The 121988-nt window shown below is 48.1% G+C and overlaps 3 protein-coding genes across 3 annotated transcripts; 2 read left to right on the forward strand and 1 right to left on the reverse strand.

The window, feature by feature from the left end:
* Positions 1-4365: 4365 nt before the first annotated feature.
* Positions 4366-51281, forward strand: LOC144139763 (uncharacterized). Its single transcript, XM_077672026.1, has 7 exons — positions 4366-4507; positions 7140-7319; positions 8087-8180; positions 20930-21022; positions 40974-41131; positions 43617-43759; positions 51165-51281. Exons 1-7 carry the CDS (start codon positions 4438-4440, stop codon positions 51279-51281), a joined length of 855 nt encoding a protein of 284 aa, XP_077528152.1. The 5' UTR covers positions 4366-4437.
* Positions 51282-62110: 10829 nt separating this feature from the next.
* On the reverse strand, positions 62111-62596 carry LOC144139764 (uncharacterized). The gene has a single exon (XM_077672027.1). The coding sequence runs from the start codon at positions 62594-62596 to the stop codon at positions 62111-62113; it is 486 nt and encodes a 161-aa protein (XP_077528153.1).
* Positions 62597-65139: 2543 nt separating this feature from the next.
* Positions 65140-109604, forward strand: LOC144139765 (uncharacterized). The gene is made up of 9 exons (XM_077672028.1): positions 65140-65339; positions 79356-79542; positions 81061-81164; positions 84396-84540; positions 84956-85322; positions 94113-94402; positions 96401-96676; positions 101467-101738; positions 109047-109604. The coding sequence occupies exons 1-9, from the start codon at positions 65140-65142 to the stop codon at positions 109177-109179; spliced, it is 1974 nt and encodes a 657-aa protein (XP_077528154.1). The 3' UTR covers positions 109180-109604.
* Positions 109605-121988: the final 12384 nt, after the last annotated feature.

Here is a 121988-nt window from a genome sequence, read left to right on the forward strand (position 1 = left end):
CACACCTTCAATATCGGAATGTTGAAAAACAATATGGTTGTGTTCATGCAGATTAAGAGCGGAGCAGTGCAGAATACTATTCGGCATGTTACCTTCCAAATACGGAGTGACAAAGCGAGCATATGCGGGAGGGGGGAAGCGCTGTGAATTATGAAAAATTGGGCTTGCTTTCAGTAAAATTTGGAATTCAAGCTTGGTGGGTTTCGAAATATATTGGAATGTATCACTGCTAAGCAATTTCAAGTCACCGCGCTCGAGTGGGCACATTATTGACGGGTTCGTGTTTGCTGCCACGTGCCTGGCAATACATGACATAGAACGAGAAAGAAATAATAATAATATTAATAGCCTTTATAAGAAATAGCTCATTCGGAAATATTTTCTACCTATAACGTTACTTGGTAAACAAATGGAGAAGACGACAAAGAACCTGCCTAGCATGACCCACAAGGTTGGTTGGTTGGAAAACATTTATTGAACATAAAAGTGGGTGGCTTTCTCAGTCCAGATAGCCGCAAGCTAGCGCAGCTGCTTGGGCGCGAGTGATGAGGCATTCTTGGTCCTCGCACCGTGAGCTGGCCAGCTCGCGCTCCCACTGCTCAGGGGATGGGGAAGGGAGGGGGTTTGGCGCGTAGGGGCATTCCCACACCAGGTGGTAGGTAGTGTTTGGGACGGAGCAAGAAGGGAAGTTGTAGGGGTAAGTGAAGGGAGAGATGTAGTGGAGTATCGTGGTGTTGTAAAATGTGTTGGTCTGCAGTCGACGCCAAATGCGAGCCGCCTGTGTGCTGAGGGATCGGCGAGGAGGAGGGTATTGAAGCCGCAGTTGGCGATACTGATATAACATTTCAGTTTAACGGGGAAGGACCGGGGTATAGGTGGAGGGTTCGGAAAGGCCCTCTTCCGTCGACGAAAATGCCCGGAATCTAAGAGCGCGGGCAGCGGCGTGGGCCGCCTTGTTTCCCTCGAGGGAAGAGTGGCCTGGTGTCCACACAATCTGGATGTGGGAGGGATCCTTGATTGCGGCTAGTATCTTCAGCGCTGAGGGATAGATGCGGCCTGAACAGTAGTTGCGGCAAGCCTGTTGCGAATCTGTGAGGATTGCACGTAGTTACAGGAAGCCGTGGTCGCTGCTAGAGCGATGGCTGTCTCTTCAGCCGTCGTGGTGCTTGCGTGGAGAAGGCTGAGGGAGGTAACATTGACAGATTTGGAGTCGACGACAACCAGTGCGGGAGCAGGGCGGGATGTATACGGAGCGACGTCCGTGTATCGGGTGTCCGGTTTGTTGTGGTATTCGGCTCGCAGGCGGGTGACGCGGGCCTGTCTTCTGCCTTGATTGAAGGAAGGGTGCATGCATATGTTTGGGGATGGGATACACGAGAATATGAGCGCGGAGTGACGGAGGGATACGCTGGGGGAAACCGAATAATAAGGGAGGAACACGAGGAGTTTTATTTGTTGATTCTTAAAAGCAGTTAAGCGAAATTAGTGGGAAGTAGGGCTAAAACATTTAGGGGAGCAGCTGAAACCTCAAATTGGCAGGAGCTAGCAGTAAATATTAAGAGCGAAGAGCACATTTCAGCAGCTAGCTGCGTCTAGCAGAGCGTCTACTAAGTGTAAGGTCATAAAGATTCCTGAAATAAGGTCCTCAATTCTTCAAATACTTGGTATGGTTTAGCCACATTTATAAAAGTGGTTTTAATGGTTAAAGGTGTTCGAACTATACATAAAAATATGAAGGAAGCTCACACTAACGCGTCAGGCATGAAGGTACCTAATCTGCACGCAGTCTTGACTACCATCACGATGGTTTAAACCCACGATTGCAGCCGATTCGCCCCTATTTCGCTACCACAACGACCTATACTCCATCATTGTTGTTGTAAAAGTGAGCTTCCTTCAATTTTTTGGAAGTGATAATCATTAGACATCACCTTGGAGGGGCGTACGCTATGACGTGTGTTTCTCCTTCCGAGCAAGTGTTGCCACGATTACGGCGAACGCTGGAGTGTATTTTTGGCCAATCTTGGCTAATATCCCTAAGTGGGTATGCTTGGCTTGACAAACATGCGTTGGGAATGCTGGGGGATCGCTGCGAGGCACGCACGCACGAGGGCTCGGCATTTTCTTTGTTTTTTTAACTGCCAGGCGGTCGGTGCAGGGCATGCGCTCACGTGCGCGTGCTAACGTGAGCTCGGCATTTTCTTGCTATTTTTAACTTCTACACAAAAAATAACGATTTGCTAAAGAGCATAGCTGTTAAAACCGTTCATGGGGCGCAACCTGGTTGGTTATAGGTGCTACAATGCTTACTATATTCTGCTTTCTTTTCCCGTTGCTGATATAAAAATTATAGCAAAGTGTTTCTCCCATATAAAGATCGTATGAAGATGCAGTGTGTCTTTCAATGTAAATAAACTTGTCCAGTCACATAACAAAGCCACTCGTGTCATTTACGGAGCTTCATTCTGCATCTTTAACAGTTAAAAACAATGGTGAACGAAAGTAGAAGAAATGACGGGTGATTACTGCCGAGATACGTTTATTAAAAATTATCTACAAAATTCATGTCATGTTTTACAACATTCAAAGTTTCTTCCAGTAAAGTTATATAGGGAAGCTTCGCCAATTACATACAGAAACAACAAAAACTATGACAAATCCAAAGCAAATAAAGAATCCTAGATAGTATGTGGGGTGTACGGAAGAGATATTAGTAATTAGAAAAAATACCGTCATAAGTACTTGGCAAAATATGTTGCGAGGTTGTGGTAAACAAGTGTGGGCAAGAAGGTTGTCAATTGCATGAGGCCGTGCGAAGCTCTACGCCAGATGTTTCAAGCAGTAATGCAATTAAACGTAAGACACACTACATCTGTGGGGACTTCTTTTAAAAATGTACGTGCTAGAATTTGTGTTTTCTTATACGTGTGAGCTTCTGCCCTCTGTTGCTCCCGCCGAATATTGAGCGCCATTCGGAGGACACTGTCCACTGAGCGGGGTCTCAATTTGTGAACCCCTCCAGTGGTCCCTTTATGACTCGAGGTCCCTTTAGACCTCGGGACCACTCGGGTCCAGTGGTCCCTTTATGACCCGTTATGATCCGCGCATAGTGTGGTTTGGTGTAAGGCGCATTGTACTAGCGTTTTCTTTTATGCTTTTTTTTTTAATCTTACGCATATTATGTACATCAGATTACTCTTGTTCTCCAATCCTGATATTGCTTAACTTTGTTATTTATATCGCAATATTTGTGTGTACATTTGTGTCCACAAGCAGCTGCGTCTGCAAATTCAAATTCACAAGTGTATTTTTAACGTGCTCCGCTTTTTACTGTATGCCCTGTAGGGGGCACAGACCCCCGCCAAGCCTTTTCTGGTCTTATTGTCCGTGCCCCTAAGCTTCCTAGGATGTTTGAATAAAGTGATTTGGTTTGATTTGGTTTGAACTCATTTTTGCGCGAAATATTAGGGAAATATATGTGCAGACCATTACGTTTCTGTTTCTTGCGTGAACCTCACGTATGCACTTTATCGTTTTTCCTGCATGCTCAATGGAACGAACCGCGTCACCAGTCCTGAAGAGGGTAGGGGGCCGTGAAAATACGACATCAGCTGCGTGCTCGGCACATAGAAAGCCATACGTTTCGACATGGGCTGTGGTCATTGTCACGTAAGTTTGGCCTCGGGCTGTGGTTCCCATATCCTAACCTTTCTTCTGAGTACGCCCGTGCGTTTACCATCTTTGCCTGTCTCTAGCGTTACAAAGGTCGAAGCATTGTTGTGGCGTAGAGGGACTACAGGTTTCACGGCGTAAGTGGTTTTTCAGGCTGGAGCTGAAGGAGGCTACTGTTGCTAAGTTGCTAAAAAAGTAACTCCTCAGGCACGCTCAACCTGCTGGTCAGTAGGTGTCACTAGCGAACTTAATTCCAAGTACGAGCATTGGCAGCCGAGTTTGCGGCTCCTATTTCCTCCCGAGTTGACTTAAGTGCTTTAGCTTTAAAAGAATCAGTGAAAGCAATGTTTTGTATGGCGCTATTTCGCAAGAAGCAGAACGATTAAGACAGAGAGAGAGAGAGAGAAAGAGATAGATAGATAGATAGATAGATAGATGGATAGATAGATAGATAGATAGATAGAGAGAGAGAGAGAGAGAGAGAGAGAGAGAGAGAGAGAGAGAGAGAGAGAGAGAGAGAGAGAGAGAATAAACGTTCATTCGAGCTAGCGGTGATGATTGAGCCATCACGAGAAGAAAATCTTAGCAAAATTGAAAATAAATTAAGGCGCTCAGCAGAGGCTAACTCTTCGTGGAAGAAGTTTGAAAATGTAAGTGGTTTTTTTCAGATGCGTACTTTCAGTATATGTCGCAGTGGTAGCCGTTGCGACAGTCTGCGACATCAGAGCACGCTGGCGTTCTGCAAACAAGCTTCAACAGTCACAGATGGATCCTCCAAACAAGAGCGCATCCAGTGCATGCCTTGAGAAGAAACAGTTGGTGGAACATGACAGGGGTAAGCCTAAAGTGGTATTTATTTGTGCAAACAAGTTACTTGCCAGCAAAACTCTTCAAAACCCGTTAAGCCCGGGTGCGGTACCAAGTTTTGTCATGTCTGTAAGTTCATATCTATGTGAAAAGGGTCATGCGTATTTCAACACGGCCTCCTTGCTATCCTAACGCTTGATATATATATATATATATATATATATATATATATATATATTTATATCAGGCTGTCGAAATGGAACCGAACCGAACCGAAAACCGAAACTGCGGTGTTTTTGCCGGAAATGAGCCTGAACCAGAACCGTCATTTTTTTGAGCACGCTGAACCCGATCCGGAACTGAACCGAAAAAAAAATAACGGTTACCGGTTCATGCCGAAACGGTCCGACGCTCCGTTGTGGATATTGCACAATCAATGCAATTCAGACCTTTTTTTCTTTCACGTACCATCAACTTCGTACCCGCTCGCGCACTTTCCCCTGCAGTCAGTTTAACACTATCACGCTCTATGTAACAACGGGGGAAATGAATGAGCACCAATGTAGCAGCGGTCTGTTGCTGCTGGAAGCGCGAGAGTAGTGCAAGCTGACCAAACGAAATGTCATGCTCGGCAGCTTGCAGGGGATATAAAACGACTTTGCCCTTCCCCAGCTGCGACTTCATTGGAGCAGTCAGGCTGCAGGAGTGCTCCACTACGCAACAGCAAAAGCCCACACCCGAGGTCTGCAAACTTTTTGGATTTCATAATTTTTTTAAAAGGACCGACACCTGCAAATTGTTAATACTTGATAAGTGTGACCGCAGGAGCTGCTCAGTGTCTAAGCGGTTTGCTGCTGACCACAAGTGGCCTCGATCTCCCTCCCCCACCACCGTTTTCTGAAGTAGATGGAAATCGAGAACGTCCGTGTATCGAAATTTTGATCCACGTTTAATATCACCAGCTGGTTAAAATAAGCCTACCGGCCTGGAACATAGGCTGCGCCTCGGAGCAGAGATATAGCACGGGGCATCAAATGCGCCACTTCTTTTTAAAAATGTGTTTATACGAAAAACAACAAAAAAGAAAACAAGAATCACGTTGTTTTAAAATATTACACAAAAAGTGAGTAAAACCGAATAAGTAGAAAAAAGCACCAAAACGTGGATATTGCTCTATACTTTTATTTGCCCTGCCTTTCACAGCCAAACGTGTCATCAATGCGAAGGAAGTGAGTTCCGTGGTCAGTTTTTGACGACAGTACAGTGAACAAGTTCCGTTTTTTACAGATACAAATAACAACAGATATGTCAGGAAAACTGTTAAGGTGCGCACTTAATCCCCTGGCAAGAAACTGCAGCCCTCGGCCTTGTCTTGGAAGCAGAAACAGTAATAAAGCAGATGACACGTGCAGAAAGCCAGGCCGGTACCTCACACTGCCCCATTCGCCCAGCGATCATCTTTTCTGCTTTTTCTGCAGTTTTGTCTGTTTCAGATCTGCTTTTTTTGGAGGTGCACTTGTACTGACTGCCAAACTCGCTACATTACTTCTACTGCTACTCGTTCCGGAGGGGAGTACTGCGGTGGACGAATTAAATAGCGTCTACCCAAAAATACAAAAAGGGCCCATCTCCCCGCGAGGGGGACTCGAGTAAATGCGTCGCATAGGGGGTGGTTGTATTGCGTTAACGTTCAGTGTTTGGGGAGTTGGTGGTAGTGAATGCGTTGTATCAGCAGCTTCTTGACGTAGTTTGAATGAGTCAAGGATATAAGGCGCGTTCGTAGCCTTTCATTCTGTGTCGGTTTTGTGGCGCAGTGGGAAGAGCACCATGTACCTCGCGTTCCGCCCACAGGTAGTGAATGCGTTGTATCAGCAGCTTCTTGACGTAGTTTGAATGAGTCAAGGATATAAGGCGCGTTCGTAGCCTTCCATTATGTGTCGGCTTTGTGGCGCAGTGGGTAGAGCACCATGTACCTTGCGTTCCGCCCGCAGGGTCGTGGGATCGAAACCAGGCGCCGGTAAGTATTATTTTTTATATATAGTGTAGGGGGAGGGGTGCGGACCTGTTGTTGAGAGCGAGGGGGGTAGCGTGATGCGGGAGCGGAGGAGTGCGGGAGAGGGCGCACCTGGAACGGCTGTTGCGGACGCCGAGGCACGCCGACAACGCCGGGTGACATCGTGAGTTAAAGAAATGCTCTGCATTTAAAAAGTCCCATCTCATGCTCCGCGCGTCAAATTTCCCTTTCATTTTGTAACAGTATAATCTGTTACAAGATTCCGCAATGTAGCACACGGAACGATGGCCGTGACTGAGCATTAACTAAAACTTACTTTTAACAAAAGTGTGGCTAACACATTCGATAGCTATTCAATTCGGGATATAAATCCAGGATTTTTAATCCAGGATTTTAATCCAGGGCTTTTTAATCCAGAATTCTGATTCAAATAAATACACTGGTACTCACAATCACTGATTGAACTGAATTTGTTGCAGTTATCGATTACGAAAATAGGCGCACACATTTTTTAGATCAGACACGTGTTGAGGTTAAATTGAGCTACTGCGTTTCTTGTTGTGCCTTTCCACAGTGGACTGTCAACGTCACTTTGTAGCGACTATACAATCCCCGATTTTGCTTTATTTTCTATTTGTTTTTGCAGATAAGCAAGCCAATCCTTTTCTACTGTGCCTGTCTTTAGTGAAGAACTTTGAAAAGTTGTTCAACACAAAGACGGCAAGCAGAGATTCTATAGCCATCATCCACGGCATTCGCCTCTTATCGATGAATCTTGTCATTCTTGGACACACTGCATCGAAGGCACTTGAAACCCTTGCTTTTCGTACGTGAATATACCGTTTTGTGACCGCACTGTATACGCTTTCGGGGACACATTGAACTGTGTTTCATGTTCAAATGAAGCTGGACGAGCCGGTCACAAGGTTGGCTCTTCCTACGGGTGTTAACGTAGTGTTAAGCTTCAAGACCTGCGAAGTATTGATTGATTGTGGGGTTTAACGCGCCGACGCAACGCAAGCGATGAGGCGCGCAAGACCTGTGAAGTAGCAACAGTTCTGCTTGCTTATATGGAAGTTTTGCAATCGTAGTTGGATGTTCTGAACAGTTGCATGACACGCAGGTGAAATGCGTTGGGCTGTATTGTAAGGAACGATCTTCCCGCTCACGTGCTTTAGGCCGCTTATTCTCGCCCCTGAAGACGTTATAAAAGGCGCAAATTCTCCTATTTCCCCTGAATCTCTCCTTTGTAGCTCCGGATACGTTTTTCCAAAATACCTTGATGTGAAAATCAATAATTAAACACGCTGTAAAGTGCGCCTGTCCATGAGTCGTGTTCGTCTTTTTCCTGCTAACAATGCATACTTTGTTAGAAAGGTAAGGCCAGAGTTAAAATAATCACCAAAAATACGTAACTGAGCTTCAGAGACTTGAGTTTCCGACTTTTGCAAGCACGAGTAGGATTGAACAGCTGGTTGGCTGTACAACTAAATGGCTAGAGCAAGCAGACGTGGCGATAATTTAGATACGGCCGGAATTGGGGCCACAATTTATTTTCAAATGTGTGTAACCCTTTGCAACCCTCTTTTCCAGGGAATGCGGCTGAGTTGCGGACACTACGGCCTGCCTTGCCAGCTCAGATTGTGGCCAACTTGACGCCAGTTGTGGACACCTTCTTTATGCTCTCGTAAGGAGTTTAAAGTCGTCGTCAGAGCTTTAAAAGCCACACATGTGTCTTGTTCTATGTTTGCTCGATTCTCACATCTCACTATAAGAATGTCATCATCATCATCATCATCATCATCATCATCATCATCATCATCATCATCACCAGCCTATCTACGCCCACTGCAGGGCAAAGGCCTCTCCCATTATTCTCCAATTACCTCGGTCCTGTGCCAACTGTGACCAATTTATCCCCGCAAACTTCTTGATCTCATCTGCCCATCTAACTTTCTGCCGCCCCCTGCAACGCTTGCCTTCTCTAGGGATCCACTCTGTTACCCTTAAAGGGACCCTGCAACACTTGCCATCGACTACTAGTACTGTATTTTGGGATAAAGTCTATTGTCCCAGAAATCTCCTCCCGCAAGAATTATGAAAATCCGTTCACAATTAACGAAACTACGCGCGATTAGAAATCGCGCATAATCGTTCCCTCTCAACTCGAGCGCGGACAAGGCGACGAAAGCTGCGCGCTCTCTCCCGGAGAGGGGGGTGGCTCGCGGCGTTCTCTTCGGCGGCCTTCGATATATCACATGCCGGGTAGTTTTCTCCTTTTCTCCGCAACGCGGAGGGGCCTATTTCCGGTCTGGTGCCACAAAAAAGCAGACATGGGTGCCTGCTCGCAAGTGCGCGCTCGGGCTGGTAGGGCGTTTTTGAAGCAATAAACGTTTGTAGTCGAGTGGTCCCGTTGAAAGGGAAGTATCGAGCTCATCACTCCAACTCCGCGCGCACTCAAAACACAAAATAAACGGCAAAACTGTGCCTACAGGTTCAGGCATAGAGGAGGTTCGTACACAGCGATGACGACGACGGAAATGGGAGAATCTAGCCGCGAAGTTGACCAGTGACAGCCGATCGGGCAGCCATGGCCTATGTGACGTCCCTTAGGCCATGCATAATGAGGACAACTGAAGAGAGAGCGGTTTGTTTTTCCGCGTCTTTCACGTTGATTTCCGCGCTCACCGCTTCACGTGCACGTGTAATATTTGGCTCAGGTATTCCTGGCAGTGCAATCTAAACGTCGCGCAGGTTTACTTGTACTGCTCAAAGAGTGTTGCAGGGTCCCTTTAATGACCAGCGGTTATCTTGCCTTCGCATTACATGCCCTGCCCACGTCCATTTCTTCTTCTTAATTTCTACTAATATGTCTTTAACACCAGTTTGCTCTCTGACCCACTCCGCTCTCTTCTTGTCCCTTAATGTTACACCTATCATTTTCCGCTCCATTGCCCGCTGAGTCGTTCTCAATTTAAGTTGAACCCTCTTAGTGAGCCTCCAAGTTTCTGCCCCGTAGGTGAGTACCGGTAAGATGCAGCTGTCATACACTTTCTTCTTCAGCGACAATGGTAGGCTGCTATTCATTATCTGAGAATGTCTGCCATATGCACCCCACCCCATTCTGATCCTTCTAATTATCTCTGCCTCATGGTTGGGATCTGGGGTCACAACTTGGCCTAAGTAGATATATTCGCTTACCCCTTCCACTGCCTCGCCACCTATCTCAAACTGCTGTGTTGTCCCGAGGTTATTGATCATTACTTTAGTTTTCTGCATATTAATTTTCAGGCCCACGGTTCTACTCTGTTCGCCCAGTGCGGAAAGCATGCTTTGCAATTCGTCCCCCGAGTTACTTAGCAAGGCAACGTCATCAGCAAATCTGAGGTTACCGAGGTATTCTCCATTAACCCTTACTCCCACCTGTTCCCAATCCAACGTTCTGAATACTTCTTGTAAGCATGCTGTGAATAACATTGGAGAGATTGTGTCTCCTTGTCTGACACCCTTCCTTATAGGTATTTTACTGCTCTCCCTATGGAGGATGATGGTAGCTGTAGACCCACTGTAGATATCCTCTAGTATTCTTGCATAATGCTCATCTACCCCCTGGTTCCGTAATGCCTGAATGACTGCTAGGGTTTCGACCGAGTCAAATGCTTTCTCATAATCTATGAAGGCTATATATAGGGGTTCAGTATACTCAGCGCACTTCTCTATCACCTGATTGATCGTGTGAATATGGTCCATTGTTGAATAACCTTTACGGAACCCTGCTTGTTCTTTAGGTTGACTGAAATCTAAGGTTGCAGAGATTCGGTTAGCGATTACCTTGGTAAATACCTTGTAGACGACTGACAGTAAGCTGATCGGCCTGTAATTTTTCAAGTCCTTCATGTCGCCTTTCTTATGGATTAGGATGATGTTCGCGTTCTTCCAAGATTCCGGTACCATTGCGGTCATTAGGCATTGCGTATACAGATTTGCCAGTTTTTCAAGTACAATTTCTCCGCCATCCTTCAAGAGGTCTGCTGTTATCTGATCCTCACCAGGTGCTTTGCCCCCTTTCATTTCTTTCAAAGCCTTCCTTACTTCTTCGGTCGTTACTGGTGGGATGTCTATCTTCTCTGAACTGCTGTCTAGTTCGGCATTATCCTGTATGTCCCGGCTACTGTACAGATCCTTATAGAACTCCTCGGCCACTGTGACTATTTTATCCCTATTTGTGATGACATTGCCTTGATTATCCTTAAGTGCATACATCTGATTTTTCCCCACGCAGAGATGCAGCGATGGCGTAGAAGTAGAACACCCGCCTCGCGTGCGGAAGGACCGTGGTTCGAATCCCGGTGCCGGACAATTCCCACCGGATAAAAAAAAAAAAATCCGCGTATGATGGAATTGCACAAAGGGGCTTGGGGTGCGGCCTGACCCCGGCGACCATTGCCGGTAATGCACTCCCTCACCAGAGCAGGATTGGCCACCCTGGTGTAGTAACGGCCACAACCTCCCATGAATACGCCAACTATAAGAATGTATTTGGATACAAAGAGCCTGCTGTGTAATGTTCGGTCGTATCATCCCCTCCGATTTTCCTGGACGCAGATGCTTTATTATTTTTAATGAACTCGACACTCTAAACTTCCGACTAATCTAGCAAGCGTTTTCATTTGACTCAGGAAACGGCTTGCACAGTGTTACTTGAATTGAAATAAGCGCTCGGGAGGAAGAGCCAAGAGTACGTCTTAGTGTGACGACTGCAATTTGCCTTAAAATCCACAGCATCCAAACGCCTGGGAAACAAAAAAAAAGATCCCGTGATATGATTCCTTCCCTTTGCTTCCTATCCGTTAGTATTCTGTTAGTAACTGCCAGCTTTCCCACATTTGTGTGTCGGTTACACGAAGGCCTGTCACCACGACTGCCGCTGACGCTGTTGTGCAGTGTCGCTAGTAACTGGGCGCGCTGATGGTGGGATAAGAAGTTTGTTCTGCATCGCTGCACCTGTTTAATTTTATACGCAAGGTTGGCCTTTTGGATGCGCTGTGGAGAAAGTTTCGAATGTTTCTCAATTATGTAACACTTGAGAGGGGGGACTTGTGCGGCCGACAGCGTTTGTCAACATCACCTGGAAATTCCCCATCTTCACTAAGTGGCGTCACCCTGCTTCTCTTTATTTTGTACGTAATCGTCGCCATCTTGAGTGGTTTTTGTTCTCATTCGCTAAATGAACGGTTGTTCCAAATCTGTGCCTTTCACTGTATACATGTCCGCAATAGGGCTTGCCTTCATATCAGAGAGCCCTTCAAACATCGACGCCTCTGACACCCCAGGGCGACGACAGCTGCCCCATGGATGCTAGCAGCGACCCTCCTGTGCCGCAAGAGCCCAGTAATGTCACTGGCAAGTCTGCTGAACCCCCCGACAAACGCCTTTGCACCGAGTCTTCAACCTTAGTGCCGCGTCAGTCTGAGGACGCTAATGTCCCGATGGACCTTCCAGCAGGCAACCGTATTCACTCTGACGGTAAGGTGCCCTGCCGTCTGAATCCCACTGGCCTCCCATCAAGCAGTAAAGATGCTCAACCAGCTTCCTTCAAGGTAGCCATCAAACCGAAGCAGAATTTCAACATGCGCCAAATCACGACGAAAGCTCTGCTACAGACGCTATCAGCATGTCTGCATCCTCAAAGTCATAATGGCTACACTTTCCACCGAGATACCAACTCAATTTCTGTGTGGGTAGCGTCATTAGAGGCAGTTCACAAGCTTTACAGCCTCACTTATATACCCATCTCCCCCGGAGTTCACCTGCCGGTACAAGCTTACCTCCTAGGGGGTACTCAAGTCCGCCGTTATGTTGTCTCGGGCGTCGATGCCGGTGAGCCCTCCGACGTGCTCCGGGACACCATCCGATGCGAGACGCACCAAGTGCTCCTAGCCCGGTATCTTGGCAGTCATCGTACATGCCTCGTGACTGTTCTTGGTCCTCCGGAACCACCGGTGCGATTCATATACAATGGATGCATCCTTCGCCCTCGGCCTTACAAGACGAGGCCAGTATTTTGTTACCAATGCTTACAACAGGGTCACATGCGCATCTCTTGCCCAAATCCACCTCCTGCTGAAACCTCGGCGACTCCGAACGCGACTGCTGGAAATGAAAATGCCCCTAAATTTTGTTGTGGGCTGTGCAAGTCTGATGATCACGATATCACAGACAGGAAGTGCCCGACGAAGCTTAACGCCAAGCCACGTGCGCGTGTGAAGAGCTCCCCGAGATCCCAGGTTGATCAACGGCTCCCGCTTTCAAACCGGTACGAACTCCTAGCTTCGAATGACGACGACGATATTGCAGATCACGTACCAGAACCGGTCTCTGCCACACCACCTATGAATTCAGTTTCATACAGCCAGGTGGTGCGACTGCGTCGACCTCGTCAGCGATCCCGTCTCCAAGAGACCGACCAGAATTCCCCGGCCCTAGAAGAGGTAGATCTTCGCCTCCAGGCACTACAAACAGAGCTTGCGAATTTGACCGCTCGTCGTGCCCAGTTGTTGGCACAGAGACGCTTAAAGCGTGCTGCTGCAAAAGAGAGCTCATGTGAAGCTATACCTCCGCTGTCAACTTCTCCCTTGCCTCCACCTCCTCCGGCATCATTACCAGCAGCAGCCTCGATTTCGTCAGCATCCGACGCTCGCTCCATTCTTAACTACGTGGTGCAGCAGCTGCACATATTAACCACGACTCTTGCAGCATGCCTCCGCTAAATTATGCGCCTGCCGTACCTGCAACGACACGCAAGGACACTATCCTACAATGGAACTGTCGGGGCCTGCCCCAAAAAGTTGGTGAACTTAAGGAACGCCTTCGCCTAGGCTCACTTCGTGCATGGGCGCTACTGCTTCAGGAAGCGAATGGCCTACCCCGTATCCCCTTTTTTACCGGCTATGCGTCTCCAACAATCATTGAGCACCGTAACGCCCCACCAACGCCACGGGGTAAAGCGGTGGTATATGTCCTCACGCGCCTTCCCCAGCAAGCCATTGACCTTCAAAGCTGGTGCTCCCCGTGGCAAGAAATTGTTGCGGTGAAAGTTCAACTAAGTCCCTGTGCAGTGATCCTCGTATCCTGCTATGTGCGTCCTCACAGTGGTCATGCCCCGCGGGCTCGGTTTGGGTGGATTTCGCATATACGAGCACAACATCCCGGTTGTCCCATCCTCATCGGCGGTGACTTTAATGCTCCGCACCCAGCCTGGGGCTATAACATGGCGAGTGCGCGAGGTTCAGATCTCCTCAAGATCATGGAGAATGCGCGCTTCACTCTACTTAATGACACGACCCAGTCAACTCGCCGCTCCACGTCTACTCGTATGCCTCCACATTCCCCAGACCTAGCTTGGTGGCTTGGTCCAACGGCCGTTACTTGGCGGCGGGAGCCAGACTGCTGGGGTAGCGACCATCATCCCATTTACCTCGATATTCCATCTTCGCCCTCTCGTCGCCTACGTCGTAAATGCCATATTATCAAGTGGGACGAGTTTCGGACGTCGATTAGGCAGATATCAGCATTCAAAGAGGACCCTTTATCATCCATACAAAAGGCTCTTGAAGATTCTACAACTGTAAACTGGGTTGACGAGAGCCGCCCTAACCCTGATTTGCGCCTTCTTCAGCTGTGGGCGCAGCGCCGCCAGGCAGAAGTGTCTGCTTGTCGCAATCCCAACTCTCCGACTTGCCAAATCCGCCTTAAACCGGCTCACAGCCGCGGCTCGTCGCCATGAACGCCGGCTGTCCCGCCAGCGCTGGCTTGACATGTGCGCTTCGTTAGGGCCTCAGTCTGGACTACGCTCCATATGGCGCATATTTCATTCTTTGGAGCGATCACCACGATCCCCAGATCCTGCTGCGTCAGCGTTCCTCACGTCCAACCAGACTTCTTTGCAATTTGCAGATACGCTGGCCCATACTTTATACCCCGATTTTGACTTGGACCCAGCCATCATGCCCCCTCCGTTCACTCTTCCTTCCGGTGCTGGTACGCCGCCATCGGAAGCAGCAACCGAGGGCATACTCTCACCATTTACAATTGCGGAACTAACCGCGGCCATTGACACGGCGGCACTCCGCAAAGCTCCTGGCCCCGACGGAGTAACATTTGAATCTTTCAAGAACCTGGACCATTCTTCTCTGGAGGGACTCCTAGAGGCGTACAACCGGGTTTGGCTCACGTGTACAATCCCCCCGGCCTGGCTTCAAGCGGATGTTATCACTATCCCGAAACCCGGTAAACCGAGTACAGACATCCGCAACCTCCGACCAATAGCGCTTACGGCAACCATTTGGAAGCTGTTGGAACGGATGATTGCCACACGCCTTCAGTGGTGGCTCGACGAGCACCATCTATACCACCCATGCCAAATTGGATTTCGCCCCCACCTTGGTGCAGCGGATGGTCTGGGCCACCTCTCCGAGATGATCCTTATTGGCGGCCGATCCCACCGTGTTCGCTCTGTGCTGGGCATGGACGTTCACAAAGCGTACGACCACCTTGGCCACGCTGCCGTCATTGCGGTACTTCATCTCCTTCACCTGCCATCCCGCCTATGTGATTTCATTTCCTACTACCTACGAAACCGCACCTTCTCCATACGTCTCAACGGATCTCCCATAGGTTCCTTCCAGCCCCGCCGTGGTGTGCCTCAGGGATCTGTCTTGGCCCCCTTGCTTTTTAACATGGCCATGATACCTATTGCCTGGCGACTTGGTGCTGTTCCACACATCTATAGTATCATCTATGCAGACGACATCACGGTATGGTCTGTTCACCAGGACCTTCACGTCCAAAGTGTCCGCCTGCAACAAGCTCTAGATGAAACCAATTCTTGGTGCAGGTATCTTGGCCTCACGCTTTCGCCTAACAAAGCAGCCCTTCTCACCGTGGCCAACGCATGGGGCCGTCGGCGGTTGGCAACCTCCCCGATCCGTCTTTCGGTTCAAGGCACGCCTATACCGACAGCATCTACCCTGCGGGTGTTGGGCTTGGATATTACGGCCACCGGTTCTGCAAAACCTTGGATTCGTTCTGCAAAGCATCAAGCTTCACAATCGCTGCATCTATTTCGTCGCATGTCTCAAAAAGCCGGCGGTGCGGCCTCCAAGATGGCCCGCATGCTTGTCCAAGCCATTCTTCAGCCTCGCATAGTTTATCAAGCGCATTTCCACTTTCTTACAAAGTCAGACTGGGCACTACTCGAATCAATAAACAATTCGGCTATGCGAGCTATAACTGGTTTTCCAGCCCTCACCCCCGTCCCTATTCTGCAACAGGAAGCGCAGCTCAACACGTTTGATGAGCTAGTGCATCAGCGTCGACAAGCCCGCCTCCAAAAACAAGCCCTTGACCCTGATTCCGCCGCTCTTGCATCGTACATGACCGGTTCACCAGCCCCACCACTATCAAACACCAATATACGGCCCCCATGGAAATTCCACCAATTAACGGATACACGACCTGTTGCCCGTATTCATCCCCGGACAGTTGGTGCTCCGATTCCACCTTCTATGGAGATTGGTAGCTCTCGTCTACGCTGATGTTTGTCGACGCCAGTGCTTCCGATACCTTACTTCATACGGCTCTACTCTGCCCGACTGTGGCTCCCGATCCAGTGACCTGCACTTACATAACAACGGAGAAGTGGCCGTCAACGCAGGCAGAACTCCTTGCAGTGCGGGACGCTCTGCTACACACATCGTTGCTAATCAACCACGCTTCACCACAGTGTACAATTTACACTGATTCGTCGGCAGCTGTTCGAGAGCTTCGTAAAACTCTCACGTCCAACGAACTTCTTCTAGAAATCCAGGACATAATGGACACTTATCCGTGTCGTGTGCGCGTGTCATGGCGCCAACGGAATAGCCACCCCGCAATGCAGGCTGCAGATGCCGGAACACACCCCGTGCGTGTGCAATATCCAGCTCCTCTTGCACCTTCGTCAAACGGTGTTCGCCTTGCCAGTGCAAAAGAACGTCTACGGCGCACCGCGCGCGCTCTCATACCCCCGTGCGGTACAGATCTCCCTGGCGGGTTGTCTCGCCAAGATGAGGTCCTGCTCAGACGTCTTCGCCTGGGAGTCGCCCTCACGCCAGCTGTGACGAGGTCCTGGCCTCCTCAATACCATGCCCCGTTCAACTCCACCTGCCCCTTTTGCCCCGCTCCAGTTGACCAGGCTACAGCAGAGCACCTGGTGTGGAGTTGCCCTGCTCTGCGAAGCCTACGCGCTGTGCACATCGCCACCTGCGGCCCGCGCCCCGGACGTCCGCCAGACTTCATGGCGTGGATACAAGGACCACATCATGGCCCCCTGCTCCGATTCCTTCGGGAATCCGGCGTGTATCTATACATTTAGTTTCCCCTTATGCTGATTAGCAAACTTCCGCAATAAAAAAAATTATATTCCTTACTGCAATGTGATGTAACTGTACTCTACAAGACCTATTGCCGATACTTGAGTAAACTTTGTTGTTGTTTTCGCCGTGTGTGCGACTGTTTACTCATAGCATGCATATTGAGAGACGAGGGTCAGGAACGGTGTTTATTGAGGCGTTCTAGCAGCAAGAAATCCAAACACACGATGATGATGATCATGGCCATAGATGATGAAGAAACACTGCCGCATGGGCTGGTGCTGAGGAGTATGTAAAGACGAAGACGAAGTGCGGGCATTGTCCTCCGGAATTCTCCACTCCCGGGAGTGTGGTGGAGCAATAATTTTCTCGGCCTGCATTTCACGGTGTGCCTCGTAGCACAGGAGTAGCTTTTCAAGGCATCATAGCCACGAATATTTTTGGGAAGTGTGTTTCTAGGGGAAAACAAAAAAATGCAGGCACCAACATATGGTTTTAAATTATTCCACGCTGAGTTCACACACACAAACGGCTGTCTTTTACTGCATGCAGCCAGAGCAAAACACCAGAGGTAGATTTTGGTCCAGACTTTTCACAACGAAACGTGTCATCAGCGAGCGCTGTGTTGCCTAGTAAAATCGTCGGTGCTTCAGGACCCGCAGAGCGGACAAGTTCGCGTATTTTTAACATATCCAAAATGAGAATAATAGGTATAGTTGAACCTAGTTATAACGAACCCTGATGTAGCTAATTATTGGCTATAGTGAACTAAATACAAACTTTGGTCGGTCACGCTTTATTTCAGTGAATCTTATTCTTTTATGACAAAACTAAAACCGTGAGAGCCGCGCGCGATATCGCATATAACGAAGAAATAGTTGACCAGTAGGCTAAGAATCTACTTGGAAAAGCCCCTCGTAGTCCGAAACTGCAGCAGTATAAAGACCATTTTGTTCGTGGACACTGTGGAAAACGTCATCCTGCTCAGTCATGTGCGTAGCCACCAGACGAAGATCACATCCTTCATCAAATAAATAAGGACGGAGGCCTGTTTTGTCTAGTGAACTATATTCTGTTGTAATTTCACGTACTCATGCTCCGGTTCGGTGAGGTGAAATGCAAAAAAAAAAAAAAAATCGGGTATGGGTTACATTGTTTACAGCGAATTCGAAGCCTAAAAAATGCATTTTTGTATCAAGTATTTTTGCGGGAGCCAGATTTTCGATTTGTCAGAGCCGATTTTTACCTCTACAGTTACAACGAATATCGGATATAACGAAATAATTTGCTATCCTGATACTACTTTGTTATAAAGAGGTTCGACTGTATAGCAAAGAAAATTGTTAGCGTGTCGTAGGCACTTTTGCATGAAACTATCCCCAACCTTGCAGGCACTACGTTTTTTGTCTTGGAAGAAAATACAGCGCTAAAGTAGATGTCCGCCCCGTTCGGTCCCATTTGCTTAGCTTTCATCCTCTTTGCTTGCTCTTCTGTTTCGCCTCTTTCAGGCTGTTTTGTTTTTTAAGGTATACTTTCACTTACTGGTCAAACTTGCTACTCTGCTGCTCCTGCTACTTGTTCCAAAGGAGACGGGGAGAAGGGGGGTACTGTTCCCGGCAAATTAGAGAGCGTCTTTTCAAAAAATTCATTTTCGTTATTTGCGCATACCTTCACATTTTCAGTTTGCAGTCGCCTAGTGTAATATAAGATTATGAACCTGAACGGACTGAACGATGGCGCTGGTGTGGCCGAATGCAGACGCATTCAGGGTGACGCACACACCCGTAATACATACCCCAAAATGCATTCCAATGATAAGAGAAATATGAAGGGACTGAGCCTTAACTAAAGCTCACTTTTAAAAAGATTTTAGCTCACACCCTTGGGAAGATGACTGCTAACAAATTGCCCCAGGCAACCAAACAATCGAATTCATAGAAAGTGTTTGCGTGGCCGCTGTAGGATTTCTTTTTTTACGCTACAGAAGATGAGAAAATGTACACCGCTGGTAGTTATAGTTCCCTGCTAATGTACAGAGGGGTCTAACGGGTACGCAGGCCTAACTGTACGGGGTTTATAACGTTCGCGATGATAAGCGATTCCAAAGAGAAGGCTGTGAGTTCATAATCAGCAACAACAACAACAACAACAACAAAAAAAAAAACGAAGCGTGAGAAACTATATTTCACGGACAGCCTTACCCTTGTTGGTCGCATTAACAAGTCCCTATAGGAAAACATAACGGTTTGGTAGGAAAGCAACTGGTAAATATTCACTACTTCAACTGTTGTTTTTAATATCTGGTCTAATTGCAATGTATTCGAGTTTTGTACCTCTTATCGATAAAACGCAACATTTTGAAAGCGCCAAAATTGTATTTAGTTTTATGGTCGCCTTTAACTACAAACTACAAACATTTCTTTCGCCGTTCGGTACCCACTCAACTCGCCGAACCGGTTCACGAACCGGTTCAAGCTTCGGAACCGGCTCGCCAACCGGTTCGGACCGGTATTTTTTTCGGTTCGACACTCTGATATATATATATATATATATATATATATATATATATATATATATATATATATATATATATATATACCTACTAGAAGATGTAGGGTAAACAAGCTACAAAGCTTTGGACGAGGTGGCGGCCTCAGTAATGGCGGCTCAGTGGCAGAGGTACGTTTTGGCAGCGACAGCCGATTGTCGACCAGAATCCGGTCGGAGATCACCCGGGGTGCCCACGGCATCCGCAAGAAGCGATGACCTAGATAAGTGCAAGCTTCCAAATGTAATAGCAGCTCTTGCAAGCGCATGAGAGATAAAGGTCGTGGAAAATGATCGTTAAACATATACTCTGAATGTCAACGCATCAAGTAATAGTAAAGAGACTCAGAGCAAAAGGTTATTTCGTTCTTGCTGGTCGCGCATAACTAAAGGTGGCCCGATGAGGAAGATGATTGTGCCTGCTTCCCCTTACGGGGTTAAGTGCGTTGTTTTTTATTGCCGATTTGTGGAACATAAAATTCTTCGTTATTTGAACTACTCATTTATTGGTAGTTGACCGGAACGAAAAAACCCGCGAGAGACGCTTCTTACAGTTTGCGTTGAAATCACTTCGGGTATAATAGCTTAAAGCACGCAACACACATCGAGGCTACTGCCGAATGTACTTGGTGACAAGACGGCAGTCAAAAGGAGAGCAAGCCTTTAGGCTGCTTAGGCTGCCTATAAAACTCTGCGAGTAGGGAAATGATCGTAGGGTAGGGATAACGCAGTGACAATGCCTACGTTCGACACTTTTTCAGCTTGTGCAGCAAGTACACACGGGTTATTAGATTTTTAAGTACTAAAATCTTCTATTAGTTGCGTTGTGGCTTGAGTGTATTTCGCGCTCGATTTGTCATCCAGATCAGGCATTTAAACGAAGACAAAAAGATGTAAATCTCGAAAAGTTTGTCTGCCAAATTTCAAGTCTGAAAGTTATGCAATGACGCGGGCTTCTAAGGTCTTGCCTTCCTTCAGGATGCAGGAATCAGCTAGTCCTAACATAATCCTTGTTCTCCTCTACAGTTTATTTTCCTTCTTACGTTATTTTCGTGCATCGCTTATGCTGAGATTCGTTGAAATTTCTTAATCGTTGCACTGAGCTCAACATCATTAGTATGGTTATAAATGATGTCAAGCTCAGGAGGACACTGCAAAATTTTGACACTGGAATATCTACAGAGTCAGAACAACGAGCTTTTGAGCTATCTTTTGGTATTGCATACAACGTAGAGTTGCTGTTATGTTTTGTTTTTTCCTGTTATTCGCGAATTTATTTACTGCACGCTGCTTATTTTTACTGCTGTCACTTTAAAGGCTAGGCAGTGGTGACTGAATGTGTAGAACGTTCGACGAGCTGATATTGCGAGGTAGTCGGTACTACATTTTTGTTATGTCCGGCTGTGATTCGCTCGTATAGTGTAGGCTTCATATGGCTTCCCAGTTCAGACACTTCGGTTTCTTTTTTTTTTTTTAGAGGGCTTCTGGTCGTCTACTTGTGTCTGAAACGAATGGATGAAGCGGGAGGCAAGATGAACTGGTGGATCTTCTATTTTCACCGATATTGGAGGTAAGGTAAACAAAGCCAACTAACTGCCCTTCCAAGTCGTGCCAATGTGGATTTTATCAATTTCGAGGAGGGTATAGGGGTGGCGCTTGCAGGTCCGCGTTAAAAAAGTAGGCGCCTTGCTGTCAGTGCATGCGATGATACCTTAAAAAAAGGGTGAGCCGAGACACTGCGGACACATGGAATGTGTCCGCAGTGTATGTATTAACATTGCAGTTGTTAATAACCTCCCTATAGAAGTAGTACTTTAGTTTTTGTGCCAAATGCATCTAAATCTTAACAATGGCAAAACCTTTCACACAATAGAAATGTTGGAATGAAAAATAAGCACCATTCCAGCCTGTGAAGGTGAATGACCAGCGGAAGTGTATGTGTGGTCGGAAACGTGCATGGATTTTAAAGGGACCCTGCAACACTTTCTTCAACTTTTTGAAATCTTAAATGCTTGCAGAACGTTGTCACCCAACACACTCAGTACTTACATTAGAAGGACGGAAAGCCCCTCAGCCAAAAATTACTGCTTTATGCCCATCAGATAACTTGCAAAGTCGCTCAAAAGAGTTTTCTTTCTTTCTCGGTCTTGATGTTCTTCGACGGCTCGAATTACGTCACCAAGGCCATGTAGCGGCTGTTGGCCGGTTTTCCTTCAGTTGCAGCAATGAATGCTTTTCGTTAGTGACTTAAAAAAAAGCTACAAAAACAAAGCAGAAATGGAAGGCGTACCTAGTGCGACGAGCAAATCACGCAGTGCCGCTCCGTGCTGGTGATAACTAGGGCTTTAGCAGTGGTTTCAGACGCGAAGGAAAGAGTAAAAACACTTATCAAAAGTGTTGCAGGGTCCCTTTAATAAACATACACACAACGTAAATTGTTATTTTCTTCATAATGTCTTTATAGTGTGCGACTAATAGAAATATAGCCTCATGGTAGCTACTATAGACTGCCGCGGGTTCAGACACGACACTGAAAAAGTTCTTTGGAAGCGTCAAGTTTACATAGGAGGGATGTCGTATGGTAGACGCACCGTCGTCCAAACAGTTCCAGAGGAAATGGTAAGAACCACTTTCCGTCTCTTCGCACCCATTTCCGTTTCCGCTCACGCCGTGGTCCATCTAAGACACGCTATTGTAGCTGGGGCCGCGCTCGACGTGGTTTACCCTCCCTGCGTGACCGGAACCGAACTGAGATAACGTGCGAGTCGCGTGCGCGAGACGGCGAACACGTGGTGTCTGGCGAGCGTGCGCAGTAAGTGTGAGAATGTTTTCTGGACTAGGCGGTATCTTGTATGCGCACAGTGGTCTCTTGAAATTTAGCTCATAACTGCGCCGTAAAGCTTTCCCTGAATCTTTGACTCACCATAAAATTGGATTGCGACCGGCCTACTTATGCCTTCTTTAACAAAAGCTAGGGCACGAACGTTTAAATAAAACACGTAAGCGAGACTCTCTGGTACAGTAAAAAGTATTTAACTGTCTATGACCCACATAACCATGCATGTTTTCTCGGCTGGGAACATCAGAGTTATATAAACACTTTTGTTTATTCGCAATAACAATTGCTATGTCTTCCGCGAAGTGCTTTATTGAGAAGGAACGATGCGGGGAACGCGGTAAAACATGGTTACAAGGAGGCATTCGTAGGGTTTTTAAGCCCCACAGAACTAATGCACGAATACTTTACGGTGAGAAATACAGGTTCCCCGTGGCGCCTTTCCTGCTAACTGAGGACCAAATTGCTTGAATAATCTCCTCCTTTACCCCACCCCCAAAATTAGCGAAAGAGGTCTGGGACACTCTGCAATTTTCATATAGACACGCACAATTTTTTCTGCCATTTCTCAGCCATAGTCAAGCAGAATCATAGCGTCTTCTAACCACTAATAGGTACGATGCATCAGCAAAGAACCTCACTTGAAGGGCGAAGCTTTACCAAGCACTCCGGAGTTAAGAGATGCCCCACGTCCCATGAGAGGGGCCCCGGAGCAGCAGGCCAAGCCCATATGTACCCGTCTTTTTACCGTCCTCTTTTCCCTCTAGGTTTAAAAAAAGCAGCTGACGATTACAATGCTCCCTAATGCGAAAGTTGTGCGCAGCGCAAGTTCAGTTTTCTCGTTATGGAGCATAGCTGCTGCCTCTCGAAAATGGATTGATTTATTGTAGGGTTTAACGCGCCGACGCAACGCAGGCGATGAGGCGCGTCGTAGTGGAGGGCTCCGGATTAATTTCGACCAGCTGGGGATCTTTAACGTGCACCGAAATCTCGTACTCACGGGCGTTTTTGCTTTTCGCCTCCATCAGAAAAGCCGCCGCCACGGCCGGGAATCGAACCCGCGTCCTCGTGTCTCGTAACGTGATCCCATGATCAACGAACACACGGCGGCGCGCGCTGCTCTGCCGTTATGTCGCAGGGCGTCGCCGCCACCGAGCATGTTGTTGCAAACCGTGTTTGAACCTCCCGCGCAAATGTTATGTTGTTCGGATGAACCACGAACAGAGGAGGAGCGTGGGCGACAGTGTGAGGGGGAGGCCACGGCCGGAAACTTCCATTTGACGGTCGACTACTTTTTTACAAGTAAGCTCGGTATAAAGACAGTGCGCCACACGATAAACAATCCGTCCGAATGAATACCTCCGAAAGTGGTGTAAAGAGGTATTACTGTATGAAAAAATATAGCAAGCCTCGAGGCCCTTTAAATGTTGCCTAATACACGTTAATAATTTGCAGCAATTTAACGCTAATAAAATGTCTCGCTTCTTATAATCAGCCAGATAAATTAAAAAAAAATATCCCAGGGGATTTTAGTGGAATTTTTAAAAATGCTAATAAAGGAAGAAGGGGGAAATGTTATAACAGTGGTAAAACGCGCTGTAAAAAGTGGGCGGTACGTCTCAGAATCCAACATTTTGCTGATTTTTACATCTCGCAAGTATCAGAGAGGCTGTGTTCATCCCTGTTAATATTTTGATGATCACGCAGTGTGCGAAATATCAACAGAAGAATGGTTCAGTCCAGTTCTAATGAAAACAGCCCCATGACGCGCCAAACATCGCATGCATAATCCTTAAAAAATGCTGAAGAAATGAGCCGCCTCGAGCCGGACATTTCCAATACGCCGCATGCTGCTAAGTCGCGCTGTGAGGAAAAGAAATGAAGCGCTCTGATCGATAACACTTAAAAACTGATTCTGGGAACACTTTCGAAATCTCAATCATTTTGTAACGCTCACAAGTCACCGCATAATTAAAAAAATACGATGTGATCAATTACGGCCGTTCGTCTACGCTGCTAGCAGCGCTTCGAAGCAGCTTCCGCCGCCGGCCGCCGCCGCGGTTCTTTCACCGACGACCAGCGCCATGGCCGACGCTGGGGCGGAAAAGGTAACTAGTGCCGTCACTGGCGGAGAGGCGCTGCAGTTTGCATGACAGTTAAAGTTTATTCCAATCACTGGAACGACTTCAGGCGAACAGTGGCCAGAACATTTCAAGTCTCCGGGAAATCCCTATCACCAGCCTTGCGTCACAAAGGGGCTTACAAGATCGGAGGCAACATTGCTGTACCGCATCCGAACGGGCTCAGCGAAGAGCACAGCATGGCTATTCAAGGTGGGCCTCGTGCGATCGCCTCTGTGTTCGTCATGTGCAGTGATAGGGGATGTACACCACTACGTAATGTGTTGCCCATAGCATGATGTCGAGCGGACTGCAATGCTCTCAGCGATTCGAAAGCTGGCAGCCCCACACAGCACTCTGGACCACATCGTCTTTCCAAGGGGACATTGGATGCTGAAAAGAGACGTGTCACGCCTTCTCCTAAGCTTCCTTGAGGAGACGGAGCTGGCAAGCTTGTGGTAAAAGGACACTACCTTTGGCTAATTAGGAGGAGCTTGGGCGGAGCAATTGCCGGCATATCCAGCCAGGCTAACGCCGCCTGATCCCACAACCACCACCACCAGGCATTCAGGTGGCTGGACCTTGTTTCCATCGAGCGGCCGTCGGGAGGCAGTCAGACATGCTGAGCCGTGGCGACGCGCTGGGAGAAGACACCATAGTAGCGCATACCGCCCTCCCCCTCACACCTTCACCAGAAGCTCTTCCTCCATTTTCTTTCTGCCGTGGGTGTTTCGCATGGTTCGCTGGGTTACCAGGACATCGCCATCGCCATCGCCGCCGCCGCCGCCACCGCCGCCGCCAAACCACTGTAGCAGGCGCCAAAGTGCTGCGTACTAAAAGATTACAAACCTGTAACTGCGCGGATCCTTTGAATGTTTCGTGCTACATAGGCCAGAGGTTGCCTTGTCGTATGCCTTATTTTACATACCAAGAACATAGGCTGCGTGGAGATTTGGGCCACTGATGGAACCGGTGAGAAAACTTGTATATATGACATGGTGCCGTCAATGGCAAGTGTGTGGTGGGTACGTACCACCATGTTAAAAGCAATGTTTTGGCAGACAGGATGCAGTTGAAGAAAATTTCTTAGGCAACAGACAGTGCTTATCTTTTTCTAAAGTATCAGCCTTCTCTACTTCTACGTCGTGAATGTGGCTCTGTCTTCTTTTTCTTCGTCGTTGGACGCGAGTTACTCCGAGAGGCAGGCTAGCGGCGACACACGCTTCAGCTTCCCCAAAGTCAATGCTCACCTACGCGTGTACTTGTACGCGCGGGCTGCTACGTTTACTTGTAAAAGCACATGCATCAAGCTCATTCTTGTCCATTCTGGCAGACCTTCCAGCTATGGCAGTGACTCGAGTGCTGGTCTGCTACTCTGGCGACTGGAGTTCAAATACTGCACGAAGATAACTTATTTTGATGTTTACAGCAGCGGCCTTGTTGTACAGTTTTAAGTGCGAATGCACTTCTTAAGCGAGCCTGAAGCGTCCGCCGCCGTCCGCATAGCAACAGCTGCGGGTGCGCGCGCTCCTCGTCTTCCTTGGCAACGGGGGGAGATGGGCGCGCGCTGCCTGGCCGCTGACATGGCACATACCCACGTGGGGGATTGGCCAGGAATCTCCTCGTCTTCCTTGGCAACGGGGGGAGATGGGCGCGCGCTGCCTGGCCGCTGACATGGCACATACCCACGTGGGGGATTGGCCAAGAATCGGGCGTGAGAAGGGCTAATGCATCCGCTTAAAGGAGTACTGACACGAAATTTCAAAGCTGAGATCCGCTCTAGCAATCAAGTACAACGACAACACAAATAGGTGTCTGTGAATAAATGCATCTTTTTTTCTTTGTAGTTGTGTGTGTGTGTGTGATCTCTCTTTCGCGAACATTACCGAACCGCGCAAATTCAACTCGTGCATTCGCACTTTCACATTCTTCCCCTCGGGGAAATGAGGGGAATTTTTTTGTTATCGCCGAAGCCTACGACTAGTATGGTCACTTTTCGCGTTTGATGAGCCACTTAAAGGTTTTGCATTAGTAATCTTAGAAGGTGCCGCAAATTGTTTGCCGAGTCGGATAGGCCACCCGTTAAGTACACGTATTTTAGGTAACCATTCTTTCTTTTTAATAGCACAGCTGCTTCAACTTGAGCTTGGTGTGTTTACGTTCGCAAAAAAAAAAAAAGAAAAAACTCCCCTGGCGGGAGGCGCCCAGTGCGACCTTCGCGCACAGTCCTTGGCAAAAAATACTTAGCGCACGTGAGTGTGCGTCTCGTGAGGAGCGCCCGGTGTCGTTCAGGCTTGCGCTTGGGCTTGTGCAACTTGAGGAACTCCCGCCTTTGTCGTCATCGCCGTGTAATGACCGGCGCGCCCGGGTACGCTGCGGCGAAGACGACAACTACGAATCTGTCAAGCAGTCCCTTCAGAAGTCGTCATAATATCCGGGGCTCGCGTATAGGCGTTTCCCAGTCAGCACAGCCAAGCGACACATGGCGCCATCTAGGGGCATGTTTGAAGCTATGTCCACGTGCATGTGGCCCTCAATTTAACCGCTCAGAACCGCTTGGTCTGGTAGCGTAGTAGTTTCGCTCTTGCGAAGCAAACATCCTACCCCGGGTTCAAATCCCGTTAGCGCTTTTCTTTTCAGTTTCAAAGGTTTGTCATATTTTAATGTTAACATTTTTTATCACACATATAATCTATTTATGAAATCTTTATGCATTATAAATGGGGTCATGTCAGTGTTTTGGACACTTCTTCTTCCGACTCTCCATTGCACCGCACACTACTTTTTTTGTTCCAAGGCTCATGAAGGAGGTACGCTTGCATGGTTCCCTGGCCATACGGGCACCAGTAACAAAGAGGCATCTGACCATCTGTCCAAGCTCGCTGTCACAGCTTCCATTCAATTCGGCATGGGTAATCCGGCTATTTTTGTACCTTCAAGATTAATAAGATATTGGCATCTAGATGCTACTCGTTCAGATGTGCTCTTATCAAGTGAAGAGTACACACATTTAAAGTTCGGGTAGAATATTCTTCTTTGTGGTTTGTTCCAAAGGGAAGTGACTTTCACTGAACTGTCCTGCAGGATACCGCGTCTGAATTTAAATGTTCAGAACAGGGCTTTGCCCTACCGAAAAGTGTGTACGGTGCCAGGTCCCGGAGTCAGTATAATATTTTTTTATCGCCGGTCCCCGCTTCTCGGCAGCTAGAGAGCGACTTTTGAAGGAGCCATTTGAACGTCATGGGGCTGACCCTATCGGTTCCACTTGTCCTCTTTGTTGGGGCAACAAATTTCGGGTACGCAAAAAGGCACACATATAATTGTGTTCTGGCTTACCATCCTGCAACAGGTCACTTGAGTTGGTGAAGAACAGGTAATAACGAGTAATCGTGGTTTCAATTAGCGAACTTTTATTTCACGGCCCCTTCTTTTATATAAATAAATTAGTAGTTTATAGTTCTGTCACAGTATCAAAATGAATTACACCTGTCCAATCCCTTCTTGTGGGTACGTGGTCAAAACACTGAGGGCATCATCGCAAGGAATGCTGAAAGACTTCCAAAAATTCTAAAACAGAACCACACACTTGTCTGGACTCCCGCCCATCAGGGGCTAGAGGGTAACGAGGCGGCCGATTCTCTTGCGAGGACTACCATACACCGCAGAGACCCGGAACATTCGTACGCCCTCCCTGCTTATTGTCAAGGCACAGACAAATTAACATGCTATAGGCTTCACCGAATATCAATGCCTACGCCATACCCCAGCTTAACTGCTGAAGAAGCGAGGAATCTTAGAAAAACACAGGCGAACACCTACTTTAATAAGTCCAGACTATCACTTATGTTCCCAGCAAAGTATAATGAGGACTGCAAGAAATGTCGCCAGAAGGCCGATTTATTCCACACAGTCTGGCATTGCCCAATCACTCGGCACAAAAATAGCCACCAAACCTCATTAGAGTCCCGGGAGGAAGCCCTGTCTAGCTCGGACCCTGCACAACAGCTTGCGCTGCTTTGTAGGACCGGGGATTGCCAAATAGCTTCTGGGGTACTGGAATTTGGATCCCACCCTTGATCTCTCTCCCTTTTGTCTCACCCCTTTTCAAAAAATAAAGTTTACTACTACTACTACTACTACTACTTTCGGATCATGAACATTACCAATCACACGTGGTAATAGTAGGTACTACTACTACGACTACTACTACTACATCATGAACATTACCAATCACACGTGGAAAGGACCACCGGATCGGCAGACGAAGTGGAGGTGTACCGAGCCAAGGACGCGCCTAAAGAGGATTTCCCTCGCTCAGCTGGGACATCTAACGAAGGCAACGAAAGGGAGGATGGCGATTGCTACATAATAAACACTGTAATACTTTATTGGTTCTTGCCACCCAAAATGGCTTCCCACTGCTAGGGCAGGCTTCTCCCTTTCCACTGGGATCCGCGGTCTGTGGGAAAAGATGATAGGTCGACACCCGGCCCTTTGTTTCTCAAGCCTTGCACCACTACTCCAAACTGGGCCATTCTTTCTTACTGCTTTCAGACTTACTCCACTCATCGCCCTCCTTGTGGCATTCTACGTGGCATACCTGCCGTACCTCGGTGAAGGACCTTTACAAGACAGCAATATATTGGCAGCGCAGCGGAACTGTGTAGACTACTGGTGGGCCAACATGCTGTACGTGCAAAATTTTATTGGAATGAAAAACATAGTAAGTCAACAATTCACCAAACTCCTTTGATGCCTACATTGGAAGGGTGTAGTCATGCATACCAAGTACGAAATAATTTTAGGATGAAAAAAAAAACGGGAAAAAAGACCTTGCCGGTTTTGTGCGGTATCATGGAAACGACAATCGCAAAGCTGTATTATAGTGTTTTAGAGAATATTAGAGTGTGCCTATTGTAAATTTGCCACTGAAGGTAAATTATTAGCGCCACAAAACAAGTACGAGAAGGTATTACCTCAGCAATATCTCATGCTGATTATGGATGCATTGAGGGCAATAAAAGTGTGTTTTGCCATTTTTTTGCTTTGAAATAAAGGTTTTACGGATTTCAACTGCTGGTTACCTAGAATAAGCACCGCAGAATTTTTTTATGGCAGATGTGTGAGTGACTGCTGTTATGCGCTGACAGTCAGTCTTCGAGTTTGACCACTGCCAGGTTGTTAGCAAAAGTGGCTTGCTCGGAAATTTAAGGTATTTTTTTATTACAGGCATTCGCCTGCAGTAAATGGGGATTTATGCTTACCTGCAACAAAACGAGCATTGAAAGCTGCCTCTGCGATTCCACTGCTGCTTTAGAACAGTTGCTGGTCGTTTCAACGTTGTAGAAACTACCGGTTATCTTAAAACTTATTATTGTAGCCTCAGGTACGCAGGTAAAGGACCGCATACTAGGTTCTGTTGGGGCCATATGAGTTGTTTGAGCTACCCCTAGAATGTACTGCAAATACTGCATTTTGATGCCTATGTCTGATAATTACAATATTCATGTTTTAGTTCAAAGTAGGTTTGGTTCATGGCCCGGCATCTGAATTACTTATCTCGGCAAGCTGCCTAAAACTAGTCAGTAGAAGCAATACTTTGTAGTCGTTGTTGCGTTCTTGTATTTTGTTGTGGTTAGAAACCACAGAATAAAACAGCAGATGTGTTGTAACTGCAGTACCAAAACACAGAAATCATCCTCATAAAAAGTGGAATGCACATCCATTGATTGTTTTACTACTTAATGAGGGGCCGTCAGGCTGGAATGAAGGAATGTCTGCTTGCTTGTTGACGTTTTCCATGGCCGGCTCATTCCTCTATATTGCGCCAGAAATGCGGCTTCCAGGTACCTGCCTTGTGACGCCCCCGATCTGCCGAGGTTAAGGGGCACTGTCTAAGGCTTCAACGAAGAAAAAAATGGGATGTTCTGCGTTTCAGAAGACGCTTCTTATTAGGTTAGAAATATATATCCACAATGTTGTGTCATTAAACAATGCACATTGTCTTAGACCTGATCAGGTAGAAGAATATACTGTGTTTGTATTCTCCTTTCCGTCTTATAGCTAATGAGGACGCGATCTACGGACACGCATCCAGTTGGGGTTCGCTCCGGTAATTTTCAATCGATCTTTTCTCCTGACTGAAAAATATGACTCTGTTGTATGGGGGTATTAGAAATCACGACCGTAGAATGGGAGACTCACACTTATCCTTTATATTGGCCATGATTCCAACAAAAGCGGCGGTGAGTTCAAATAGTGGCTCCAGGTTGTTGCTGTGAGTTTGAGATGGTAAACGTATTCTTCTGTGACCGTGCCCGACGATTTCAGGGTTACATCACCTTCATATGCACTATGTGAGCAGGGATAACGTTCGAGGCATGCCTCAGCACTGCGGCTTTGGTTGTGAAGAGCTTAAGGCGAAGCGAGAAATATACTGCAATAATTACACTCAGCTGCGCAGACTCTGAACTGACGCTGCCAGTGTGCAAGATGCGGGGCCAATAAACATTACTTTTATTGTGAAAGCAATAGTGACTTAGTTTAGCGAGGTACGCTGTATGTCAAAATTTGACATCGAAGTGATACCACGTGACGCGCTGCAGCCGCGGCGCGGGCGTCTCGCGGCACCTCTCGGCCAGTTTGAGAAGTAGAAGGAGCGACTGGCTCGCGTGTCGCAAAGAGACTGGTCACGTGATGACGAATGTTTGAGGGGTCGGAGGCGTGAAGATGCGCTCGCCAGGGGCTGATGATGCAACCTGTTCCCATCGCTGATAATCCAGTTGTCCGCCGCTGCACCGACAGCCGCCGGCTGCGTCGGACTATCCTGCAGATGTTACTCGGCTTCCTAATGGGTTTGTAGTGGCCAGTTCTTACTAAACCGCAAGTGACGTCAATCATCATCGTTGATCGCTACCTTCATCGTCAGCAGCGCGTGGCCTGGACACGCAGGACGAGTGACGCGCCAGAGAACACCACGGCTTCTCCGCTGCACGGCCGCAACCTACATGTGCTCCTCTGCTTGCTGGTTCTTGGTGACATCGGCAATACTATCACTGCAAGAGCCATAGAAGGGACCCGGCGTTCAGCAATCCGAGCATGCGCAGTGGGGGTGTGGACGGTGCAACAACGACAACGTCAAGGGAGGGACATAGCCCCGAGCATGAGATGCCTCGCACCTAATAACGGGAACTTTGGAGATTTAAACCTCGGAAGGATGCAGAAAATATAGAGTGACGAGAATTAGAGGCGGTAATGGACACGTCGCCTTCGAATTCGATGACGGCTTCGGAAGTTCATAAAAGAACTCCGGTTGATTTATCTGCCATAGGAATCGGTAAAACACGAAGGTGAAATGTGCAGCGAAATCTGCAGCTGAGCATGACTTGCGGGAAGGCGGCTGTCTTGTGGGTGTGCTTGGCGAGCGACGGACTGCGGCCCAGTCGCTTTTGCTAAGGTGTACTGGCGTCATTTCTGTGACGGATATGACGTCAGTGAAATCTTGGTGTATCCCGGCATAAAACACGTTCGTGTTAAAATATACAACCCTAAAACGAACAACCCTAAGTATAACGTACTCTTTAGTACTAAAGGTTGCTTCTCCGCAAGTAGACCCTGTGTGCGGGGGTGCACTCTTTTAGGCCGCTTGCTCCGTTGTACTGGCGTCACTTCAGTGACTGATATGACGTAAGCGGAATCTTTGTGTATCCGGGAATAAAACACTTTCGTGTTAAAAAAGGGTAGTGAGTGCTCGCAGTACGGAACCTTCGACTAGGCATATCGTTCGGATGGCAAACTGTGCCTCGGTTTCCTTTACTTGCATGGTGGGGCCTAGCCGAGCTAAGCGCAGTCATTTTTAATCCGTGATAGCTGAAGAAAGGGAAACTTCCCTTCAAAGCGGCTGTTTTTGATGTCGAAAACATTGTACTTATGAGCACAGTGTATTGAAATGTTCGCTTAGTTATTCATAATCACAGAAGGCACATTATTTTGGTGAAAATGACCATCCGACGCTTCAGTCTTGTCGTTCAAAACTTTTAGATTCTCAGGAGCGGAAATTGCAAACATTGACAAGGTGACCAACAGTGTCCTCTACCGAGGAAAATTCCTATGGTACTATTGTCCCATGGTGAGGAGGTGTTCTGCCCGAAAGGTCGCTTCAAATGTCTGTGAACAAGCTGCTGGGGAAATCGAACAGCACAACACAAACAAACCGAAAAAGGTTGGAAAACCACGGTGCCACTGCCGTTGATATTTTCAAAAAGAAACGGTACGACCAAGTGCACCGACGTTGAAACAGACTGTCATGCATGAGCGAGCTCCCACGTCCTCTTCTAACCCGGCTGTGGCAGTACGGAAAGTCGCCCGCGATCGAAGACTTGCTGCGGTTTGGTTTAAGGCACTCATACTGACGCGTTCTTAATTGTTTGTACATAATCGTTTACCTATTGGTACATCGGTAATGCCTTTTCTGATGCAATTATTGCGGCTAGAGCAAATTTTACTGGAGGGAGATATGTACACGGAGGTACGAATAACCGATTTTTGATAAGAAGCTCAATAATTGTCATAGAATGAACCCTACCTGAGGCACCACAGTGTGAGTGAATGAATAAAACGGCCATCTCGACTTAATTTGAGTAGTCAACGCAGAAATTTGGGCTAGTTGGTGATACGACTTCGCCATGGTAAAAAGCGCACTAGGCGGGGACAGAAGACAAGACAGTGACACGGGACGAGCGCTAACGGGATTAGCGCTCGTCCCGTGTCACTGTCTTTTCTTCTGTCCCCATCTAGTGCGCTTTTTACCATGTCGAAGTAATTTGAGTAGCTTTTGGGGTGCCCTCCGACCTGTTACGCAAGAAAACTTCTTGAGTCGGGGAGCAGGAGATCCCACGCTGTTTATGATATCTGTCAGTCCATGCTTGCAACGGTTGGGCGATCTATTCTTTGTAGTGTTTCCACAGTGAAGCTGCGTAATTCTAGCTCCCCTATGGAGTCTTAGCTTGCTTTCGTGGGTTTGTATCCTGGGCGCTCACGTTCGTTACGGGGACATGCCACAAGGCTTACGCCCGTATCCGGGACCCAGCGCTGCAGCCCCATCGATAGAAAGCATGTGGCGGCGGCGCTGAAACACAGACCTCGAAGGTGAAAGAGAGAATAAAGTATCACCGGCGTCGGTGCACGAGGCCTGAATTTCCGCAGTCATGATGTCAACGTGCATCGGAGGTTCATACACGGCGGCCGGGGCATGAGGGTGCGGTGGCAGCGGCAGCGATTGTGTATGAGTAGTGTTGTTGCTCTGCTGTAGTATGGTATCGTATGCGCTGTATATAAAGCTGGGATGTGGGTATTGAAACACTGCAAGAAACCTCAGGATGCAAGATGCAGGAAATGTTGGTTGAGCAAGAAGGCATTTTGTAGCCCCATCAAAAGTTGCAGTGATTTTTACAGCAGTTTCGTTGGGAATCCACTTTTACCTGACCACAATGTCGAGTGAATTACTTTTTGTGCCGCGTTTCTCTTCTGTAACCAAATTTTGGGCTAGCAAGTGTAGAAGAAATGGAGCCTAATATTTCAATTTGCCCGTTGTTGTATTTTCCAGTGCGCTACACCAACCTTTTACGTAGCGGTGGATTTTCAGTTTTACCTCATATCTCCACCAATTCTATACGCTCTGCACAGGTAAGACTTTTATCATGACATCTATACTACCGTTCATGGCGTCCCTTGGAACATGTTCCCCTGACAATAAAGGAGACAGAATAAACAACACACACAAACACACACACACACACACACACACATGAGCACACACGCACACACACACGCACACACGTACACACACGCGCGCATGCACACACACATGCGCACACACATGCACACACGCACACACACATGCGCACACAAACACACACGCACGCACACAAACACACGCACACACACGCACACACACATGCGCACACTCACACACACATGCGCACACAAACACACACGCACGCACACAAACACACGCACACACACGCACACACACATGCGCACACTCACACACATACACACGCACACAAACACGCACGCGTGCACACACACACGCGCACACGCACACACACACGCGCGCACACACTTGCACACATGCACACACACCCATGCACACACACACGCACACACCCACACACACGCACACACACACGAGCACACACATACACAAAAACACGCTCGCACACACGCACACACGCACATACAAACACACTCGCACACGCACGCGCACGCACGCACGCACGCACGTGCGATCGCGCTCAAGCACGGAATACGTTTGCACAGGCACGGGTTCACGCATAATAAGATCTTGCGTTCGCGTGATGCTTGGCGCAATGGCAGCTAAATTTTGTTGTAAATGAAGTGTCATTAACTTGTAAAGGTCTTTTTTCAGAAAGCCTCGTCTCGGACTCGGCATAATTGCGCTTTTGTTCATTCTGAGCACATCATTCACAGCCGTCTACACAGGCCTTAACGGACTACCTCCAACGGCACATCCACTCTTTTTCAGGTAACATGCCTAGCCAAATGGCTGTAGTATCAGCATATTTAAAAAAAAAACGACCATTAGTGTCATAATAGCCTCCAACTGCCTAAGAGTTTCAAAGCCGCGAAACTCTGGTCTGAACCGACTGGCTTGCAATAAAACTCAACGAACAGAAATGCTTTTTACCCTTCAAGAAATCACGCGCAGATTTGCGTTTACTCAAGTATCTGCGCTCACCCACACTGTGCAGGTAGTTAGACCACGTTAGCGTCAAAGATGTTTTGTAACAATAAAAGTGCGACGTCGGTAGCTATGTGTTAATAGCGAAACTCTCCGGAAATCAAAAAAATTCCCGTGAATGCATTGGAGAGAATGTCCCGTACGGTAGTTGCTGCCGGTGGGAAGTAACAGCGTGGCACTCCAGTGCTAAATAAATGTGACTGCTTGCACTCACCTTATGCGTGCTTGTTTGTCGATCCCTATTGTAAATATAGCAGGGCTAACTAAGTGTGTTGGTGGGCTAAACGGACTGTACAATTCCAGACCCTACTTATTTCCTAACGAATGCGAAGAATTCACAAAAAGTAAAGTTCGGCTGACGATTGCGATACTCCCTAATGTTAAAATTTGTGCACTGGGCGAACTGCAGTCATCTAGATTACGGCACATGCATGCTGCGCTTAACAAAGTGATCGCCGCATCAGTGAACGCATGATGGCGCGCGATATACTCTGGCGTTGTCTCGTAGGGCGTCGCAGCGGGGGACCATCTCTCGCGCCTTTCGCCATACTTTGTTTCTCCGCTTTCGGGATCGCTCCATCTCCCGTGGCCTCTTCGTTCTCTCAGATATCTCGTAGCGCGTCGCCATTGAAAAGAATGTCTCGCGCCGTCTCGGCGTACCACCCTCCTCTTCAAACTTCCACCATACTTTCCTCCACCGCTTTCCTGCTCCTTATATCTGGTTTGTCTTCGGTGTTCCGTTCGTTCGCTCGGTTACATTGAGGGACGACGGCGCCGTGAAACCACAGGAGCTGGCGCTGAAGTGCTACGCGCTAAAAGAAACTTTTGCAGGAATAACAATTGCGTCTGCTGCAAACAAAATACATCAGATGATCGGGCTCCGACCCAAGACGTTCGCGACAAAATCCCGCGACATTTCCTCTATGCCGTTTGACTGACTACGAGGTTTAACGTGGTGACGCTACACAGGCGAAGAGGCGCGCCGTAGTGGAGGGCTCCGGATTAGTTTTGACCACCAGGGGATCTTTAACGTGCGCCGAAATCTCGAACACACGGTAGTTTTCGGCTTTTGCCTCCATCAGAAAAGCGACCGCTGCGGCCGGCAATCGAACCCACGTCCGTGGGCTCAGCTGCGAAACGCATTAGCCACTGGGTCACCGTGGCGTGTTCTACGCCATTTGGGCTGAACAGCGTATCCGTAGTAGCAGTTGAAGAGAATAGAATGAGTGTTCCAAGCAAACCAGTTGATGCCGCTGGGGAGTGTGTACATGCGGACAGGTTGGTAAAGCACACCCTTGGGAATCGTTCGAAAGGCAGGAACCCGAGGAAAAAAATTTAGCCAAAATACCCGTCTGTGGTTATCTGCTGCTCTATTGGGTTGTAACTTCTGAGTTTTCAGACGCACACGAAACGAAACATTACGGGGCCAAGTGTTCCCCAACACATCGCCGCGGGATTTGGCCAAATGCCTCTTCTTTCTTCAGTCTGAAAATCCAAACGTGAAGAATACTTTTGTACTCTTACAATGCGATTATTTCTTGAACACGGGCAAACATCTGCCGCCGCTCCCCTACACCTCCCCTCATGACATAACGAACATTCATCGGTACCGACATTTGTGCGCACCGAGCCGTCTGCACAACGCCTCCTCCTGTTAGCGCGACATTTTGTGGCTTCCTGATAACAGCGTACAACCTACGGGTTTGTTGTTATTAAACAGAACCGTGTAGTGAAATAGGAGGGCGCGTAATACCTCTGTGTCATGTCCAGTACTCACAACGCACTGTATTTCTGTTTTAAAATGATACCCTTGGCAGCACTGGGCATGCAGGCTTCTCTGAGCTCCACGTATTTCTTTCGCTTAATTCTCTCAGTTATGAGTAGCGATGAAGGTGTAAAGCTTCATTATTCTATCAGATGTGCTGGCATGAGGAAACCCGCCTCGTATGCGGTGTATTTAGTCCGGGATGCCTTGGGCCGTGCTGGCCATCCGTGTCCTCTCCCTGAATCTTCGCTGGCCTGAGAGGTCGGAGCAGATAAGGTCCACGCACTGCAGATAAGTAGAGTTAGAATTAGGGGTGAACGTTAAGGATTGCTGGCACTTCCATATCCATGTGGTACAGGGTGCCTGGTTGGGGGAAGTATTTGGGTGTGGCGGGGTATAGGGTGGGATACATGACATCTGAAAGGGTGTTAGGAGGGCAGGGATAAGTTTGCAGTCTCCGGAGGGTAAAATCTTCGCCTCGGGACAGGTGGGGGTCGGAGAGTGGGTATTTGCGGCACTCATTTCTATAGTGGGCGAGTATTTCGGGGTAACTCGCAACGGTAGGGTTAAGGGTTGCTTCAGATGGGGCTTCCTGTCTCTCGTGGGAGACTCCCGGTGTGAATGTTCCAGGAGAAAAATAAAACAAAAACAGAAGACTAGGGAATGTCAGCAGTTTCGTAAAAAGACGTTGTCTTTAACGATTGATAGGACGACGCGAAATTGATTCTGCTGATCACGAAAGGTGTTTGCAGCACTTGTGGCCGGAAGGCTGATGGTTTAGCCCCCCTACAGGAGCGGAAAGTACTACCCTAAAAAATTACCAGGAATTTTCTGTGGGGCAGTTGATACCAAGTTACACAATCCCACTGCTCCCACGCAAGGCAGCACGGGACCTGTTTAAAGCATTGTCCTCTAGAAGAAAGAGTGACCGATGCGTGAGCCACACTTATATTATATTGCCCCACGCAGACAGGCCCTTGTTTAGGGGGCTGATTTGAGAGTTTTCACGTGCCCTGTGGTTATACTTGGAAGTGGGAAAGGAGGTAGAAGATTGATGAAATGGATGGCATCAATATCTCTATTTTTTGCGGCTGGGTGTAATTGAAGTATATCAGTACCCACGTTTTCGGTTTACTAAACAGCTGATACTCAGATCCTTTCCCGTTTGTCCTACTAGTCTGACAGCTTCGGCACAAAAATTAAACAAACATTGAGAGTAGTGAAGTGTTGTTCTATAAGAAAATGTCGGGGACGTTATCGCTCAGGTCGCATGGGTAGGTAAATGAGTATGTAAATAGGTGCGAGCAAAAAAGCAGCAGGCAAAGAAAACCGAATCGACAAATTTAAATAAAAAAATTCCCTCGCACTTCCCCGAGGGGGAGAGTGTGTAAGTGCGAATGCACGGTTGTTGATTGCGTGATTACGGTGGATATCGTGATCTTGGAGTGGAGAGGAGGCGCCCAACACCCGCAGTCACTGAGCGGAGAGAGGAGGAGGAGAGTAGCGCCCGCCGTTACGGCGAGGGCTACACGAGCGCCCTCACGCGTCGGAATGCGGAGCGCCCGCTACGCGAGCGAGAGCTCTCCCGCCCGAAGTGGAGAGGAGGCACCCAACACGCGCAGTCACTGAGCGGAGAGAGGAGGAGAGTAGCGCGCGCCCATCTCCCCCCGTTGCTAGGGGAGACGAGGAGGAAGACGAGGAGCGCGCGCACCCGCAGCTGTTGCTATGCGGACGACGGTGGCGGACGATTCAGGCTCGCTTAAGAAGTGCATTCGCACTTAAAAATAGTTTGACAGTGTCTCGCAGAGACAACACTTAGCAAAATGTTGACAGGTCGAAGCTTTGCCGCAAAAGAAGGGTCACGCCTCATGTACCATCCCCCTTCAACGCAATTCGCAGGGATGGAAGTGGTGCCGCTCGTATGTGTCACTCTGTGTGGTTTCAAAAGTTCTTATTGTTTTCCAGAGAAGATTGTGCTTTCTTTAGGGCAATAGAGTCGCCAGCGTTTGCAACTACAGCGTTGCTTTTTAGCACCCCTTGATGCGATTTGACCACGATGATGCGAATGCTAGCAATAAGGTTCTAACACAGGCGTTCTAAGGCGCTAAACCTGCAGCGATTGTCAAGTTTATACGTTCATTTAAATACTGTCTGGCTCGTCAACAAAACACTGTTCTTATGACCACCACACCTTTACGCATGCTCAAAAACACTTCTACTACAGCAGCTGTTGCCTTTTATTTCAAACCCTGCAAACTGTCACAGGTGCCGAGGCTTGTAGTTAAGCCTATAAAAATCCTTTAAATTAGGACCTTATGTGTATTCTCAGTGCTTCGAGGTGATAGCTCTACATCTGCGCTTGTTGAATAATAAATGTATCATCAAGGTGCTGACTTGTTTCATTTCCAGCCTAGTCCCAGATTTCAAAAGGTACGCCAATGAGGTTTACATTATGCCTCACACTCGTATCGGCCCTTTCCTGGTGGGAATGGCTGCAGGGTTTTACTTACACATCAGCCATGGCGTCATAGTAATACGAAAGGTGAGTGTAAAAGCTTTTTTTTTACCAAAACGGTAGCCTGAGGTAGCCGAAAGCCGGATCATGCACACCACTGTATTCCGATTCCCTGAAAAACATGCTTCGGTAACAGCTGAACCCATACAAATGTAGTGAGTGCGACAAAATGAAATAAAGCAATTGTTTGTGTGTTCAAGTTACCACGAAGAGAAATTTTTAATAAGTAAAAATAACCACCAGCTTCGAGAAAAATTCAAAAATTGAACATACTGCACCGTGCCTGGTTAGGAATGGCATTCGCTATACATTTATGTTAATGTAGTGTTGGAAATCGCCTTTGTAAACATACGAATAAATTAACGCAGCCGCTTAATCTTTAACACAGCGAATCCTGCGTATACGTATATTTGCGCTTCAGCAAGGTCAAACGCAGATCATTCAAAATACATTTGAACTACATATCAGTGACGATATGGTGATATAATTTTTTACCCCACGCTTAGCGACACCGTTATCGACACGATACTTTGCCAGGATTTATGAATGTCGTGCCATTGCGGAGTCCCGGCCGAATTCGATCCAGAATTGTGCTGTTTCCAGGCTACTGTTGATTAACATGTTTAATGTTAGCACGTAATATTAATAGCCCACTGCAGCCTCCGTTTTAAACATGTAAAGGGCAATCCAGCTTCGAACTAGGACTCCAATTAATGCAGCATGAGCAGTAATAAGTGCCTTATACTCTAGCGGAAGCGCTCAAATAGCGTGGATGTTGGAGCCTTATAATAAAATTATTAATATACAAAAGACGGGACATGAAAAAAATTCGGGGCAATCTCCACTAACGTGAAACCTTGGGAGGGGCGAAGCATGCAGTACATAAGTGTATTCTTGGCGCCTTAGCGTTTTTCCCAAAGGAGACAAAACCGTTGGAGGGTAGAGGTATACAGCTTTGCTGTAAAAGTTTCTTGACTTTGAAGCACGAATCTCTCTAGCGCGAGGCGTAAACGAGCGTCCCGGTGTTTTCATAGTAGTACGCGTTACGAAGCGCTCCAGCGCGAGGCGTAAACGAGTGTCCTGGGTTTTTTTTCCGTAAACGAGTGTCCCAGTGTTTTAGTACCGAGAATACATGAGACGATGATTACGACGACGACAGGGCTTCGTCCCCCAAAAGGCGCATTATAACCGAAAGGTTGCTGCGCCATTAAACCTCAACTTAATTCATTCGTCCCCCAAAAAACGACAAACACAGGGGTAACAACTGTCTTCTTTTTGCAATCCCATCATAGCACATTTTTTTCGTAATGATCAGACTCACGGACAAATCAATTTAACGCAGAATTTAGCGTATTTGAGTAGTTAGTGCAAAATTTGTCTGAGGCGAAGCGAATCTGATTTCATGATGCTGCTGTTGGCTCCAAGAAGCAGTTTGAGCAGTTTATCGCGAGCTCAGTGAACAGTGCGTCATTTGCGTGTCTCCGTTTTCAGGCCTGCGTCTACACTGGGTGGGCCGTATGCAGCGCGCTGATGCTGGTCGTTCTTCTGGGCATGTGGCCTGTGGATGCCGCAGGAGGACAGATTCCCGTCTATGCTGCGGCCTTGTACGGCGGATTTGCGCGATCCATCTGGGCCGCCTGTGTGGCTTGGATAGTGATCGCCTGCGTCGGAGGTCATGGAGGTGAGCGTGAAAGACAACACAACTTGTGAAAGAAATTACACACTGACTCCGACCGGCAAAATTACAAAACAAAGACATTTTTGCTCCCGCACGAGAGCCTAGTTCCCTTCTTTGTTTTTATATCTTTTGTGGGCAGAGCCAGATTTTATTTATTGCCACGTGACGAGATTCTGTGACACTCTTCTTCACGTAATCCTGACACAGCCTGTTTTGATATTGTTGCGTTATACTGCGGCTAAACTCCCACAAATATGTTTTGGGTAGCGTAAGTGACCGTCAGTAAGGAATAGGGTCAGCGGCGGGAACCGGTTGACTTCTAATTAACCCTGCTTTCACAAAGTGTTCAAAATAAATTCCCGCATGCTCATGTGGATGCCCATTATCTGAACTTTTCAACATTTTGTATTGTTACACGACTCAATCTCCTACCCTGGTGGCAACAATGGAAGGCTTGTGAACAGTGCTCTCACAGTAAATGGAGCAGCTCCATTACCTTGATTATAGCGCAGCAATAAGTGTCAAATGAGAATAAGTGTCAATACGGGTTATGTGTTAAGCAAAAGGACACATGCTTCGGCAAATGGGAAGAAGACATAGTATTGTAATGTTCATATATTTTTCACTCAGCCGCATTGAGGATACAAAATTATCTGTATTCGTCTAGTATTTCAGCACATTTTACATGGGAATTGGTTCTTAAAGCCCCAAATACTTCCAGGAAGTGTGCAAATTCCCGCTTTATGTTATGTCCGTCAATTGAAACAGCCGCCGGCTCGTACTAACTAGCGGAATCTGCGCGTTGACTGAATGATTTCGCTTTCTGTGTGGCTTTGTGATTCTTGTGGCACTACGGTAGCTATTGAGAAAAATAAATTTGCCAGTGGTTCACGCGCTCGCTCTAAGTAGTGGGAATTTTTTGGTAAGGGAGGGCCTAACACGCTGTATTGTGAACTGAGTAGAATGAATGACTGCATTCTCTTCTTCCACGGCGATAGACGCCAACCTGTATGCAGGGAGTCTAATAATAATAATATCAAAATGAAGCCACGTGTGATTATGCATGAATGGTTCTCTCTTAGCATAGTGTATGCTGTCGGGAAATTTTGGGATACTTTTTCTGAAATTTGGGATGTTGTGGTTCATCTTTACGCCACTGAAGGTGTAATAATTACCGGCAACCCCTATAGGAATACTAAAATGGGACCACGAGATAGCTCGTTCATGCTTACAGAAAGACCTCCGCTAAGAACAGAACGCGAGGACGGTGAAAACGACAAACACAGGCAATGAACAGGGCCCGTGTTAGTCGTTTTTTGCCGTCCCTTCGTCCTGTCCTCTTCGCCGCTGTTTTCTTTTTTTTTTTTTTGTAAAGAGCTGTCCAGAGTGCCGACTGACAGCGCTTCAGGCCAGCGCTGCAGCCATGGTTTGAATGTCCGACGTCATTCGAAATTTTATGACTAGGCTGGCACACGGAACAGCGTCTGCCTTTGTGGAGTCGCTTGTGCAGTGTACCGGAAACAATTTAACACTGCTTCATAGAATGTAAAGATGTCATACTCTTTCGGGGTGTTCTTTAAAGAACTCTTGACAATGACTTTGAGTTCAGTCCACATAATGTAAGGTATTTTGTATCACCCGAAGATGGGGATGTGCCGTATATTTGTTTTTTTTTCCTAACCGTTTTTCATAGTTTATGGAAAACGCGAATGCTGGGTACACACGCTAAGTCTATGGTTTCTTCAAGATCGCACTTTTTCCAAATGATCACTCATCCTAAAGATATCTACGATTAAAATGATTCCTGCCCTGACTGATATCCGCTGCATATCAGTTGTTCATTTTTTACCGTGTTTTAAACAAAATGTACATACTTTGTCTTTATGTTTAATTTTGTTTTTTATATTCTATTCAACACACCTCGATATGTGCATAGTTGTAAATATGTGTTGTCAATATTATTTTGTGCATTGACTTGTAGAGCAATAAATACCATAAAACAAACAAAAAAGGTCGTTGTGGAGTAGGGGTTCCTTCTTAGACTCCTGAAATTTGACACTTACACGTTCTGCTTCGAGTCCGGCTGTTGAGTAATTTTGTAAAATAATATTCCGTTACAATTTTCATGGCTTCGGTTAGTTTTTTGTGTTTTACATGATTATTTTCTGTTCTTTAGGTTGTGTTAGGTTAGGTTACGCTGTTAAATTAGGAAGAGCGAAGTAGAACCATACGTGGCGTTATTTTGCGTGACGCCGGCGGGCGTCGCTTTAGTAGAGGGCTTATAGTACCTTCGGAGTGTACCGACACGGTGTTTTAGTAACCCTAAAGGAGTATCGTACGATGAAACCTTCAAAAAGCCCAACACTAAAAACACGAAATAAACAAAACAACAGGGCGAGTGCTCGAACAGGGCAAGGGTTGCATAAGTGGTATCATTAGCATACGTAGCCATGTAACACGCTTATTGTGTGATGTCTGTGGCCCGCAGGCTTTGTGACCACACTTCTTTCATTGAAGTCACTGGTTCCACCGAGCCGGCTCACGTTCGCTGCATACCTGGTCCACATGATTCCCATCAATGTATTCTATGCGTCGCGGCAGCACAGTTTCGACCTTTCCGCTGGCCTAGTGGTAAGCCGACCGTTGTATGTTTTACAGTGGCTTGTCGAAATGTTTGGCTTGTAGGGAAGCTGCGATGTCTCCATGCTATGTGAAAATTTCCAGTTCACCAGAAGGAATATCTCCGCTTATCTGCTCACTTCGTTGAAAATGTCGCCGAAAGACGATTGTCTCCTGCCCCCTCTGCCACGTAACGATCTCTCCTTTCTTTTTTTTTTTCTTGGGGGGGGGGGAGGAGGGGGAATTAGCGCGAAAAACGGCGACACGCAAAAAAGAACACAGGACGGCGCGCTACAACAACTGGATTTTATTTGGAAAGAACAGACACTTATAATGTGAAAAAACGCCATCTCATCGATGTTCTGGCACGAGTACATAGAAAAAAAAACAAAGAAAAAAACAGGAAAAAAACAGAACTAGGTATGCAGCATGGTCACTTCGAGCGTGGTTCGAAAAATTCCAATTCGGGATTTGGCAGTCTCAGCAAAGGTTGACTAACACGCACACGGTAATCCTTTTTTTCTCTTTTCCGCCCGCCTGTAACTCTCTGAGCCCCCATCTTGCTCCTTCCATGATAAAGACATTGGAGGTTTGCTCAAGTAAATTTAACTTCCCCCACTCCACTGCTCGCACGCCGTTTATGGAACCTTTCGTTACTGTTGGGCTTGTAACGTCGCCACGAGGTGTACGCTCGGGCTCGAGCTCTTTTGCGAATTTGTGTCACGATATTGTGCTCAACACTTACGTTTGTTTGCTTTCAAGAATGTCAAGCGCAAATTCATCTCAATGTAATTGAACTCTGCGTAGTACTAATCGTGTATTGCAGTTTTGGCTCAAATACACCTACTGTATTCTTTTTCCTAAAAAAAACGACGACGACGAAGTGAAGTGGTGTTCGGCCCACTCTGCGCTCTCTGGATTATTTTGTGCGAACTCAAGTCTCTACACCGACAACGTGGTTAGAACAGTGTTCTCCAACGTTCGCGATGCAGCCCGCGGGCTCCGCGGAGCCTCCGGGGCTTCCCAATCCGCCCGCTACACATCTTGGCTCGATGGCTGCGGCTGCCCCTGGGGCGCCAGGCCTACCGTCCACTTCTGATGCTCCACAGAGTGTGCCTCTCCAACCTCCTGCAACATTGCTGTCTACGGGGATTGCACCAAAGGATGTGATTGCGGCCACACGCGCTGACATCACCACTGAAGGTATGGATCACGACATCAGCTCAATCTCTTCCGAGTCTTCGACCACCATGACCTATGAGTACGCCAAAGACGGCACACTCCCCTCCGACGACAAGTTTCAACTTGTTGTGCCTCCCAAACGACGTCGAGGATCTAAAAGGTCTCTGTCTGTCGCGGCAGGCAACGCAGCTGAAAGTGCCCCAAAGCATGGGCTTACTGTGATCTTAAAGCCGCTGGATTCAAAAAAAATTATCACTCGCTTTAATCCACTGTTGCTGAAAGAAAGCTTGGAAGGCAAGGCACCGGACGGGGTGCTGCAGCTGCGACCAAATTACAGGCTCAATCTTATGGCTATAGACACAAGGAATGCCGACGCTACTGAACGCCTCCTGCAAATAACAGCGATCGGGGACATTCCCGTGCGTGCCTATGAACCTCGCCCAGCAAGCTGCTCTGTTGGAGTCATCAGAGGAGTACCTCAGGGCATCACTGACATTGAAATACTTGAGAGCGTGCGGCAGAGAACACCAGCACGATCGGCGCGACGAATGGGGACATCAGAGGTCATACAAATTATTTTTACCACTGACACGAGACCTGAATATGTCATCCTGGGATACACTCGACACCAGGTCTACGACTACGAAGAGAAGCCGGTGCAGTGTACGCGATGTCAGCGTTTTGGTCATATCGCTGGAACGTGCAAGCGCAAATTGCGCTGCCCCCGCTGTGGAGACGACCATGAGCTGAAGGCCTGTACTTCAACTGAGAAGCGCTGTCCAAACTGTGGCCGGACTCATGAGGCTGACTTCAACTTTTGTCCGACGTTTCGACAAGAGAGAAGCATCTATAGGTACAAGAGCCAAAACAAAGTGGACTACAAGGCAGCGAAGGCGGCGGTCTCATCGAAGAAACGCTCCACGCGTCGCGACACCACCAGAACCACAGAAGAGAGGCGAAGTCAGAACACCGATTTTGACTCCTCCGAGTTCCCGCCGCTACCACCTCAGACGCCTGATCACGCTCCGCAAGTTTCAACCCCTCCCACCGCTCCTGCTGCTCCACGGCAGCACGCCTGGATACGTGCCAGCCAAGACCGCATGAGCCGGCAGAGCGTGCAGCCATCTACGAACTCTGGCTCATCAATACTCTTCCTCATTGACGCCGTACGGTCGGTTCTAGCACCTTTCACGTCTCCTGTGACTCGTGCTATCCTTACTCTACTTGACACCATTACCCCCTTCCTTCGAAACTGGCTGTAACTTCTGTTGGGAGTGCTATGACGGTACCGATGCAAACTCTTCGGAATCAGGCAACAGTATTTCAGTGGAATGCCTGTGAACTATCATCTCGGTTGTCTGACTTTAGGCAACTCGTCAATAAGCACAGGTTCCCAGTCATCGCCATTTCAGAATCCAGACTGCGTCGGGATGTCCGCCTTTCGGGATACTGTCTGCATCGGTCTTTGACGAGCTCAGAAAACAGCAGAGTGCTCCTTGCAATTCGTAAGGACTTAACTTTTCTAGTCCATAATGTCGAGCCAGATGACTCGAATGAGTATGTCGCGGCAACAGTGAAGCATAATCAGGTGGCTTTCACTGTAATCACAGGATACATTGCACCTAAGGCAAAGTTCAGCGTTAAGCGCCTGCAAGCCCTCTTGGACACTACACCACCGCCGCACTTGCTTACGGGGGACTTCAACGCGCACCATCCAGCTTGGGGCAGTGTTAAGACGACAACAAGGGGAAACCGTCTGCTCGATGTGGCCAGCCAAGCAGGACTATCAGTGCTCAACAGTGGTTGTCCCACGTTTTTTCGGGGCAGGGCTTCAAGCGTGTTGGATGTGACTATGGTGTCCACTTCTCTGCTGACTGTCGCATCCTGGTACCCAGACATTGAAAGCTTCGGCAGCGACCATATCCCAACGTACACCATGATTGATGGAGTTCGCGGCGGTACCATCAAGCGGCCACTGTCGACTGTAAACTGGTCGACTTTCCGAGACATGCTGGAGGATAATGCTGCTGCATTGTCTACGAGCGAAGAGCTGGCGGAATCTATTGCCAGGGCCCAGTCACAGTCAACACGGCGGAGCTTGGCGCCAAAGGCGTGGGCACCAGTGGACGGAGAGTATGAACGCCTTCGCGCGATTCGCAGGAGAGCAGAGCGCCGTGCGAGAAAAACGCTGTCACCAGATGACATTCGAGCTTCAAGACATGCCCAGAAGCGCATTCAGAAGCACCTGAATAAGCTTGCAAGACAACGTTGGAGAGAATTTTGTTCCAAGCTTGATCCCCGCAAACCGCTAACTCGCATTTGGCAAGTTTTCCGCAGCCTGAGAGCAACACCGAGTCAAGCTCATCCGTTCTCATCAATAGCTCTCCAGCGTGGCGTCAGTGAACTGGACGTAGCTGACGAATTTTGCGCCAAGGTTACAGCTCTCCGGAGCTCTGCAATGATTTCAGAAGTCCTGACCGATTGGCTCTCCAGTACGAATGCTACGCTCATGGATGAATTATTCACAATGCACGAGCTTATCTCAGCGTTAGCGTCCGTTAACCTGCTTTCTTCCCCAGGCGCCGATGGCGTTACATACTCAGCTTTACGACATCTCGGCGGTAACGCCCTCCGGCAACTGCTTACCTTCTACAACAAGTCGTGGGAGACAGGCCGCGTCGAAGCAAGCTGGAAACTTGGTCGCCTAGTTGCGGTCCTTAAACCAGCAAAACCGCCAACCGACATCAACTCTTACCGGCCTATTGCTTTACTAAGCTGCATAGGGAAGGTAATGGAGAAAATGGTGCTGCAGCGACTCGTCTGGGATCTTGAGGACAGATAAGTGTATCCCCCAGAGATGTCAGGGTTCAGAGAAGGAAGAAGCAGCGTTGACAACGTCATTGCTTTGGTGAGGGACATTCATCGGCAAAAGGCTGCGAAAAAGATCACAGTAGCTGTGTTCCTAGACATCAAGGCGGCTTTCGATAGCGTTTCTCATGAAGCTGTTCGAAGGGAAATGGCGTTTGTAGGGCTACGAGGGCGGATGCACACTTGGCTCTGTAACTACTTGCATAAGCGGTACATCTATATGACCACCAAGGAAGGCGACACAAGGCGGCATGAGATTACTCAAGGCGTCCCTCAAGGCGGAGTCCTAAGCCCTGTGCTGTTTAGCATCTGTCTCATCCGGATCACGAAAGTGCTACCCCAAGGTGTTAACATATCTCTCTATGCTGATGACATCTGTATCTGGGCTTCTGGAAAAAACCGGAGAAGTATACGATCAAAACTGCAGAAAGCTCTTCTTGCAATTCAAAAGTACCTTAGCACCTGCGGCTTGCTAATTTCACCCGAAAAGTGTGCCGCGGTCGCCTTTACGAGGCGGGATTTATCCCGCTATCCTCTGGTCATAAATGAAACAGAAATACCATACGTTAACAACCATAGATTTCTCGGAGTTACATTAGATCGCTCACTATCTTGGGCCCCCCATATCCGTATCCTTAGAGAACGCCTGCATTCATTTGTGCCCATTTTCCGGATGCTGACAGGAAAAACATGGGGCTGCTCAGTGGCTTCGCTACTACGACTTTATAAGGCACTATTCCTTGGCCTTCTGCGGTACAGCCTCCCAGCGCTGATTGGTTTGTCTAAGACAAACTTCAGAGTGATAGAGTGTGCACAGGCTCAAGTCCTGCGCATCTGCCTGGGCCTTCCAAGGTGCACATCGACGAATGGAACTCTCTGCGAAGCAAGGTGTATGTCCGCCCAGACACTCCAAGCCCAAGAGTTCCTTCGCACCAGCCTCCGTCACGTAACCCGGTGTGCTGACCATCCTCTAGCACAGGTGTCTTCCCCGCATGTACGGAGCCTCCTACCGGCCAACTTCGAACGCCCAAGCAAGCCTGCCTTTCCGCCATGGAAAGCTGCACCCTGGGATATAGGCCTCACCATACCAGGTATAGGCAAGAAATCATCTATGCCTGAGCCAGCCTTGCGATACTACACGCTGGAGCATATCAGTTCGCGTTATCTTGGCCACATTCAGGTATATACAGACGGATCCGTGAAGTCTGACTCGTCAGCCATTGGAGTTTGGATTCCGTCGGTGGGACTAACTGTGAAAGAGAAACTCAGTCACAAGACGTCGTCCACATTCACTGAGTTAACTGCTATTAGGGCGGCACTCCTTCACATCACCAATAGTCCCGCTCGACAATGGGTGATTTTTACCGACTCGCGGCCTGCCTTGCAAGCACTGATGAAGCCATCCCACCGCTGCGGCCAACTCGTGCGTGACCTAAACGCATTGCACACACTAGGGCTACGAGACGGGCACCGCATCTCGCTTCAATGGCTACCAGGTCGTTCCGGCATCAAGGGGAACGTCATCTCTGACGCAGCAGCGAAAGAGGCGCACAATCTGCCTGTGTCTATTGGAATCCCGTATACCAGACAAGACGGAAGTACGGCCGTGGATGCGCTTGGATGGAAACTGCAGTTAACAGCTTGGCAGGACCCTCTTAAGATACCCTTGCCTCTGCACGCGATTGACCCTCAGTGCAATTTCCAGTTTCCGCGAGGTCTGCAAAAGAAAACTGAGGGTGTCCTTCACCGACTACGCCTGAACGTTGCCTTCACTGGTAGTTTTCTTTTTAAGATAGGCTGGGCGGACTCGCCATTGTGCTCTGTGTGCTCTGTGAGAGACGACATACAGCATGTCTTGTGTTACTGCCCGAAGCATACAACTCAACGCGAAACAGCTAAAAGAACTTTAGTGGGACTGCTACGAGGACACTCTCTAGAGCTGCATCACTTTCTTGGTCCGTGGCAAAATCACGCTGACGCGGCGCGAGGGACAAAGGCTCTCTTAACTTTTCTGTCTGACACGGGACTAACCGATGTTCTTTAAACTTGGGATCCTCAGATTTTTCTCCTAGTGCTGTAATTTTTTCTACGTTCCGAACTGATTTTATTTTCTTCTCCCTCTTATTCATTGTTGGTGCGCACTTCTCCCCCTCTTTTTTTTTTTTTTCACCTCGCTATGTTCACCCCCATCTGAAGTAGCAAGCCCCGCCGTTTGTGGGGCTAACCTCTTCAGTATTCATTAAAGTTTTTTTTTCTCTTTTTTTTTTTCCTAAAAAAAGTGAACACGCATGAAGTACGGCATTGCATTCAGTTGACTCAAAATGTTTTGCCTATGTAAACCTCTGGTTTCGGAATTGTTTTATCCTTAGCCCGGGTAGTTGCATCGAGGGAAAGACGGATCAAAATTTTCGGGCATAAGTAGCCCAAGAAAGACTATTGCTTTAAAAATTTTCAGGGGTCCTGTTGCTGAGAACACAAATAATACTTAACGCAATGTTTGTCAGAAATCACTGCTGGCTCAATTTTAACGATAATTGTCCCTTAATAAAAAAATGCAGGTCAAGTAGATTGGGAATATTGTTCTTTGCTCGGCTTTAACAATAGTACTTTTTTCTTACTAAAAAGTGGACGTCGAATATATCGAGAATAACATTTTTTGTTATAAATTTCGGTTCACAACTTGCAAAAATTTGCACATTACATCTAAGTTTATGTGGGAAGACGTAGGACCCGAAAGCGCTACTTCGACGCCGATGGAACGTTCTAAAGGGAGTTTTTGCATTTACGATGTATACGTTCCAAGCACTGAAGTTAACTGAAGAGACGAAGACTAGCCACAATGGTTATTAATTTCTGTGGCATAGATAAGGAAGAAGAGATCTAACGTTATGTGCCTTCAGATGTTGTCGGGAAATGTAGCGGCCCCGGGGTGTTGGTCATTTTGAGCACGAAGGCGACAGTTTCGATGTTTATGAAGCTTATTGCCTACTGTAATGGCTGGACAGAACGTTTGAGTTTTTGTTAAGAAAGATAGTTTGCTAAGAGGGAGAGAACACCATTTTCTAGTAAGAAATAATGGAAGATCGGGAATAGGGGTAGATGTCGGGGCAACAGCTACACGTGAAGATATGGTTCTTGCACCATCCTAATTCGAATAGTGTCTTTGTTGCTTCTGTCAAACTGATTTCAGGCATATGCTGAGACTGGTGTGAAAGTAATGCAGCTGCACTTGCATTTGTCGAGACGACGCAGTACCGTTTACGTGTCTGAATTGCTAACGCTTGTATCAATCTCGAAAAAAAGTCTCTGGCAACAAAAGGGCAACATTTTTAGTTCAAATGCAGTAATCGTGTTGTGGCCATTTCAGTATTACTTCTACGTGGGCAACCTGGTTCTTGTCTACGCTTGTGCTCTGGTCGTCAGTCTGCTGTTCGAAGCTCCCATCCTGGGCCTGGAGAAGGTGTTGCTTGCAGGACGCATGTAAAAGCTTTGGCGAATTGCTCACGCAAAAGTTGGCGGATTAAAAATGGTGTTCACTTGTGCGCGCTGTACATACAAACTGTGAATCAATTTTTTTGGCAAAGGAGAAAGCGGTTGTTTTTCGCGGCTTTGAACAAAACTGAATTTGGCCGCGGGCATGATTACTCAAGAAACGCATGAATGTAACTGCGTTATCCATTGGTTGATAGGCGTTGAAGTTGTATTCGTTATAACGTTACAACAGTCTCAGCGCCAGGTACCCGCTAGTTGCCTTGTTCGCCGCCAGAAATAGTCGAAGCAAATACAAATAAAGATGCAAACAAAGTCTTATGTATTTTGAACGGTCTAGTTGTATAAAGAATGATTAAACGCATCAGTGTTTGACGTTCTTTTTCTCACCAGTGCACTTTTTGTCACCGTTTGCGGAACGCAGCCGTTTAACAAAAATGTGTGGTTGATCCTTCTTTCATAGGAATCGGTAAAACACGAAAGTGAAACGTGCCTTCACAGAAGTACTTGAATGTGTATTTTGCATCGATATTTGTACCATTGTCTACGCCTGAACTGTGCCTACACAAATAGCTACCTATTTGGCCTTGGAGCGACGCCAAATCCGCACTGCGACAATTGTGGTTGCGTCGAAACAATTGAACACATTTTATTAGAATGTGCGGCCTACATGGAACCGAGATCCCACTTCCTCGAAAGCATGGAACGTCTAGAACAGGGACCAATTACTCTCAGAAATATGCTAGGACCATGGATTCATCCGTCAAAGCAGCGCCAAGCTCTACGAAGTTTATTCTCTTATTTGGATGAAATTGGCCTAATTTCAAAATTGTAAATTATGTGGCCCAAGCTCAGAACAAAAGTCCGCTACCGCGCCAAGTACACGACAGTTTTTTTTCCTTTTCTTTCCTGCCCAGCTCTTTCTTGGGCCTTTTCTTCCCCCATCCTTAACCCACAGCAGAGAAGCATGTAGGCGTCTGTAAATGCCGGCAAACCTCTCTGCTTTTCCAATTAAGAGCCTTCTCTCTCTCTCTCTCTCTCTCTCTCTCTATATATATATATATATATATATTTATATATAAATAAATATATATATATATATATATATATATATATATATATATATATATATATATATATATATATATATATATATATATATATATATATATATATATATATATATATATATATGAACTTGCACATCGCTATTTATATTGCGTCAGTATGACACCGTTAGACGCATCAACATTAGACACTGGATTACACGCACCGGAGCGCGTAAATCTGATTGAAACCCCAGGCGCTTGCAAACCATGCGAACGAAACCGAGCGGGTGGTCAGCGAATCGTTTAGTGAAGTCACGGTCCGCTACAGCGAAAGGAGCATGATTTCCGGGTCGGCAGTAGTGCTGTGGGTGTGCTTGGCGAGCAACTTCCTGCTGGCGATTAACGTCCTGCAGGCGGGTCGTTTCGGCATTGGTCCGGCTCCGTGGTGTCTGTGTTTATCGAGGAGCCGACTATCAAAGCCCATGACATCCTGCAGGCGGGTCGTTTCGGCATTGGTCCGGCTCCGTGGTGTCTGCGTTTATCGAGGTGCCAACTATCGGAGCCCATTAACGTCATGACGCACTACTCCGCTTAACCTCTCCTAGACGGCAGCACCATCTGAATGGAGAACTTAGAAGGAATGATATAATGCGCGTTCGTACAGCTACCCCGGCGTGACTTTATGGCTTAGTTGACAGAGCGTTTCACACCTCCCGTTGCGGCCAAACTGATCGTGGGCTCGAATCCTAGCCCACCGCGCCAATGGAACTTTTTCTGGTGATGTCATTTCCGTGGCGGATATTACGTCGGGGAGGCTTGTGTACCCCGGCATAAAAAACTTTCGTGTTAAAACCACGGGCGGAAGCAAACTTAGCTCCAAGGCTCCCGAAGCGCAAGCCCCGTGCTCGCTCTGCCGACCTTCGTAAGCCGATCAGAGAGGTTGGAGCTGGTGAGGGCAGCCTCTCATGTATCACTGGCAATAGATAGAGACTTGGGATGCTCTAGGGGCCGCCATATAACTGGCCCCTCGTCACAAGCGCTACCTGGAAAAATTGTCGCCTAGCCGGGTCCTGTTTCGCGAGGTGAACAAAGCGGCAACCGCCTTATTTTTGGAGCCCACGCGTAGCTCATGCTACAACACTTAGTGCGAAAACAAGCGTGTTTTGGGATACCAGTGAACATGAGAACACAGTTGCGTGGACTGGCTGTTCACTTCCTACAAAAATTACCAAGTTGAAACTTTTGGCGGGCCTAGAGACAGAACATTTATCCTAAACTAGAACATTTTACTATAAAGCTTCGAGTTCAGAAAAAATCCTCCGTCGGTAAGCAATGGACAATCATGTCTGCGTTCAAGTACGGGGAAGTAGTGCGGCTTCTTGTGTAAATCCTGCCATGCAAGTGCCTCCATGGGATACGTATCGCAACCGACTCCGTAACCAGTGAGTCCCTAAAGTGCCGATATATATCCGTCGATCTTGATTTAGTTTATACTCTTGTGGCCACGCAGTGTTTACGCCGGATGCGCGCCTCGGGAACAGGTGCTCCTGAAAGGATGAGCCGCTCTTGGTCGTTTTGTGCTGCTGCAAACACTTCATCGGCACGTGGCCTCAATACAGCAGGACCCCATGTCGCAGCTTTAGGATGTGTACTGAGTCGAGATATTTCTTAGGGACAAGTATTGTACGTACACTTACGAATTGACTCGGGATTTCCTGCAGCGGCGAGCTCCACCGTACCTTAACGCAGACAGGGTGTCCCTAGTGCCGAATTAGGTATGCTCGATACACTCGTGTTGTCTCCACCGTTGTCATTCCCTAGCCCTCCACCGCTGTTTCCTTTTTTCCTTGACCCAATGCAGTGAAGCCTATCAGACCGCTACTTCGAACAACTTCTGTATTTTACACATTTATAAATTTATCTCCCTCTCTGTCTGTCTCTCCATCCATCCATCCATCCATCCACCCGTCCGTCCGTCCTTCCCTGTTTCTCTCTTCCTCCCTCACTCCATTCCTCCTCCCTCTCTTCTGCCTCCCCCTGTCGTTCTGTAATAACAACATTGAAGATCTCTATATAAAAACGCGGCCAGCTTTATATCTTTTGGTTCCTTGAAAAAATCGGACCTGTAACCAAGTGAAAACCTCTTCTTGGATACCTACTGCACGGCACAACACCATCGTCATCATCACTAACCGGGCAATTTTTCTTCCCTAACGTGAAGGGCAGAATCAGAGTTGCAGCACCCCTCAAAGAGAGACAGCGACCGATAAGAAGGTGGTAAAGTAAAATGGAGTGCATTTGTGCTTCTTGGGAACCGGTATCATAATCCCAAAGATTATAAGAAACATGGAAATTTCACCGGCCGAAATTAAAGCGACGCCACCAGCGGCAATCCATGGGCAGGCACCTCCCGCCTTCCCGCTAAGCCATCCTCACACCGTACGGAGCGGAATACGTACATGCCCAATTGTCACGTTTCCCTCGCATGGTCTCACCACTTCCTTTCGGGAGGAACTACACCCAATTTTTTTTACTACTTCCCTCACCTGGGGATGTGTTTGAAAGGCAATTGTACCCGAACCTGCTGCTAAATGAACTAGAAGGGGCGAGAAATCATGTACTTTTCCTCTGCATGTCATCAAATCGAAATCCTCCAAACTGACTCATTTGAATATTGCGGCAACTAGGATTGGCATATAAGAGTGTGAGTAGATGACACCGTCATCGCTGTACACTGCACCCACCATCTGAAGAGCGTTGCTTGAATCTAATCCTCATCTCCATCATCATCATCATCACCAGCCTATCTACGCCCACTGCAGGGCAAAGGCCTCTCCCATTATTCTCCAATTACCCCGGTCCTGTGCCAACTGTGACCAATTTATCCCCGCAAACTTCTTGATCTCACCTGCCCACCTAACCTACTGCCACCCCCTGCCGCGCTTGCCTTCTCTAGGGATCCACTCTATTACCCTTAATGACCAACAGTTATCATGCCTTCGCATTTCATGCCCTTCCCACGCCCATTTCCTCTTATTAATTTCTACTAATACGTCCTTAACACGCGTTTGTTCCCAGACCCACTCCGCTCTCTTCTTCCCCTTAATGTTACACCTATCATTTTCCGCTCCATTGCCCGCTGAGTCGTTCTCAATTTAAGTTTAACCCTCTTAGTGAGCCTCCAAGTTTCTGCCCCGTAGGTGAGTACCGGTAAAATGCAGATGTCATACACTTTCTTCTTCAGGCACAATGGTAGGCTGCTATTCATTATCTGAGAATGACTGCTGTATGCATTCCCCCCCCATTCTGATCCTTCTAATTATCCCTGCCTCATAGTTGGGATCCGGGGTCACAACTGGGCCTTAGTGGGTATATTCGCTTACCACTTCCACTGCCTCGCCCCCTATCCTAAACTGCTGTGCTGTCCCGAGGTTATTGATCATTACTTTGGTTTTCTGCATATTAATTTTCAGGCCCACGGTTATACTCTATTCGTCCAGTGCGGAAAGCATGCTTTGCAATTCGTCCCCCGAGTTACTTAGCAAGGCAACATCATCAGCAAATCTGAGGTTACTGAGGTAATCTCTATTAGCCCTTACTCCCACCTGTTACCAATCCAACGGTATGAATACTTCTTGTAAACATGCTGTGAATAACATTGGAGAGATTGTGTCTCCTTGTCTGACGACCTTCCTTATAGGTATTTTACTGCTCTCCATATGGAGGATGATGGTAGCTGTGGACCCATTGTAGATATCATCTAGTATTCTTACATAATGCTCATCTACCCCCTGGTTCCGTAATGCCTGAATGACTGCTAGGGTTTCGACCGAGTCAAATGCTTTCTCATAATCTATGAAGGCTATATATAGGGGTTCAGTATACTCAGCGCACTTCTCTATCACCGATTGATCGTGTGAATATGGTCCATTGTTGAATATTCTTTATGGAACCCTGCTGGTTCTTTAGGTTGACTGAAATCTAAGGTTGCAGAAATTCTGTTAGCGATTACCATGATACGTACCTTGTAGAGGACAGAAAGTGAGCTGATCATCCTGTAATGTTTAAAGTCCTTCATGTTACCTTTCTTATGGATAAGGATGACGTTCGCGTTCTTCCAAGATTCTGGTACACTTGCGGTCATTAGGCATTTCGTAAACAGGTTTGCCAGTTTTTCAAGTAAAATTTCTCCACCATCCCTCAAGAGGTTTGCTGTTATCTGATCCTCAGCAGGTGCTTTGCCCCCTTTCATTTCTTTCAAAGCCTGCCTTACTTCTTCGGTCGTTACTCTTGGGATGTCTATCTCCCCTGAACTACTTTCTCGTTCTGCATTATCCTGGATGTCCCGGCTACTGTACAGATCCCTATAGAACTCCTCGGCCACTGTGACTATTTTATCCCTAGTTGTGATGACGTTGCCTTTCTTATCTTTAGGTGCATACATCCGATTTTTCCCCACGCCAAGACGCCTCTTCACTGTTTTTAGGCTACCTGCGTTCTTTACAGCGTATTCGATTCTCCCGATATTATACCTCCGTATGTCAGCTGTCTTACACTTATTGATTAACTTAGAAAGCTCCGTTAATTCTATTCTTTCGGCTGGGGTGGCGATTGTCATGGTTTGCCGTTTCCTAATTAGATCATTCGTCTCCTGGGAAAGTTTAGCAGTATCCTGTCTAGCCATCGTGCCTCCGACTGCTACTGTACACTCCGTGATAATGCGTGTAAGGTTGTCGCTGGCTTCCCGTGTCGTAAGCTCGTCTTCCTCGGTAAGAGCTGAATATCGGTTCTGCAGCGCGATCCTGAATTCTTCTACTTTAGGTCTTACTGTGAGCTCATTAATCGGATTATTTTGTACTATCTTGTTATGGTCCCTCCTCAAATCTAGGCTAATTAGAGATCTTGCCATAGGTGGTCACTACACCTTACCCTTCCGAGCACTTCCACATCCTTCACAATGCCAGGGTTATCGCATAATATGAGGTATATATCAATTTTATGGTCCCCAGTCGGGCTCCTCCACGTCCACTTCCGGCTCTCCCGTTTACAGAATAAGGTATTCATTATGTGTAGGTTATTACGTTCTGCAAGCTCAACTAGTAGGCACCCCTGCTATTTCTACAGCCCAGACCATAGTTCCAAATTGCCTTGTCTCCAGCCTGATTCTTGCCTACATTAGCATTGAAGTCCCCCATAACTACGGTATACTGTGTTTTTATTTTAGAAAATTGCCTATTCCACATCTTCATAAAAGCGTTCCACTACCTGGTCGTCGTGGCTGGATGTCGGCGCATAGCCCTGTACCACCTTGAGCTTGTACCTCTTATTGAGCCTAATTACAAGACCTGCTGCCCTTTTGTTAATGCTTTAGAATTCTTCTGTGTTGCCAACTATGCTTTTATTGACTACAAATCCCACTCCCAGTTCTCTTCTGTCCACTAGACCACGGTAACATAGGACGTGTCCATTTTTCAGCACCGTAAAGGCTTCACCTGTCCTCCTAACCTCACTAAGCCCTATGACATCCCATTTAATGCCCTTTAATTCCTCGAACAACACCTCTAGACTCGCTTCACTAGATAAGGCTCTCGTGTTAAACGTTGCCAGGTTCAGATTCCAATGGCGGCCTGTCCGGGTCCAGGTATTCTTTGCACCCTCTGCTGCGCCACAGGTCTGACCGCCGCCGTGGTCAGTTGCTTCGCAGCCGCTGGAGACTGAAGGCCGTGCGTTAATTGGCGTATTCATGGGAGGTTGTGGCCGTTACCACACCAGTGTGGCCAATCCTGCTATGGTGCGAGAGTGCGTTACCGGCAATGGTCGCTGGGGTCAGGCCGCACCCCAAGCCCCATTCTGCAATTCCATCAATACGCGGAGTTTTTTTTAATCCGGTGGGAATTCTCCGGCACCGGGATTCGAACCACGGTTCTTCTGCAATCGAGGTGGATGCTCTACTTCTACGCCACCGCTGCTGAATCTCGTCCCGGTTGGCGCCAAATTTCAACTGAAAACAGGGGCTGGGGTCGAAGATCGCGGCAAATTTTTCTTGTCGGCTACTCCGGCCTTTCGTGCGCGCAAAGAAACTTCACATGGGTACAATCCCCCGCAGGACATCTATATTGCAACTGCTTCGCTTGGAACATTTTCTCTAGTCATCATTACTGGTCAGCAAAAATAAAAACGAGACACAAAATGGCGAGAAACGGACATCACAGCGCTGCACTCACAGCAAATTTATTTTCGAAAAGACACCGATTATATACATATTTTAGTCACCCACGTGGCGCTAAATCACAACAAAAACAAACCCAAACACAATCACTGGCACGTCTGCGCATGCGTAATCTATTTTCTGACGTGGTTACGTAAAGGTGTAATTTATATATGCGAATTCCTTTTCGACAAACGCTATGGAGGGCATCATGCTGAAGCAGCAGGCGGACCATCTTTTTCTGGTATGTATCGTTTATCTCCCTGGTGCTTTATCCCTGTGTTTTGACAATATCGCGGCATCTTCGAAAACCTGTGCAACCCTGCACGGGCTAAAGTGTTTTGCCAAATGACTACGCTTATTCCTGTTCAGTGATCACTGGTGCTTAGACAACCCAGTGGTAATGCACCTGATGATGATGAAACAACATTTATTGAGCCCAAATGATTTGGTGGTGCCCACAGGCACCAGGCGGGGGTGGTTCCCTATTCACGGGAGCCATATGTCGCCAACAACTCCTGGCCCCTGGCCGCCAGGGCTAGCTGGGTCGGCAGGGCGGTGTTGGACAGCAAGGTCTCCCATCCCTCAAGCAGTAGGGGTGGAAATATGGAGGTATACGATAGGGGGTGCTGTGGAAGGAGTGGGGGGGAAGTGGACTCTTGATGAACGTGCATTCCCCCATGACGTGCGACAGGGTGCCTTCGGCCTGCGTGCAGAAAGGACAGGTGGCGTCGTGTAACTCGGGATACATGCGATGGAGCAGGGCAGGGTGCGCGAGCGACCCCGCCTGCACTCTGGGCAGGATCGTTTGCTGATCGTTTGTTGCCTGGTTAAAGTGCGGTGCGGTTAGGGTAAGGTGCGCCCTTTCTTCTCTGTACGATCGAGTATTCTAAGTGTAGCTTGTCATTGGGGTCGGGGTGTCCGCATCATCGCGCGACTCGGTGGCTGCCCGGAGCGTCATTTCGCGGGCGTGGTAGTCGGCGGTGGTGTTGCCTGCTACCCTCGAATGAGGCGGGACCCACACAAGCTAAATGGCTCATCCCGCGTATTTCCAAACCATATCCCGTAGGGGCCCAGGCCGACCACACCCCCCAAGCAGGTGCGCAGCCGGAGAGGTTAAAAAAATTGCAATTTTTTAACCTCCTTGGACGCAGCACCGTGACGTCTCTACCTATATGTGCGCGACTTCATGCGATGTGGATTTTTTCTTTTTTTTACACTCAGTCATGAATTCTGCATAATTTGCACTGCTGGTCATAACAATTTAGGGAAACAATATAGAAAATATATACCGACCAAGGGCTAAGTAATAGTTGGATTGTACAGCAACTGAAGTACTCGAGGAGTTTGATATATGTCTTCTGTACAGGGCTATTGACCATAGTCTCTTCACTGAAGCCATCAGGCCGAGTTTGATATCAGTAATCATGCGTGCTGCCACTCACGCTGTTGCCAATGTCGATTAGTTATTTTTAACAATTTGTGCTTCATGCACACAGAGATTTTGCTGCATAAGATACGTTATTTAAAAATAGACAGCTTCAGCAGGATCCCAATGGCGCGGATGCCCCCCTGTAATCGGGAAGGCACACCAAATCGTTACCACTTAATTTGGCTCTTTCCATTATTCGACCGTAATCGCCACCAGCTTTTAACTATAGGTCCCGCCCCTGCGACTGAACAGGAAGATGTTAGTCGGGTCCGTGACGATCCCACCGCACTAGAAGCAATTACCGAGTACGCCCTTGAAAACCGACTCTACAAATTGGTGTAGCAGCCTGGCCGACTTCCCCGTTCGGTATACAATGTGAACTGTCTGCAGCGTGCACTGTTTTCAGTGTGAACCGCATTGTCCACAGTGTTAACTGTACATTTAAGTGTGAACTGTGCGTTTTGCTGCCACTGACTGACTTTAATGTGTTCATTTTGCGATTAGGACCCCAAGACTGCAACTGTGTTCATTGTGCGAGTTGTGACCTTCCCCTTTTCTCCTCATCCTTGCTCCCCCAGGGCCCCATGGCCTCTCATTTAATGCAGTGTTACACTCACTCAGATACGTATATTCTTTTCGCTGGGAATAATAGTAGTTGCCCGTGAGCTTGAAGCCACGGTAGTCGCAGCAGAGATAAAACTATGTAAAAAAGTTATCTCCTTGGCACACAATTTTTGCGATAGTGATCTGGGAGTCCAAATAGCGGCAAAAAATTGTCACTTTTAGAGATCCACTGATGGGTATAGATGAGCAGTTTGTGTCTGTTTCCTGCGACGCATTTTTAGCTACCACATATATATATATATATATATTTCTGTAGTGTCTGGCCTTTCCATTCGCCAACTTTGTGTCACAGCTCGTGCCTCAACTGTAAGCCACACACACGCAAAAAAGTATACAAATGTATAAACCAGAAATAGCAGGAATAAAAATATAAGTAGTACAACACAAGTTGCCCACGGAGCGAAACCATCGGCCGCCCGCAAAGCAGCCGAAACGAGGGGAGGGGAAAAAAGAAAAAATCCACCTCGCATGAAGTCGCGCACGTATAGGTAGAGACGTCACGGTGCTGCGTCCAAGGAGGTTAAACCATCGCAATTTTTTAACCTGATTGGCTGCGCCCCTGCTTAGGGGGTGTGGTCGGCCTGGGCTCCTGCGGGATATGGTTTGGGAATACGCATCCCGGTGCCCCCTTCTTTTTCAAAATCGCAAATGCCGCGGAGGAAACGCGTCCCCTTCGGTAGTCGCTGTAAGCAGTCTTGGAGTCCGTAACCACGGCCTCCACGCCCGGTTGAACGAGCGCCAGAGACACAGCCACCTGTTCTGCCGTCACGGGATCTCTCGTCGTCTTCGACGCTGTGACGATGAGTCGGTTGTGTGTTGTAACGACTGTCGCCGCCCGCGCGGCCTTTCCTAAGCGAGGCGTCCGCCTATAGAACCCGGGGATTCTCCTCCAGCTGTCGGGCCAGGGCCTTCGCCCGCCCACCGCGCCTCCCGTCATCATTACCCGGGGTCATGTTCCGGGGTAGGGGCTTGGTTTCGATTGCCTCCTTCCACCTCCCGTGTAGGGGCGCCGTCGCGGGTATCGGTTCGATCCGCCATCCCAGCTTAGTCTGCTACTTAGTCTGACGCGTTGATTAGAGAGGTGAGCTTCAACAAGCTCGTCCACCGTGTTGTGGACGCCCATGTTCTGCAGTCGTCGGGTCGACGAGTACTATATGGGAACGCCCAGAGCTTGCTTCGTTGCCTTGCGAATGAGCGTGTCGAGGGTGTTTCTCTGCGTCCTCGTCAGCTGGAGATACAGGGACCGAGTAAGTGACCCTCGACACGACAAACGCCCGCACCAGGCGGATGGTGTCGTCCTCTTTGAGGCCTCTGTTTCTGTTTCGGCGTAACATGCCGAGTACCTGTTCCGTGGTGGTTTTGATTTTAACGACGGCGGCGTGCGCTTTCCCTTTGTTCTGCAGCTGCAGGCCCAGTATCCTACACTACTGTGTCGGCTTGCTCTCTATGCCGTCGATTCTGACCGTGACGGCCGGTTGGGGCGCCTGCTTGGGTCTGCCCGGCTGTATGAGTTAGAGTTCCGACTTCTGCGGTGCGCAGCGCACCCCGCACGACTTAGCGTACTCGTGCATGGTCGTGGCCGCACGCTGCAAGGAATCCTCGATCCACACGTCGAAGCCGGCCTGCAACGTCCACACCGTGATGTCGTCGGTATAAAGGGTGTGGTCAATGCCGTCTATTTGCTCGAGTAAATGATGTAAGGGGAGGAGAGCCGGGTTGAAGAGCAGGGGAGACAGGACAGACCCCTGAGGGGTTCCCCGCTCGCCGAGATCGATGGTTTTCGACTTCTCCTCTCCCACTGTGATGGTGGCTGTTCTGTTGGTCAAAATGTCCTTTACGTAACCGAAGGTTCTCTGGCCGCAATTCGTCTTTTTCAAATTCGACAGCACGCTCGCGGGCGTAACGTTGTCGAAGGCACCTTTCAGGTAGAGAGCGAGGATCGCCCGCGGACAGTGCTTCGTGTCTTTTTTCACCACCAGCCCGTGAAGCTGTACCATTACGTCTTGGGTACTCAGATTACGTCTTGGGTACCTGCAGCATGAGCTGTTGGCGCTGGGGGAAAAATCTTGCCTCCTCCGTTGGCTGACTCACTTCCTCAAGGTCGCCAATAACATCGTGCAATGGGTGTATAGTGCCTGATTAGTAAGGTGTAACACTTGCATGTTGTATAGAGAAGGAAGTCATATGTTCAGAGGCCAAGACCCAGTTTAGGCAGCCTGGCTGAGCATGCCTCTATGTACGGACGTCGAAATGAGTACGGAGTAGAACTGATGGGTGTGAACTGTTATGGCTTTTATGTTGACTCCTATGCGTGACCTCGGTTGTCTGGACCTTGTGCCGTGGACATCAATCTGGACCTTGTTTTTCGTAAACTTGGGTGATGGTCACTTCGTTTCCTCTGTAATACATTGCGTATATCCGGTGCCCTGTCGACCCGTGTAGTAGCTAACTACAGCGGGTCCTAGCTGTTACTAGTTTTAATAACTTCTTCTTTAGACAAACACACACAGTGACATCAAAATTTCGTGTTCAAGTAGCCCAAGAAAGACTATCGTCTTTAGTAGGCGGCTTTAAGTTCGGCTGACAGCTTGGATGTGGATGCATCCCATCAAACAACGTTGCTTCTGGTTGAAATAAAGTGTGTTACTGGCGTCACTGATAAGGGACCAAAGGCATGCCCTTCAAATCGAGGGGATGAAACATATACCTCGCCTGCATAGCTAACCTAGTGCTGGCTACCACTATTCAACTACTGCTCTTTTAAATGATCTGTCAGAGATAAGTATGGTCATGAAGGCCCAGGGTCAGCACCTTCCCTTCTTTTCACCCCAAGCACTCGTTTCTTTTTTCTAACCTTGACTCCATATAGGTCAGCTATCATCCCATTGCATGCAGTGCAACCCAGAGCTTCAGGAAGGAGCACTTATTCTCCATTTCTGGCTAGATTGATCTTTTGAAATTTCATTGGTGGGCATTGGATGGTTTCTGTACCACAGTACACACACACTTCACCCTTTGATGAGTTTGCTCCTGCAGGTCTTGTCCCTTAAGCAGCCAGCTTGGTCTCAGCAAAGCAGGGCGCTCCTGATTATGTTTATAGTGAAACATTTCTTCACCCATTGCTGGCAGTGCCCTCCAGCGTGACACGAAGGAAGCATCCCGAGCGCCGGTGGTTTGGAAGCGTTCTCTGCGAATGGTTTCTTAGGCGGTCTTCAAGTGCGCTCCGCTACTCGTCGCGGCGAAGCCGATTCAGACGAGGGCGCCGATGGGAATGCAAAGGGAGGAGCTCGAAAACGTTGACGCTGTGCGCTGTGCCGACGTGTCCTTGGTTGCGTTTCTGGACATGAGGTGATTTAAGCAGGTTTCATTAATCTGAACGCAAGTACAGCCATCAAAAGCGTTAACAACAGCAAAGAATGAGGTGCCAGCCTAGGCGCGGAGCGGCAGCATGTTATAGCGCCCTGAGTAATGAGCGCAGTTCTGGGCATGCGCTGGAACTGCCGAATGCAGAACGTCAGCCAGGCGAGCACCGATTACCAGCCGCCGGAGATTCGGCGGTGGCTATGGTAATCTGCAGCTCTGTGTAAAGGCTGCACCGGCTTCTTGGAAATTGTTAATGCTTTTGAGGACTGAACTCGTGCGCCGTGGTAGCCATTGAAAGCGAGATTTCATGCTTACTTAGCGCAAACTCGGTATAACCTGTTCTCGTGTATAGGTTGCAGCGACACTTCGTACACGTACACCACAAACAATCGCCATATTTCGCCATGGCGAATATCCCAAACGAACAAGTGCATACGTTGCATCAATCTCCCAAAAAAGAGCGTCTTTCCAGCACCAAGGAATCTAATTGCAGTCGACATTGGTTCCAAGGGGCGCAACCCACGCATTTTGGATCCTCGAGGTGACGTATAAGTCCCAAGGTACAGAAAAGTTTCCACCTACAAATTTCTGGTCCTAATGTATGAATTAAAACCATTGCAGACTAAGATTCGCCGCTCTCCGTCAACACCGGCCACTGTGGATTGTGTTAGCGTGCTCGGATTCTTTGTGAGCCTTAGTTTGGAGCCAGGCAAGCAGATTAACCTCTACCGTCACGTGCAGCTGTCTGCGTGTGCTCGCTTCTTACTATGCGAAACAAATAATTCTTCTTTGACTGCTAGAATGGGAAAACAAGCGGACTTTGTTGGCTCGATCACTTCTGTATTGGCGTCAGGTCGCTGTTCATTTTAAAGAAGGCTTGCCAATGTGTGAACGAGTCTTGGCGTACACTGCGTACATTTGCGAAGTTTTCCTATCCAAACGTCACATTCGTCAAAAATCTGCCAATCCCCTTCGTGGTTGCCTTATGTTGCCACCAAGACAGGCGCCATCATCATCATGGGCAGAACGTGATATATTTTTTAATTATGACCAATCAGTGCGTGTGTAAGAGGACAAAAAGTAAGCAAAAAATTGTAGAAAGGAAGAAGTTGAGAAGCGCACCCGCGCGAACAGCACCCGCGTGAATCGGCCGTTGTTTTCTGCGCTCTCCCGCTCGATGGAAATCACCGACAACTCCCACCCTGGGCGCGGTCTCCCCAAGGCGGTCAGCCAGCCTGCGTTGGCCGGCACCAGCGTGGCGGCCGAATCGCCTCCCGTCACCGTCACGGCCGGCCTAGGCCAGCTGCCACGCAAGAAGCGCCGGTTGTCCCGCAGCTCGAGGCGTCCCAGCCGAACCGGCGACGCCGTCGAAGCCACGTGAGTGGGTCGTACACGTTTGGCGAGGCTGAAGCTGGGACTGAAAGGGCCCTAAAAATGGTTGCGAAGGTTGCGCTTTTACGTGCGCAATCGCCGGAACACTATCAAATGGACGTCCTCTCGCAGAAATGGTTTAAAAGTGTTAGGTATTAGCTGAGTTGTCGTTCGCTAAATAAAAGCCAGCAATAAGGCCTGCAGCTTTCCCCCTCTCCTCGCGCCTCCAAAGTACTGTGGAAACTACGAGTTCGCCGCGACCCGGCAAGGCCCTCTTCGCTTCGACAAGGCCCTTCGCGCTTCGACATACGCGCCGCCATTAGTCCCGCTCGGCGGTACGTCTCGAGAGCGTTTTTACGTTCCGCTAAGCAGCTAAGCGGAGCGGGAGTGCGACTGCGCATGCGCCCTCCGCTAAGCGGGCTAGCGGAGCGAGAAACACGGTCCGCTAAAACGCAGCCTGAGCGGACCGTCGCGCCCGTCTCCGCTAGCGCGGCGGGGCGATGCGGGCAACCTCTCGCGCGCGTGCGACGACTTTGCTTATTTTAAGCGTGGCCTCCGCGATCGGCTCCGCGATCGGAGGCCACGTTCTAAGATGGCTGCCACGCCTGCGACGAGCGGCGCGGCTTCAGGCTCTTGTTTGACGCGCAAACCGGGAAAGCTGTTCTGCATCGATGAGGGCTTGTGCTTTCTGCGAGCAGTGGTGACTGCGAACCCATTTAAAAACTACACAGAATTATTCAAGTTCACTGTAACAAAACGCCCTGTTTGAGCGTTGCCGTCAAAAAGGATTCGAATGGATCTGGAACGCAACTTTGTTGGCTATTGTGTGGCTATAATCAAGTCGAAAATTTATTTTAATTCATTGTAATTGACCAGTAACGCAATACGATTGCACGTGTCAATGCTTAATAAACAAATAAGCTATACGTTCTGGTTTTACTTTGTTAAAGTGGCGAAATTGTTTTCGGTTCTGTTTCATTACGCCAAACTTGGCCAGACGGCTCTGCTAGTCGCGATATACAGGAGCTCTATAGTTCATATTGTTACGGGGAAGGTATTGTATTCACCAAAGGTATTTACAAGGGGAAAGCCAGAGCAGAGTGTCCAGATTCACGCACGAACCAAGTCGAGAGCGATCGTCGTCGACTTCCTCTTCTAGCTGCTGAGCTCTCATCAGACAGACACTGACGCATACCCGTCGGCTCAGTACATAGCCGAACATCCCCGCCACATAGCCCCCCGGCCGGGAAAGCACCGACTCGGTGCTGACTAAGGTGTTGCGTCCAAGCTGGGAGAATTGTAGGGCTTCAGCCGCAGTACATGCACGATGTCGGTCTTCGGCGTGGAAGACGATGTGGACGCTGCAACAGGACTGATATCATACGTCACATCGGTGACCTGCCGGAGGACCTTGTAAGGGCCATGATATGGCGAAAGAAGCTTTTCAGAGAGGCCCACGCGGCGAGAAGGCGACCATAACAATACGAGCGTTCCAGGAGGATAATAGACGTTACGGTGCTTAAGGTCATAACGTGTTTTCTGCGACACCTGCGAGGCCGAAAGGCGGGCGCGGGCGACCTCACGGGCTAGAGTTGCTCGAGAAATAGCTTCGAATGCATATTCGGTCGGTGGAGTGATCGATGAGGGCATCAAGGTGTCAAGCGGCAAAGTGGGCTCACGTCCATAGAGGAGATAAAAGGGTGAAAAACCAGCCGTATCGTGGCGCGAGGAGTTATACGCAAAAGTCACATACGGCAACGTCAAGTCCCAATCGTTGTGATCCGCGGAGACATACATAGACAGCATGTCCGTAAGGGTGCGGTTAAAACGTTCCGTAAGTCCATTGGTTTGGGGATGGTAAGAAGTGGTGAGCTTGTGTGTCGTGGAACTCAAACGAAGGAGATCAGCAACCACTTTGGATAAAAAGTATCGTCCCCGGTCGGTGAGAAGTTGACGTGGAGCGCCGTGGTGTAAAATGACGTCGTGAAGCAGGAAGTCGGCGACATCAGTCGCACAACTTGTAGGTAGCGCCCTGGTAATAGCAAAACGGGTAGCATAGTCCGTTGCCATGGCAATCCACTTGTTCCCGGAGGTTGAGAAAGGGAAGGGACCAAGGAGGTCCATCCCTACACGGTAGAACGGTTCGCTCGGCACGTCGAGGGACTGTAAGGGACCAGCCGGTGCCGTTGTTAACCTTTTCCGTCGTTGGCAGGCGTCACAAGCACTGACGTAGCGTCGAACCGACCTATATAGGCCAGGCCAGAAAAAGCGCCGCCTGACGCGGTCATAGGTGCGTGTCAGACCTAGATGACCTGCAGTAGGTGCATCGTGCAGTTGATGGAGCACGGACCTTCGAAGGTGTTGCGGAACAACCAGGAGCAAAGCAGGGCCGTCAGGGCGAAAGTTGCGGCGGTAAAGCACCCCATCTTGTACTAGGTATGCCTGCAGCGAAGGATCGTGTGCCGATGAGCGCAGATTGTCTATGATCGCTCGTAAGCTGTTGTCACGACGCTGTTCATCTTCAATATGAATCAAATCAGAAATAGCCAGGACACAGGCGTCGGAGTCCTGGGCAGAGGAACCAGGTGGATCGACGGGATGCCGGGACAAGCAGTCCGCATCTTGATGTGTACGACCAGATTTGTAGGATACAGTAAAGCAGTATTCTTGTAAGGTCAAAGCCCAACGCCCCAAGCGGCCCGTGGGGTCCTTTAAGGAGGAGAGCCAGCAAAGGGCGTGGTGGTCGGTGACAACTGTGAACTGCCTCCCGTAGAGGTAGGGACGGAATTTTCCTACGGCCCATACAAGAGCAAGACATTCGCGCTCCGTGATAGCGTAGTTCCGCTCTGACGACGAGAGAAGACGGCTGGCGTAAGCAATGACTCGGTCGCCGTTTGCTTGTCGTTGCGCTAAAACAGCGCCAATGCCGTGTCCACTCGCATCTGTACGGACTTCAGTGGGTGCCGATGGGTCGAAATGTCCCAGAATGGGAGAAGCAGTGAGTACATTTGTAAGCGTTTGGAAGGCTTCCGTTTGTTCTGGGCCCCACGAGAAGGTAGCGTTCTTGCGCAGGAGATCAGTGAGTGGCTGGGCGATAGTCGCAAAATTTCTAATGAAGCGGCGAAAGTATGAACACAAGCCTACGAAGCTTCGGACGTCTTTGGGCGAGCGAGGTTGAGGGAACTCTCTGACAGCCCGAACCTTTTCAGGGTCGGGGCGGACTCCAGTGGCGTCAACTAGATGGCCGAGTACTGTGATCTCGCGTCGCCCGAAGCGGCACTTCTTGGAATTCAGCTGTAGTCCTGCTCGTCGGAAAACGTCAAGGATCGCTGCAAGTCGTTCCAGATGGCTTTCAAACGTGGGCGAGAAAACAATGACGTCATCAAGGTAACAGAGACAAGTAGGCCATTTAAAGCCATGGAGCAGGGAGTCCATCATCCTCTCGAACGTGGCTGGCGCGTTACATAAGCCGAAGGGCATTACTTTGAATTGATAAAGACCATCCGGCGTTACGAAAGCTGTTCTTTCGCGATCGAGCTCATCAACGACAATCTGCCAATATCCAGTTCGGCGATCAATGGAAGAAAAGTACTTGGCCCCGTGGAGGCAATCCAACGCGTCGTCAATGCGGGGAAGTGGGTACACGTCTTTAGTAGTAACCTTGTTGAGGTGACGATAGTCGACGCAAAAGCGCCATGTACCATCCTTCTTCTTGACCAGGATAACGGGGGATGCCCATGGACTAGTGGAAGGCTCAATAATGTCTTTGCGAAGCATCTTGTCCACTTCCGCCTGAATGGTTTGGCGCTCCATCATGGACACCCGGTAAGGCCGTCTGCGTACGGGATTGGCATCGCCTGTGTGGATGCGATGCTGAACAGCAGTGGCCTGCCCCAGAGGGCGATCGTCAAGGTCAAAAATGTCTCTAAACGATGACAATAGATCACGAAGTTGCCTTGTGTGTACAGTTGGCAAATCAGAGGCTATCATGGGTTCGAGATCGAGCGGCAGAGGTGAAGTGGGCGTGGCCTCGCGCTGACAGTCTAGGCCATTGACATCGGCTAATGCATTCACCTCGCACTGTGGAATGGTACATAGTGTAGCTAGCGACATTCCATTTGGGATAACCTGCGGTGTATAGCCAAATTAGTGAACGGCAGTCGGACGCGACCATCCAAAACCGTTACGACAGCGTGCGGCGTCATCACATTACGCGCGAAGAGTACGTCAGCAAGAGGCGAAGCGAGGTAATCACCATCAGGGAAAAGGGGGGACAGTTGCAAGGACACGAGTGTAGTGGCTAGGGGTGGTAAGCGAACGTCGGAAGAGGAACAGAAGTGCTGCCTGCGGACATCGTCGTGGCCGTGATAAGAAGGAAGCTCTAAGTGAAGCACTCCAGCCGAACAATCGATGAGTGCTGAATGGTCCCCGAGAAAATCGAGGCCAAGAATAACGTCGTGAGTGCATTGATCTAGCACAGTAAACAACACGACGGTTTGTCGGCCAGCTATAGTAACACGCGCTGCACACATCCTGGCGACAGTGGGCGTACTTCCATCAGCGACTCGTACAACACGTGAAGTGGGGGGCGTAAGCACCTTGCGAAGGCGGCGGCGAAGCTCCGAGTTCATAATAGACATATGTGCACCCGTGTCAATCAAGGCGGTAACGGCAACATCGTCAACTTGAATCTCCAGTAAATTTTTCCGTGTACAAAGCGTCAACAGAGGATTTTCGGTGGCCGTCGGACATGCAGCATCACCTCTGAGAGCTGCATCATTTAGTTTTCCGGACGGGAGTTGTTATACGGCGTCGGCGAGAGGGGACGCCGAGGCTGTGGCGAACGGGACTGACGGCGCTGGGGTGGCGGCGATCGGCTGTAACGGCGGAACGGAGCGTTGACGTCTACTGGTTGCGGCGGAGGCGGTGGAGTAAAGCGACGAGGCATCTGAGAAGGGTGCGTGTAGCTGGAAAGGTCTTGCCGGAACGAGAATGGTGAACGCCTCTGGCAGTACCGTGCAACATGCCCGACTCGGCGGCAGTGTAAGCAAATCGGCTTGTCGTCGGGTGTCCTCCATTCCGAAAGGTAGCGGCTACGATAGGTGGACGGTTGGTATTCATTGCGGCCGCCGTAGCTCGAGGAAAGGTGAGGCGCGTGAACGCCTGGGCCTCTCACAGCGCAAACCGGCTGAAAGGCGAGCTTGGCTACTTCTTCCCGAACGACCGCTTGGATCAGAGGGATGGACGGGAGGCACGTTTCCGATTGGGGAAGCGTCGTGGGGGCCATAGCCTCGAGCTCTCGTCTTATAAGCCTGGTCAGACTTCCCGTCGTAGCTGGGCTCACGTCAGTCTCCGGGGGTCGATGTTCGGAAAGACAACGATCCTCGCACGACGACGTTGGAGCGGTGTTTGGAAGTCGGATAAAACTAGTAGTCAGGCGACGTCCTTTTGCCTGCTCAAGCCGGCGACATTCCTTGATGACTGATTGCACGGTTGTGCAGTCTTTGCACATGAGTAAATTGAAAGCGTCGTCCGCTATTCCCTTGAGGATATGCCCGACTTTGTCCGCTTCCGCCATTTGGTCGTCAGCTTTCTGGCACAAGGATAGCACGTCCAGAATGTACGCCACATAAGGCTCGGTAGGGGTCTGTACACGGGAAGCCAGTGCCTTCTTAGCGGCAGTTTGACGGTCTACAGGGTTCCCGAACAGCTCGCGCAGCTTGGATTTACAGTCGTCCCAACTTGTTACCGTCTCTTCGTTAGTTCGAAACCAAGTCCTGGCCGCTCCCCTCAAAGAGTTATCCACGTTCGCAAGCATGATGGTGGGATCCCACCTGTTATGAGCGCTAATGCGCTCATACGTCTTCAGCCAGTCTTCAAGGTCAACATCATCTGTGCCGCAAAACGTGCTAGGGTCACGCTGCTGGGAGATAACGATGAATGGGGAAGCAGTCGCGGTAGCTCCCTCGGGCGCCATCGTTGGTCGGGGAACTTGCCGTCCACACCAAAATGTTACGGGGAAGGTATTGTATTCACCAAAGGTATTTACAAGGGGAAAGCCAGAGCAGAGTGTCCAGATTCACGCACGAACCAAGTCGAGAGCGATCGTCGTCGACTTCCTCTTCTAGCTGCTGAGCTCTCATCAGACAGACACTGACGCTTACCCGTCGGCTCAGTACATAGCCGAACATCCCCCCCCGTCACAATATCAGAAGCTAGCTGCAGCACTGTGGAGGCTACATTGTTGTCCCCCTCAGGGCGCCTAACTCACCGCGAAGGAAGCGACAAAAGGCGCCGGGGCCGTGCGGTGCCACTTGCCGAGAGGGGAGAAGGGAGTGCCCTTTCAGGACCCCCTTCACGGCGGATTAGGCGCCCTCAGTGGGCGTGCTATTGATAACAATGTAGCCTCCACAGTGCTGCAGCTAGCTTGTGATATGAACTATAGAAAGGTCCGGTCCGCTGCGCAGTACGCGTAACTAAACCAAGGAAATCGCTCGCAGCTCCGCTGCAGCTTGGCGTTGCCACCCTGAGCGGATCGGAACGTAAAAACGCCATAGGAGCCAACGGGCATGCTCCGCCCACTGGTTGCGCCGAGCGGCGACCGCCTTGCTGGTCGGGCCGCTCGCACATCGGGCAGTTGGACTTCTCCGGCCGTGCTTGCCTACGCACGTCAGCTATAAAATAGGGGGAAGGAGCGTTTGAAGGCCAGATAGGGTGGTCCCAAACACAACATGCTCGCTCACGATATTAATTGAAAATTTCCTCTGCCCAGCGACCCGCGAACGCTTCTGCATGCGTCGCTCCCGCGATGAACAGGTCCCTCCGAGGCCGGCCGGTCGCACGGAAAAGGCTTATCATCGCCGTAGTTATTCTTTCATCGTTTTACGAAGCCGCGCCGACGACGATGCCGCGTACGATTTTTCACCTCACTATCACCCACTTTCACGCATTTGGAAACTGATTTTCAGCAATAGTCCTGCTCTGGCGGCCGGTTGCAAGTTTTAGCTGCTGCGGTGTATGCAGAGTCGTGCGTTCACCGTAAAGTGGGCTCCTTGTCCGCCGTGCAGGCAGATGCTTTCCGTGGTTGCACATTCAGCGGTGTTTCCGCCTGACGAGACGCTCTGTTTATTTTTTTGCGTCAATCATGCTTTGTAAACGACGCGCTGTATCTACAAACTCAGATGAGCTCGTGTGATGAATGGCGACGGTTGATATTTGTCGCTACAAAAACAACAACAACAACAACAAAAACGCGATGCCGAAGCGCCGTTCGCCTCCTGAACCACCGGGACGTGCACCCTCGTTTACCCGAGAATCTGGAACGCCGATCGGCTCCAGCACTTAAGGGAACCCGGCAATAGCGTACCGCAGTTTTCAGCGCCAGCTGCATCACAAACACAGGTCCTGGCGTCATGCTGCGTCCGGGAGGAGTACTCGATGGGAGCGGTGAAGCGTAGAGGCGAGGTTGTGCTGCGATGAGCCGTGCACGGCGGTCCGAAGTGAGGGGAGCTTGCTGGGTGAAGATCCAGGCAGACGAGCGGTTACTAACGAGCGGGAGCAGGCGCTCGACGGCCCGACGCAGCAGAGCGCGCGCCGCCCGAAACAGTCACCCATGGCTCGCGACGCGTGGCCAGCATAATCGCGATACCGCCCCGGCCGCGCAGGAGCGAAAGAAAAAATTCCCCCGCATTTCCCCGAGGGGGAGAATGTGAAAGTGCGAATGCACGGTTGTCGGCCCGCTTGCGGCGCTTGCGCTCGGCCCCCGCAGCCCACCGCCTCGCCGCCTTCTCTTCCATCTCTTCCATCGGGTTTGTAGTATCACGTGTACACCACACCACGCAGTTATCAAGCCGCTATAACGCCGCTGAGTCGCCAACGCACGCCGCTGACGACGTAGTTTGAATGCGTTAAAGATATAAGGCGCGTCACTAACGCTGATATCACGTCGCGTCCGTGGCTTGGTCGGTAGAGCGTCGCGCTGCGGCCGCAAAGTCCGCGGATCGAAACCTGGCGCCGGATGCTGTTTCTTTATAGAGGAGCACTGCGGACGCCGACACCGCCGCCGACGCCGGCGGTGGATGGTTTGGGGTCGCTTATAAAGTGCATTCGCACTTAAAAAATTACGCCCACCTCCCCTCGCGGGAACTGGTGTGATGCGACGCTGAGGGGGTTCAAGCGCAAACGGAGAGCAACCGTCGACCGAAAGGCCGCCGGAGAGCGGCACACCGGTTATATTCTAGGCACTATAGACCATTTTATTTTTTTCGTCCTGGGGGCTTCCGTTTTATCAGTGGGCTGTGCTAGCGGCCCTACAATTGGCGCAGTGGACAGAAAGATGCAACTACGCATGCCCAACACAGCCCAGAACATGCTCTGATATTATTTAAAATTAACAGATGAACAGCGCGCCCGAAGGAGAGGAAACTGCGGGGAGAGAGAGTACTGCACATGCGCAGCACCGCGCGCAGCGCCGCCCACCGGCGGAGTGAGACAACACCACCTTTACTTCTAGGTCTTCTAGGTGGTGTTGAGTGAGAGCGCGCTGGGCCGCACACGCTTTCACCTGGGCACGCGCCGGCGCTAGTGCGTCTGCCGCGGCTATGACGCAACACAATCCAACACAATCCACTTTAATCCAATCCAATCCAAATCCAAGCCAAGCCAAGCCAATCCAATCGAATCCAATTCAATGCCCCTCGCGAGAGAGTGTTCGCTATCGGAGAGGAGAGCGGGAGAGTGGCTGCGGACAACGGACGCACGCAGGAAGGACAGGGCCGCCGACAAAAGATGCTCTGAGCGTCGTATCTAAAACACGTCCGCAACCCACGACGACCGGACCTGTGTTTGTGATGCGCAGCATGCGCTCTGTGCTCGGGGGATGTGACTGTGGCAACGCTTCTTTTCTTCGCAGCGCCTTAACTCTTTTCTCTTTTCTCTCTTTACCTATCTCCTTTTCTCTACCCTATCCTATTCACCCCCTTCTATATTCCCTACCCCCCGGACTGGGTTGTACGCCGGTGAGCCCCCAGATGGGCTCAAAATTATCCCCAGTCCATTTCTTTTCATCTTCAAACCGAACCACTCAAGTCAAGTCAGCGCCAGCTGCGTCATAGAGGCTGCGTCGGCGTCGCAAATTTACGCCAGAGCGGGCGACGAGCATTGACAGGGAAACAAAGAAGGAGGTATATTATTTTGCATGTTGGTGCGGCCCCTGCTGAGATGTAAGGTGCAAGTGTAAAAACGCAATGTAATATTTGGTATGTGTTTTTGTGAACACGTTACATAGCGATTGACTGTTTTAAATCGCTATCTTCGGAAGTATATTTGTGCTCATATAGGACCAGCGCACATTACTGGAAGGCAGATGACAGCAGTCTTGTGTGAATTCATTTTAAGACATAACTTGCTCCGTTAACACAAAGTGCACCTTTGTGTTGAGGAGGACAAGTGCAGAATTCGCAGCTCCAGTTTACTTTTGTATGCCCAAGCCTCACCAGGGCAGTAAGGGCAGGGGAACAAAGGGTAACGATGACCGCTAGTGATACTTAACCGGCTTTCGATTGGCGAGGGACGAATGCTTTTTTCCAGTAAAGAAAAGTTTACTGCACGAAAGAAAAAAGATTAAGAATTGACACATAGGCCGATCTCCCCGAACAATCAATGAAAACCGCAGGCACTGTACAGAATATATAAACCCACACTATCTGTTAGGAAAAACAGCAAAATGAATATGATGGGCCAGTTAGCGAGTGGGGAACAGATAACCTAGCTTTTTGTTATCATTGGTGGAGGGAAGGCATGCTCCCCCGTGTGCCTTGTTCACAATGAGTGCGTGGTGATTTGGAGAGAGATTCATGGACGCGCCAAATTAGACAGAAAATGCAGCCCTCCGTCTGACGAAGGTGATAGTTGAACGCTAGGGAAAGCCATGGAAGGCCCGTATCAGGAAGGCACTTCAGAGCACAGTCACAGTGCAGTCCACCGTCCTGTTAAGAAACAGGTGCTCGCTTCTGCGTCGGTTCGTTTGGCGCTGAACTTGATTTTGGACAGCTTAGCGTTCTCCCATGGGTGTCGTATCGACAGAAGGGCAGTTGATTTCTATATATGCACTTCTACGAAGCTTCCCATCATTCATTTCGGATCATTCAAGTTCGAATTAGCGAGATTTTTCTTTATGCGCCTTCGAATAGGCAAAATATTGGCCGAACGCACGTGTGTAACAACGTGTAGGTTCGAGCTAGTACTCTGTGATCAACACTATGACCAACACCTTCTCCTGTCCTACGCGTCCTACGACTAAATTTTCGTGTTTGAGGGGTTGAGCGTGCGCGCAATTCGCCGAGTGTGATGTTACCCTGAATGCACAATGGTTTTTCAGGGAAATGTTGGAGAAAATAGAACAGCAAACGTGAAGCAGCTGTAGTTTTGTAGTCACGCACTACGACCTGCCACGGAGCTGAGGAAATACCGTATTCGCACGACTCTAACGCACCACTGATTGCAACAAGCAGTAAAATTCAACCCCCGGAAACGACATTATCTTGGTGCTGATTTCAGCGCGCACATGAAATAAAGCCTTGAACAGGCGCCTCGATATTGCTCAGTACATTCAATTGAACCTAAATCGGCACACGCTTAGCCAGCTGGAGCACTTCGATGAATCTTTGCGCTTAAAAATATATTCCCTCTGTTTGTGCCATTAGTGAACGCACGTCTCTGGGACGCCTTAGATAGATACAGGAGCTGCCTAATTCCCTTCCATTCTCGCCAACAAGAATACTTTGCGTGTAAATGAAGCTTCCATCATTCACTGAGCCCCTTCGTTTCTGTTTCAAGTTGGCAGTTTCGGTTTAGAGGTTTCTCAGCTTTCAGTAGAAGTGTAACGCGCAGGTAGTTTTCAAGGGTCATTTTTATTAGAAAGAACATGCGAAGGTGGCACTAAATCGCGCAACGCTTGAACCACAGCGATGCTGCGGGATTTCGGTCTACGTGAACACTGAAGGACACATCACCACGCATTTGTACAAGTTCTCAATTGTTTATTTACAGTTTCCGTCTTCGCTTTGCACTGTCCTAGTGGTAGTTCCCCTCATATGCATCAATATCATCGTGCCCCCATACCAAGTTTTAATGCAGGGTAGCGCTTGGCGGCAATTGAACGCAGTGGCGGCGCGTACGCGCACGACGTATGCGCGGCGTTCCTGGAGCCCCATCGAGGTTTCTTAGAGCAGGTGTTGCGTAAGCTGTGGCGTTGGTTGTTAGGCAGCTCGAGGCGCTCCTCGGAGTTCTCGGTTTTTTTTTTTTTTTTTTTTTGCTAAAGACACTGTGCGTGCCCGTGACAATCACAGGTCGCCCCGATGCACGCGCTTACGAGCGCTCGGCATTTTTTTTTTTGCATTTTAACGTATTAAACGTACGCGTAAAACCGACGTACTCGCGCAACGACGTACGCCTGCGGCGGCATACGCCGCTGCCTTTACGCCGGCCGACGACGTCGGAGAGGGCGAGTAACCACATATCGCCGCAACTCGCGTGTAAACCAAAGCACCGCGCAGTGTGGCTCGACTACTTCGGACTCAGCTTTGTGGCGACCAGTTCAACTACATTTTAACTCAAATAAAGCAAATGATGCCTATTCTCACAAAAATACGTATATTTAATACAGAAACAACTAAAACAGTTCTTGGGACATTAAAAAAAAACGTTAAGGATTAGTATGCATACTTGGTAGGCACGAAACCCTTCCGCTACATTTGGCGTAAAACTGCCTTGCTCCCATAGTTGCTCGTTGCTTCGCGTGTTTTGTCCGGTTGTTTGGTTTTTTATCGCATAATGAATAGTGAAGTTAGCTTATTTATCAATTCACGGTCTTGTTATGCGACCTGACCGCCGATAACATCACCGCCAGAGATGTACGTCAACACCGTACGTCCGTATGTTTGCGTCGATGTCTTGCGCGTTCTGACTTGGGCGTAACAAGCGCGTACCAATGCATTCCGCGTACGCCGGGGTACGCCGGTTCCTTACGCGCTTACGCCGGTTTACGTCGTTGCGCGAGTACGTCGGTTTTACGCGTGCGAGTGGTTGGGCCTTTACGCGTAACATATTACGGCCAGCTACAACAACTTCGCTTGTAAAAATCTCCGCGTTAGAATTGTGAAAATTTGGTATGCTGGCCAGCAAATAGGCTGCAGTCTTTCACGCTTCAGGAGGTGTTTCCGTGGCCTTATTAAACTTGCTTGTTGTGCAACAAAGGCGACACCAGATAACTGAACAAAACGGGTCAGAACACTAAGGTGCAGCACACTCTGGCAGCAGTCGTTAGTTTTACAAGCAGAGAACACTCGAGGAAAAACAAGTTTAACATTCTGGGTCATCAAATTGATATGCTTGTCACCCCGTCAGCCCGTAGATGGCTGGCCCTGGACAATGTCGTTAAAAACGGTACACTTGTTTTATATCTTTGTCTGTATTTCCCCTTTTACAAGAAGCCACGTAATATAAAATTTCTAAATTACACATAATTTACACATTTTAAACCAGGACTGCAGTCCTGGTTAAAAACAAAACTTGTGGTTGACAGAAGAAATTACCTAAATAAGTACACGGAATGCTTGTAACGTTCTAAGAATGTTAATTTACGAAAGCGTGGCTGGAGCTTCTGTTGATCTGCTGATAAACAACTTCTTGTTGAACATTCACGTTGGCCTAGTGTGGTCGGTGCATGGCTCTCTCCATGCACTCGAAATGGACATACATTCTTTTTGTTTATAACTAACACCCATCAGCCACATCAAAATCCAAGGAAGGGAGCCTTTTGAAAGGGCATAATTAACGATGAAAATACCATTTCAAAAAGGTGTATTCTTGTGTTTCAGTAGGGTGCTACTAATAACAAAATATCCTTAAAGGGATAGACAACCGATTTTTGTGGAGTACATGCCGTCTTGCTCATATAAAATCTAGTGTTTTATATAGTGGGGTAATCACAAGTAATTTATAAACAAATTGTCGGAAACAATTTTAATTTGGAACTAATTTGGTCTTGCTTGGTCGGTGCTCCCGCGATAACCTTCAAATTAATCCTGACTGTACAACCAGCCCGCGACCAGGGCTTGCTTTGCCTTCAGTCACGGTGACGGGGAATAAAGGTGTGAGGGCACGCCGCGACGCATACTAGCCGAGTACAGAACGTCCATCGTTCTGTCGCCTGGTCTCAAAACCCTCCTCCGGCGCTCTTATTTTCTTTCCCGGCTCGCCCTCCGATTTTATGCGCGATTCTGCGCATCTCACAACAGAGGCTTAGGAGGCGCTCTAAAGGTTGCGGTCTCAAGACCACCACTGATGATGATGATGCTGACGATTTTGTTCAAGAAACCAGGGTGCGTTTTCTTCGGGTCTGTAAAATAAAAGTTTCCACAAAAGTCATCCCTGACTTTTAGTATGTAATCTTCAATCAAACAGCATTTATTTAGGTAATGGCTTCTTATGCGCTTCAAATGTCATACACACTGTAGTAATTAAGGCTATTTTATAGTTTTATCACGCCAGAGCAACACCATCGTCGGCGCGGCACGCAAAATGTACTCTCAGGAGCCTTCACGCGGGGCGCAGTCAACAATCTGAAAGGAATATGGAAAGAGATTCAGTTACTCTCGCTTACAAGACCATCAAAACCCTAGTGATAGTAGTGTGTCATAGAATACATTGAAGAAAGAAAGAAGGCGAATGGAAAAATTAAATAACAAAGGACGCGTGTGTTGCGGCAAAAATGACTTGGTTTTATTTAGCTTCACGCTTTAAACCACTCCAGATAGTTTTTTTTTTTCGACCGTGGTCCCTGAATTCGGGCCAAGACCAGGTGAGGCATGAGCCTCCTCTTTATGACAAAACGGGTGGCGGGAGGCTTAAACCACCCTGACCTCCCCCATTTCAGAACGCGTGCCTCAAACTTATTTTCCGTACCTTACGCGTTTCATGAAGCATCGATGTTTAAGACGTTCGTCTTAAAAATGTCGGCAGAACCACCATCAAGGAGGAACGCCTATCGCGCCGGAAGAGCCGCGACTCAGGCCGATCCACTCTCGGAGCTGCAGGCATCCCCGCAACTCCCGGTTCTACCGTCCGCGAGCACACCTTGCCAGCATCGGAGGCTGCCGAGAGGTCGCCCTCCCAAGCACGTCCTCCCGAAGAGACCGTCGATACGCAGGTGACGAGTGGAACCCACGCATGGCTTGCACCTGGAAGACTAACCCATCAAACACGACTAGCATTGTCAGGATAAAACTGTTCACAGCTAGAATTTTTCGCATTTAAATTTTTTAACGGAAGCTTTCTTCGTGGCACCGGTGGCATCCTCTAAAAAAAAAAAAAAACTAACGAAGTTCTCTGTAGACAGATTGGTAGACCGAAAAGCCCTGGTAACGTCTCTAGACACACTGCGCGTGTGTGATAACTGGCTTCCATCGTGGCACAATGGTTAATTTAAAATCGCAATAAAGTAATGTTGTACATAAGAGAATACACCTGTCGATCATGAAGGAGTACGATAGTATATCTTTATCTCTTAAACCGCGTATCGATATACATTTAGATCGTTCCTTGATGCGTTAGTTACGAGTGCGAAAAATCATCGCGTGAGTTTGTTCCTCGTTTGCCACCTCGGTCTTTGACGATCGATTGAACGGACTGTTAGCGAAGGTTGCACGCACGTTTAGCTTTCCGGTTTCCTTCAACTTTCTTGGGGAAGGATTGGAATTTATTTGTTTTGCGCGGGCAACAAGTGAAGCCTGCAATTTGTTGCAAAACTATGAGATTCTACGCGAAAGCCTATATAACACGTAACTAGGATATGCGTTTTCTCTACATGGGTGAAAACCAGTTACTTGTATCTACATAAATTGACTCGCACGTTTGTCAGACTTTGTTGAGAAATTTTACCGCTGTGTAATCCACGTCACCCATGTCTGCGCTTGCACTGCTCTGTCTTTGTGCTTGTCTAGCTTCCTCTGACGGCTAGCAATCTCTCGTGATGGTGATGATCTTTGAAGCTAACGAACACCTTTTGCGCTATTTCTATTTTTTCTGCTACTAACATTACATTCATGCCAATCTTTTGCCTTTCTTTCTCGAAGTTGAAATTTTTAGCCGTAAGATCGCCATCAATTTGAAGGAGATCACTTGATTGGCAAAACGACCAACAGAAGTGCCATGTTACAGGTTGTAAAATCGTTATATCACGCAAGAGACTGCGCGCGTAAGAAGGGATTGCGCTTTTGATCTAAAAATTTCTGAAATCGGCGGTTATGCAGCGTGAAACGGCCGTCGATAGATGCTCCCGCGATCACCTTCGAATTGATAGTGAGTGTACTCGGCGTCAAATGAAACGCGAACGCGAAAATATGAACCTGAACACACAAATAGCGCGATTTCTTACCATGCAAGCCAAAATGACGCGTCGCTTAGTTACAAAAACAAATTTGGGAAAGTGGACTTCCAAAAATTCCAATAGCAAGCCATTATAAGAACTCTCAGAACGGTATTTTTCATGTTTGCACGTTCCGGTTCATATTTCTGTGTTCGCGTTTCATTTGCCGCTGATAGTACATCGACAATGGGTAAGCGACGTCCTGTGGGGTGTAGTTTTCCAACATGCAAATTATCTCACCTCACTGAAGAGTTGACGTTTTTTCTAAATGATTCCTCTTATTGCACGCCTTATTTTCAGACCCAAAAGACGATCTCAGAGCTGCGAGCTACAGGGCCGGTCCCCACTGCGCTGAGCGCGGCCAAACCCGCTGCCGCACCGGGTCCCGAGGGTGGTGCCCACGGGTAAGCGTATTCCAGACTCTCTCAGACTGACAAGGAAGACGGGTTTATCTTAGTAGTCCACCCTACCTGCCAAAGTATTAATATAAACAAACAGACCCCCCTCTCTTCTTCAAAAAGACTGCATGAAAGAAGGCGAACAACTTTTTGACAATGCAAGCAAGCTACTCAGTACTCCTTGCACGAGACACAGAGCTTCCATTATACATGAATCACGTGGCCAAATCCCCGTACTGGCATGTGGGCAATGGCTTGGTACTCTGGTGTATTCTACACCAGTCGTTTAACCAGTCCTTGTTCTGGTTTGCAAAAGTTGGAAAAACCATTATGAATTTGTCTTAAGGATTTCAATAAGTTCGTAAAGTCCGTGGAGAAACATTCCCTCTGTTCTTCTTTCACGACAGACCGGTAGGCAACGGTTAGTGGTTCATTACCGATCAGTAATCCCAGAATTAAAAATTACTCCCACCTCCCCTCGCGGGAACCCCTGTGTACATGCGACGCATAGGGGGTTCCGTTGTTGTTTCCGTTGGGTTGATTCTCCCATCGCGTGAAACGTGCCGTGAACCCCCTGCCGCGGCTATGACGCAACGTGGCGCGGCTATGACGCAACACAATCCAACACAATCCGCTTTAATCCAATCAAATCCAATCCAATCCAATACAAACCCAATCCAATCTAATCCAATCCAATCCAATCCAAGCCAAGCCAAGCCAATCCAGTCGAATCCAATCCAATGCCCCTCGCGAGAGAGCGTTCGCTATCGGAGAGAAGAGGGGGTGAGCGGCGGAGAGCGCAGCTAGCGCGGCGAGGAGAATGGGGGAGGGGTGTGGACGGACAACGACAACGCCGTATTGAGGGACAAGGCGAGTGAATGAGATTCCGTCGCATCTAAAATGTCACTTTATGAGCGAAGCATATGTATGGGTAGGGTTTCTTGTATTTCTCGTATCCCAGAATAAAAATTATCGAGGCACAGCGTGTCTTTAAACAGCGAGTTGTAAAACAAACGTGCCTGTGTTCTCTATTAGCCCTACGCAGTTCAATAGATTATTTGTGCCCCAAGACTATACTTTCCCGTCTCTTGAATTTGCATATTGAGTTGGTTACTTGTGAATAGGCACAGTTTTCGAGACCTAAACAGGACTTTGGCCTCAAACTGATGCGTCTCATGTCATGGATATGCATGTTGTGTACGGAAGTTATGAATAAGCAAGATTAATAAGATTAAACGGGACCAATACCAGAAGTTTACGCGTCTCATTTCTTAGATATATGTTTCGTGGATCAGTTAAAAAAAGGCGCCATGTTTAAGAGCACTAATGCGTGAGCTTGTGTGTATGTGTCATTCTTCGAAATGGCCACTGCCAATGCTCAAAATAAATATTTGCCGTGACATTTTGCTTAAATTTTGTATCCCGCCTACGTCGTGTGCTAAATATATTCGCTGGTCATCCGCCTTGACGAAGTGGAAAGGCTCGTTATTTTGTTCATCGAAATTCCTTTTTGAATGAATCCTGATTTGAATGCCTGTTAAAACGTACACCTATTCCGTTAAGCATGTTTCGATCGTTTTAAGTTTTTTTTGCTGCTTTCTGAGATTGCAACAGGTTAGCTTCATTTCGAATGGTGCCTATTTGAAATCTGGATCTCAATGTTCTGAATATGGATGTAGCACACAATAATTTGGTGTTTTAGGAGCCTTTAAAGTATTGTTGATCGCGTTAAGAAACATTTGCAACAGCCGTGTATGGTTTAGTGCCAGTTGGTTCAGAGCACGGTGCAGAACGAATGCGAATAACGGTGATGATGTAAAAGAGACACACAAGAAACGATATGTTGCGCACTTCCTGCGTTTTGTTCGTGTTATCAGCAATGTTTTCTAAGAAGTTTGTAACTGGAAACTTCAATAGCGTGAGCGTGACAGCCTGGTAACAGCAACAGTTGTCGACACACCATAAGCACTGCGCATGCGCCAGCTGAAGCTGCTTTTGGGCCCTCACAGTATTTCGACCACATTTTCGGAGCTTTCCAGGCCTGGTTTTCAACCTGCCAACCTCTGTCCCCAAAGAAGCAAATGTTTCATACATAATTCTAGTACATTGGTCACATGGCTTGCTGAAAACCGATGGAGACTTGATTTGAAAAATGGGGTTGATCCCTCTTTCATAGGAATCGGTAAAACACGAAAGTGAGAGATGCCTTCACAGAAGCAGTTGAATGTTTATTGTGCGTGGATATGAACTTGTACATGGCTATTTTATATTTCGTTGGTATGGGACCGTTATACTTATCAACATTAGAGACTGCATTACACGGGCTGGAGCATTGCGTAAATACGATTGAAACCCGAGGCTCTCGCGAACCTTGCGAACGAAACCGAACGAGTTGTCAGCGAATCATTTGCTGAAGCACGGTCCCCTACAGCCAAAGGAACATGATTTGCGTGTCGGCAGCTGTACTGTGGGTGTGCTTGGTGGACAACGTCCTGATGGCGGGTATCTTCGGCATAGGTGCGACCAGTTCGGTCCTCCTCCGTGGTGTGTACGGCAGACGCCTGCGTTGCGACGAACGCAGCTTGTGGAACGTGAGAGGCAGGGTTCATAGCTTGGACCGCGAATGCGTGAACGCATTCCTCTTCCCTCTGGCGTCAGTCGTCGCACCAAAGCACTCAGGAGAGCGACTTTCACCAGTAGGCGTCGTTGCCTTTCTGCTTTAATGCAAGTTTTATTACACGGGCCCGCCACGGTGAAGGAATCATTCCTCCACTGTGGACGGGGCCATCACAGCCGCAGCGTAAAAAGGGGCTGGTATACGCTGCCGTATCGAGGCTCTAACTATCGGTGCTGGTTAGGGTCATGACGGCCTACTTCGCTTCACCTGTCTTAGAAGGCAGCCCCATCTGAATAGAGAAGGATATAAGGCGCGTTCCTAGAGCTATGCACGCTGAAGTCTATAGCCCAGTCGGCAGAGGGCCTCACTACACCTCGCGTTGCGGCCAGAGTGATCATGGGCTCAAATCCTAGCGCCACCGCGACAATGAACTATTTCTGGAGATGCCATTTCCATGACAAATAGGACGTCGCTGAGGTCTTTCTGTACCCCGGCATAAAACACTTTCGTGTTAAAAATCTTTGACACTTCATTCTACCGCGCGCTTCTCCCGTTAGACTAAGAAATTTTGTGGAATGAGAAAAAAATGTTACCTAACAGTTTTTCTCTCGCTTCTGCAGTATGGATGTCCTGTCCATCGTGGCGAGTTTTATAATGCTCACTTTGGCGGGAATGGTCATACTCGTCTTGGCGCTGTCCCTCTTCTCTGCGCGCAGCGGCTCCTGCCCCCCGCTCGACAAGCCGCTATCAGAGGGCACCACCTTGGTACGTTGACAGCGTGCTACTTTTTGCCCCCTGGGTTAAATACTCCTGAGATTGTCGAATGAACTTTAGAACATCAATAAGCTCTCAATTGCTTGAGAATTGTGGTTCGGGTTCCTCTACGAGTCTAGTTGCCCTACCGTTCCACTCTCTGCAGTACCAGAGAGTTAAAGTAGAGCGGGCAATCGGTCCTGGTACGGTACCCGGTAGACAAACGGCACTACTGCTGGTGTGCAGAGGCGGAAAAACTGGTTGTGCCCATGTGCGGGTGTACCGGGTTTCCTGCCGGGACCCGCTCTCCCCTCTGCTATAACTCATTATTATTACAGACTTCTGCTTTACTTGTAAACGGCACAGCCATTTCGTCTCTCCCGTAAGTGATCTAATTTCTTTATCGCACTGCGCTTATCTCACCAAGGTCAACACCAAGACCGGCCGCCTGGTAGGGCGCAAGGTGAGCTTCGTAGACATTCCCCTCGTGCGCTTCCTCGGCGTCCCGTTCGCCAAGAGCACGGAGGGCCCTGACCGTCGCTTCTCCAAGCCCGTACCGCTGTCCCGGGAACCGTGCCGTGTGCACGTGGCCCTGGAGCCACGCGAGCCGTGCGCCCAGTTGGTCAACGGCAGCGTCATCGGCTCCGAAGATTGCCTGCACGCCAACATATGGGTCCCAACCAAGCCCCTTCCACCCGACGGCCGGAGAAGGACGCTGGTGGTGGTGCTGAAGGGAAGCTGGTTCGAGACGGGTTCCAGCAACGACCGGGACTGGTCGGACCTGGCCGCATATGGTGAGCCCGTGCTTGTCTCTCAAACAAAGATGCCATGCGTCATTAGTGGAAATATTTGGAAAAAACGGCTATGGGTTAGCGCAGCCACCCCAGGATATGCAAATCAAAAGCTTGTTTTAGCCGGGTTAAGTATTGGTTGCGCACTGTCACCTTCGGAATAGCTGTAATTATTCTACTATTTAACGAATTATATTATTACACTATTTATTAGACTATTATACTAAAAATAATATGCAGAAAATAAAGTAATGCTCAATAACTTCGGGAGAGCACAGCGGTTTGAGACAGGTGGCGAGACAGTGGAAGTGGTAAGCAAATATACCTTACACAAATACACGTCATCTGTGTGGATTTCGCTAAGGCGTTTGATAACGTTCCGCACAACATATAAATTTTTTAGCTGCAGCAATGAGGACGTAGCTCGGATATACTAAACTGGATAGCCACGTATTTAAAGAACCGCCAACAGAAAGTACGTATCGGTGACTGCACATCTAGTTCGTTGAAAGTATTGTCCGGTGTCCCACAGGGGTCTGTTCTGGGTTCTGTGTTGTTTTTAATTTTTATGAATGATACTTCCCCAGTTGTCGAATGCCCGGTTAATATCAATTTTTTTGCAGACGATTGTTTAATTTACCCTCCTGTAACTAACGCGAACGACCAAATAAAAACTAATCGATCTCTGCAAGCCTTGCATAATTGGTTCGCCCAGTGGGGAATAAAAATTAACTTCTCTAAAACAATGGTCACCAATCTAACCAAGAATGAATCTGTACTCTCATATAGTTATAACTTTAGAAATAACGTTTTGACCAGAACACGCAGCTTCAGATACCTGGCAGTGACTATTACCAACGATATAGGGTGGCACACCCATGTTGAGGAAGTGTGTTCAAAAGCCTATAAGTCTTTTACTTGAGGAAAAAAAATAGAAAATGCTCCTAAAGATGTTAAATTACTTGTATCTAAGACATTTATTCGCCCTTTTTTGGAGCATGCGTTTTTTTGCATGGAGTCCTCACCAGCAGTTACTGAGTGATAAACCAGAAAAAATTGAAAGACTAGCAGTGCTCTTCATTTGCTCAGGGTACTGCAGGACGGAATCTATCCCAAATTTGTTAAAATCATGTAACCTAGAACTTCTGCGAGTGCGCCGCGAAAAGTGAAGGTTGAAACTCCTGTTTCAAATTATAAGAGATGAAGTGAAAATAAATAAAGACGCATACATACAATCTGCACCCAAACGGGGAGCTCCGTTCAACCATAGTAACCCAATAAGGCCTTTTTGGGCTCGTCTAGACGGGTTTAAAAATCCTTTTTTTCACTTATAGCACAGAAGTGGGGAATAAACTCGCAGAGTATGCTGTTGCTAGTTCGAATGTCAAAGTGTTTGTCTGTTCGCTAGAATTGTTGTACCGGAAATATGAAACCTAATGTGTGTCTTGCCATTGTGTATTGTTTTCTTGTTTGTACTCCTCCCTGTATTGACCCTCAAGTGAGGGTTACAGTATCAACAAATAAAAAATTAAAAGAATCTATTTAGGCCACGTAGTGACCCCAGATCCCAACCATAAGGCACAGATAATTACAAGGATAAGAATGGGCTGGAGTGCATTCGGCAGGCATTCTCAGATAATGAATGGCAGCCTACCATTGTTTCTGAAAAGGAAAGTATATGACCGCTGCATATTACCGGTACTCACCTACGGGGCAGAAACTTCGAGTCTCACTAAGAGGGTTCAACTTAAATTGAGGACGACTCAGCGAACGACGGAACGGAAGATGATAGCTGTAACATTAAGGGACAAGAAGAGAGCGGAATCGATCAAGGAACAAACGCGCGTTAAGGACACATTAGAAATTAAGAAGAAATGGGTGTGGGCAGGGCATGTAATGCGAAAAAAGATAACCGTTCGTGATTAAGGGTAACAGATTGTATCCCTAGAGAAGGCAAGCGTGGCAGGGGGCGGCAGAAAGTTAGATGGGCAGATGTGATCAAGAAGTTTGCAGCGATAAATTGGACGCAGTTAGCACAGGACTGGGATAATTGGAGATCTATGAGGGAGGCCTTTGCCCTGCAGTGGGCGTAGAGAGGCTGATGATGATGGTGATGCTTATACTATTCGAACAAAACCTGCCTTTGTCTACGGTTGTGGTCCCGCTTCCGGGGTTTCCCGAACCTATAGTGGCTCGGAGGGCTATATCTGCGGTATGGTCAGACGCCGCTTGCCGACGACGGATAAAAAATTCCCCGCATTTCCCCGAGGGGAAGAATGTGAAAGTGCGAATGCACGAGTTGAATTATCGCGGTTCGGTAATGTTCGCGAAAGAGAGATCACACACACACACACACAACTACAAAGAAAGAAAGATGCATTTATTCACAGACACCTATTTGTGTTGTCGTTGTACTTGATTGCTAGAGCGGATCTCAGCTTTGAAATTTCGTGTCAGTACTCCTTTAAGCAGGTGCATTAGCCCTTCTCACGCCCGATTCTTGGGCAATCCCCCACGTGGGTATGTGCCATGTCAGCGGCCAGGCAGCGCGCGCCCATCTCCCCCCGTTGCCAAGGAAGACGAGGATATTCCTGGCCAATCCCCCACGTGGGTATGTGCGATGTCAGCGGCCAGGCTGCGCGCGCCCATCTCCACGTGCGCGGACATCGCCGGTGGACGCAGGTTCAGGGTCGCTTAAGAAGTGCATTCGCACTTAAAAGCTTTCAGCTTCCGAGCAACGATCAGTGAAGACGGCCCAGCCTCGCTCTCATCATGGCCAGGCTCACATGCACGCTGCGAGGCCCGCGGTCAGGCGCGAACCAGCTGCCGAAAGCGCATGCGCTAAGCCAGCACTAGCGGTGTCAGCGGTTTGCGAATGCGGCGCCGACGGAGCTCGACGTGGCGAGTCACGGGGTGCGTTGCCCCGGATAAGGCGCAGCTGCGGTCAAATGAAGGTGCAATTTACCAGGTCTATGTAACCGCTCGGCGAGAGTAGTAAAGCTTTTCTTAAATATTCGAAAAAAAATTCTGCCAATATGAAGGCGAGAGGTTGTTGCTGTTGTCGCATCACCCACAAAAAGGGGCCGTCGTCGTTGGCTGCCTCAACAGGAGAGGTACCAAGAGTCCGTGACATGCGCTCATGGTGGGAACTGCGCCTTGGAGGATTGCGATTTTTTCTCTGGCGGCGTTGCTCGCCTATTGGCGGTGAGCGCGAACACAGGCGGCGCTGCGAAGCGCGCCTCCATGACGTCAGCTTAGGGATTCTCGCATTTGTCGTCTGCTTCACTCAGGATCCCTCTCCCTGCTGTTTCTTTGCGCTCGGTCAACGTGTGATGCTTGTCCGCACCAGAATTGGCGTGTGGGTAACTTTTTATCATAATAATAGGCTTAAAATCGCATACACTAGCTCATGGTGTCAATTAAAGTATAGTTTTGGATACCGCTACGGGAGAAACATTGCCGGCGCCACGCCATTCCTTGCGAAGCAGGTCCTGTGCGGAGCGCGAAGAGTCGGAGCTAGGCGTCAGCTTCTCATGTAAGCATTCGAACAAAAGGAACAGTCAGCTGCTAATAACCGACAACAGCGAAAATGGAAGACCAAAACAAATTCTAGGCCTTCAGGGCTGTCGGCTTTGGCAGAAGGCATCACAATTCCCGGTAATCATATGTAAGGTAAAACAGTTTTTGCAACCTTGCCGAACGCTCGAACGCGTTTTGTCACATCACTTTACGTTGCCAAGGCATGAAAGTTTGCCGACATGCACTATAGACTGCAAAAACTGTAGGTTGAGTTCCAAATAACCCAGTGTGTATATACGCGCGTGCTGATTCTATACCAGGCATCTAACCAGTATGGAGGTTTATTGAGCAAAACGAGTCACGTCTTCGTTAAATTTATAGTAACACATATATGTTTGTTAAGACCTGGAGGGATATTTCGGAACATTTTGCACAGCCATATCTTCCCGATATTCGGATATGCGTTATAGGAAAACTGCACTCGAGGAGGAGGAGGAGTAAAGGGAGGAGGGGAAAACTTTGTTTCACAATTAAATCGATCTGGTTAGTGGGCCGGGTCCTCAGTTCAGGACAAGAGAGTAAAAGTAATTTTCTTCAAATCATAGAACGCCATCCCGAGTAGAATAGGATTTGTTCTTCGCGCCTGGAAGGGTTGAAAAGCAATAAAGAGCTACTTGGAATTCTTCTTCGGTTTCGAGTCTTGTAATATATGCAGGTATACTATTTATTACGTTAGTTAGCGAGTATATCATGCCTTCAACACCGTAATCATGTCATCATTGTTCGAGTTGAGAGTCAGTTCGTTATGATAACGTTATAATTACGATAGAAATTCGGAGCACAAAAGCCGCCTTCGAGTATACTGTGGACCACGTTGTTTAGGGCGCGATCGCGGTGGCGTAGCACAAACCTTGTCATTGTATTTGCATGTGAATAAACAAAGCCGCTGCGGATATGCACCTTCTTGCACGCAGCCGTAATGAAAGCCAATTTGTGAAGAAGGGAATGTATGCCATACAAAATGAAGGAAATATCCACACGACCTTTGTGAGGTGCCCAAACATCCCGAAACCTCCTAATAAGAAGTTGGTGACGCCGCAGAAAAATTAATGCATTGGGCAGAAAAAAAATAGCAAGAAACATTAATCCGATACAACACACAACGAAAGAAACAGAAGAAAGCCGCTTTATTTCCTGCTGTGCGCTGAGCGTGTAGAGGCCGCTGCTTGGTACGTAGTATTAGACTGTTGAGTCCTCATAGGAGCATATCAAAAATTCTGCAGGGAAGCCTACGCATTTTGAATACTTATCGAGAAGCTCTGATCGCTGATCCTCGCGAATAAGCAAGAAAGGACGAGTTACACACGATCTTCTGACCGATACTCTGAAGAAAGTTGTTCTCTATCTCTTCGTGTGTTGCAAACTTGTGGGGGATACAGCTTAGAATTATTCAGATGCGTCAGAAGCTGGCAAAATAACTGAGTCGCTAGAAATACGCTTTTTAACGCACTACAGCAACGAAGCGGGCGATTTCTAGCCCAGGCACTGTTGCCCCTCACAAGCGGAGTGTAGCAGACGACAGCGGCGCGGATCCCTAAGCCGACGTCAGAGCCAGGGGGCGCCACTCAAAGATCTCCCCGAGAAGACCCTTTCCCATCCCCCCCCCCCCTCCCCCGGCTCATGACGTGAGCTTTGTGTCTCGTGCCGCTGTCGTCAGTTGCACTCCTCTCGAAGAGCCAGCCGTGCCTGTGCTAAAAATCGCCTGTGTTAATGCTTTAGTGAACTAAAAAGCGCCTTTCCATTATTTCAGTTAGTTTGCCGGCTTCTGACACCTCTGAATAATTTCAAGCTGTATCCCGCACAGGTTTTCAACCCACGAACAACTTTATCAGCGCATCGGTCAGAACATCGGGTGTAACTCATCCTTTCAAGCTTATATGGGAGATTATGTGCTCACAGCTCCTCCATAGATGTTGAAAATCTGTAGGCTTACCTAATGTGTTTAGGAGAAGCTCTTATAAAGACTCTGATGAAGACTCTTGTGTAATGCTCCGCACCAAGCGGCGTGCCCTTAGGCGCACGCAGCACACGGGAAACAAAACGGCTTTCTTCCATTTCGTTTGTTGCTGTTGGTTTTTATGAATGGTTTTTTTTTCTGTTCCGAACGCTCTATTCTTTCTGCTTCGTCATTAACGTCCGAATTGAAGGTTTGGGGATGTTTTGTAGGCTCACAGTGTGAATATTTTCTGCACGCTTTATGCCGTACATTCCCTGCTTCAAAAATTGGCTTTCGTTATGGCAGCGTGCAAGAAGGGGCATCTCTCCAGCGTGCGTTGTTCATTCACATGCAATTGCATACAATGAGAAGTTTTGTTCTACGCCAACCAGACACGGCGCAGACAATATTGTCCGGAGTACTGGAAGGGAGCTTCTGTGACCCGAATTCCTATAGTATCGTTATCACAACAAACGTACTCTCAACTCCAATGCATAATGGATAATTACCGTGATTAAGGTTCGAAATACTGGCTAACGAACGCAATAAGTAGCATACGGGCCAGTTTCCAGCATAACAAGAATTGAAACCGGTGAATATCTACAAGCAGGTCTTAATGATTTTCCGACCCCTTTAGGCGTAAAGAACAAACTCTGGCCTACTCGGGCTGACGTTCTACGACTTGAAGAAAATTACCCTTCACCTCTTGAGTGTTGTTTTACTTTGGGGCATACCTGAATTTGAGGCAAATACGGTTGCGGGAGATGTACCGTAAGTGTCCCTCCAGGTGTGAAAAAGTATCGTGTTCTTGCAATTTACCGCATACTTGATTATCATATTTGTGCGTGCGTGCGTGTTTGCCGAATAAGATCACTTTTAAATTAAATAAAAACTAGCTCGCCGAGGGAACATGTTATGGCGGCACACGTGTCGAAATGACGGAAACCGACTATCACTAGCTCCTATCCGTACTGACTGTGTACGCTCCGTACTCTTTCTGTATCAGGACAGAAAATCAGTATTGAAAAACGGGTGTGTTATTCCCAAGTCTCGCTACAAATATTAAATAGGGTTTAAACCACGATTGCTCTGTAGATGAAGGGGTTATTGTGCAGTCCACTGTATACGAGCGCAGCCTGCGAGCTTTATGAGGACCCTGCAGCAATTTCGATAAGCGCTTTCCCTTTTTCCTTTGCGTCTGGAACCACTGCGAAAGCTATGGTTATCGCCAGCAAGGAGCGGCATTGCGTGGTTTGCTCGTCGCACCAGATACTCCTTCCATTCCTGCTTTGTTTTTGGTGCTTTTTTTAGGTTGCTATCGAGAAGCGTCCAGTGCTGCAACTGAAGAAAACCGACCAGCAGCCGCTACATGGTTTTAGTGAAGTAATTCCGCCCCTGGTAGAACGTCAAGACCGGGAAAGAGAAAAAAAAATCTTTCGTGCCAGTTTCCAAGTTATCTGATGAGCATAGAGCAGAAATTTTTGGCTGAGGTACTTTGCGACCCCCTAATCTAAGTGCTGGGTGTGTCGGGTGACTACGTTGTGCAAGCATTTAAGATTAAAAAAAAATTGTTGCAGGGTCCCCTTAACCGAACAGCTTATTGGTATCGTTCGAATTGCAAGGTTTTCTTTGAGAGACCTCTATACTAATTACAAACTCGGTATAAAATTTGCGCGCGCCTATACCAACAGGGGAATATATGAAACTCCGCCTACATTTATTGTGCCAAACAATGCATCTCGGCATACTCTCATCCTGTGACAACGTAAAGTGATGCCATATAATACTTTCCAGCGATCGGCAAGGTTTCAAAAAATGTTTAACAATCGTTATGCCTCCTGCCGAAGACGACAACCCCGAAGGCCTAGGATTTGTTTTCGTCTTGGATCTTCGTTGTTGTCGGGTATTAGCAGCTGACTGTTCCCTTTGTTCGAAAGATAGCCGGACACAAAAGCTTACGCCTAGCTTCCACTCTTCGTGGTCCGCACAGACCTGACTTCAGAAGGAATAGTGTGACGACTTGGGGTCAACAGTTTGCCGGTAATCAATGACCATTAGCCTTGATTTTTTACGTCTAACCCGTTCTTTGAATATATCTCTTTAATTATGTTTTATTGATGTTTTTTTTGTTTTTTGCTAAATATCGCTTCACTGATATCTGTAACGCTCTACCTGCCTGTGTGTGCGTTTCTTTTGTACTCAGCACAGGAGGTCCCATCGACAGTGTAAACTCTGGGACCTCCTTCTGTAATAATAATTGCCATTGTTCTTCTCCTGCCTGCAAATATTTTTCAATAAAACCTGAAACCTGAAACCTGAGCACAAAGTTTCTTCCAGAGCGGTGTCAAAAACCGTACTTTAAATAACGCCTCGGGCTTGTGTATGTCATTTAGGTCTTGTGGTAAAACATTTGGCCATGCGAAATCGGGTGCGGGCAAGCATCAAACGTCAACCGAGCGCAACGAAACACCGGGTTGAGCGAACCCGAGTGAAGCAGATTACAAATGGGAGAACACCTATAAGCCTACGTCATGGAGACGTGGTTCACAGTGCCGTCCGTGGTCGCGCTCACCGCCAACAGCACGCGCTGGTTGCTGCTCAGCAAAATTGGTTGATTGTAGACTTATTCATTGAAATAGATTGATAGTAAGGTGGGCTAACATGAATTAGGATTGGTCAAGGGGGATAAAGTTGAATTAGTACGGATTACGGTAGAATAGCATAAATTTAAATGGAATAACGGTTGATTACTGATTGATGGGAATTATTAGTGAGATGAGATTAAGTCGGAATAAGAAGGTAGATTGGTTTCTAGCCGGGCTGCAGGTCCCCATAGTACCGGTGTCGTGTGAGAATGTGGTTGTGGTGCGGGGTAATTCAAAATTAGCTTCTCGAAACGACAAGCTTCGGTAGTACAGCAGCACCATTCCGCGTACTAATAATGCAGAAACTATTGTGTTAGGTGGATGCGCTTATGTTCCCTTCACGCTTGGCGCAAAAACTTCACAATATCGCCGCTAAAATTATGAACTACGAAATAACGTTTTCTCACTATATTACGAGAGTGCTCATTACTTGTGGACGCGCATGTCTTTGGGAACAGACTTTGGGGCTATTGATTTCGTAGCCATTGCTGCAAGTAGGCCGTATAATTCGTAAGGAAGAGGGAAAATCTTGCGAGGGATGTTTTGTGCTGTGCCATGCAGTGCATTTTCCGCATATAAATTTTTTTATAGTCTATTAGCTTTTCACTTGGCGCCGTCGACCTGTTGTTGCAGGCGACCTTGTCGTCTTCGCGCCAAACCACCGGCAGGGGGTGCTGGGTTTCCTGCATCCACCAGGCCACGACGACGTCCGGGACGTCGCCTTGGATGACGTGGGGGTGGCGATAAAGTGGGTCTTAGAAAACGCGGATTCCTTCGAGGCCGACCCGAACGACCTGGTTCTCATCGGCCACGGATCCGGAGGTTACATGCTTTCGGCAGCCATCCGGCAGATGCCGAATAACACGGCACGCCGCGCAGTCTACCATGGTCTAGTCCACGGCTCCCTGCTACCCCTAGATCAGGCGAGTCAGTCACCGGTTACTTGCAAGCGAAAGCACCTAGCGCCATGGTGCGAGTTTAATCCCAGATGGTTCTGTAGGTGTCGATCCGATCAAAATACCTTCGTACTATTGTGATTCCTCAGTCAAAAACATCCTGGTCATTAACCTGCAGGCCCTCATTGTTACTTCCGGGCACTGGTTGCAGAAGGAACTCGTCTCCCAATGGTTTCTTTCAGTTTTTGTATTGTTTGTTGCAATTGGGCAAGATTTTTAGCACACCATCAGTGGCCTAGCACTGGCAACAATCATCTGCGAAAAGTTGCCCTGTACTCTGCGCATTACATTACGTCTTCACCATTTGTGTACCACATAACGAAAATTCATCATGGTAATATTAAACCACAGCAAGGTATTATTTCTGCGCTTTTGTTTATCCACCCAGCGCTTTACGCACAGCACTCTTTCGTAATATCTCTGTACTTGATTGGCCTGTGACGGGTTGATCTGGCCGCATGATAATGAGTGGAGGGTTAGGAGACGAAAGCACCGGCTGCGCTGCGGCAAATGATTTCGTTGGCTTTGAAGCGTGATGCTTACGCAGCGTGGGAGCGATTGCGATGCAGGTGGATTGAAATATGTCGTTGGCAGAATTACCGCATCGGCACAGTCATATTGAGCAGTGCTACGGTACCCTGGGGGCCACATGGAAACAATCAACGACCACTGCTTTTCTATCCGGTCTTATTATCGCGGTCCAGCATTAATTTCTCATGTAGGCCACTTCGAAACGCGGACTGAAGGCGATGAAAAGGGGCGCCTATAATGGCATGGCTCAAAGCCCACTTTCACAACGAATTAGGAGGAATGAGATATAATAGGGTCATACGGAGTAAGTCTATTCTTGCACACCCAAAAACGGTGCGCTTAAGACGTCTACAATCAACTTGAAAATCATGTTCTTGGTTCCGTGTGTGCGGGACAAAATAGCATTTCGTGCAACTGCACTGCCAGTCAATATTGTCGAGGTAAGGGTCTTTGACGTATTCTCTTAAAAACAAGAGGAAATTCCCCACCTTATGCCATTACGGAGTATTCTATGACGTCTCAAAGGATGACATCTGTTGACGTGCGGGCTTTAACAAGAGCAACAAATGGGTCATTTTCACACTTGTGAACCTACTTATTACGAGAGAAAGCTCCGTTTGGGGTGGTTTTCGAATACTATGCATACAGTGTTTCACTAAACTAAGGCTTTATTGCACACTTCATGGTGTCTGTCATTCAATTTACTGGATGATTGGGTTCAGGCTGTCCCTTGCGCAGAAGCTCCCGCACTACCGGGTTATCCGACGGGCCCTTCACGGGGTGACTGGGCGTCAAAGCTCTGGCGAAAGAGCCGCTAAATCCTCGCCTAGTCATGTGGTGTTGTCACAGCGAAGCTCCGAGCGAGCAGAGCTGCGACGCCTTTTCGTGGTGGACCCCGTGACTGGACATACCACCTCCCGCATTTTCACTCCGGTAGCTCAAGGTCTTTGCGACGCGATGAAGGATCTTGGGAGAGGTTGCGGACTAGAGGCTTCGCTCCGGTGCTTTTAAATGCAGAGCATTTCAGTAACTCACGATGTCACCCGCGTTGACTTCCGTAGTCGTAGTCCGCACCCCTCCCCCTACACTATACAAAAACCAATACTATCCGGCGCCTGGTTTCGACCCCTCGACCCTGCGGGCGGAACGCAATGTACATGGTGCTCTACCCACCGCGCCACGAAGCCGACACAGAATGGGAGGCTACGAACGCGCCTTATATCCTTGACTCATTCAAACTACGTCAAGAAGCTGCTGATACAACGCATTCACTACCACCAACTCCCCAAACACTAAACGTTAACGCAATACACCCACCCCCTATGCGACGCATTTACTCGAGTCCCCCTCGCGGGGGGATGGGCCCAATTTTTCTGGGGTCAGGCGCAGATTAGTGTCCATGAAAATAGTGGCTTGGCATGGAATTATGCACAGGAGGACGGCGAGCCGTACCAGAGCCTGGCTAAGGCTCTCCGCTGCCGGGGTCCGAAGACTTTGAGCGCGTGGCTGACGTGCTTCCGCATGACGCCCATGGAGGAGCTGGTGCTTGCCTCACGTTCAGCCCTGCCGCTGCCGCTTCGTTTCGCTCCCCACACGGGCTTGCAGGATCTGCTTGGCCGGAGCTCCGCTCTGGTGGACACCGTGGTGGCCGGATCCAGTTTGGATGACCTCAACAGGCTGTTCTACCATCGCATAATGCCGCATGCGCCGGTACACTACCCAAGTCGGCTCTTTTAACAGCAAAGCTTTTGAGCAAATCGTTTGCGTATGGTGTCCGCAGACAGAAATGCAAAGGAAATGCCGATCACACTCGTTCACGCGTTTCTCGAGCGCGCGCTCGTCAAACCAAACAGTAGCTCGTTAAATTTTGTAACAGCTTGGGAAGACGTCTCACAATTAGTTGAAAAGCTTCATGAAATGTGGGCAGTGAGAATTTGTTCACAGCATGCACGACCCCCCTCCTTTTCTGACACTGATAATGTAGCTATTTGGTTGCGAACGAGGGGAAGCAAGTGTAATCACCCGATAGGTTAGGTACTCATAGGAGTTACTTGGGAAGATTGGCCAACATTAGCCACACAAAAAAAATTACGCCCACCTCCCCTCGCGGGAATCCTGGTGTGATGCGACGCTGAAGGGGGTTCCATTGTGCGTTTCCGTTGGGTCGATTACTCGAATTGCGTGAGCAATCGTCGGGTAATGCGAGAAAGAGAGAGAGAGAAAGAGAGCAAGCGCAGCGCGGACGACCGTCGACTGAGAGACCAGCCGGAGCACGGCACTCCGCTTAATGCGCAGCGCGCCCGGAGACCGCGGAGAGAGAGGGCGCTGCACATGCGCACAGCGCGTTTGCGCCGCGCGCAGCGCCGCCCACCTGCGGAGTGAGAGAGCGCACCGCACTGCGCGCGCCACAGATGTTGGGGGAGAGGGCGCGCTATCACGGTGAGAGGAGAGGGGGCGAGCGGAGAAGAGACGCAGCTGTGCGGACGCGGACGCGGACGACGACGACGACGACGGGCGCAGGACAGGGCCGCGGGCAAGAGATGCTCCTCTCAGCGTCCCATCTAAAACTCCAGTGTTCGCTGTATTTGGCAACACTTGCTCGGAACGAGAAAGACACGTAATAGCTTACGCCCTTCGTTCGTTCGTACTTGTGTCGTCGTCGTGCGCATGCGCTCTGTACCGTAGAAGAGCCGCGACTTGAAGGTCGAAGCTGCTGTAGGCAATCATTCAATTTCCGTGTCCCGGCCGCGGCTAGTTCGCACGGCCGGGGAGGAGGCCGCGCCTCGAGACGCTCAGCTTGCAAAGCATCCGCTAGAGACGATATGTTCCGCTTGCACAATGGCATGCGAAAACGTTTATCAAAACGACGAGCCCACTCTGGTCTTGGTCACCATAAGGTCATGCGCAGAGCTAATTCGTCAGTGCAAACGTCGTCTGCTAGTGTGTTCCCGCAAGTGCGACGCAACCCCATTCCACTTGCGATCAACCAGCTATCTTCCTTGTCACGAACAAGAAGCACGAGAAACCGCTGTTACCACACGGCAATAAAGAGAGGCGGATAATTATCAGCTGGAAGGGGTTGTGTTGTGATTGTGGGAACAGTTTAGCAGAGGAAGGTTTCACCAAACGGTTAGTTCTGCGCATAAGAACTGTGCGATCTACCCTCCCTCGTTTCGCCGCTTCCTATACCGAGAGAAGACGCTGACCCACTCGCCGGTAACGCTCCCGCGATATTTATAAAGCATTCGGCGTATGTACAAACTCTGACAATTGCGCTGGGATACAAAACGTTAACTAAACGTATCAAAGTTCCCCGTCCCAGAAGAACACCGACCTAGAAGACACCAAACTACCCTTACTTACGAAAAAATGCTTAGGATTGCTAGGCAAATATTTTACATAAAATATGACTAGTCTTGGAAACAAGAGGGACTTCAACCCAGGGCGTTCGTTCCAAAACCCACGGCTCTATCTGTAAGCGGCTACTGCAGCTCTATCTGTAAGCGGCTACTGCAGAACAGCGGCGCCCTTTTAGCAGTTGCATAAAAATACAGAACGATTGTACCAAGCGAAGGAGTAGGGAGCGCTGGGCGCACACAGGAAATTCCGGGCTTGTATTAACAATGGAACGAAATCTCGCATCCCTGACGACGATCTGCGCGCAGCTGGGTTTCGATCAAGACTAGCCAAATTGATTGAAAGTGCCACATGCCTCGGGGAAATGTAGTTGGTCGAGCAGTTCGCTGCCGAAGTATGGTCCTCGCCGTGAACCAGCAGAAAACCTTCGACTATGTGTCGCGAGAGGAGCGGGCCTATTTACCGAATCAGCCTTTTTTCCATCAGCCTCTTTACCTAACTGATAATGTACATTTGAAGTGTCCATCATTAATTAAGTAAAGAGGCTGATGTTCAGCAGTGAGGACATGCCCAGGAGTCCTCCATCTGACCACTTCTCACATTTCAGATCGGTGCTACATGAAAACTCCTAACAATATTAAGTGCTACGTTCCCGGCCATCGTCCTATGAACCGTCATCGCAAGTGATGTCAGTTCGGCACAGCCTTGTGACTATGGGTGTTAGTGCGAATAAATAAAACCTTATAGACGAACTGAGGCTCAGAAGCCCCAAAATGGGATCAACCGTGCGCTGAAAATGAAGTAGAGTTGCCGCGGCGAACATACTATTCAGGTGCAACTTTGCCAATCATCGCAGCTCTTTAGAGAGGAATCACGTTAGAGTTATTCAGTGCGGCGCGAAGTAACTTCCCAAATCTACTAAAGACGGGAAAAGCTCGTTTATGCGCAACTCCAAATTATAAATATTTCGACACCATTTTTTTTAAAGCCACTCAAACTATAAGCGTTAAATGTACGGGCCCAAAATTTTAACTTCGGAATAGAAAAGAATGTTTTACAGCTCTACGAAGTGTTTTTGCAGCCTTCATATCTAAGTCGACTCCTTTTTTTAAGCGTAATGTCACTTTTTAAGGTCACTGTTTGTACGCAGTTTTTTGCCTCAGCTTTGATTTGACAGTTAACTTTTCAATTATGCTCTCGGTATGCTGATGACTGTGATGTTCAAAACTTCATGACATATATTATTCTTGTACAATGTCCAAACTAATTTGTCTATGAAGTGTTTTTTCGTACTAATCGCGTTACTTTATTCAGCAATGTATAATTGTCGCTGCTTTCAAATGTAGCAATGTTTGATATCTTTTCATGGGAGGTCCCCCGTACAGTTCTTTGGAACTTCGGGACCTCCTCCTGTATTGCGTTTGCGTTTGAACAATAAACAATAAACAATAAGGGAGGATTGGTTTGATCTTGAGCTTGGTCCGGTGGCGTTGGCAAAAAATTATCAAGGAAGTAACTGCAACGCCTCGGGAGGGTGCACAACCGCAAATAGGGTATTATAACAGTGAAGCCGGTTTTCGCATCTGATAGAGTACGAGCACAGGGGGCATGGCGTAAGCGCACAGGCAGGATACCATTTTAAATGTGATAGCCTTTTTTGGCTACTAAAACGCAAACAATTGAGCAGCTTGCACTAATGCAAGGCAGCAGGAACAGCCGAGCTGGAAGTCGACCTAGCTGCTTCTTCCTTGGATTCGCTGTAAGGAGGGGAAGGGGGGGATGACCGACCGGAACGGCCTTCTAAAATCCGGATAAACTTGGCCTCACCCCTCAACCTAGACAACTCTAGAAAGAACGTCGCAAAACTTAACAAAAGATAAAAATGCTAGCAAAACCGAGAAAAATTTCGCAAAACCGGAAGAAGCTAGTTCGACCTCCAGCTTCGCAGTGCAAGGCGCGCCATTTTTGGCTTTGCCATCTTCGGATTTGCCGTGGAACAGCTAAGGACGGAGAGAGACTCGCCCATGAAACTCGACTAGAACAAAACTGTGAAGTGCATGTCTGGTCGGATGGGTAGGGCCAGAAATATCTTCTTTTAGCATAGCAGGAAAATGACTGATTCCTTCAAAGGATTATAACACTCGTCTTTGTTCACTTTGAAAGATCTAGCCTTCGATGACTCACTAAACTCCATTCCACCCTACGAAAAACTTGTTATAACCGAAAAAAATGCAAAAAATTGGGAGAACATTTACCATCGCTGCCTAAAGCTAGTTGAAAGAAGCGCGAACGCTAAAAGTGCGTCCAACCTTCTCTGAAAGTGCGTAAAATCGATCGTCAAACATCCAAAGACCCAAATCGCAGCGAAGAGCGAACCAATTGGACGATTTTTCGCGGAATAAGAAAGCGCATTTATGAACAATCTAAATGTATACCGGTGCGTAGTTTATGACAATAAGGTATACAAATTGCACTCCTTCATGATCGATGCGTGTGTTGCCTTATGTAGAACCGTTCCCATTTGCGATTTTTAAGCAACCGTTTATACACAGTGGAAGCTTTGCTCCGCGCACGCGCGGCGTGTCCATAGATCTTATCAGAACTTTTCGGTCGACCAACCTGTCTATGGGAAAGTGCATTAATGTTTTGACAGAAGGCCATCGGTACCACTAAAAAAGCTTTCGCTGTAAAAAACTTCGCGCTACAGGGACCTAATATGGGCAGGAATGCCATAATATAGGCAAGGAATAAAGACATTTATGAGTGTTTTAATTGAGCGCTAACAATCAGGGGATACGGGGAAGCAAAATTAGATGCCCTAATACAATCGCGCGGTTATGTTTCTTGGCTGTGAAATTACGTCGGTGGCCGCCGAGCGGCCAAAACGAGACTTTGTGACGTCATAGTTGTCTATATGACGTCACAAAGTCTCTTTTTGGCCGATTGGCGGCCGCCGACGTAATTGCCGGTAAGTGGCCGCTTCGTCGTCACTGCTTCATCTGCTTTCCTTAATGTCTCCATTATTTGTTAGTAGTTTCCGATAAAACTGGCATCGTTGTTATCTGGACAAAGCCGTATTTTCAATGAAACAAACTTTTATTTTGTCTTTACCGATCATTTATATATTTTCTTCGACTTCCCAGCCCTATACCAACAAGACCCCCGACGCCCTGCGGAACTTTCTCGTGCGCCTGATTACCACGAATCCGGTTCCCAGCGACACCATCAAGGGTTTATTCAAGGCCCGCACCGCAGAAGATATCGCCGCCGACGTGCTGCCGTACCCGCTGAGCGTGTGCCCGACGCGTAAAGTTGCTGGGACTGCCCCTCAAGGATACCACTACGTGTCTGAGAAGGGCGAGCTGTTCGATCCACCTTTCAGCATCGCCAAGCTAGCAGCGTTCGCGTTGCACGGGTAAGCACATGTGTGCAACAAAATTCAGAATTTTCCCAATTTAAGTTGAAATTTTTAATACACGATTCCGGAGCGCCAGTTTTTTTCTATATAAAGCTTTGGCCTCGAGAACAAAAAATTACACTGGAAGGTCCTATCATGCCATCTGCTAAGCCATGCTTTTAAATATACAATTCCACACCGCCAGCTTCTTGCTTTGGTCTTGTCATTCCTAGGGGACCATAATAAAATACATGCCAATGGCTTAACAGGCCCTTTCCAAAGTCATGCTTTCAAATATACAATTCTACGCCGCCAGCTTCTAAGTTTTGCTATTGTCATTCCTAGAGGACCAATATAAAATACACTAGAGGCCTAAACTGCCATTTTCAGAATGCACGCTTTTAAATATACGATTCCGGACCAGCTTCCTGAGATAAGGTCGTGTCATGTCATACACGCCAGACGCCTAACACGCCATTTCCCAAAGCCACGCTTTTAAATATACAATTGAATACCGCCAGACGTTTGAGCTTTGATGTTGTCATTCTTGGGGGACCAAAATATTATACACTCCAATGGCTTAAAACGCCATATCTCAAAGCCACGTGAGGAGTGAAGGTGCATATATGATGTTGCATGAGCGGCTTCTACCCACGCACCAATGTTTTTTGCAATTTGCCGCACAACATGCGTCAGTCAGGAGGACTGGATAGGGAAAACGTTTTTAATGGTTGGGTGCCACTGCACCGGAGTTTTATGCAACATACCACATGTACCGACGGGGTTAACAGGGGTGGTACCCTTGGTCCAGGTCTCCAACAACTTCTGCTACTTTGCGTGCCCGCTGAAACAAACCGATATGGTCTTCACAGCAGTTGCTGGCCAGCAGTGCCTCCCGTTGCTCCGAATTAGGGCGTCTCATTTTGGAGACAGCCATTGTGCTGTTGGATTCCCATGTGGTGTGGTAGATTGTGGGTTTTTTTACTGCAAAATGGGCATACCTCTGTATATCGAGTCGGATAAATTTTGCTCAACCCGTCTAAGTTTGGGAACGTGCCTGTCGGCAGCTGTCTCCAATCGGTGGCTTCTGCCCTCGTCAGGAATTTGTGTGGTGGAGGGTATCTTTTCCGGATACCCTTGTAATTTGCCCATGTGGCCGAGTATTCAGGGGGACTGAAGTGGATTCGTCGAGGTCGGAATCGTCGGGTGCTGGGTTTGCAGTATATCCTCGAGCAACCCGGTTTGTCCCCATGTTCCCTCTATTCCCGAGTGCACCGGGGTCCACAGGATCCTGTGTTGTATCTTAGGTAGATGATCAAGCTGTTGGGGTACTCCATGACTTTGTGTAGCGCCACCAAAACGACAAGAACAAAGGGGGGCGACGGGTACAAGCGCTTACTTCCAACTGAGTTTATTGAAAAAATGCGTTAATTTAAAACACTTATCAAAAGAAACAAAGATAGGAAAGAACAGAAAAAAACAGCCCATGACAAAATTTGCACACAAAAATAATTCGCACAAACACTGTGACGTCGAGCAAAAGGAAGCACGAGGCATTAACTAAGGTGGCACCCACCCCCCACACAGATAGCCAATCTCCTTATCGGATAAGGCCACGGATGGCGCGGATGGCGCGGGCGGATGGCGCGGATGGCTGATATTGCCATAAAGACCTCCAATGACAACTCTCGCCGTGGTAGCCTGACTGGTGCTCTCGACTCAGTGTTGACGCCTGTTGGAAGCCGAGAAGCCAGAGTGTAAATTCAAGCTATTAAATGAACGATGAGCTGAATATCGCAATGAAATTACAGGAAACTGGGTTGTCCGAAAAGTTCCACTCTGAGTACTCAAACAGACATGGAATAGCACCGGAGCTATACAGACTACGCACGGTAACCAAACGCGCGCCATGGGCGATGCATCAGCATACGTTCACTGCGAAGCAGATTTAAACGAGTCACAACAAAGTTCAAGAAAGAAATTGGCGTATTGCGCACATAGGTGGCAGTCGACGTAAAGCGAAGTTTTAAAATTGTGCTTGTTCGCTGAAACCATCGCCTGCATGATTTTATGGTGGAGTTATCAATTTCCTCGACGTAAGAAACGTCGCGGTGAAGGGTCGTAACCAAGTGGGGTCCAGCTCGGTCATCACGTTCACATTCGCTGTTGGAACACCGAAGAAGCTCCGGCTGGCCGGCACGCTGTTTAGGCACCACTAGCTCCTAGCTCAGAAAACATGCATAGACTGCGGCATCTCCGTCGACAGTCGCTTCCTGTTCCTGCGGGCGCGATTGGCCAACGCCAGAGCTTTATAGGGACCTCCCGCCGTCTCGCCACTCGTTTTTCCGCCCCCGCAGACACAGCACGCGGAGGCCAGTGGCATCTGGTGTCAGATATAGCCCAGCGGCACAGCGTGCCATAAAGCAGAAGCAGCAGCATAAGAATCCCCTAATTGAAAAATCCGGGAGGAGCGCCAAAGCAAGTTTTAAAGGGGGCAAGAAAAAAAAAACGTTTGTTTTATCCAAGACATTTGGTGCTTTATATAACCCTCAGAGCTTATCCGGCAGCAAACACAACTTTGTTCACTGAGAAACTAAGCAATTTAAACCAATATTTCAATTCCCCCGCTGTCTCGTGTGCTTCCTGACATCAGCAATGATATATACTGGGTAGGTACATAACACCAGATGTAGTATGTGGACTAAGGCGACCGCTGTCCTCCAAATAGTGTTTCTTCGTAACCTCAATTGTTTGCCCCACCATTATTGCTGCTATAAAAAGATTTCGCACTAAATTAAAGACCGAATGGCTCCTTCTGCAAGCGTACAGTCCCTGTTTACTTTTAGTTACATTTTTCTGGCTTCGGCAAATCGCAAAGAGCTGCCTACCATGTTGCGTCATAAGTTCAGTGCGGAAAAATAGCTATGGTGTCGCGTGCCTATTCTCTGTTTCCCTCCTTGCACAGCTCATTTGAATGAAGTTTGCTCTAAAATTGGTGTGAATGTGCAACTAAACTTGCATTTTGTCTTAATGGCCACTTTAAAGCAAACAAGTGTGTCCCAGCTGCGCCAGTGGTGATGCTCAGAAGGCTCGCAACATACCCGGCTACGCGGCTTCACTCGCGCACCACAGTGGTGACGCTGTCGATGGTCATTCGGGACACGCGTGAGTCAGCATCGCCGCTAGAGTGGTGCTTCGACTATAGATTGAACAATGAGCAGACCTTCGTGGTTTTGTGGAGATTTAACAGAACATTTAACATTTCATGGCTGGCAAAGCTGTCTTTGTTACGTCTGAGGCATACTACTACTCGTTATCGCAGCTTCCCTCACAAAGACCAGTTCAGAGAGGCCCATATTGGAGCTGTCATTTTTCCATCGGCAGCGAAGGCAAATAGCACCTGACCATTTCAAGGAAGAATGTCTGGGTGACTATTCTTTGAATAAGATAAAGGTTAGATTCTAATTTCACACAACAGGAGCCTTGAGAAATAGACGAAGTAAGCACACGCACCCTTATTCCTTTTAAGCGTTGCATGATGAGAAAATATTTATTAGTGAATAGGGCAAACAGCTTAAACAGCCATTGCTGGATTTGTGCGGCAATGCGATTTCTCAAAAAACAGTAGTCTCGAAGTAACGCGTATAACAAGAGGTGCAGAGCTGCGACGAAGTCATCTTTGTTCAACCTAAGTCAATATTTCTTAGGTATTGGTTTCCGCTAGTCAAGAATACAATAATAGTGAGAATATGCTGGTACATTAGGAAAAGCAAATTGTCTAGAACGCTGAGGTCAAGAATGGACTACTTTCAGAACGGAAAGAATCAGTTTAAATTGTTAGGCCAGAAAGTAGAGAACGCACGTCCATGCTAGAGGTCGGCACCCAAGATCTTGGAATTACGTGTCTAATGTCTTACCCGCTCGTACACCTGGACAGATGTTCTCGGCCACTTTCTGGGTTTAGTAAGTTTAACTTATTCTGCAACTGTTGCGAGTGCATTTACGTAATCCCTCTGCCTGAAACATTTGAAATAACAGATAGAAGGCAATTCTCGCTCTGTTCGCTAATCTTCTACTAAGTTTCAGAGAACCGAGCTGAGATGCCCGCCTATATCGATTGTCGCGTAGGAACATTCTGTGGCGGTAATAAGCTGTAGAGTGCACTTCCATGCTTTTCAGAACATGTAACCCAAAGGTGACCATAGAGTGCTCAGGGAGCGAGGGAAGGTTGTCAGGGGTAGAAAGTTATAGGGAGGAGCCACTTTTGGCAAGGGCACAAACATGGCTATCATCTGTCGAGCTTCTGTGCGGCAAAAAACAACAACGCGGCATTTATATTGGAAAGTTTAGACATGGTTGACTGGTTGTGCCCTCAATGTTGAGGAAAAAATTGGCCTCAATTCACGATGTGTAGGTGATTGGAAAGCAAAGCTTTAAACGACACCCACAACCATTGCCCACGCGTCGTCACAAAAATTCACCCACGTGGCTCTACAGTCAAACCCGGTTATAGCGAACTGTAATATGAACAGCGATTAGTTCGATATATCCAATAGTTCGATATGGGCGAACCCCTCTATAACGAATTTTTTGTTATGAGTTCGCAAAAAGCCGGGACCCCCCCCCCCCCCCTGCCATTACCATGTAGAGAAACAAACGCATAAATTATGCCATTAACTTTCACACACCAATCCATTTATTGCATGCAATAAAACTACATTCCACCTTAACTGCCTTTTTCACAAAAGACCAGTGATTTTTGTTTTAGCTTTTGTTTTGGCGGAGGCGTCGTTTGTGCCGGTTCAAGCCCGTGTCCTTCAATATCGAAGTAATATTGGCAGAGCACGTCGACTATCGAAAGCGCTTCATTAACCTTTATTAAAGCACCGAAGAAACTGAGGATGTCCCTTGTGACATTTTCAGTCTCTTCGGTGCTTTCAGCAGCACCAGCTGCCGGGACATCAGTGAAGCTGTCTGTGCCTGAGGGGCTCACAGTGACGCAAAGTCTTGGTTGACACTCAGGAAATCCTCAAAGGACACTCCTTTCGGCCCAGCATCTGGAGCGTTGGCGAGCTCTTCGCGCAATTCGCCGATGATGCCCTCTTGGACCGGGCTCGCTCAGTGGATGTGCTCCGTCGTGAATCCCGGGCGTCGAAAACAGTTACGGAAGGTGTCAGGCGTCACGTCGCTCCATGCGAGGCTCAACATCTCAATCATGGGCAATGGGCATCTCAATCGCCGCTCCGACACCATGCATTTCGGTGCAAATTGTAGGCGCGCCGAGTTCGATATATCCGATGTGAACTTCGTTATAAGGAACGTTTCGCATGTATTTTCGTAACTGATTTACTGCTCTTCACTATATAGCATAATTCGCTCTATCGGGTTCGTTATAATTGGGTTTGACTGTACAAAGAGTGAAACCAGAGATTCTGCCAGCCGTTATCTGGAATTCGCGGGGGCAGCGTCCCGAACGCAGCAGCAGCGTCGGCCACGGCCGGGTTAAAGCGACGGACGCCGCCACTGTAGCCCGGCCGTGATTCGGGAGAAAGAAAGCGGAGAGGAGTGCCTTTCGAAGGGTGAGACAGCGGAACCTAGCCATTCTGATGTGGTAGCTTGGGGCTACACCACCGCGCGACGCAAGCGCAGACACCGAAACAATTCGGCATGTGAGCTTAGTGATTCCCATTTAGAGCAATTTAAACTAGTTAGTTTAGTAAGTTTGAGAATCACGAGAAAGCTTAGGGAACTTTTGTAATCGCGATTTATCAGAACCATTTGCTACTTTCGCCTTTTGTAATACCTTTTAAATTACAACCGCATTGGTATTCATCAATATAGAAAACGGAGTCCCATTCGTGCCAAGCAGTGCGCAGAAGGTAAGCGTTTCGCTAGCGGCGAGATGTCTGTATGCAGCTTGCACATTTTGTTTTCCCGCCCTGCAAACGAATCCTCAACGTATGTTTGCCGTACGACCACTTCATTGCGTCAGATGCGGGTTACCGTGGAGGTGCTGTCGAAGGAATTAATCAAGCCGTGCGAAGGCAGCGCGTAATGGACGCGAAGCTGCGCCAAAACAGGCCCAAAGCGAGTCAAAACGACCGTCACTCAGCGGACGACAAACTCGTACCACCAACATGGCCACCGGCGAGCATCCACTTTCGCGCGGGAAACGCTGGGTAAATTCGCTTCGCCATCTTCAGTGTCCTCCGTGAGTGAAACCCTCCGCTACCCCTCCCCCTGCCGCCGCGTCCGCCGCTTTGGGAGTTTCTTGTCCCACACGCCACGAAATAACCGTTGGCTGGTAGAGCTAGAAAGCTTTGCTTTAAAAATCATTGCAGTTGCTGAATTCGGTGGCATAACGAATTTCAGTAACAACGTGACTAAAGATGCCAAACAAAAGTGCCTTTGAAACGCAAGAAGAGTGCCTACGGGTAAGAAAAACGATGCCGTCCATTTTATACCGTCATAAAGTATAAACACGATGTCGATATCATTGTGGGAATGAATGATAAGTATGAAGAACTCCTGAATTTTGTGTAGAAGGGGCAAGGGTAGCGCGTGCTGACTGGAGAATTTAAATCAATGTGGTGTCATGGTGAATCGACCACGCAATTTAAATCACCTACGTTAACCAGTAACATTGCGCCTAAATGAAATTCGAGTGACTGTAATTATAAGGAGTCTGTTGACTCACACCGTAATGACAGCTCTATTTCCGCTTGCTCTGAAGCGTATTGTATTTCTACTACGGTATTGTTATTTTTAATCAGACGAGAGGCGCTACTCGAAGTTTAGGCAAACACTTATGTATTTAGGAAGCCATGTGCCGGTTGAGAAGACAACTGGCAGTTAGAAGGCGTTGAGGTAAGGTAAGAAGGCGAAACGAGGCCTGGCGGGGGACACAAAGTTGTCATAAAACAGCTTGTCACTAGTTGTGTTAGGAGCCCTTCTGTGGGACGCTAAACACGTGGCCTATTTTTCTGTAGGGAGCTGCAAACTTCGAAAAGAGTACATAGCGGGCAGAGCTGTACAATCCGGCGGAGCCATGACGCCACTCGGAGCCCAAAGAAGAATTTATGCCAGTAACGTTGGTGAGGAAACGGGAAAGTCCACTGGGAAATCTTTGAATGTGCGTGGAAGCCGTACAATTCATGAATCGCAGCTGCCCTTTCAACAAGTGTTGCCCATTACGTCTGTTTTGCCGCACCATGTTTCGACAATGGTTAGAAGTGCTGAAGCATATCTTTGTGATGTTCCTAAACTTAACTGTACACTGCGTGCGCATCTGGGCTCATCCGTCCTGTACAATCTTCCTTTTTGCAGGGCTGTTCCCGAATTGAGGAATGGGACCGCCTGGCCGCCTTTTCGTCTTTCGCCCCGGACACGCTTCGTCAACGCTAAAGGCCGCGAAAAAATGAGGGACATGAGTGCGACATGCACAAAGTTTAAAATGTAGGCTCCACGACGCGCATGCTTGTCATGCTCGTCTACAAGATTAACTAGAATTAACGCTGTGGCCCTTAGTCTTCCTGGTGGTCTTAAGATCAGTCTAGCGGTAGGCGACAATTATTCGCGAAATCTCTTGGGCACTCTTCAGCGTTTACTTTGTTAGCCGTATTTTTTTCCACACCCTCACAAACGTGACCATAGGCAAGCACCGATTTATTGCTTTGTAATTATCGATTGAGCCCTGTTTCGTAAATGAACAACACTATAAAAAAGAATATTTACTTTCTACACCAAACTGTGTTTATGTACATGATGTGTCTGAAGCGAGAATAAATGGGAAATGGTAAACTTTGTAAAAAGTACGATGCTTATGCATGCTGGTTTATATAAATTAGCTTGTTATTAGCAATTACAAAACCTCAGCAAAGAAATTTAAACGGACAGTTGGCTAATCTATGCAGGGGATTTTATTAAAGAAACGCCCCTAGGCGAAGCCTAAATTTGTTTTTCAGGCACCAATAAATAAACACGCAGGGTATCCTCCTATGAATAAGTTGGCTGTATTACGTACATTGAGCGGTCCGCGCGGTGGGGTCATAGCGCATGAATAAGCTGTTTCTCAACCAAAAACTGGTAATTGCTAAACTACGCAAAAATGTGCAATTATTTTGTTCGTAAAGGAAATTTTTAAACCCAGAATATGTGAAGCCACTTTCTCTTCCTTTCTAAGAATATCTCTTCCTGTACGTACTTGTACACTCCTGTACGTACTTGTAGAAGTGTGCGTTCCTGTACACTTCTTGTGTACAGCCCACGGTTTAATTCTGAAATATCGTTCTGTTGTAATACGCAACTGCTGGAAGAACCTCGTTGCTCAACTGCAGCAGCGTAGGGGAATAATCGTGGGTTCGGATACAATTTTTGCAGGAGCCGTAATTTTTTTTTGCTCTAAATTATCCTTTTCGGTAAGCCCCAGGCATGCTTTTCCTATATTAGTGTGTTTTGGTAGTTTACAGGTCGATTTTGGAGTGGGCGCTGCATATCACGTTTAGTTTTATACACTCCAGGCACTTGCCTGGAGTGTACCTATTTTGCAATGCTCAATCGCATATATGTGGAACCCGTAAACGCGAATAAAAACTAGAAATGAAAGTCCAAAGCATTTCTGCCACTAGGTGACAGACATAAACAAAACCAATAATCGCAAACTTTTCACGGAGTCCGCAAGATGTACTTATACCTAATGTCCTGCTCATAATACCATCTGTCATCCTCCTGGTAGCGTTAGCAAGCAGGTTTATTGGACACTCATCTCCAAGTCACACCTAAAAAGGTTTAGAGATGCACAGTTTGCTCAGTAATTGCGCAAATTTTCAGACCAGAAGGCCCCTAAATGACTTGTATTCTTTAAGTAGAAAAGCCCACCATTCCCCCAAATAAGGAACCCGTAAAATACACCGAAACCACGAAACATGCACTCCCTCTTCTCATGAATTGCATCAGAGGAGCTCACAACCAATGCTATCTCCATGAGCACAGGCTATGCCTACTGCATTGCTTTTCATGTGCTCACGGCTATTTTGTGCTGTACACTGCGAACATGATCGAACTATGCCAATAGTGCTAGTACTTCGAAACACTGCGTAAATGCACTTTATCTTCGTGTAAATGGTTGGAATACGCATGCGTTCTAGCGCAACGAAAATGTTCCCGCGAGCAAAGATAAGCTTCAAGAAAGACACGCCAAAATAACAGGTTTCCCAAAGACACCCTTCGCACTTACAGTTAACTTCTTCGCCTCAAACCAGCGCCTGATGTGTTTTGGCTCACCGTGGAACAAGTCTGTGGTTCGGTTTACACCCCTCTAAAGTTTCGTACTTGTACTCATGCGCAGTTCGCGCTTATTTTGACTATTGCCCCGTCTACTAGAAAGGCAGCTGACACTTCTCCAAGTCCACGACCTCGCCTAAAGCCGCAGAACGATACAGTCAATGCGCTATAAAGGTGACTCGGTGATGTGTGGATATGCTTACTAAATTTACGGGGCGAAAACTTTGTTATCCCTGCTATAGTAATGGGATACCTTGCTTGCAAAAGCCCATAGAGGTTGCAGATGAGAACTTTCGACAACGTCGTTGTGTGCGGTTCTGTAACGGATACCCGTGCTATATTTGTGATGACCTATAAAAAACACAAACTATAACAAAGCTGATCCGAAGGAGCAGCATGGCTGTCGTCTTCAGTAAGGCAAGCTACACGCTCAGATGACAACGTCCGCTGTTCAAAGAACCCAGGCTTACCGGCTGTCTAGGTGGAGTATCGCATTCATCGAAAAAAGCTGACATTTTCAAGACATGATACGTCTTTTGTAACGATTATTGCTTCAACTTCGCTGCCTGCCTGCTCTTGCAAGTTTGTGAAAAGTGCTTCGTTACACATTGTTTCCTTAGTGAAAGGAGGCTTTACTGAGATAAAGGTCATTGCATTAAAAATCAACATTTTGGTTCGATTAACATGACATTAACGTGCTGGTCTTACATCTTGTCCCATTTTATTGAAGGTATTGAGGGTTGTGAATTTTTGCAGCAAACTTTATTGAGCGAAGCACACTCGAAAATGAGGTTCGATTGTTTGAACATCCTGGGTATCACAGACAGCCGAACTAGTCGGTAGGCTTCACGCCGAATAGTATGGCATGGAAAGAAAGAACACGAAACACTCAGCACATGCTCTGATATTCAAATGTTTACTAAATATTTAAACGCAATAAAAATTTACTGGGCGCGTATAATATTTGTGCTATTTAAAAGTAACCGCGAGCAAGCACCCACACGCTAACAGAAAAGGTCAACAGATAGCGAAACCCACTTAAACTGCATCAAGTACGACTGTACCAGGACAGCAAGACACAAAAAATGAATATCCCAGTTTTGTACTTTGAAATGTTTGCTAGTATTCAATTGTCAAGCTTTTGCGTGCGATTGTTTCGAATACTCGCATACTTTAACCGCGCTGGAAACGCTGGCTTGACCTCTGCCTATTGCCGTTTTAGAGCGCAGCTCTTAAGCTCCCGCTCCTGTAGTTTCGCGTTGCCGTCGAACTTACTGTAAACGTGCGAACGAAGAAGACACCGAAGATAGGGGAGATGGAGCGAGCAAGAAAGCGGAGGTGGAAAGTACGGCGAAAGTGTGGAGGAAGGCTAGTGTGCCGAGGCCGCCCGAGACATGCTCAGCGGCAGCGACGGGCTGCGAGATAACCCCAGGGTAGCGTGTGCCGTCATGCGTTCGCTGATGACGCAATCACTTCCTGAGACGCAGCAGCTCTGCGCCGTCACCGAGCAGGCTGCAGTTCGCGCGGCGCCTCTTTCGCATTAAGGAGTGCCGGAATCGCCAGCCATTTTTTAAAGGATGATCTACCTGTGGAGCACCACTTGCGTACTCTCCCCTCCCCCCTTCCTTCCGCCTTCCTTCCTTTTTCATTTACTTTTATTTCTCTTAATCCACTTTCCCATTAACTCTTTTCTCGTTTCGCTCTCTCTATCCCTCTTCTCTTTCTGTCATGCATTCGGTGCTCCATTCAGGCACTAATTCATTTGCTCTTACCCAATAAAAAATTCTTGCATACTTTTTTTACGTTATTCGTATTTAGTTCTCCTTTCTTCTTCCCTCATTTCTTCTTCTCTTTCCTTTCCTTTATACCCTGCATCTCGGCCTTCCTGTCTATAGTCCCCGCGGTACGATAACGTTACAAACGCCCAAGGCGGAAGGAAGGCTTCAGACTACAGTAGGACAGCCGCAGGGACTATGAACTGCAGTTACAAGTAACGAGGTCGGGGGTAACGGCGCAGCAACATGGGCGCCTTGTTGGTGCAATTGCCTCCACTAGCGGGCGGGGACTGAGCGCTGCCCAGCCACCTAACAGCACAAGCTGTTGCCTCACGGCGAATGTTTCACTTAAAGGCAGCACTGAGAGCATTGAATGCTGCGCGGGGAAACAGGAGCAAACGAATATTTCACAGAATGGTGTATAATTCCCCTGTCAAACATACCTATTAAAGTGCACATACGCCGAGTGCACACGGGCTCCCCGAAGGACACTTTGGCTTAGCGCTGCTAAACGACGAAATAAAGTGTCCTTGGTTGTGATGTCAGTGAAGATAGCTGGCGTTATTTTCCGCAAAAAACACGACCTTTCCGAACCCCATCACCCTAGAAATATTGTTAACTCTCATTTGCATTATTGGGGACATGCCATACGTTACACGTCTTGACATTTTGCGTAATTTTTCAATGTTCTTTTTCTTATTTTTTTTAATTTTCACAATTTCGTTCCACCAATTCTCCCCATTTACGTTATTATAACGATTACACTTTAGGCTTTCCCGAAATCTGCATTATTGTGGAAATGCAGGGCGTTACACGGCTCGCCAGTTTTGGTAATTTTATGTTTTTCATACTGTTTTTAGTTTTCCAAAATTTCATACCACTAATAATCTCCATTTACGCTATTATAACGATTACTAGTGAAACCTTCGCGATATCTGCATTATTGTGGAAATGCAGGGCGTTACACGTTTCACCATTTTTCGTATTTTTTCTATTTTTATTTCTCATTTTTTCAAAATTTCGCGCGACCAGCTATCTCTATTTACGTCATTATAGCGATTAAAGTTGGAACTTCCGCGATACCTGCATTTTTGTGGAAATGCAGGGCGTTACTCGGTCTGGGCTGTGGGGGTACTAGGCAAAGAATGCTACGTAATTAAACAACTCCAGCGCTCACGTCGAGCGCTACCGCAGCATGTAAAAACAACTCCCCTACCAAATGCTGATGATGGAAAGACCCCCTACTTGGGAGAGGTCCCAACGGCCGCCGCATTCTTTACAAGCCAGTGTGGATAATTGGAGACATGGCTACGAGTGTGCCAAGTGCTACTTTTCGAGACGACCTCCAGATACCGCCACCGCTGCCTGAAGTCGATGACGAAAGGCTGGTTGAAGTCTACAATGCTGAGGATGACTTTGCATCCGCCCCTCCCTGTTAAAAAGAATACGACGACCTCTTCGACGCATATGACGTCGATTACTAGCCCTGCAACTATCCAAATAAAAAAAATGATGCGGAAACTTAACTATGTGTTCTGCAATGCTCACCTTCAAAAACTTCGGCATTCAAGTCTTGAGCGTGAGTGCAAGCTTTCCTGAATTTTAAGGCCGTGTCTAGAGTGCCGTCCGACGGTATTATAAGCACTCCACTATATCGACGTCCACCGGCGTTTCGGGGCAAAATTGCAGAGTCTGGCAGTACATCGCTCTAGATAATGTAAAGCTAGGCAACCTAACCTAAACATAACATCAGATAACCTAACGCACACAAAGACATCATTTAATAACACCAAAACTAACCTAAGGCATAAAAATTACACCTCAACTAAATAACAACAACAACAAAAAAAACAACCGAGGCAATAGCCGGTCTCGAACCACCGACTTTGGGATCAAGAAGCTAAGGCGGATTTTCTACACTACAACGTTTTTTTTCTTTAATGCCGGTCTTCGACACAACACAGAAACACAAAACAAACTTATTCACATGAGCAACTCGAGCGACAAGCCACCAACCTATATGAAGGCTGATGTCTCTCTAAAATTCCCTAAGCGTGGTCAAGGGTTCTATCCTTGACAGCCACTCAGGAGTGCATGCCTTGCGCTTCTGGACTTCAACGTACTGGGATATAGACTCACGAAAACATTGCCGCGTAGGGCGGGCGTCCACATCACCGTGGAGCCAGGCCATGCGCGAGCGCGATATGCTATGCAAGGCCACCAACATAACGAGGTCCAAGGGCGCCCCCTCCTCGTTTTCCACCGCTAGATAGCGTATGCCATGGGGGCTGAGCGGGAAATATTTATGAAGGGTCCTCTGGAGGACATCCCACAAAAATACCGCAGCCCAACAATGCAGAAAAACGTGCTCTATCGTTTCTGGTTGTTTACAAATTGAACACTGAGTTCCCCATGGCACAGATATCCCTCTATCCTGCATCCAGGTTCCAACAGACAAGGTGCATGTGTGTAATTTGAAGAAAAAGGTTTTCCCACCAGGGTGAACCTCCATTCTTTTGACGCGCTTTAGCACATTTTGGCCTGGCCCAGCACGGTAATTATATCTATACATAAGTACAGGGAAAACAACATCGCAAATGTCCTTATACAGTTTTTTGCGTGTCCCAGAGGACAGGTACTCGCCAGAAAATCATGCGAATAGAAAACGGGCCGTCATAACTATTTCCTTAAAATACCCATACACGCCACCTGGCATGCACCATGTTGATACTACATATTCCGGCATAGCACGCGCCAGCCGTACTTGCATGACACTCTGCAAGAACGGGCCACGAACATCTCGCCAAAACAAAAACCGGTTTACCAGCTGTCGCACATAAAGGTGCGCCAGCCCCAAGCCACCATCTCGGACTCGCCGAAACAGGTTTGTTCTGCTGCACCTCTCCCATGTTGAGCCCCAAACGAACACCGCGAATACCCGGTGAAGCCTATGGACGTTGATTCGCGAACAATGTAGTACCTGCATGATATACCAAATCTTCGTTACAAAGAATAATTTATATGCCGTGGCCCTTGCAAAAATTGACAACCTTGCCCCCTTCCATTTCTCGGCCGTCTCCCTCACCGCCTGTGTCTGGCTACGCCAGTATGGTTCACTATCCCTGTAATATTCCAGTTCAACGCCCAAGTACTTCACTGGAGTGGTGACCCAACTAATATTAGCGAAGGTTGGCGCTGTTGATGACCATTCCCCATGCCAAAATCCTAGGCACCTTGCCCAGTTCACAAAACTACCCGTCACCATGCCAAACTTTTTGACAGTGTCAACTACCAACTGAACGCTTTCTTCGTTCATACAAAAAACGGCCACGTCGTCTGCGTAAGCCAAAAGTTTAACTTCCGACTCATGCAGTCGGAAACCTTCGATGGCATTATTTCTGGTTATACTCATACACAGGGCTTCGATGTATATGCAAAACAATAAGGGGCTGAGGGGGCAGCCCTGGCGCACCGAACGCTGCACTTCAATTGGGGCTCCCAACTTTTTGTTCACGATCAGCCGCGTAGTGCAATTGCGGTACGCCAGGGCGACTCCCTCTTTAATCACAAACCCAACGTTCACATGGTCCAAAATACAAAACAATATCTCATGTGACACACAATCAAACGCTTTTTCCAAGTCAATCTTCAGGACTGCCACTCCCGTGTGCAGGGCGTCACAGCACTCGAGGACACACCTTGCTTTATGGATATTTGTAAAAATATTGCGACCCTTAATTCCGCACGTCTGATGTGGCCCTACTATTTGTTGGACAACACTTTGAAGCCTTTGTGCCAGAACTTTCATAAAGATTTTGTAGTCGACGTTTGTTAATGATATTGGCCGGTACGACTTGACAAATTTAAGTTTCTCCGCTTTATCTGTCTTAGGAATGAGGACTGTGTGGGACGTGGAATATGACGTTTGTTAGAAAGAAAACTGCCGAACTAGAAGGAACATATAGTGACATCGGGGCGCTGAGGGAGTTAAGCAAGCAAGAGATAAAAATAAAAGCCATACAACGGTGTAGCTGTATTAAATATGAAGAAACCAAAAAGGAAAGAATGCTTAGAAACAACCTACAAAAATTAACGTTAGAGGAGGGCAGAATGCCCGGGGTGTTTAAGGACGACATTGCACAGATAAAGCATAAGCTTGAACTTATTGACGAAGAACGCTATCGCGGTGCCCTAGTACGCGCGAGAGCAGAGCAATGTGCAGTAGGTGAGGCGCCCACAAAGCGTGCGCTCGGAATAGAAAAAGCCCATGCACGACGCAATCAGATCAAGGAGATAACTTACATGGGTAAAGTAACGAGTGAAAAAAGCCAAATCGATAACACTTTTTATGAGTATTACCAGAGTCTTTCAATGTTTTTTTTAAGGCGGTGGACGCAGAAAGCTTCAAGCGGGATTTTATAGACGGGCTGCCTCGTTTGGAAGACGAAATGAAGGACTGGTTGAACGACCTATTTCGGAAGACGATGTGAAATGTGCTATTGAAAGCCTGAACCCGGGAAAGTCGGCGGGGCCGGATGGGTTAAGCGCTGCTTTTTATAAGATGTTTAAATACGAAATGGTACCTGTGATAACGAATATGTTTAATGCAGCGTATGATATTAAAACACTGCCCCCATCATATTCCACGTCCTCTACACTACAACGATGGACTGTTTCGGCGGTGCTAGCCCAGTGTTAAATGTTCGAATGTCATCGGACGGCCCTCTAGCCATGCCTGCAACGATCAGCTAGAGTGCCGTCGGACGGCACTCTAGACACTGTGGAATTTTAATGAGTAGCATTCTTTGCCGAGTACCCCCACAGTAAGGATCGTTTAACGCCCTGCATTTCCACAAAAATGCAGATATCGCGGTAGCTCCACCTGTAATCGCTATAGTGACGTAAATGGAGACAATCCGTCGAAGAAAATTTTGAAAAACTAAAAAATCAGACAATATAAAATTACTGAAAATGGCGAACCGTGTAACGCCCTGCATTTCCACAATAATGCAGATTTCGTGGAAGTTCCAAATGTAGTCGTCGTAATAACGCAAATGAAGATAATTGTCGGAACGAAATTTTGAAAAACTAAAAAATAAGAAAAATATTTAAAAGTAGGGAGAATGTCAAAACGTATACCGATGCCATTTCGACAATAATGCAGATTTCGGGAAAGTTCCATCGGTAATCGTTTTAGTAGCATAATTGGACATAATTGGTCGAACGAAATTCTGAAAAACTAGAAAATCAGACAATATAAAATTACGGAAAATGGCGAACCGTGTAACGCCGTGCATTAACACAATATTGTAGATTTCGCGAAAGTTCATAATACAATCGATGTAATAGCGTAAATAGAGAATATTCGTCGAACGAAATTTTTAAAATCTAAAAAAAAAAGAAAAATATTAAGAAAATACATAAAATGCAAAACGTATACCGCATGGCATTTCCACGATGATGCATATTTCGCGAAAGTTCCAAATGTAATCGTTGTAATAACGTAAACGGAGATAATTGGTCGAACAAAAATTTGAAAACCCCCCAAAAATAAAAATATAAAATATGGAAAATGGCGAGCCATGTAACACTGCATTTCCACAATAATAAAGATTTCACCTGCAATCGCTATAATAGCTTAATTGGAGATAATTGGTCGGACAGGAATTATGAAAAAAACAAAATTTGGATGGAGAAAAGTAACACTTAAGACAGGCGGCATAAGAATGCTACGCACTAGTAGATAGTTCTTTGAATTTCTGCAGAATTTTTTTTCACGTGGTGAGATCGAAGAGCACCTGAGGGACAATCAGAGGTACTTAATCCCAATTATTTCTGGTACCTTTCGTCGGCCGCCGCATCACCACAAATTATTCCCCAAAACATCACAATGTAACACGCTTTTTCTGCGCATTTGTGGCCCAGACAATCACCGCAAACGATATGTCGTGCGTAGTCGCCATAGTACAGGAACGTGGTGGAAGTAGTTATTTAGGAGCCTTCTTGCGGACGACAAGCGAGTGATGCATCTGCATTATAGCTTATTCGGTTGGCTGCTCCGTTCCACTGGCTCGGAGTCGCCAGATGCCAAGGCGGCTCGCAATCAGCGCGCGAGAGGCAGCGTACCAACCGAATGCATCGGTGATCTCGGAGCAGCTATGGCCCCTAAAATTGCTATACTCGGTTACAACTCAAGAACGGCACCACCTCATGTAGTGTATCACTCCGCCAAAGCGCCGGACCCGTGACGTCAGTGCGCGCGCGTTTTGAAAGGGGTTTGCTATGAATGCGTGATATCGTCTGCCTTGTCTCACGCAGTTTTTTTGTCGTCACTGGAGTTGTTTATAAGCATATCAAGTCCGAAAAATCACTGGAACGGCTCACGCCATGTTCAAAATATTCCCAGTAACGCCCTACTTGCGCCGCGCGGAGAAACATCCGGCTACGGTGATGAGGCACAGCGGCAACTTCCAGTGCCGTTCTTAAGTTGTAACCGAGTATAGGAGCAGTGCGTCTGTAGCGCCACCGTGCAGCCAGCGCGGGAAGCCGCCGGTCCGGCCCAACGTTACTAGACATATGGTCAGTTGTAAAACTCCCCATTCGTCCCATGCATTTTGAAAACGGCACCCTTTCTTGAACTTGTCACCGTTGGGTAAGCGTTGAGTAACGTTGGGTCCGGCCGTGGTAAACTGCGGCGTTTTGTGTCACGTGACCCGTCCTCCCGGCCAGATAGCGCCACGCTCTCACCTCGAAGTCAGAGCGGTCAGGAGCTCTCCGAGTCGGAGGCTGACGCTCCGAAAGAACCAACCGAAGGTAGTTCGAGCGCTCGAATTCTACCAACCGAAGGCACGGCCGCTTTTCAGAGCACTCCAGAGCGCTCGTAAACGCCCAACCGAATACGCCATTAGATTCTTTTGTCGACAGCGTCTATGGCTAAATATTACAGCGTGCGGGAGGTATGGGAATGGTAATGCGTCGGTTGACTCTATAATTGACCGCGGCGGTGTTTCCTATTGCCGCAATGCCGCTATATCTTGACGCCGACGAAGGGCGCTTTAATTGAAGCGGTACCACCCTAACCACCTGTCGACCGAAACTTAGTAATACACTGCACGATCCTCTTTGTCTTCTGATTGGGAAGCTATATCAAGGCGATAAATGGGTACCGGAAGTAAAATGCGCCAGTTATCAGGTTTCATTTCAGTAAGGAATAGCGCTACCCGCCTTCATTCACGCCAGTTTTTTTTATAACCAAATTTAATAGATTACTTAAGTCTCCGTGTTTACGCCTCTTCTGCTACCATCGCTGTACGCCTAAGTATATGAATGGAAGTAGTTCACTGCTATCATTTTATCGCACAATTTAAGACAACCGGTTCGATACTTGTGAAGGGATAGAGTACGGTCACCCTCCCTTAGACGAAAAAAAAGGAAGACGTGCCCCAACAGGGCGAGCGCTCGTGCACCCGCAGAATAAAAATTCACGCATCTCCTCGAAGGGAATCATGACGAGTGGGCGAAGCACTGGCGATCGTTCTTACCGTAAATCACCCGTGGCATTACGCACTCACGCATGTAAATGAGTGACAATGCGTGTGTGCAGTATATACAATTTCAATCCAATCCAATCGATGAAATTCAATTCAATCCAATCCAATCCAATCCAATGCTCCTCGCGCATGCGCAACTCTGTGCACACGGACGCCAAGCCCCGGACAAAGCTGCTTCGCCCATAAAAAGAAGCATCAAGGCGTTCGAAGCGGTCGCGTTGTGCCGTTTCACTACCTCCCCGTGATCGTCTCCAGCCACTCGAAAGGTTTGTGCCCACCGCAAGCTACATCACACGAGATCCCGTGTACCGCACTTCTCTCCGTCTTCAGGCACGCCCTAGAGGTCAGCCTTACGTGATTACACTTTGAGAAGCCCTTCGACAGTTACGAAGTGCTGGCAAGAGCCGGCTTGGCCATCTTTGCCCGCTACTCTCAATCCTGCTCTGCGACGGCCTGCTCCACTGCTATTCTCGACGTCTACGTTATTCGGCTCTGTGGCGTAGGCGTCCTCGGGCGTCTGCCAAATGGGCTACGGGCGGTCCAATAATTGCCGGAATTCGCTCGGTCTGCACTGCTCCAACGAAAGGCTCACACGGTGTGGCCTACCCGCCGTCCATACCCCCACCTTCCTGGTGGGTTGCTCAGAAACGAAGCTGAAAACGAGCAACCTGGGCTCTCTGGAGCATTCGCAATAGCACAAACAGGCCCTGTTGGCCTCCCTCTGTAACCAAATTCGCAGCTTCGAGCTGGAAAGCCGCTTTCTGCCCCGACCTGCGTTGCCCGAGCCGCCTGCGATCGACCGCACAAGCTCCACCGCCCCTGCGTCGCAACGTCGGCAAGTACAACGTTTATAGATACTTTTGGGCGGGGGTGCCAGACCTGTGCTCGACTTCTTGCGGCGCGTCGTCTTTGTTGTCCATCCGCAGCACGTGCACGCCGTGTTCAATCCCAGTAACTACGAACTCGACTTGAACCTTCTCCACGGCGTCCGGACCTACCCATGCGGCTATTGCCTGTTCCCAGGTGGAAAGCTGACGCTCTCAGACAATTGCGATTGCAACAGTATTAAGCCGTTTGGCTGGCTTTGTCAAAGGCCTTCGGCTTTTACGCATGCCATGCTTGACGTTCGCAGGCTTCATTTATGGTGATGCTGAATCACTTGCTTATGTGGTGACGACTGAACGGGCTGCCGATCAGACTAGTCGAGGCGCCTCGAAGATCTCCGGTGCTTGGGTCAAGCCTCAAGCGCTTGACCATGATGCCGGCAAATGAATACGACCACCCTTGCCAGACACCAACGAGCCCTTAACGAAAACGGGTCACCGTTATATTCGTGTCCACAGGTGTTAGTACGTACAAACTTGCGCTTTCTCGCCAGATATTGCTTGGAAGGGACGATGGGTTTAATCAACCGACTGGCGTTACAATCGAGCTCTTGTACCCTATTGCTTGTTACAAAAAACCATGCATTGAAAATGTAAGCCACAATGTCACAGTCTACATCATTAAATAGCTGAACACAATATGATACTGGCTTTTTTATGGGCAAGGAGTGTAGAGCGCCGGCAGATTATTTGTCCTTTTTTGAGGCGGGGATATTTAGAAGCCTATTCAGGTTAAAACATTGTCTAAAGGGGCCCTAAACGGGGTTCCAAATGTTG

This window comes from Haemaphysalis longicornis, unplaced genomic scaffold (assembly GCF_048455015.1).
Source record: "Haemaphysalis longicornis isolate Haplotype H1 unplaced genomic scaffold, Haemaphysalis longicornis Haplotype H1 scaffold_5, whole genome shotgun sequence".
NCBI lineage: Eukaryota > Metazoa > Arthropoda > Arachnida > Ixodida > Ixodidae > Haemaphysalis > Haemaphysalis longicornis.

What these genes read in the sequence shown, in the direction of transcription:
- LOC144139763 (XM_077672026.1), top strand. Translation starts at nt 4,438, where the DNA reads ATGGATCCTCCAAACAAGAGCGCATCCAGTGCATGCCTTGAGAAGAAA. An exon ending in GTTGGTGGAACATGACAGGG is followed by an intron (nt 4,508 to 7,139) that starts GTAAGCCTAAAG and finishes TTGTTTTTGCAG; the next exon opens with ATAAGCAAGCCAATCCTTTT. An exon ending in TATTTTCACCGATATTGGAG is followed by an intron (nt 21,023 to 40,973) that starts GTAAGGTAAACA and finishes GGCCGTATGCAG; the next exon opens with CGCGCTGATGCTGGTCGTTC.
- LOC144139764 (XM_077672027.1), bottom strand. Translation starts at nt 62,596, where the DNA reads ATGGTACAGCTTCACGGGCTGGTGGTGAAAAAAGACACGAAGCACTGT.
- LOC144139765 (XM_077672028.1), top strand. Translation starts at nt 65,140, where the DNA reads ATGGAAATCACCGACAACTCCCACCCTGGGCGCGGTCTCCCCAAGGCG. An exon ending in GCATAATGCCGCATGCGCCG is followed by an intron (nt 96,677 to 101,466) that starts GTACACTACCCA and finishes TCGACTTCCCAG; the next exon opens with CCCTATACCAACAAGACCCC. An exon ending in GCAGCGTTCGCGTTGCACGG is followed by an intron (nt 101,739 to 109,046) that starts GTAAGCACATGT and finishes TCCTTTTTGCAG; the next exon opens with GGCTGTTCCCGAATTGAGGA.